Source organism: Urocampus carinirostris, chromosome 1 (assembly GCF_059441175.1).
Source record: "Urocampus carinirostris isolate Australia breed hairy pipefish chromosome 1, RoL_Ucar_1.0, whole genome shotgun sequence".
Lineage (NCBI taxonomy): Eukaryota > Metazoa > Chordata > Actinopteri > Syngnathiformes > Syngnathidae > Urocampus > Urocampus carinirostris.
Genome location: NC_142349.1, coordinates 68,964,222 through 69,108,400, shown reverse-complemented (window position 1 = coordinate 69,108,400; position 144,179 = coordinate 68,964,222). Strand labels below are relative to the sequence as shown.

Sequence of the window (144,179 nt, the reverse complement as noted above, 5' to 3'; positions counted from 1 at the left end):
CAGGACGGGAGAGCAGAAGTGGTCGAGATCAAAACAGGTCGTAATTCGGGACGAGAGAGCAGACGTGGTCGAGATCAAAACAGATCGTAGCGGGAGACAAACAGGAGCAAAAAACAGGAAGGGCGAAAAAGAGCTTGCCGTGTAAAAACAGAGATTCGCAGACGGACCGAAAAAAGGGGACTGACAGAACAGAGTTCAAATACTGACAGGGCGCCAATCTGTCAACAAGCTGCAGCTGGTGCCACACGGGCGGGGCCAATTAGGCGCCATGGCAACTGTGGCACACGGGCAGGGCCAATTGGGCAACCACGTCTACTCTCCTTTCCTGGCTTATTAATGACAATTCAATGTATTACTGGTTTAATACTCTTTATTATCTACATATTTATATTATGGTTTGTTTTTATCAAAATACGTATTTTCATATTTCTTTAGTATGTGGCAATTTTAAAAGAGTTATAGGGAGTCCGCTTATATACGATACAAGCATTTACAGACGCTCCCCTACTTACGCACATTTGAGCGATGTAAAACGTTTTTTTTTTTTCAGGATGACGAAAAATATTCGGACATTGCTGTAAGTTACTGTAGTGCTTCTTTCCGCCACTACCGGCATGTGGCGCTATGAGAGTTCACCCAGCATCCACCCCGAAGACGAAATCCGACTTCCTCTCCCTACTTTGTGTTTGGACATACTATGATGTATCTCCAGCGCGCTAAGAACTTTGACATTTTTATTGTTTAACGTCTCGTGCATCTTTTCGATATGGTTGGTGTCAAGTGTATAGAAGAGGGAGGCCGTTTTATTTGAAATGAAAGTGGAAATAAGAAAGCTTGATGCGGTTGAGAAAATATTTGGTTCGCTTTTTTTCGGACACTTTCTACCACGGAAGAGAAGGTTGCCTAACTTTTGAAGCTCATCTTCCAAAAGTAAGTTAAACTTAACTTTATTTATCTTTATAGGGCTTATTATTTTATATTTTTTTTTATTTTTTAGTACAAAACAATACAGGTTACTTCTACAAAGCTTAAACATACCTATATAAACCTTAAACATACAAACTATAGCACTGAAGCAATTTATGAACAAATTCAACTTACGTAGGATTGTCCGGATCACGTTCGCAGGGTTGGGTAGGGTTACTTTAACTGGATTATTTTCAATTACTTTTGGATGACTCCAATACCAAATATGCTAATAAAAGACAAAAGAAACGAAATATGAATAAAATGACAAAATTTTGTGCAGGCTTGGGGAGCTGTTTGGATTTATTTTCATTTTCTTTCTGTCACATTTTATGTTCGTTTTGCCGGAGATCAAAGAGATCAAAGCCAGGAGAGAAAGCTTACCACGTGTTGTGAGTCATAATTGTATTCATATTTAGTTTATTTTGTCTTTTATTAGCATATTTGGTATTGGAGTAATCCAAAAGTAATTGAAAGTAATCCAGTTAAAGTAACCCTACCCAACCCTGCACGTTCGTAAGCATCTTTATGCAAGTATACACTGTGTATCCGATTTCAATTACGAGCAGTTTGCCTGAGCCGATCTCTGTCATTAGTCAAATGTTGCTTGTAGTTCTTTTTTGGGCAAGTTGCATTTAAAGACCACCGAGAAAATATAACCTCTGAAATGCAGCTGTAAATTAATCTAAATATGAATACATACCACAGCCATATCCCCCTAGTGGGAGGTGGCTAGAGTCATTTCTCACTCTTTTTGGGAGATTGATTTAGAGGAGAGGATTCCCAGCCCCCTCGCTCAACCCAACTGAGGTGTTGGGAGTCATTAGGTGACCAAACCCCCCAATTCCAACCCCTAATGCTGAACGCCAAGCAGGAAGGCAACGGGTACCAATGTTTAAGTCTTAGGTATGACTCGGCCGAGGCTTGAACCACAACCTCCCAGTCTCGGGGCGGGCGCCACACACCCAAGGCCACAGAAGCATAACCCTTGGACAGAAATCAAAAGCTCTTTATGTGACCTGTAAGACCTCTAAATCTTTCCTATTTACCTGTTTGTGTTTTCTCATCATCAAAAAATACCCAATAAATGTGGACCTGACAGGAAAAGGTCAGCTTTGCATCTTTTAAGATGCTGCAGTACAATGACGTTGATTTAAGACTATGTGCTCCCACCCACGCAGCAGGTAGCTATTTTGGGGGAAGCTCCCAGCTTCGGAAGCTTTTACTCGGACAAAAAAATGTCGGGAGAGCTTTCAGTTTAGTGATGCAGAAATGCAGTTTGACTTAAAAGAAGGAGTTTGACCTTGAAGAATGACTGCAGTCCTCCGAGGCCTTTCTGGATTCCAGATGTGATGGCCCCACGTTCGGTGTATGTGTGTTCAGCATGCTGATGCACAAGATGTATTGGGTGTATTTATAAATATCTATATATAAGAGTATATAGGAGCGTGGAGTAAAGATAGTGCTCTTAATGCATAACCTTAATGCAATGCCTGGTGCATCATGCATGGTTACTAGCTGAGAAGATGTTTGGTCACATGGCTCACAAAAAGCTTTGTCACTGGATAATCCATCCATCCATCCATTATCTGCACCGCTTATCCTCAGTAGGGTCACGGGGGTGTTGGAGCCCATCCCAGGTGTCTTCGGGCAGTGGGCAGGGGACACCCTGAACTGGTTTCCAGTCAGTTGCTGGTCACTCAGGGACAGACAATTCAAACCGGCCAATGAACCTGACATGCATGTTTTTGGAATGTGGGAGGAAACCCATGCAAGCACGGGGAGAACATGCAAACTCCACGCAGGAGGTTCGATCTCATGACCTCAGAACTGTGATGCACACGCGCTAACCACTGCGCTAACCACTGCGCTAACCACTGCGCTAACCACTGCGCTAACCACTGCGCTAACCACTGCGCTAACCACTGCGCCACCGTGCTGCCCTACTGGATAATCTAGTACAATCAAAACAATTTAAACAAAACAATAAAATATTATGTAAGTTAGTTCTTCTTACTTCTGTTCATATTACACGCCTGCAAAGTTAAGGTAGAATTAGGCCTAAAAATCCAGCCCGACCCAGCCTAGGCCTGACGAATTAACTTGATTTGCATCACTGAGCCTGAAGAAATGTCACATTTTATCTGTGAGGACCCGGGAGGAGGAGTGGCGATTTATGATAACAAATTAAAGCCTTTCTATTGTAACAAAACCCGAGTTAAACAAGATAGTATAAAAATGCAGAGGTTCAGGGTTCAAGTCCAGCTACCGCAGCGTCCCCGTGTGGAGTTTGCATGTTCTCCCCGTGGGTTTCCTCCGGGCACTCCGGTTTCCTCCCACATTCCAAAATCATGCATGTCAAGTTAATTGGCCGGTTCTAATTGTGTGAATGAGCGAGTGAATGGTTGATTGTCTTTGTGTGGCCTGCCCATTGCCCGAAGATAGCAGGGATGGGCTCCAGCAGCCCCGCAACCCTACTGAGGATAAGCGGTGCAGATGACGGATGGCAAGATAGTTGTCGGGAAATTTTTACGGCAATTCTTCATTTGGGTTGAAAATTGGGCCATAAACCACAGCAGCGGTACGTCCTATTGTACTTTATGAGAGAGAGAGAGAGAGGCAGAGAGGCAAAGAAGAACAATAACGGGTTGATAAAAAATAAGTTCGTGATAGATAACCGCTGCTTGTAATGTAAAATATTTAAGACTCGTCCCGAGACAGAATTCGGGTCAAATTCGGACTTGGACTCAAATCTCAAGAGCTTCAATGGACATTGCACAGAATGCCTATTTTTTGTGTCATTTTCACTATTATACCTCACAATTGTGCGTTATTTAAACTATTTTGCACAGTTTGCATCATTGGCACTATTGGCCAACAATGTTGCTGTTTTTTGAATCCCACACCTTTTAGAGTGCATCTGTTTTTTTGTAACCTAGAAACTGACATAATAAAGCGGGGCTCAGTCGAGGACCTTCAGAACGGATTGGTATTCTCTTATCTTGAGTATTTTTTCCACAGTCCTCACTTGTTCTCCTTTCTAGTGAAACTTCATTGATTTATTTTCCTTATTTTTAGTGCTGGGAAGAGAAAACTGATGAAGTGGTCACGTGATTGAGTGGGCATGGCGTTCAAAATACGGTTGCATGGACAGGTGCTGGAAGAAGTTGAAAGCTTTATGTACTTGGGTTGTGATGTGGCTGCAGTTGGTGGAATGGACTGCGAGGTATTGCACGGAGTGAATCAAGGAAGCAAGTTTTTGGGTGCTCTGAGGAGAGTGATGAGTCAAGTCAAGTCAAGTCAAATGTATTTATATAACCCTTAATCACAAAAATGTCTCAAAGGACTGCAAAGGATTACAATGACACAATGACCTGATCTTAAACCAACATGCGGGCAAGGAACAACTCAAAACCTCAGCGTGAGGAAAAAGAGAAACCTTGAGAGGGGACCTCACAAATGGTAATCCCCTTTCAGGATGACAAGGGTGAATTACATTTAGCATTACAGTACACAAACATAGTAAACACTAGGTAACATGTTGAAAATTTGTCCGGAAAGTGCATGACAGCAGCGACGCCCCCAGTCTGTAAACTAGTCCAGAAAGTCTATGACGGCCACCACGCAGTTTCCCATCTCTGCCAGCTGGTCCATGCAGGCGTTCACATGCTTCAGGTCAAACGCTGGTCCGCTGACTCATCTCAAATCGACTTTCTCCTTCGTATCACCACCAGGCAGGCAGTCGGAAAAAGACAGGACAATACAGGATATGAGGTGGGCATGAGCAACAAAAGTATGAGTATGGATGTTAAGAGGGGACTGTATGAGAGTGTGATTGTGCCGACTGTGTTGTATGGTGCAGAGACTAGGAGCCTGAACGCAGATTTGAGAAGGAAATTAAATGTTTTTGAGATGAAGTGTTTGAGGAGTATGTTAGGAGGGACAAGATTGGATAGATTGAGAAATGAAATTGTGAGAGACAGAACTGGAGTAGTCGTGGAACTGAGCAAGTTTATGGATAAGAGAGTACTCGGTTGGTTTGGACTCATGGAGAGGATGGATGAGGAGCGAATGTTGAAGAGGATCTACACAGCAGAAGTCAATGGAAGGAGACCGCGATTGACGTGGATGGACGGTGTTATAAGTGCACTGCAGGAATGAGGTCTAAATCTAGTGGAAGCTAGAGCTTTTATTGGTGATAGGAATGAGTGGAGAGGTGTTGTAAAAGGATAGTGGGATGTTTAGACGTGTTCTAATTGATGGGCAGGGCACCTGTATGATGCGGCAGGGGTAAACCAGTGAAAGCTTTCGGGCCCTGCTGTTGAACAGAAGAGTGTGTTGTGTCACCCTGACCACTTTCTTGTGTCCCGTTTAATCTGGAGGGACGAAAGCATGACCAACTTGGATGTCGAGGTGCTTAACTTGTTTGTGGGTGTTTGGGCATTTGGGTTGGCCATGGTCCCAAAAAAAAATTGTGTGTGTTTTTTGCTACTTTATCTCTTTTTTTATTTTATTTGTTTTTGTATGTGTTGCTGTCGGTCACCCACTCAAGGGATATGACCAGGGTAGATAAATAGATAGATAGATAGATAGATAGATAGATAGATAGATAGATAGATAGATAGATAGATAGATAGATAGATAGATAGATAGATAGATAGATAGATAGATAGATTTTCAGTGCCTACTATCACTAATTAAAGCCTCATCATCAATCAATCATCCTAAACTTCATGTTTTGTGTAGCAATATGCTATCGAATGGTGTGTATCATCACTCAATGCCTGAGTAGCCCGATTGTCACTCTTATGTCCTTCACTGGCACATGCTAACGTGATGATCCTGAGACACGAGTGCCAAGAGCGAGTGTGGATGAAGTAGCCGCAGATGCTGTCATTCCCTTCTGGTGTAACCATGGCGATCGACCCTTCAGCGACATGTTTTGTCTTTATGCGTCATTGTCAAAGACGCAAATACTCGCATGCACCCTAACAGAAGGAGATGCTAAGTCACTGGTGCAGCAAGTGTTGGAAAAACTTTGACGTGCGAGAAGCAAGTGGCAGGTAAACATTAGGTTTGGATTGACAGGTAATGAGTCAGCGAGGAGAGTAAAAACTGTTTGAGGAGGACATCCACATGTCCCCTTTGGACTACCATAAAACTAAAAGATTGCATTCTGTCGCTCCTGATGATTTCCATTAAGATGAGGAAATAAAACAATACAGATTATTACCGTCAGGGTTGGGTAGGGTTTCTTTAACTTGATTACTTTCAATTACTTTTGGATTACTCCAATACCAAATATACTAATAAAAGACAAAAGAAACGAAATATGAATAAAATTAATACATTTTGTGCAGGCTTGGGGAGTAACGGAATACATGGAACGGCAAAAATGATGTTGGCAAGCTGTTTGGATTTATTTTCATTTTGTTTCTGTCGCATTTGATGTTCGTTTTGCCGGAGATCAAAGAGATCAAAGCCAGGAGAGAAAGCTTACCACGTGTTGTGAGTCATCATTTTATTCATATTTAGGGGTTTTTTTGTCTTTTGTTATTATATTTGGCATTGGAGTCATCCAAAAGTAATTGAAAGTAATCAAGTTAAAGCAACCCTACCCAACCCTGATTACCGTGATATAATTTTTGCTGCGATAAATAATAAAACGTTCAATAAATCGATAATTGAAACTGGAATGTCACCACCCGAAAACCAGAGAGCATGGGGGCGCTAATGTAATGAAAACTAAAGTTACGGACCAATATTCAGGAGATTAAGAAGGCGATTAGGAACAGCCAATCATTTCGCAGGAATGGTGGCTCACACAGTGAAAGCGGAAAGTACTACAACTTGGTCAAAATGAGAAAAGGATAACAGCCAGCATGCTGGTTGGTTGGTTAGATCCCTTAACTAATAAGGTTGTAGAGGCACCATTTCTTGTGGTGTGTCTTGGGCAAGTACAGCCCATCTTTCTACAGGTCAAAATATATACAGTCGCTGCCCTACTTACAAACGAGATCGTTTGTAAGTTGAATTTGTTCATAAATTGCTTCAGTGCTATATTTTCTATGTTTAAGGTTTATATAAGTGTGTTTAAGGCTTGTATAAGTAACCTGTATTGTTTTGTACTTAAGAATAAAAATTTCATGAAATATTATACTCTATATAAGTTTAACTTACTTTTGGAAGATGCGCTTCAAGAAATCCTCTTATGTGGTAGAGAGTGGATGAAAAAAAAGTGATCCAACCATTTTTTCATCCGCATCAAGCTTTCTTATTCCGCTTTTATTTCCTATGAAACGGCTCGCCTCTTCTTTACACTTTACACCAACCATATTGAATGGATGCAATGTAAAAGTTCTTGGCGTGCTGGAGATTCAGTACAATAGGTTTACACACAAACTAGGAATTAGTAGGATTTCTCCTTCGGGGTGGATGCTGGGTGAGATCTCACAGCTCCACCAAATGCCGGTAGCGGTGGAAAGAAGCACTACTGTACTGTCCTCCACTCTGTAATAGGTGCACAAGATTCAAAATCTAACTTACAGCAATGTCCGGATATTTGTCAACATCCCAAATTTTTTTTCCGTACATACCGCTTTTCGTCAGTCGAATGGTCATAAGTCAAAACATGCTGAAAGGTCTGAACAGGAGAGGCCCCCCCATCTTCACTTGCTTAGAGGTATTTTGGCTACTTCGAGTCTGATCAAAAACTGAGTGGTGACGTGCACTGCAAACTCTGCTGACCAAGACCAACACGAAAAACTTATCCCACCAGTTAAAAAAGCATCACCTGCTAGAATAAAGAAAAATAATTCATCCTCAAACTAGTGCTTGCAGACCCATGAAAAGAAATTTCCCTGAGTGAGCCAGCTATCTGTGTATTCATGCAACCAGCCCCCCTCTGAAAAGGTATACTCTTGATTAATGATCCTCATATTTGTGAAATATTGTGTGATAGTTTGTCACCAGGGCAGCACGGTGGGGCAGTGGTTAGCGCGTTTGCGGCACTGTTCTAAAGTCTCGGGAAGCTCCTGTGTGGGTTCAAATCCAGCTACCGGACTTCCTGTCCGGAGTTTGTATGTTCTCCCCGTGCTTGCGTGGGTTTCCTCCGGGTACTCCGGTTTCTTCCCACATTCCAGAGACATGCATTTCAGGTGGATTGGCCGGTCCCAATTGTCCCTAGGTGTGAATGAGCGAGCGAGTTGTCTGTCCTTGTGTGCCCTGCGATTGACTGGTTAGTTCAGGGCGTCCCCTGCCCACTGCCCGATGATTGCTGGGATGGGCTCCAGCACCCCCGCGACCCTAGAGGATAAGCGGTGCTGCTAATGAGATGAGATGAGATGAGTTTGTCCCCATTCGTCTTTGGTCTGACATAAAAGATTGGTTAAAGCGGAATCACATTCTGTCAATTTCCATTCAGAGGAGGTAATCAGACTTAAAATGTGAAAGGAAAAGAAAAAAAATTATGATAATTATCGCGATAATTACCGATATCGACCGATACGACTTTTTGGCATATCGTCCAGGTCTAGTTACCAAAATGGGTGATGATCATCGGATGCGAGTGAATCATCTGTATCACCTTTTGATGATATCAATGTTTTTTTTTGTTTGACAGGTCTAGGGATGACTTCCTCAATGACGTTACCAGGGGGACGGCAAGACCCACCTGGACAGCCGACATTTACTTCCGATTACTTGTCTGGTAAGAGTTTGTTGATAAGAAAAATGAAATAGAATTGTCTTCATTGGCAGTGATAACAAGAACCACAAAAGTTCAATCATAAAGAGTGCAATGACATTAGCAGCAACATAAACCCAAAGCAGAAGTAGATATGAATACTCTTACTTTTCTCTAAATATAGTAGGACCTACATTTTTTTCAGTCTTGTGTGCTTGTTTAAGGTGGTGATGGCCTGGAAAAGAAACTGTCTGAGAGCTTGTTAGTCTTTGTTTTAAAGGACCAGTAGTGTCTACCAGAGGGGAGTAGGTTAAAGAAGTAGTGGTCCAGGGAATAGGAGTACAGTGGAACCTCGGTTCTCGACCATAATCCGTTCCAGAACCCTTTTCGACAACCGATTTGTTCGATCACCAAAATCAATTTTCCCATTAAAAATAATGTAAATCGTTTTAATCCGTTCCAACACCCTGAATGTTTACCATGAATGTTTAATGTAAACATGAAGCTAACCCAGGCTAATTGTACGTTCGCATTATCGTAAGCTTCCGTACGAAAGATTGCGCTAACATGAACGTGTAAAAATTAAAAAATCAGGTCGTTTACAAGTCATTTAGCACCACAAGTGGCTAGCGCTTCATTGGAAAGGGGGCTCCCTTCCAACACCCTGAATTTTGGGCTCAGTTCCAACACCCTGAATGTTTCCCTCGAATCATAAAGCTAACCCAGGCTAATCCTACGTCCGTGTTATCGTAATCTTCTGTACGAAAGATTACGCTAACACGAACGTGTAAAAAAAAAAAATTATGAATAGGATTTCTTACCTTTGTGGTGGTCAGCAGAAGGCGCATGCTGTATTCCTTAGCAAGATCGGAAACTCGCACACCTCTTTCATATTTTATGTCCTTCTTAAAGGCAATAGTTGTACGAACAACTTTTCTTTTTTCACCTGTCCTGCTTGCACCGACCTTCTTCGGAGGCATAGTTAGGGGCTAAAACACTCCGTTCACCGATATTAAAAGCGAAAGCAAAAAGAGGCAAGTGCGCACGTGATAACAGTTGGTCACGAGGGGTGGGTGCGATCTACACGATCTACACCTGTACGGCGCTCAGCATCGCACTCTAGCGTTGACCGAACAGCGAAGCAAGAATTTCTCTAAATTTTTGGTCGAACTCCGATTTTTTTGAACTGAGAGGCGTTCGAAAACCGAGGTTCCACTGTACTTTATAACCTTTGTGGCTGGTCTGTGGTATCCCGAACCAGGGATATTATTTTTACGAATTTTTGCCCTGATTGAAATGTGTTGATTCACCCGCCATCGTTTTACTTCAAACTATGACATAACAGTTTCTGTTTTTTCAAATACATAGATTGGGTGAGTAAAGCTTGTGAAAACTGTACAGAATTTTAAAAATTACTCCTAATAATGCTATACGCATTATATTTCCTAAATGGTAAGTCAAGTCAAGTCAAGTCATGTTTATTTGTATAGCCCTTAATCACAGAGTCTCAAATGGCTGCACAGATCAAAGACTATTGCAAACTCCAGGCTATTATGACACCATCCCCAGATCTAAAACCTACATGAGGGCAAATAATACACAGATATTGTCAACATAAAATATAGGTTATTCATATGCTATAGAATAGAAGTGTGTCTTAAGCTTAGATTTAAACATTTCCACTGAGGTTGTAGATCGAATCTCTGGAGGAAGAGCATTCCACGGCACTGGGGCCCGAATGGAGAACGCTCTGGAACCTGTGGATCTCTTCTTGGCTCTTGGGATCACTAGTAGACCAGCAATTTCAGAGCGAAGGCTCCGGACCGGAACTTAGGGGGAAATTAAGTCTGAAAGATATGAGGGAGCAAGTCCTTGCATGCTTTTGTATACTACTAACAGACCCTTGAAATCACATCTTAAGCTAACAGGGAGCCAATGCAGGTTAGCTAAAATCGGGGTCATGTGATCAAACTGTATTATTAACTTTACCCGAAATAAACAAACAAATATTAGTTGTATCTGGGGACTTTCTAACAGCCCAAAGATGAAGCTCTTGATTTACCAGGTAATCTACATTCCTACCCTTGCTTATGGTCATGAGCTGTAGGTCATAACCAGAAGAACAAAATCCCTGATACAGGCATCAGAAATTAGTTTTCACTGCCAGGTATCCAGGCACCCTTTACAGTAAAGGTGAGACGCTTGGTCATCCGAGAGGGATTCAATGTTAAACCAGCTGACGTAGCTCAGGTACCCGGTTCGGATGCCTTTTGAGCAACTCCTTAAATAGTTGTTCTGGGTACGTCTCTCCAGCAGGAGCACCAAGGACAACCCTTGACACGCTGAAGCGATTTGTCTCTTGGATGGCCTGGTAGAGCTAGATGATTTGGATCAAGTGGCTGGGGATAGAGCCGCCTGGGTTTACCTGTTAATGCTGTTGCCACCACGAACTGCCCCCCAGGTAGGCAGAAGACAATGGAGAATGGAGGGATGGACTTTATACCAAATGACTAACCTTTAATAACACGGCTAACCAATTTGGCTGGCATACCCAGATCCAAAAGTAGTAATTAGAAAAGACATAACTGATGAAAATTATATCCATCCAACCATCCATTATTTTCCCCTTATCCGGGGTCGGGTCGCGGGGGCAGGAGCCTTAAAAGGGAAACCCAGACGTCCCTATCCCCAGCCACCTCCTCCAGCTCATCCGACGGGATCCCGAGGCGTTCCCAAGACAGCCGAGAGACATAATCTCACCAGTGTGTCCTGGGTCGCCTTTGGGGCCTCCTGACGGTGGGACATGCCCGGGACACCTCCCGAGGGAGGCGTCCAGGAGGCATCCTTATCAGATGCCGAGCCACCTCAACTGGCTCCTCTCAATGCGTAAGAGCAGTTGCTCTACACAGAGTCCCTCCCGACTGACTAAGCTTCTCACCTTATCTCTAAGGGAAAACCCAGACACCAAAATTACAGGTTCACATTGAAATTTTAGGAACATAAACTAATGATTATGAGCAAAACATTTTTGAAGTGGATTTCTGGATTCGTTCTTTTGATACACTATATGATTTTAAGTCAACTTTTCTGCATATGTACTAACCTCCTTTTTGCCTCCCAAGGTCCGATGATGGGAGGGATGCCTGGCCAATGGAACCAGAATAAGGCAAAGGACACCAGCATGCCTGACTCCTTTCTAGGTTCTATTTTGATCTTATATAATCACTTTATAGATTGTCATTTGTTTAAATGAGCAAATATTTGTTAACGTTGAATTGACAAACCAAGTGATTTTCAAACAATGGTTGTTACCAATTAGATACGTTTGGCAAGAACCAGACCTGGTATTTGTATAGATGTTGGTACAACAAAATTTAGAAAGATGGTATTCAAAAGAAGTAGTGTTTTCCACCATTTAGTTGAACTAAGGCTCAATTCCATAACCATCTCTTTCCCTTAATTGTATTCCTTCCTCTAGCAAAGGGTGTTCAAGCTGAGGGTAAGAATCGCCCATTCTTATCCGAAACGTAGAGTATGGTGGAGAAACACAAGCCCTGTTTCACAAACTCAGGTCAGGAGTCAAGTCAAGTCAAGTCATTTTTATTTGTGACGCCCTTAATCACAAAGAGACTCAAAAGGCTGCACAGATCACAGATTATTGCAAACCACAGACTATTATGACACCATCACCTGATCTAAAACTTACATGAGGGCAAGTAATACACCGATACACAGATATCGTCAACATAAGATATAGGTTATTCATATGCTATGGAATAGAAGTGTGTTTTAAGCTTAGATTTAAACATTTCAACAGAGGTTGCAGATCCAATCTCAGGGGGAAGAGCATTCCACAGCACCTGGGCCCGAATGGAGAACGCTCTCGAACCTGCGGATCTCTTCTTGGCTCTTGGGATCACTAGTAGACCAGCGTTTTCAGAGCGAAGGCTCCGGACCGGAACATAGGTGGAAATTAAATCTGAAAGATATGAGGGAGCAAGTCCATGCATGATTTTGTATACTACCAACAGAACCTTAAAATCACACCTTAAGCTAACAGGGAGCCAATGTGGGTTAGCTAAAATCGGGTGTGATCAAACTTTCTTCTCCGAGTTAAACCAGCTCAGTAGCCTAGATGGTAAGGCGCCCGCTTTGAGACTGGGAGGTCGCTGGTTCGCGCCTCGGCCGAGTCATACCTAAGACTTATAACATTGGTAAAATGGCGGCGCCCTCTGTTGGCTGCGGCTGCATCGGCTCGCTACAACGGGTCAGGTGTATCGACATTTCGTTCTGTGTACATTGTTACAAAGAATGACAATACAAAGGAAAGGAAAATAATTAAAAGCCTCACTGCAGCATTTTGTACTAGCTTAAGGCTCTTTGATTTTGGACTTCAGGAGACCGGAGAGTCGTGTATTACAGTAATCAAGACGGGAGGTAACAAATGCATGAATTATAATCTCCGCATCCGACTGAGACAGCAGAAGGCGAATGTTGCGAAGATGGAAAAAAGCAGGAGCATCCTATCGTCTCCTTAGTCACACCCCTTCAGCATTACCGACCAACTGGAAGCAATCGTAGGAGGGATTGAACCAATGCTATGTGTTTATGCTGTGTTAAGGAACATAAGTTTCAACAGATGGGGATGTAGGACAAGCAAAAGGGCCAAGGGGAGGTGGTTCTGGCAAAGACGAGGAAGAACAAACAAGAGTGAAGTGCAGTACTCGTCTGATGGCTTATTTACATGTTTTGGCGATTTCCATATTACTGTTTTGGAGTGGGGGAAATTAAAGGAGCAAAAAAGGAATGACCAACTGTTGCACATGTTTAGACACTAACAATGCAGCATGAAGTCTTGATTCGTGATATTGAACCTGTAGTGTTGGTGACTTGGAAAGCAGTAAGTATGTTCCAAATTATTTGAGTCATAATTCCTTTGCCAAATACAGCTACTAGGCTTCCTGTTTCCTCCCACATTCCAGAAACATGAATGTCAGGTTCATGAGCTGGGCAGTTGTCTGTCTCTCTGTGCTCTGTGACTTGCTGGAAACCAGTTCAGAGTGTCCCCTGCCCACTGCCCGAAGATAGCTGGGATGGGCTCCAGCATCCCCGCGACCCTACTGACGATAAGCGGTGCAGATAAAAGAATAGAATAGAATAGAATATACCTTTATTGTCATAGTTACAACATGGGATATATTGTGCCAACGAAATTGGACGTGGCACTCCAGTCCCACATTTTACAGTGAGGATATAAGGAAAACAAAGAGATAAAGGAACAAAGAAGATGTTTGTACTGTCCTTGTTGTATAGGCTTTGTTTTCCTCCGGAGGGGGGGTGTATGAGGGGGTGAGGGACAGACAGAGATGGGCAGATCCAACTAGATATTTGACCTTACTGTACACACGGTCCAGTGTTTTTTCCCTAATTGTTCAGTCCACGTATTAAATGGATTTGGGAAGTACAGTCCTTAAACATGCCCGATTAAAGTCGCCGGCGACGATAAAAGCTCGTTGGGGTGTGCAAGCTGCTGTTTATTGTTAGCAACGGGCAGGAGATTTAGCGCTATGCTAACGTTAGCATCCGGTGGAACGAAAACAGCAAGCACAATGACCACAGTTAGCTCTCTCGGTAGATAGAAGGGTCTACACGATACTGCTAGAAACTCTATATCGAGTGAGCAGTGTGTGTCAATGATTCGGCTGTTATTGTAGCGCATAGTCCCCCACCCCTGTTTTTACCGGAGTCTCCAGTAGAAGAAGCAGTGTTGGGGAAATTGCAGGTTCGATAATCGAGAGAAAAGTCTTCTCATGTGTGGATAAGGAAAATGGACAGGAGCCAGCTGCGTGGGAGGGAGATACAACTTTATTGATGCGTCAATGAAGTTTCTCAGAGAGCTGGGAACATGACAATGTTTTTAAAGCTGGTAGCGACGATTAAGCTTCGATTACACCCCAAAAGGCGGTCCTGTATCACGTATCAAGTTCAGAGCGTCCCGTCCCTTGCACGCTATCTTCAACGAAACTTAATCGTCTGCCAAGAGTATCTTCAAGCGATGTCAACCCGACCTTTTCCCACAACTGTAAGCAAGTCTTTCTAAATTTCTACATGTATGCAAATCTATTCTACAAATGCAAGTGTATTTACCACAACAGCAGAAGGGTAAATATAATCAAGACATAGTTGGTGGGCGAAAGAGCAAATAATGGGACTGAGCCTTAGTATAATATCAGGTTTTACAGGATATAACACTCAGGCCAAAGTAAAACAGGTGAATTTGAATGAGAAATTAAATTGGGCCTGTTAAACATCTCATCTTCCTGTCCTCCAGGATTCTCTCAAACTGGAATGAGTGGGAATATCGGTTCCAGCATGCCGCCATTCCAGACGAATGTCAATGCCCCTCTGGGTCAGATGGGGCCAGGAAAAGCGGCGGACACGCAGAGAAGCTCTGGCCTCTTTGCTATGGAGCCCCAAAACATCACTCCAGCCGGTGGCAACAATCCCTTCAAACAGAGTGATCCATTTTCATCTGGTGGTCCAGGCATGCATTCTTTGGACCGCAATCCAGGTAAAAGGAACTCTTTGTTTGCATGCTAAACCTGAAAAGGGTTAAATTTCGGGAGTTAAAACGCATGTTCTGGACATGCTTTTCGTCAATGTCCGTGGCCTGAAATTATGAAATCAAGTCGGAAAATATGATTGTCCCTAAAGTCCCCTTTCCGTGTTCGTAAACAAATGAGACTTAGCCAAGATGCGCTCGAATTGTTGAACTAGAATGGCGGAATTCATGTCAGTTTACAGCAGCCTATTGACAGAAAAATATTTTGGATCGAAGATAATAACATCTCAAATAAGCACAAAGTCCATGACTTGTTCTTGTTGTACACAACGCCGGTCTTTATCGGGTAAGTAATCAGTAAAATCCTTTTTATGCCAGTAAGTAAATGGATGAAAATAGTAGCCTAGATACCCAGTTCATTTAACAGCAGCGTAGTTTACACATAAGTTAAACTTTAGAAGGTATATCAAACATACGACACGTCATACATTTCTGAGTACCGGAAACAAAACTGGAAACCGAAATTAAACAGGACAAAATAAACGGGAACAATACCGGACAGGGAATACTAACAGGAACAGAACTGTGTCGAAACCCACGTCAGAAGTTCGTTGACGGACTGACAAACGAAGAGAGAGCGCACTGAGCTTAAAAAGACGGAAAGCCAATCTGTTAATGAGCCGCAGCTGGCACCACACGGGCGGGGCCAATTGGGCACCATGGCAACCGTGATAATGACAATAAATAATTATTATATTAACATTATTATAATAACAATATAATAATGTATGTTAAATGTATATAATAAAAACTGTACATTGAAAGGTGCCTGGTTCAAGCCTGGCCTGGAGAAGCATGGGTGCAACCAGGCTGTGCTTGTCCAAGACACCGGAAATGTTGCCCTTACAACCCTGGTGGTTAAGGGAACAATAGCTATACTGTTAAAAATATTATCTCATCTCATCTCATCTCATTAGCTGCACCGCTTATCCTCAGTAGGGTCACGGGGGTGCTGGAGCCCATCCCAGCAATCATCGGGCAGTGGGCAGGGGACACCCTGAACTGGTTGCCAGCCAATCGCAGGACACACAGGGACAGACAACTCGCTCGCCCATTCACACCTAGGGACAATTTGGACCGGCCAATAAAAATATTATAATTGTTATTATTTTTATTATCATTATTTTAAAAGGTCTTCTAGCTAGCAGTAAGTATTAAGCATTCAAGTAAATCTAAACCAGATAATAATGTCCTCAGTCCTCTCAGTTATTCAATGGACTGCTGCCGAAAGCTCTTACAGTGCTTTTGAAAAGGTCTATTTATTTTAAACCAAAAACTGTGTTCCTTGTCGTTACAATTCGTGCGACTCTAAAAACGCAACTCAACCAGCTTTTCCGCGCACAAGAAAATCAAGAAAATCTAGCCAGCTCACAAAAATCAGGGCGCAAAATTGCTAATTAAGAAGCAAATTAAGTCAAAGTCACAGTGCATGAAGGTAAAAATACACGGGTTCCCCTGATGCGGTGTTCGAAATGCGGTATTTTGAAGTCGAACGAAGTTGAGTAAAGTTAGTAGAGTTTTTCGAGAACCGGCTTCTTCGGCTCGGCTCACTAAATAGAACCGGCTCTTTCGGGTCCCAAACGGCTCTTCAGGTTGTTTTGGCTTCTTTAATCCCTAAACGACCCAATATTATGTAAAATTGTGCACGAAATGACTTAAAAGAAGGGGAATAGAACAAAAAAGAAAAAAATACCAAAATGAAAAAGGAGTGAAAAGCTGAGAAAAAAAGAAACAAAAGCAAGAGAAAAAAAGAAGGAAAAATTCTGAAAAAAAGGCCAGAAAAAATAATCCGTACAACCTTTGCAATAATACTTTAGTCAATTCATCCAAAAGTGAAATTTTATTTTGCATTGCCGGAAACTCAGCAAAATGTAACTTGATGTCAAATTTTGGACATGTTTTATTATTAATTATCTTGCCACACTTGGGATTACGGTTGCTCACTGTTGTTTCAAGCGTTGCTCACCGACTTTCTGTGAACGCTCAGACCCGTAATGAAAATTACAGGGAACATTGAACTCAACATATAAATCTTCTCTTCTCCATTCAACCTCACCCTCCTACTATTGCTGTTTTGATCCGGTGATGACGTAGGCAGGAAAAGGGTCAATAGATGCAGGAAAGCACTGCACCACAAAGGAAACTATTTGACCAGCAGGGGGCAGCCTTGCCGTGCAGCTGACGAGTTACAGTACTCTGCTGTGTCTGTTTTGTTTACATCCATCTTCCCTGCAGTATTTTCTCATCTATTGGAGCCACGCAGCAGTAGATTCTGGAGCATGAGGGAAATAAGAAGCCATTTCCAGTTGTTGTCATAGAAATTGAAAGGGAATTTGAAAACATTCATTAGTGGCCTACATGCTCAAATGATTATACTATTCTGAGGCGAGCGGGCCCGGAAGGATTATTCATTATTTCGATTGTGTGCCAGGATCGGTACATCCATTAAGTACTCCTCCTGTTGGAGCTTTTTATAGCAAGAAAATCTTACCGCAAATAGCAAGCAGTCAATAAGAAGGTAGATATAGGTGCCGACAGGGTTGGGTAGGGTTACTTTAACTGGATTACTTTCAATTATTTTTGGATTACTCCGATACCAAATATGCTAATACATGGAATACATGGAACGGCAAAAATGATGTTGGCAAGCTGTTTTCATTTTGTTACTGTCGCATTTTATGTTCGTTTTGCCGGAGATCAAAGAGATCAAAGCCAGGAGAGAAAGCTTAACACGTGTTGTGAGTCATAATTTTATTCATATTTAGTTTCTTTTGTCTTTTATTAGCATATTTGGTATTGGAGTCATCCAAAAGTCATTGAAAGTAATCAAGTTAAAGTACTTTCAACTACTTGTGGCTTACTCCGTTACCAAATATGCTAATAAAAGACAAAAGAAACGAAATATGAATAAAATGACTACATTTTGTGCAGGCTTGGGGAGTAACGGAATACATGGAACGGCAAAAATGATGTTGGCAAGCTGTTTGGATTTATTTTCATTTTGTTTTTGTCGCATTTTATGTTCGTTTTGCCGGAGATCAAAGAGATCAAAGCCAGGAGAGAAATCTTACCACGTGTTGTGAGTCATCATTTTATTCATATTTAGTTTCTTTTTTTTATTAGCATATTTGGAATTGGAGTAATCCAAAAGTAATTGAAAGTAATCAAGTTAAAGTACTTTCAACTACTTTTGGATTACTCCAATACCAAATATGCTAATAAAAGACAAAATAAACGAATTATGAATAAAATTAATAAATTTTGTGGAGGCTTGGAATACATGGAACGGCAAAAATGATGTCGGCAAGCTGTTTGGATTTATTTTCATTTTGTTTCCGTCGTATTTTATGATCGTTTTGCCGGACATCAAAGAGATCAAAGCCAGGAGAGAAAGCTTACCACGTGTTGTGAGTCATCATTTTATTCATATTTAGTTTCTTTTTTTTATTAGCATATTTGGAATTGGAGTAATCCAAAAGTAATTGAAAGTAATCAAGTTAAAGTACTTTCAACTACTTTTGGATTACTCCAATTCCAAATATGCTAATAAAAGACAAAAGAAACGAAATATGAATAAAATTAATAAATTTTGTGGAGGCTTGGAATACATGGAACGGCAAAAATGATGTTGGCAAGCTGTTTGGATTTATTTTCATTTTGTTTCTGTCGCATTTTATGTTCGTTTTGCCGGAGATCAAAGAGATCAAAGCCAGGAGAGAAAGCTTACCACGTGTTGTGAGTCATACTTTTATTCATATTTAGTTTATTTTGTCTTTTATTGGCATATTTGGTATTGGAGTCATCCAAAAGTAATTGAAAGTAATCCAGTTAAAGTAACCCTACCCAACCCTGGTCGCATTTGATGTTAGTTTTGCCGGAGATCAAAGAGATCAAAGCCAGGAGAGAAAGCTTACCACGTGTTGTGAGTCATCATTTTATTCATATTTAGTTTCTTTTGTCTTTTATTAGCATATTTGGTATTGGAGTCATCCAAAAGCAATTGAAAGTAATCAAGTTAAAGTACTTTCAACTACTTGTGGCTTACTCCAATACCAAATATGCTAATAAAAGACAAAAGAAACGAAATATGAATAAAATTACTAAATTTTGTGCAGGCTTAAGGAGTAACGGAACACATGGAACGGCAAAAATGATGTTGGCAAGCTGTTTGGATTTATTTTCATTTTCTTTCTGTGGCATTTTATGTTCGTTTTGCCGGAGATCAAAGAGATCAAAGCCAGGAGAGAGAGCTTACCACGTGTTGTGAGTCATCATTTTATTCACATTTAGTTTCTTTTGTCTTTTATTAGCATATTTGGTATTGGAGTCATCCAAAAGTCATTGAAAGTAATCAAGTTAAAGTACTTTCAACTACTTTTGGATGACTCCAATACCAAATATGCAAATAAAAGACAAAAGAAACAAAATCAAATATGCTAATAAAAGACAAAAGAAACTAAATATGAATACAATTACTAAATTTTGTGCAGGCTTGGGGAGTAACGGAACACATGGAATGGCAAAAATGATGTTGGCAAGCTGTTTGGATTTATTTTCATTTTGTTTCTGTCGCATTTGATGTTCGTTTTGCCGGAGATCAAAGAGATCAAAGCCAGGAGAGAAAGCTTACCACGTGTTGTGAGTCATCATTTTATTCATATTTAGTTTCTTTTTTTTATTTAGCATATTTGGTATCGGAGTCATCCAAAAGTAATTGAAAGTAATCCAGTTTAAGTAACCCTACCCAACCCTGGGTCCCGTGCAGCTTTTTCTTCGATTTTGAATTGTTTTATCCCGTCATGCAAAGCCGAATGTTGTGCTGTCGATAGTGGAAGCTGTGATATTTTAAAGGAAAGAGACAAAAATAAGCTGATTGAAAGGGTCCAGACGATCACTTTGTGTTTTAGCATTTTTCTATTTTCGGTTTCTCTGTGTTTTCTCTTTCTACCTCTCATTCAGTTCCAGTGAAGTAATAATGAGTCATATTTTAGTTACCATGAGTGCATATTTATTGTCATGACAAATAAAGGAAAAAAGTTACGATTTGATTGTTTCAAGCATGTTTAAATGAGAACAATGATTTGTTTATTTTTGGGCGAATTTGCATGCATTGCGAGAACTTCTCATCTTGTTCATGTATTCAAAAGAAGTGTGATTATTATTATTATTATTTTATTTCCAATGCATGTGTAGGTCTTGGTCTTATGTCATGCTCCAAGCATGTATGAGTTGGTTATGAATCATGCATGCAATACTGTACAATGTTTATTTTGGTTGATGCCTATTTTGCCATGTTGTCTGTATTGCTTTTTGTATCCCCTGCCAATGATGATGCCATTTCAATGTGAATTAAACTGATTGTGTACCTTAAAATATGGTATTATAGATGCATTAAACTGTAGAACTTTTCTGAAATTCAATCAATTGGAGTTTAGGCACCCAAAAAGTACAGTGGAACCTTGAAGATCTACCTCGATCCATTTAGTGATGTTTCCGCCAATTTGATTTGTTGTCCCATAGAAAAAAAACAAGTAGCGACTCCCAGAATGAATGTGTTAGTTCCCTGTAGAATTTAATTGTAAACAAATTTGGTAGAATTAAATAGAATAGAATAGAATATACCTTTATTGTCATTGTTACAAAATGGGTTAACATATTGTGACAACGAAATTGGGCATGACACTCCAGTTTCACACATTCACAGTGAGGTAAAGAAACCAAGAATAGAATAGAATAGAATAGATTAGAATAGAATATGCCTTTATTGTCATTGTTACAAAATGGGTTAACATATTGTGACAACGAAATTGGGCATGACACTCCAGTTCCACACATTCACAGTGAGGTGAAGAAACCAAGAATAGAATAGAATAGAATAGAATAGAATAGAATAGAATAGAATATGCCTTTATTGTCATTGTTACAAAATGGGTTAACATATATATGACAACGATATTGGGCATGACACTCCAGTTTCACACATTCACAGTGAGGTGAAGAAACCAAGAATAGAATAGAATAGAATAGAATAGAATAGAATAGAATATGCCTTTATTGTCATTGTTACAACATGGGATATGCTGTGAGAACGAAATTGGACGACTCCAGTTCCACATTTACAGTGAGGATAAGGAAACAAAGAGATAAAGGAACAAAGAACTAACTGTCTTTGTTGTAAGTAGGCTTTGTTTTCCTTCGGAGGGGGGTGAGGGACAAACAGAGTTGGTGGATACAACCGGAATGTTTGATGTTTGATCTTACATTACACATAGTCCAGTGTTTTTCCCGAATTGCTCAGTCCACATATTGAATGGATTTGGGAGTACAGTCCATAAACATGCCCGATTAAAGTCGCCGTCGACGATAAAGCTCCGTTGGGGTGTGCAAGCTGCTGTTTATTGATAGCAGCGGGCAGGAGATTTAGCGCTATGCTAACGTTAGCATCCGGTGAAATGGTTAGCGGTGGAAAGTAAACAACAAACACAAAGACCACAGTTAACTCTCCCGGTACATAGAAGGGTCTGCACGATACTGCTAGAAACTCCATATCGAGTGAGCAGTGTGTTTCAATGGTTCGGCTGTTATTGTAGCGCGTAGTCTCCGATCCCTGTTTTTACCGGAGTCTTCGTCTCGTTCGAGCCGGTGATGTAATGCGGTGTCGGGAAAGCCAAGACTCCGTGATGACAAAAATACTCCAAGATAAGGAACAGAGAAGATAGGGTTATAAAACAAGGAGGATAAGGTTATAGTTATAATTTACACAATATTTACACCAAGAAATGACGGCATGTAGGATGTTACATACAGTTGGTATCGTAAGGGTTTGTGCGATATGCATTTGGTGCAAAAATAGTCAACATGGTGCAAAAAAAATAGTCAACATTGTGCAAGGTGAGCAGTAAACATCGTGCAGTCAACATTGTGCAAGAAACATAGACATGAGTACCAATTTACGTTCGTATGAGGTAGTGTGTTTGCAAGAGTTTTCAGTTTTTGGTGCGGTGTGTGTATAGGGTGGTAATGGCTCTGGGGAAGAAACTTGTAAAAAATGTAAGCGCACTTTTATAATATCACTCAAACCATCCAAGTAAATCAAAGAGGAAGCACTTGTGGATTTAAGTATTCCTTTGCAAACTAAGTATTACCCATTTAGACAAATATTTTGGTAATAGGAAGTACACACCCCTGCTGTGTCAGAACAACAAATCTGAATATTGTCCATCGAAAGGACGTGCAAGATCCAAGCAGTTAAACCAAATGGAAAAAAATAAATTAGACATGAAAAAATATGTATACTTTGATAATACTTCATATGTATCAGTACTTTAGGCATAGTGTTAACCATTCACTCATAGTGTGTACTAAGGTATAGTAATTTAAATCCTCGTTTTTTTATCACTGCAAGTTCTGGGATACAGTACAACAATTGCAGTTTTGTATCGCCCACTTGTGTTTTTATAAGGCACACACAATCCTGAACTAACAAAAATAGAGAAAGGCATGGTGGGAGATAGTTCAGCCAATAGCATCTCAGTATCTTCAAGATGCCAGACCAGCATCTTTTATGACGTCAACCAATAGTAGACAGGAATCTTAGAGCCACATCAGGACACTCATTTACTGTAGAATGTCCTAACGCAGCAAAGTTTTAATTTAGTATTTTTTTCGGCACGCAAACAAATGTTTTTGGGTGTAGTATGTTGTGGAAAATGTCGTAATGATGGTCCGAAAAACATATTCCACACCGAAAGTAATAATATCGTAAGGTAGGGACGCTGTAACCCAGGGGTCTTCTGAACCGCTGTCAATTGGAACAAGACATATTTTTTAACAGTGTATTATAAATATTCAAATTCAATATTTATATATTATTTTCCAGTCACTATAACAAAAATGAGAGACCTTAAAATATAAGCACTAAGTGTTGAACACAATTATTTTATTTAATTTATGAATTCAATTTTAGATTTGCGTTGTTAGTGGAACCCAGGACTTTAAGCTTTATGTCTGTGCTATACTGTACTATACTATACCAGTGTTCTCGTTTGTCCTAGGCGCATCATTTTTGCTTGGGACGCATAGTGTTAAATCAACGTCCGTCCCCGGGACGCAACTTTTTTGACACAAAATTGTCATTATTACCCAATTACCGTAAATTCCGGACTATAGAGCGCACCTGATTATAAGCCGCACCCACCACATTTCGGGAGGAAAATCGATTTTGTACATACACAAGCCTCACCTGTACATTAGCCGCATGCGCCCACATTGAAAAAAACGCAATACAAACACGAAATTAACCCATACCCGAAAAGTCCAAAAAACACAGCCGGCAAAATGAACAGAAAATGATACCGGTACTTAACATTTCAGGCAGACCTGCAGAGTCCGGGTGCCCGTTGAAAGTAATCCAAGGAAAAAAGTGTATATTTCCAAAGGTAAGGGTGGGAAAAATATATATCCACTATTGTCGGCCGCGTCCACAAACACGTCTCACCTTTACTCCACTTCCCGTCAGCCCGCGTTTGCCCCGCCCCTTCTTTCTCATTTCCTCGTACAAAACATATCAGAATAAGTTTCTAAAATAAAAGGAGAATGTCTCCCGCGTTCACAAACACTCACCTTTACCCGTCCCCAGTTCCCATCAGCCCGCGTTTGCTCCGCCCCTTCTTTCTTATTCCCCCGTAAAAATCAGCATGTGTCTGAAATAAATACAAATAAATACATTACAAAAATACACAGTTGCAAATACATATTATACATGGTTACACATATTTACAAAGAAAGACGGTACACCGAGGGAGTTTTCAAAGCTTTAATAATGATATTATAACTTTCATCCCAAACGGTGCCTGTGAAGGGTAGCAAAACGCTATTAGAAACACGCTCGCAACACAGTAAACAGCGCTGATAAAAAAACATACCGTACTTGTAGTAAGCACGGTAAATCATCCCCATCTTCCTCCTTTTAACTGACGTCATCAAAGTCGTCTTCCCCAACATGGGAAAGAGACTTTGTCATATAGACGTCGTCCCACGCTCCCTCATTCAAAAACACGCTAGCAACACGCTTGCAAAGTGAAGTTTACGTGCGGTAGCTCTGTTTCCTTTTATGTCGGACTGTTCGATTGCGTCTTGCTTGAAAGTTGCGGCCATGTGCCTTTCTTTTTGCAATTTGCATGATGAGGATATGTCTACGCTAATTTAATTTATGCGCAAGCTAAGAAGTTGCAGTCTAAATCTTAACTTTTGTACTCGAGGGCCGCTGGCGGCCGTTAGAAAAATTACATAAATTGGCCGCATCACTGAATAAGCCGCAGGGTTAAAGTTTGGGGAAAAGGTAGCGGCTTATAGTCCAGAATTTACAGTACTTATTTTTTTAACAAAGATTTACCGCACTCCAAATTTTTCGTCAGGCAGAACCGCCATTGCTGTTTTGGTCTCGCGGTCCGAGTTTTCGCCGATCTCGGTACACGATATCTCGTTTCAAGATTACGTCATCGTTGTGATGCTTGTCGTCGACTTAAAGAGAAGTATGCCTCCGAAAAAAACAGTTAGTATTAGGCGCAAATCAACACAAAATTGGTAATTTCTTCAGTGTCAGTAATACGTCGAAACATATTGCAGAGAGTGATAACAACGGCATTAATTCCGGCACGAAAAAACGGCGGAGTAACTCTTCAGAAGATCGCGGAGGCAAGGAAAACACGTGTGTTGAAGCGAACGATTCGACGAAAAAAAATAAACAAAAGAAAACTCCTAGCAAAAAAAGGACTTTTCTGCCAAAATGGACTAAATTATATTCCTAGTTACGCTATAAGGAGGATGATAATGGATTGGACCTTGAGAAGGCATTACAACTGTGGCGGGACAGCAAACCAAACTGAAAAATCTGAAGTGATAACTCCTTTTGTATTACCAATTTACTGTAATGATTAAAACTGCATGAATATATAGATTACGTAATATAATTATTTCAGCAATATTATTTTGTATAATGTACAATATTGTTGTGAACTGAAAAATCTTGAAGTGATAACTGATTTGTATTACCAATAAACTGTGATGGGGACCCATATATCTCTGTTGGGACCCATAGATTTTTGAGCATGCGAGTCCCCGGGACCCGTCACTTTTCAGAGCTAAAATGAATGAATTATACTATACTATACTATACTATACTATACTATACTATACTATACTATACTATACTATACTATACTATACTATACTATACTATACTATACTATACTATACTATAGTATACTATACTATACTATACTATACTATACTATACTATACTATACTATACTATACTGTACTGTACTATACTATACTATACTATACCATGGACAAAAAGCTAAGGTCTATATAGACTTTAGGAAGAAAACCTACCACAAGGCCACTGGGCTGATATGTAAATGTAATTGTACTACGTGTGATTCTTAGTGTAGTAAGCGTTGGTATTAATTAGTTATACTTTATGAGTTTACTTTTTATTTAAAAGCCAAATACCGTAAATTCCGGACTATAGAGCGCACCTGATTATAAGCCGCACCCACCACATTTTAAGAGGATAACCGCTTTTGTACTTACACAAGGCGCATCTGTATATAAGCCGCATGCGCCTACACTAAAACATGTAACACAATCACAAATTTAACCCAAACCCGACTTTGAGTCCCGCGATTGTAACTGTATATAAAGTATACAGTCCAAAAACCACAGCCGGCAAAATGAACGGAAAATGATACCGGTACTTAAGGTTTGATGCAGACCTGCAGAGTCCGGGTCCTGTTGAAAATAATCCAAGGAAAAAAAATGTATATTTCCAAAGGTAAGGGTGGGAAAATTATATATCCACTATTTTCCGCTGCGTCCACAAACACGTCTCACCTTTACTCCACTTGCCGTCAGCCCCCGTTGTTTTGGCCCCTTCTTTTTGATTCGCCCGTGGAAAACATCAGAATAAGTCTCTAAAATAAATACGTTACAAAAATATACAGTTGCAAATACATATTATACATGGTTACACATATTTACAAAGAAAGACGGTACACCGAGAGAGTTTTCAAAGCTTTAAGAATAATATTATAACTTTCACCCAAAACCGTGCCTGTGACAGGTAGCAACACGCTCGCAACACAGGAAACGGCTGTTAAAAAAACATACCGTACTTGTAGTAATCACGGTAAACCGTCCTCATCTTCCTCCTTATAACTGACGTCATGAAAGTCGTCTTCCCCAGTATGGGAAAGAGACTATGTCATATAGACGTCGTCCCACGCTCACTTAATCCAAAACACGCTAGCAACACACTCGCAAAGTTTACGTGCAGTAGCTCTGTTTCCTTCTTTATCGGACTGCTCGATTGCATTTAGCTTGGAAGCTGCGTCATGTGCCTTTCTTTTTGCAATTTGCATGGTGAGGATATTTCTACGCTAATTTAATTCGTGCACAAGTTAAGAAGTTGCAGTCTTCCTCGGCACATATATTCCACCGGTCTAAATCTTACCTTTTGTACCCGAGCGCTGCTGGCGGCTGTTAGAAAAATTACATAAATTGGCCGCATCACTGAATAAGCCGCAGGGTTGAACGTTTGGGGAAAAAGTAGCGGCTTATAGTCCGGAATTTACGGTATATCTCACTATACATGTGTGAAGTTTATTGAAAGTAACTAGGTATATTTCTTCCAATCGAGTATGAAAAAAGTTATGAACTTGAATTAAGTACATCTTGCTAAGAGATTCTAAGGGTTAAAATCATTTAAAAAAGAAAGAAAACTCTAGAGCTCGATTTTGATATTTGACTTAGTGTGTGTGACTGGTTCCTGGTCTTATAAAACCTTCCCCCCTCGGCAGCTCCCACCCTTTCACCCAGCGGCTCAGTGGAAGACAGCAGCCCCACGTCGTCCACTTCCGAACCCCTCAGCCCCGAACGGTCGGGGGCTGAAGCCAGCAAGCAACAGCAGAGGAGGAAGAAGAAGAAGAGGAAGGGGCGAGACGAAGTGTACAGCTTCTTGGACAAGCAGGAGAATAACGGCCTCGGTCTTCCGGATAAGGGAGGACAGGAGATGGTGGACGAGGAGGACGAAGACAACTGGGAGTGGGATATCAGAGAAAGTGGGGCAGGGGGAAGGGTAAAAGGCAAGAAGATGAAAAGTCGAGCAAGACTCCCGGAAGAGTGGGGAGCCCCCCAGCAGCCGTCGTCTCCCACACCAGCTTCAGTTGCACCTACCTGGACTCCAGGTACTGACATTGACACTTTGGATTCTAAGGCTTTCAGATCAGACCCCATGCAGGGTTTTTCCACCTCGATTCAAACACCGACCAGTAGCCTTACCGCAGATTCATCTCCCAGTCACAATGAGCTCAAGAAAGTCGATGTACACCAGGGCAGCACAACCAACAAGAACGGGGCTGGTAGTGGAAATTTGGCATTGCTGATGGGGGACAACCTGAGCCCGGTTTCTCAGACGTTCTCTTTTCTCGATTCAGTCCTTCAAACACCGCCTGGTTCTACTCCCGACTCCCAAAGCACCACCCCTATCACCAACACACCCGTGCTTGCTTCAGCTGCCTTAGCCTCATCAGCGGATGTCGTTGTCCCACTTTCAAAAACCACTGGTTTTCAGCCAGCTAAGACAACTTCGGATGTCCCTTCCACCTTATTGTCAACGCATCCCTCCTCACCTGCCCCAGAAACCAATACTCCCAAAACTGCGCTTGAATCGGTCCTTAATGTTGATGCTAAGCCTTTCATCCCCTCAGCCACACGTACAACCCCAACAACAGCCACAAATAAGTCCACAGCTGTCGGTAATGCCCCTTTCTCTATCGGCGGAGTAGAGAAGCCAACATCACCAGATGTTTCCCAAAAAGCTGCAGAAAACCTCCCTCTGTTCACCACACCTGCAGCCTTTTCCACTTCCCTTACACACTCCAAGCACCAGGACCCCGCATCACTACTGCTTCCCTCACTGGAAGGTTGGTGAACTACAGGGAAGAGTATGACTAACAAGGGGCTACTAATTCCAAGGGCTTCATGCTTTTGTATAAGGAAGTTGCTAATACTTGTCTATGCATGCTTTGTTTGTATGTGGATGGAGTATTGAACCTGATTGGTACTCAATTCACATTTATAAGGGCCAATCTCAGACAAGAATTATGGATAAAACACTTAAATCTTTATGACTTGACTAGAAGACTGAATGGTGTAATTGTCCGTTTTGTTTTAATCAGACTTTTGATTTTGAAAGATTGATGGTTCCACTTTGCTATAACCTCATCCATAACCTTTTTATTACTTGATCTACTAAATCAGATAACCCAAAATGTTCTTCTGTCCTCTTTAAGGACAACTACTTTTTTAACATGCGCCGGTCTCCATTTGCAGCAGTGGTCGACCGGGGATAATGGATCGCGGCCTTTTTGGTGCTGTACATTCTAGGCAGAAAGAATAGGAAAATGTACTCTTTTGGCACCCGCTTTCAGCAATAGTCAACTGTGGACAACAGATCGTGGCCACAAAAAATGCATTTAATCTCAGAGAGCCAGGCCTCCTGACAAAATGCCTTCTGCCGGTCTCGCTCACAACAATAATGGATTGGGTATGATTGATTGCGGCTGACTGAATGCTGTTCATTTTACGCTGAATTAAAGGCAAAAAAAAAGCCGTCTGTCCCGGATAAAGTGCGCTCTATCGGTTCCGCTCACCGCAATATGCAACTTTGGGTAATGGATCGCGACCAGACAAGTGCAGTTCACATTTTGGTGGACAGAACAGCAAAAATAGCTGCCTCAACAATTAGCAACCAAGAAGGATGGCTTGTGGCTGTTGAGTGCAGTTCATTTTAGGTGGAAAGAACAGACAAAAAAAGCCGCCAGGCACGAAAAAGGTCCCCTCTGCCAGTCCCTGTTTGCCACAATATGCGATCTGGGTAATGGATCAAGGTTGCATTAGTGCAGATCACTTTTTGGTGAACAAAAAGCAGAATTAGGCGACCAGTGCAGTTCATTTTATGCAGAAAAGAACTGAAAAAAATAGAGCCGCCATGCCCGATACCAATTTTTTTGGACCTAGGTGGTGTTTTGTTTTGCAGAGAATTTCACCTGCTTTTGAAAAAAACTCACAAAGTACAGTGCAAAGACGTGTGATAATGATAAAATGTCCTAACAGTGTGAGGCAATATACTGTATGTATAGTCTAAATCTTACAGAAATATGCTAAAATATTATTTGGCGTTTTTTTTGTTAATCCAAAAAAGTAATCATATGAAGTAAAAGTGTAAATAATATTTTAAAATAATATGAGAAAAACAGGCAGTGAGCAACCAAGGTCACCAAAAATGCAAAGTCGATTATTTTTCTTGAAAAACACATTTTTAATTTCTTCCTCTATTCTATTATCTAATATTTCACTCCAAGTCACTAAAACCAATCAAACATTCATTCTCTGTTTAAGAGCGCCATCTTAGAGTAATACACATTTAAAACTCAAATAATACGTTAATAACTTCACATATAAGTCTCACCGGAGTATAAGTCGCACCCCTGGCCAGACTATGAACAATACTGCGACTCACAGTCCGGAAAATACTGTAAAGTGTATGTTTCAGTGTAGAACTCTTAGCCATTGGGCAAGTTGATTTTGTTCAATTTCTGAGATCAGCATCATCATCCAAGTGAAGCAGTAGTACCGTAAATTCCGGACTATAGAGCGCACCTGATTATAAGCCGCACCAACCACATTTTGAGAGGCAAACCCATTTTGTACTTACACAAGCCGCACTTGTATATAAGCCGCATGCGCCCACATTAAAAAATGCAGCACAAACATAAAATTAACCCAAACCTGACTTTGAGTCCCGCGATTGAAAATGAATGTCCTTAAGAACACAGTCCAAAATTCACAGCTGCCAAAATGAACGGAAAATGATACCTATACTTAAGGTTTGATGCGGACCTGCAGAGTCGGGGTCCCGTTGAAAGTAATCCAAGGAAAATAAGTGTATATTTCCAAAGGTAAGGGTGGGAAAAATATATATCCACTATTGTCCGCCGCGTCCACAAACTCGTCTCACTTTTACTCCACTTTCCGTCAGCCCCCGTTGTTTTCGCCCCTTCTTTTTGATTCACCCGTGCAAAACACATCAGAATAAGTCTCTAAAATAAATACGTTACAAAAATATACAGTTGCAAATACATATTATACATGGTTACACATATTTACAAAGAAAGACGGTACACCGAGAGAGTTTTCAAAGCTTCAATAATAATCCCAAACGGTGCCTGTGACAGGTAGCAACACGCTAGTAACACGCTCGCAACACAGTAAACGGGTCTGTTAAAAAAACATACCGTACTTGTAAAAATCACGGTAAACCGTCCTCATCTTCCTCCTTAGAACTGAAGCCATCAAAGTCGTCTTCCTCAGTGTCGGAAAGAAACTGTCATATCGACGTCCTCCTACGCTTCCCTCCACTCCTGATTCTGTGCCCTCCTCTCCGACCGACTTTTCGGAACCCCTTGGTGATGGTGGAATTTTTGATGCTGCCCCACGCTGTCAGGATCCCCTGGCAGACTTGCGAAAATGTTGCCTTTCGCATACGGCCAGTTTTAGAGAAAGATCTCTCGCCGCTAGTCAAGCCAAGAAATTGCAGTCTTCCTCGGCGCATATATTCCACCGGTCTAAATCTTACCTTTTGTACTCGAGCGCCGCTGGCGGCCGTTAGAAAAATGACATAAATTGGCCGCATCACCGAATAAGCCGCAGGGTTGAACGTTTGGGAAAAAAGTAGCGGCTTATAGTCCGGAATCTACTGTATACATTTTTTGTTGTATCCTGGGATGACTTCTATAATGTGTCCGACTTAGTGCTTGTTTTCTTTTGAATGAAGCCTTTTATGAAACATTGTGTTGTATTAATTTCCATTGCTTAACATGACCAGTAAGTGGCAGTGTGCTTCATCTCCATTTCGAGTTGAAAAATGACAAATCTTCTTAATTCCTTTATTGACATAATAGGTGTGATGACCAATGTTCCCTCTAAGCTGCGCGCGTGCGCAATCGCGCACTGCCCGCACATTCTCAGCGCACAAGAAAATCTATCCAGCGCAGTTTTTCGAGAACCGGCTTCTTCGGCTCGGCTCACTAAAAGGAACCGACTCTTTCGGGTCCTAAACGGCTCTTCAGGTTGTTTTTGCTTCTTTCATCCCTATATGACCAAATATTATGTAAAATTATGCACAAAATGACTTAAAGGGAGGGGGAATATAACAAAAAAGAAAAAAAATACCAAAATGAAAAAGGAGTGAAAAGCTGAGGAAAAAAAAAAAACAAAAGGAAGAGAAAAAAAGAAGGAAAAATTTAGAAAAAAAGCCGTAAAAAAAGAAAAGAAAGAAACAAAGGAAAAAAAAGTCAATAGAGAACAAAAAGAAAAAATAACAGCTAGGAAAAAATAAACACAATGAGATTTTTTTTAAGGAATTCAAAAAATTGAAAAAAAACAGGGAAAAAGAAGAAAAAGTTTGTGTTGCATTCAAATAATTTCCAATTATACCAACTCAGCAAAATGTAACTTGATGTCAAATTTTGGACATGTTTTATTATTAATTATCTTGCCACACTTGGGATTATGGTTGCTCACTGTTGTTTCAAGCGTTGCTCACCGACTTTGTGTGAACGCTCAGACCCGTAAGGAAAATTAGAGGGAACATTTGTGATGACATCCTAAAAATAAACATTTCGAGGGTAGTAATTGAAATGCAACTTCTTACTGGTCATGTTTTTGCACAATGGGTGTATTTTAAATGATGACCGTTTAATGGAAAGGTTAGTGGTAATAGCTGTCTTTTTTTAAGCATTTTTTTACGCTTAAAAGTTGTTTTTCTCTTTTTCTTCCTCTCTTATATGCAATCTCAAAACGATGCCAACAAAGTAGCACCAGGTAAGACATTTTTTAATTATAGTTCCTTTGGTGTTGGAACATCCACTCTTCCATTTTTTGTAATTTGATGACAAGATCAATTGCTCTCATTGAATTAATAGGGACTTATCCACATTCAGTATCGGGTTGTGTTTCAGAATCATTTTAAATACAATGATGGCAGATGGATTATTGTGATTGGGCCATCACCATCCTAAACAAGGGCACAGGACTGTGAAGCACATCGATGTATACATTTTGCACAATGGCAGTGTCTGAAATAACGTGCATCTTGTACGTCAGGCTGTTGATGTTTTTTTAAATCGAACGTTTGCTTCATTCGAAATCTTCGTCTGGTTTGGGAATATCGGAATTTCGGTTCGTTTGGCAATTTGCATACTGAGCCAATGAGAAGCCTGCATTGAATAACTTCGTGCTTCCGGACTTTCCCGAGCGTTATAAGGTCGTGCATTTGCATATCATTTTCCAAAGTAGACGCACAGAGAACACAAGAAAAATGGAAAAATGGTTAGGAATCAACCCAACACCTCAGCCCCAGCAGAAATGTTCAAAAGAAGCTGACAAAATTTATGACGCTACAAAACGTAAACGTACATTAAAAGCATCGTGGAAAGAGGAGTTCACGTGGCTTGTAGAAGACGACGCTTTGCAAACATAGCATGAATGAAGATGAGTAAAGGTTCATACTGATGGCAGATGGAAAACAGCGATGTCATGTACATGCAATGAATGTTATAAGTAGATTTATAATAAACTTGATTTTAAAGTGTTGTTCTGTTATATATTCTGATTATCAATCCTTGATACTTTGCAACAACTGTTTTTATTTTTGCGATGAGTCGTCGTATTGCGTTTCAAGTTGTGAAAAATGGGGCACTTTATGGCTGGGCAGGCAAATTCTCAGATTTGTCTGCCCTGGTGTCCAGTAACTTTTTGTCATGAGTTTCAGACACTGACAACGGTAATAATAATCATTACATACCTGCCAAGTACTACAGTTTCGCCGTAATGAGTACGGTTTTCTTTAACCCACTACGGTGATACGGTGCCATCACAGAAACTACGGTTTTCCCCTTAAAGAAACATTTTTAAAAAATGAAATTGTGAAAACATCCCACCGCAAGATGGAGACAAAGTACCATTTCAAACAACGACTGTATCAGCATTGCCAGTCGTCTGGCTGCATATCCGGGCAAGTCTATCGACCAAAGTGCTTGGCAGTCTGATGACTAGAAAAATGATGATGACATCATCTGGGTACAAGTGCCACAGTGTGACCCATTAGAAAGAACAGTTGAAAAATCAAAATCAGGGCCATCACCACCCTAAACAAGCACACATGACTATATCTGTGTATTGTTTGTTATTGCAACATCAATTGCAGCCTGGTCATCCTGGAAGGGGGATTACCTCATGTGCAATCCCTTCTCAAGGTTACTTCATTTTCCTCATGTTGAGGTTTTTGAGTTTTTCCTTGCCCTCATGTTGTTTTTAGATCAGGGGATGGTGTAATAATAGTATGTGGTTTGCAATAATCTGTGGTCTGTGCAGCCCTTTGAGACTCTTTGTGATTAAGGGCTGTCACAAATAAACATGACTTGACATGACTGAGCTTTTACTACTGATCGAAAATGATGAATTACAAAAATAACCTTTGCAAATAGTTGAAAAACAACAATGTTGTGCTACCTTAATTGGAAACCGTTTTTAACTTAGTCATTTTTTAGCTTCTCAATGTTTTTCTTCCTTTGGTGTGAACAAAAGTCCCCAAAAATGTCGACATTCTGCTCAATGGTAATTCCAATCTCACAAGTGACGGCCACTCACGGAAGCAAAAGCATCTATGATTGACAAATGGAGCTCTTTAAAAGTTGTTTCCAAAGATAATACCAGATGATTGAAATCTCAGCCTCCACTGTCTCTAATTGGTTGCGTTTCCTTCTGCATGACTTCATAACTTTCCTTACGAGGAGGCTCTGATAATATACGCGATTAGCTCACTGATTGCACTTCAGTCCCTATGTAGTGTTCAAAGTGACCTTGCTCATGTCTGCTTTTACTGTATGCTCTTGATCTTGAGGAACCTGTTCCTTCTGAAGACGTGCAGAAGGCTGAGCACTTCCAGACACACTGTATGAAAAATGGTCTGTTTTTATTGCATTGTCTGCTAATAATGTTGTGTGGCTCAGCCTTGGGTCATTTGTCTTCAATTAGAGCCGGTGTGTTATGAGAGCACTGCAGGAAAGAGGTCTAAATATAATGGTAGCTAGAGCTCTTGTTGGTGATAGGAATGAGTGGAGAGGTGTTGTGAAAGGATAGTGGGATGTGCGGGGCACCTGTATGATGCGGCAGGGGTAAACCAGTGAAATCTGTCGGGCCCTGCTGTTGAACAGAAGAGTGTGTTGTCACCCTGACGCTTTCTGGTGTCCCATTTCATCTGGAAGGACGAAAGCATGACCAACATAGGTGCCGAGGTGCCTAACTTGTTTGGGTGTTTGGGCATTTGGGTTGGCCATGGTTCATAAAATTTGGTGTGTGTTTTTTTGATATTTTTTTCCCTTTTATTGTCTTTGTTATTGTATGAGTTTGTCTTGCTGTCGGCCACCCCTCTTGAGGGATATGACCAAGGTAGATAGTGTATTAAGCATATTTTTCACAAGAGACAAACCCAGTTTAGCATTTGTTTACTATGTGGTTACTAGAAAAACGGCTTTGGGCTCTCAATATTTTTCCATACCTGTCGCGCTCTAAGGCTCCATGCCCTTACAAACTGTCGTATTTTCCCTTACAAAATACAAAATAATCTTACACCATTTTTTTTTCAAACGTGTTTATTGATGTAGTTTAACATGTTATATTGTACATGTGTTTCGTTATATCATCTCATCTCATTAGCTGCACCGCTTATCCTCAGTAGGGTGGCGGGGGTGCTGGAGCCCATCCCAGCAATCATCGGGCAGTGGGCAGGAGACACCCTGAACTGGTTGCCAGCCAATCACAGGGCACACAGGGACAGACAACTCCCTCGCTCATTCACACCTAGGGACAATTTGGACCGGCCAGTCCACCTGAAATGCATGTCTTTGGAATGTGGGAGGAAACCAGAGTGCCCGGAGGAAACCCACGCAAGCACGGGGAGAACATACAAACTCCGCACAGGAGCCGGCTCTCTTTAAGCAGTTGAGCTGAAAAAGCCGGTTCTCTAAAAAGAGACGGACTTCCTTTCACTACACAACTACCACATGAAATGAAATGATCTGCATTTCTATAGCGCTTTTCAAGTCAAGACTTCCCAAAGCGCTTTACAATGTGCTTCACATTTCCCAATAGCGGCCGTGCAGCCATGTAAGGCGCTAACCTGCTTATTGGGGGCATTAGGGGTTCAGTGTCTTACCCAAGAACACTTCGACATGTAACACGGAGGAGCCGGGATTCGAACTGCGATCTCTTGATCCCAAGACGAGCGCTCTACCTCCTGAGCCACTATCAACCCTGCCTGTTGTTTTCAGATCAGAATGACTTACGGGGTTTTAATTCAGGTTCGGCCATTGCGACTTGATGATTGTATCCAAAGAAAATTCAAAACTATGTTCTAATGTCGGCTTTGCTTTCGCTTTGTTCATGTGTGATCGGAATGATGCATGATGGGAAATCCCCAGGCGGCAGACGCATGCGCACAGTAGCATCAAACCGCTCGCTTCGTTTGCAACGAAAAAAACGATACCGAGATAGAGGTTACTGCGGCGAACTCGTTTGACTTGATTGATTTGCCGTTTGGTGATAGTCGGTGTATACCGGATGGTACCCATCATTGACAAAATTGCGTTTTTCCATACAGATTTTCTTGTACGTCGTACATATCTTAAAACAGTGGCTCTACGTATAATGACGATGATCAAAGGAGCCCCAACTTTTTTTTTTCTAGTTTTTCACACACTGTTTCTGGTATTTTGGCCCATTCCTCCATGCAGTGATGTTTTGGGGCTGTCGTTGGGCAACACAGACTTTCAATTCCCTCCATGGGTTTCGAGATTTGGAGTCTGGCTAGGCCACTATTTTAAAGTACTTTGTACGGCAAAACCGTTTTCAGTCAATGTTTCTCTCATGTAGGTCTGATAGAAAGGGATTTTGTAATTGTGGCCTGTGCAGACCTTCGAGACTCTCTACGATTAAGGGCTACACTAATTAATGTGACTTGATGTCAAAAATAGTCCAAGCTAAATCTAAGCAATCTTTCCAACTCACACCTGCTACATAGTAAAAGAATACCGTTGCCAACAGATCGGAACAAGAAAGCAAAGTGATGTAGAATCTATACTCTCATGTAGATTGAATCATGCTGAGAGCACCATGGCGACGAAACTAAAAATAAGCGGGTTTTAACAAAAGCTTGGCATGGTGGCAGTTAGCAAGAACGAACGATATAGTTTCTGGGAGAACAGAAAGAGAACTGGTCATCCTGGAAGGGCGACCTCCGGTGTTCCCTCTAAGCTGCGCGCGTGCGCAATTGGGCACTGCTCGCACATTCTCAGCGCACAAGAAAATCTAGCCAGCGCACAAAAATGAGGGCTCAAAATTACTAATTAAGAAGCGACTTAAGTCAAAGTTACAGTGCATGAAGGTCAAAATACACCGGTTCCCCTGAAGTTGTGTCCTAAATGAGGTATTTTGAAGTCGAGTCGAAGTAGAACGAAGTTGAGTAAAGTTAGTATAGTTTGTCGAGAACTGGCTTCTTAGGCTCGGCTCACTAAAAGGAACCGGCTCTTTCGGGTCCTAAACGGCTCTTCAGGTTGTTTTTGCTTCTTTAATCCCAACAAGACCAAATATTATGTAAAATTATGCACAAAATGACTTAAAAGAAGGGGGCAATAGAACAAAAAAGAAAAAAATACCAAAATGAAAAAGTAGTGAAAAGCTGAGACAAAAAGAAACAAAAGGAAGAGAACAAAAGAAGGAACATTTTTGAAAAAAGCCAGAAAAAAAGAAAAGAAAGAAATGTAGGAAAAAAGTAAGTAGAGAAAAAAAAGAAAAAAGTAACAGCTTGGAAAAAATAAACACAATGAGACTTTTTTTTTTAATGGAATTTAAAAAAAGTAGAAAAAAAACACGGAAAAAAGAAGAAAAAGTTTGTGTTGCATTCAAATGATTTCCAATGATATCAAGTGAATCTTGTTGCCAACATTGTACTTCCACTAAAAAATGTGATTAAGTACAATTCTGTATCTTACAACCGACTAAATAAGCCCCCAAAAATGTTAAAAGAAATGGAAATCTTTTGAAAGAATTTTTGTAAAAACAAATGACATTTGTAGGCCGTACAACCTTTGCAATAGTACATGAGTCAATTCATTCAAAAGAGAAAAATAATGTTGCATTGCCGGAAACTCAGCAAAATGTAAGTTGATGTCAAGTTTTGGACATGTTTAAAAAATGATTTAGTTGCCACACTTGGGATTGCCGTTGCTCACTGGTGTTTCAAGCGTTGCTCACCGACTTTGTGTGAACGCTCAGACCCGTAAGAAAAATTACAGGGAACATTGGCGACCTCTCAAGGGCGATTTTAGGTGTAGAGCTATAGGGTTGCTTTAAAAAAAAGAGTTTCACTTAAAGTGATTTAGGATCACGCAACAATGTTCAGGAACGTCGTTTTCCTATTTGTGAACACATTTTGTGGTTAGCAGGAACACTATTACGACGCCATGTCCAAGAAGGTACAGTGGACCATAATCGGTTCCAGAACCCTGTTCGAAAACCGATTTGGTCGATCACGGAAAATCGTTTTTCCCATTAAAAGTAATGTAAAATCGTTTTAATCCGTTCCAACACCCTGAATGTTTACCATGAATGTTTAATGAAGCTAACCCAGGCTAATCGTACGTTCGTGTTAGCGTAATCTTCCCTACGAAAGATTACGCTAACATGAACGTGTAAAAATTTTAAAAAAAGGATTATGAATAGGATTTCTTACCTTTGTGGTGGACGGTGGGGAGAGAAAAATCATCGAAAGTTTTTCAACCTCTTCCAAAACTGGAAGCGGCAGTTGCTTTCTTATAGCGCTAACTTGCTTAGCCGCATCACTCGATTTCACAGCCTCCTTATTCTATCGTACTGATAGTAGATTTAGCCATGCTGTATTCACTAGCAAGATCGGAAATTTGTACACCTCTTTCATATTTAGCTATTATGTCTTTCTTAAATGCAATAGTTGTACGCACTACTTTTCTTTTTTCACCTGTAGCAACTTTGCTGCTTGCACTGACTTTCTTCGGAGGCATAATTAGGGGCTAAAACACCCGTACGCCGCTCAGCATCGCATCCTAGCGTACCGGCGTTCGAACTCCGATTTTTTGACCGAACAGCGAAGCAAGAATTTTTCGAAATTTTTGGTCGAACACCGATTTGTCCGAACTGAGAGGCGTTCGAAAACCGAGGTTCCACTGTACAGTGCTCTAAAAAAGTATTTGCCCCCTTCCTTTTTAGTGACAGTGACAACTCAAGAAAATACAAAATGCAGTTTTAAAACCTTCATTCAATTTATTAAGGCACAAAGAAAATTAAAACCTATCTGGCCTTAAGTGAAAATTTAATTGCCCCCTGAACCCAATAGCGAGTTTTGAGAGACCTTTAGCAGCAATAACAGAAATCAAAGGTTTATGATAATTGGTAATGAATCTTTCACATTGCTGTGGAGGAATTTTAGCCCACTTTTCTTTACAAAACTGATTCAAATCTGCCATTGTAGGGATTTTTCTCGCTTTAATTTTGAAAATTGTGAGGATTGAAACGAATTTGCCTCTAGGTTTTGCTTGTGCTCCACCATAAATCTTTTTTTTCTCTGAAGGATGCTAGAATTTCCTACACTGATAAAAAAATAACTTATGTTATTACTTTGAGTTCTTTGAGTTCTGATATGAATTATTAATCCCAAGAAAATAGATTCAAAGAACCAGGCCGATTGAAAAAGGACACACAATTTACTAACACAGAAAATGAATGATAGGTGAAAAAAGGGAGGGAAAGGCGCCGGAGATTATGGGAGTTTTCGACCGCTGAAAGTCTGTAAGTTACTAGCACAAAAAGGAAATTTTCCAGCTATAATGCTAGTCGATTTGGGAAGATTCCCTTGTACAGAGAGAAAATGCTCATTCCCAAAAACCAGCAAACATGGTGTTAAATATGACACCATCCTACTTGTTATTTCGGAGAATTTGGTCGCAACGTATGGCCCACGTGCTAAACTCAAGGCTGCAGTGTAGGCCCGGATGGCCGCTCGGGCGCGGCCGTCGTGCGAGACAAACCAGCCAGGCAGAAGAAAAATGAACAAGCTATCGATCAGCTCCCCTTTTTATCCGAGCCGGTGACGCTTGACCAAATTATGCCTTTTTAGACGTGGTCTCAGATATCTGTACTGTTTACATACTCCCAAGAACTATTTTTTGAAATATTTTCATTGTAATCAACCTTAGGATATCGAAACTCAGATTTGTCGCAGAATATTTTTTACAGTTTTGTCTGTTGTTTAGGGTGGTGATGGCCCTGGTGAAGAAGCTGTCCCTGCGCCTGTTTGTCGTAGTTTTGAGGGACCTGTAGCGCCTACCACAGGTTGAAAAGCTGGTGGCCAGGGTGGGAATTGATTTCTATAATGTAAATGGCTATGCTACGGCATCGCAAGCCGGCAGTAAACTGGGCAGAGAGCAGCTGATGATCTTTTGGGCTGTGTTGATTACCCTCTGTATGTTTTTTCTCCCCGCTGCCTCGCTCCCAACATACCACACGGTGATGTCATATGCCAGAATTCTTTCCACTGTGGCTTTGTAGAAGGACACCAGCAATTTCTGACCAAACACGCATGACAATAAGGCCACATCTAATTTAGATCAAAAACAACCCCGCGCTCTATTCTTCCTCTCCCGACTGGCCTTTTTTTTTTTCACTTTGCCATTTCTCTCCTTTGTATCGTCAACTCACTTTGACATTTGTGTCCCTCCCTTATCGTTGTTTCCCGCTTTCTGCGGAATCTCACGAGTCTCCATCACAACGCAATAATCGTTGCATCTGCACTGCAGGGGCGGAGTGGGCAATTGAGGGTGTAGGTGGAGAAGGGGAAGGCGTTGTCGGGGAGATGTGGGAGGCGGTTGTCATAGCAACTAAGCCGCTCCGCAAGTGAGGGGTAGAGGAAGAGGGAAGGAGTGGACTGGGTGTGACAGTCAGTGAGGTTGAAGATTAAAAATAGAAACGCTGTGACAAGATCCCCAACCCTCTGTCCCTCCCACAGCCCCCTACCCCCTTCCTGTCTCTTTTCCCATTGCCGCCGGCAGGCAGCTGTACCCCAGCATCCTCTGTTTGGTTTTTGGTCCGTGTCTCCTGCTGCTCAGAAATATTTGACCTTCATTTGCAATGACCTTGGCGAGTCTCATTGTCTATAAACCATTTTAATTGGGATCATATCATCTGGATGAGTCTATTATGCGGTCCTATTGTTTGTCAATGAACTGCATTATCAATTCATTAATTTTCAGGAAGTGATTCCAGCATTGATTTTGGCGAGATTATTATGGATGGGGGTTCTAAAACTCGATTTTCATGTGGGCTGCCAATCCCTGGGTGTCGGTGAGGTTGGTCCACATCAGGATTTCCATGAGAAAAGCCCTCATTAAAAATATATGACTGTTTTTAAACATTTTTCAATACCAAATAGGTTAAAATAAATGAGATGGATAGATAGATAACCTCTCTCTCTCTCATATACTGTATATATATGTATATATTAGGGTGGTCCTTAATGGGGGTCGAAATTTTTTTTTTTGAAATATTGGGCTCTGACCCCCCGCATATGTTCCTATATCGATAAAAACACACTGTGTGCAATTTTGAACAATTTGGATAATATTTAGAGGTAGCTCAACGACTTTGAAATTTCCCAAAATGGTAAAATTTTGGCAATTTTCGAGAAAAAACGGAAATCTTAACCCTATGTGTACGGCGTTTTAGAACATCCAATTTCAGTCCATTGCTTATAATTGTAACACAAGAAAAGTTACAAGTAACTTTGTACACTAGGTCTGATATAATGTGCGAAAAATCCTTATTTTTCATACCAAAATTTCAGAGGCCTTGAGCGACCTCTAAATATCCTTTGATTTTGATGAAACTTTGCCCAATTTACGTTTTGTATATATTGGAACATATTCAAGGGGTCAGAGCATGAAATTTTAAAAGTCGAAAAATAAGGACCACCCTAGTATATATATATGTATATAATGTCATGAACAGGATCAGGACCCAAATGCGTTTAAGATTAAACTACAAAAAATATGAAATATACCAGATAGGATAAAAATATTTTTAGTTAAAAAAACAAATCAACTGGCAAATAATTTGTGCTCAATTTAAGTATTCTAATTGTAAATGTTATAGCAATACAAGACAAAATACAATAAAACTTGAAAACAGGTTTATATTATAGCAAAATCCAAACGTACTGAGAAATCATCAATCAAATCATATAACCTGTCAGGAACCAGAACAGGATCAGGACCCAAACGCGTGACGTTCTTTCACAAGCGTTTATTTTACTGGAAACGGGGAGTCGTGCACGTTAGGCAGCGGTCTGGCGTGGAAAGAAAGACAGGAAGCTAAGGGCCGACGAGATCGATACCAATTGCCCGAGTTGATATCGGACAAATGGGGTCGATACCGGACAGGACGGGACAGACAGATAATGAAACACGTTGTCGAAAATAAACAGGACAAACTAGACGGGAATGAAAACTGGAGAGAATAATAAACAGGACTAAAATAGACAGGAACGAAACTGGAAACTGTTATTAAACAGGACAAAATGAAGAGGAACAATACCGGACAGGAAATATCAACAGGCAACTGGGCCGAGTCACGACCCACGTCTTGCGGGGCAGAGGTTCGTTGACGGACTGACAAACGGAGAGGGAGAACACTGAATTTAAATAGAAGGAAAGCCAATCTGTCAACGAGCCGCAGCTGGCGCCACATAGGTGGGCCAATTGGGCGCCATGGCAACCGTGACAATATATATATATATATATATATATATATATATATATATATATATATATATATATATATATATATATATATATATATATATATATATATATACATATATATATTTTTATATATATATATATGTATATATATATATTGGGATGGGTTCCAGCACCCCCCGCGACCCTACTGAAGATAAGCGGTGCAGATAATGGATGGATTGATGGATATCTATACTGTTTATATACACACAATACATCGTGCCTTGCACTCATTACCAGGCACAGCTTTTATGGTGAATTTTTTTTGTTGAAAAGCCACTTCTCATAAATAATTTACAGTTTCCCTTGGTCCATGAGCCTATGGTAGTACACGCAAAGCTGAAACAAAATCTTTTTAGTTCAAACAAATCTAAATCTTATTAATGTGTTCACATTTTTGAGACTTTGGAAAATTGGATTCAAGACATTTAAATGCCAGTTAAGGCCTTATTGTTAGCAGAATGCATTCAATATCTTTCAAGACTTTTCAGGGATTCGCGGGAACTTTGTGTAATATATGGTCTGCAACAAGCAGTATGGCATAAAACAAGGTACAGTGGAACCTCGGTTCTCGACCATAATCCGTTCCAGAGCCCTGTTCGAAAACCGATTTGTTCGATCACCGAAATCATTTTTCCCATTAAAAATAATGTAAATCGTTTTAATCCGTTCCAACACCCTGAATGTTTACCCTGAATGTCTAACATAAACATAAAGCTAACCCAGGCTAATCGTACGTTCGCGTTATCGTAATCTTCCGTACGAAAGATTACGCTAACATGAATGTGTAAAAATAAAAAAAATCAGGTCGTTTACAAGTCATTTAGCACCCTGGTCTCCACAACAAGTTGTGAGCGGTTTGTTGGAAAGGGGGCTCCGTTCCAACACCCTCAATGTTGGGCTTCGTTCCAACACCCTGAATGTTTACCTGAATGTTCAACGTAAACATAATGCTAACCCAGGCTAACCGTACGTACGCGTTATTGTAATCTTCCGTACGAGAGTTTACACTAACATGAACGGGTAAAAAAAAAAAAAAAAGGATAAAGAAAAGAATTATGAATAGGATTTCTTACCTTTGTGGTGGTCAGCAGAAGGCGCAGGTGGACAGTGTGGTATTCCCCAGCAAGATCAGACACTCGCATTCATATTTTGCTATTATTTCTTTCTTAAATGCAATAGTTGTACGCACTACTTTTCTTTTTTCACCTGTAGCAACTTTGCCGCTTGCACTGACTTTCTTCGGAGGCATAATAAGGGGCTAAAACACCCGTACGCCGCTCAGCATCGCACCCTACCGTACGCACTCACGGATTACTGGCGTTCAAACTCCGATGTTTTGACCGAACAGCGAAGCAAGAATTTCTCGAAATTTTTGGTCGGACTCCGATTTGTTCGAACTGAGAGGCGTTCGAAAACCCAGGTTCCACTGTACCTGTAAAAGACACAGGTGGCAGAGTAACCTGAACGGGTGACATGAAACAAGTTGACAAGCATCGGTCGACACTGGACACGATGAAATTGGATGAGAAAGACACTGACGGCAGGAGACACAAAGAAAATAGGACAAGTCAAATCAACCGAATCACAAATGGCAACGAATGGTGTCTGTGTTCTTGTATTAGTGTTGTATGCTACAGGGATGGGTAGGGTTACTATAACTTGATTACTTTTCAATTACTTTTGGATGACTCCAATACCAAATATGCTAATAAAAGACAAAAGAAACTAAATAGGAATAAAATGATGACTCACAACACGTGGTAAGCTCTCTCCTGGCTTTGATCTCTTTGATCTCCGGCAAAACTAACACAAAATGCGACAGAAACAAAATGAAAATAAACCCAAACAGCTTGCCAACATCATTTTTGCCGTTCCATGGATTGCGTTACTCCCCAAGCCTGCACAAAATTTAGTGATTTTATTCATGTTTAGTTTCTTTTGTCTTTTATTAGCATATTTTGGTATTGGAGTAATCCAAAAGTAATTGAAAGTAATCCAGTTAAAGTAACCCTACCCAACCCTTTGTATGCATTAGGGTAGAGTCGGATGTGTGAGGGCAGACTTCGCATTGCTTTGTAGATTGCCTTTGTAGCGTTTTCATTGGATTTGCAGGGTGTCGTGATAAAACGTTGCTGAAGATCGCTGCTGGTTGAAACAGCTTCCAGTTGCTTCAGCTTTTCACAGAGTTTGTTTCCATTTAGTTTCTTGTCATCAGCATGCTCTTCTGTCAGCACCTTTTGATATATTTATTCTTTGAATATCCACTTGTTCTAGAAGATGTGTCCCTCACAGTCAACTTTCCTTTTTTTTATTTACAGTCGCCATATCGGAAATGGGGTTGGCTAAAATTCCTCCAAAAAACCAAGGGCAAGGTGGCCAAAGGGCTACTGCCATCATCTGGTGAAATGGCGGTTTTTTTTTTTTTCGTTTTTTTTTTTTAAATGTACAAATTTATTTAATAATGCATTTCATCATCAATCATTTAATTAATTTTGTTTGTTTCAGGGTATTAAGACACTAAAATGGGAAGATATAAATGTATAGACCTATGATTTCTTTTATAAAAACCTTGGTATGATAGTTCATGTATTTTGTATTGTTTTTTGTTTTTGTATTTTTACTGGATGAATTTTTTTGTACCTCTAGGAGAGACCAAATATTGCACACTGTCTCTTTAAAAATGGGGTACTTTTTTTGAGGTGTACATAAATATGTGGAAAGGTAAATATTTTCTCTATTATGTGTTGGCAATGCATAACTGAGTTGAAATGCATTATGCATTCCCCCCCTCACCTAGCTGTTTTTAATCTTACTTTTAGCAAAGCTGTTCGGGGCAGAAGACATTAGGTAGGAAGAATAGGTGGATGTTGACAGTGACAGTAGAAATTTCTCTCTAACTTTCATTGATTACGTGTTTTCAGATCACGTTACCATCAAAAATCAAAGCTGAGCACATATTTACTACTGAGTTTAAAAAATAAGAGAATGAGAACTGCCTCACACAGACATGTCTTTCTTTTTTGTCATTGGTGGTTTCTGTGGTAATAAACCAAATTGCAAATGCTTGTCATTGTTCCTCGTGGATTAAAGGAAACTCCTGACATTGACTCTGATGATACAGAGAGAGGAGTGTTTTGATAGATAATTTCCCCTGCCGTTCAATTCGGACTTGATTTGTGGGTGCAAAAGTTGGAATATTGTGAGTATGTTGTAAGTATTGAAAAGTTTATTGTCAGAACCAGATCAGATACAGGACCCAATCGCGTGACGTTCTCACACAAGCCTTTATTTTACGGGAAATGGGGAGTCATGCACGTTAGGTAGCCGGTCTGGCATGGAAAGACCGGAAGCCAGAGACCGACGAGACCGATTCCAATAGCCCGAGTCGATATCGGACAGATGGGGTCGATACCGGACAGGAGGTGACAGAGGGTATAGATATCGGATCAGGACATTAAAAATTAACAGGAGAAACTAGACGGGAACGAAAACTGGAGAAAATAATAAACAGGACAAAAACAGAAAATATACTGAAACAAGAAATTAAACAGGACAACAATAAACGGGAACAATACCAGACTGGAGATATTACAGGAAAACAGGACTGAGACAGAACCCATGTCTTGCTGGGCAGAAGTTCGTTTGACGGGCTGACAACAAAAACAAGAGAGCGCTGAGCTTTATACAAACAGAAAGTCAATCTCTCAACAAGCCGCAGCTGGCACCACACGGGCGGGGCTAATTGGGCACCATGGCAACCGTGAAATGCATAATGCCAAACGTAATATTTTGCTCCTGTTATACATTATATGAATAATGTTGGCAAAAACATGGACTTGTTTCGCTCGACGAAATGTTTTCAGATGTCACCCTTGGGTTTTGCATGCCTATTTGTATGCTTGCGGTTTGTTAAGTATCGATACATTAATATATTAGAGCAATGTTCCCTCTAAGCTGCGTGTGTGCGCAATTGCGCACTACCCAGAGCTTTTCTGCGCACGAGAAAATCTAGCCAGCTCACAAAAATCAGGGCTCGAAATTGCTAATTAAGAAGCGAATTAAGTCAAAGTTACAGTGCATGAAGGTAAAAATACAAGGGTTCCCCTGACGTTGTGTCCTGCGCCCGCTTTGAGACTGGGAGGTCGGTGGTTCGCGCCCCGGCCGAGTCATTCCTAAGTCTTAAAAAGTGGTCGGCGGCGCCCTCTGTTGGCTGCGGCTGCATCGGCTCGCTACAACGGGTCAGGTGCAATCGACATTTCGTTCTGTGTACATTGTTACACAGAATGACAATACAAGGAAATTATTATTATTATTATTATAAATGCGGTATTTTGAAGTCGAGTCGAAGGAGAACGAAGTTGAGTAAAGTTAGTAGAGTTTGTCGGGGAACCGGCTTCTTCGGCTCGGCTCACTAAAAGGAACCGGCTCTTTCGGGTCTTAAACGGCTCTTCAGGTTGTTTTTGCTTCTTTCATCCCAACATGACCAAATATTATGTAAAATTTTGCACAAAATAACTTAAAGGAAGGGGGAATAGAACAAAAAAGAAAAAAATACCAAAATGAAAAAGTAGTGAAAAGCTGAGAAAAAAAGGAACAAAAGGAAGAGAAAAAAGAAGGAAAAAATCTGAAAAAAAGCCAGAAAAAAAGAAAAGAAAGACACAAAGGAAAAAAAAAAGGAAATAGAAAACAAAAATAAAAAAAGTAACAGCTAGGAAAAAATAAACACAATGAGATTTTTTTTAAAGGAATTAAAAAAAAATAGAAAGAAAACGGAAAAAAAAGAAAAAGCTTGTGTTGCATTCAAATTATTTCCAATTATACTAAGTCAATCTTGTTGCCAACATTGTACTTCCACTAAAAAATGTGATTAAATACAGTTGTGTATCGTGCAACCGACTAAATAAACCCCCAAAAATGTTAGTATTATGCGACAAAAGATACCAGGAAAAAAAAAATGGAAATCTTGTGAAAGAATTGTTGTGAAAATAAATGACGTTTGTAGGCCGTACAACCTTTGCAATAGTATATTAGTCAATTCATTCAAAAGTGAAAAATGATTTTGCATTGCTGGAAACTTGATGTCAAGTTTTGGACATGTTTGATAACGACTTAATTGCCACACTTGGGATTGCCGTTGCTCACTGTTGTTTCAAGCGTTGCTCACCGACTTTGTGTGAACGCTCAGACCCGTAAGGAAAATTACAGGGAACATTGTATTAGAGTGAGGATTTTGTTTCCTGGTCCGCACCAGTTCTAAGCCAGCTACTAAGCGTCAGCTGAGGCGACCAACCGAGTACCCAGCAGGCACCGCAGCTAGGGAGATCCGCGGGAACACGCCCGAAGCCGCCGCTGATACTTTTGCGACCATCTTGCTAAAAAAAAGTAACAGTATTTTTAAAATGTTGAAAAAAAAGTAGTTGCTCGTAGTCTGGAATTTACGGTTGCATACCTGTCGCGCTCCAGGGCTCCATGCCCTTACAAACTGTCGTATTTTCCCTTTCAAAATACAAAATAATCTTACACCATTTTTTTTTTCAAACGTGTTTATTGATGTAGTTTAACGTGTTATATTGTACATGTGTTTCGTGATATCATATATATTGTTCATTAACATTTTGTTGTGAGATACTGAGTGGCTCGACATGAATGAGGTTTATTATTAAAAAAAGTTCAAAAATGAAGTCGCTCGACGTTCACTGTAGAAGGAAAAAATACATGCAAATAGAAGTAGAATAATACATTTTCTTATTCAAATTATGAATTCATTTTCTGCATTAAATTATAGTTGGTAATATACTGATTGAAGGGATAACCACAAACCTGTCTTTTTTCATTTTCTCCTTTTATACTTCCTTTTTATACATAATGATTCGTAATATAATGCATCAAAGCAAGTGAGCCGTTTGAGAGCCGGCTCTCTTTAATGAGTTAAGCCGAAAAAGCCGGTTCCTTAAAACTTCCTTTCACTACATCAAACCGCTCGCTTCGTTTGCAACGAAAAAACGTTACCGAGATAGAGGCTACCGCGGCAAACTGGTTCTTCTTGATTGATTTGCCATTTCGTGATAGTCGGCGTATACCGGATGGTACCCATCATTGACAAATTTGCGTTTTTCCGTACAGATTTTCTCGTACGTGGCACACGTCTTAAAATGCATAATAAACGTACGTTGTACGGCAAAACCATACAGGTTGACGGGTATGCATTTGTATGCTTTGACTGATTGTATTAATAAAATTACATAATGTAAAAACTTTAACACTGAATAAATATAACCATTTGATATATGTATGATTGGGCAGCACGGCGGCGCAGTGGTAAACGGGTGTGCGGCACAGTTCTGAGGTCATGAGATCGAACCTCCTGTGCGGAGTTTGCATGTTAGGTTAATTGCCCGGTCCAAATTGTCCCTAGGTGTGAATGAGTAAGTGAGTTTTCTGTCCCTGTGTGTCCTGCGACTGGCTGGAAACCAGTTCAGGGTGTCCCCTGCCCACTGCCCGAAGATAGCTGGGATGGGCTCCAGCACCCCTGCGACCCTACTAAAGATAAGCGGTGCAGATAATGGATGGATGGATGATTTTAGATTGACATGCCTCACCTGCAGCACAACGGCGCAGTGGTTAGCGCGTGTGCGGCAGAGTTCTAAGGTCTTGGGAACCTCCTGTGTGGGTTCAAATCCAGCTACCGGACTTCCTGTGCGGAGTTTGTATGTTCTCCCCGTGCTTGCATGGGTTTCCTCCGGGCACTCCGGTTTCCTCCCACATTCCAAAGACATGCATTTCAGGTGGATTGGCCAGTCCAAATTGTCCCTAGGTGTGAATGAGCGAGTGAGTTGTCTGTCCCTGTGTGTCCTGCGGCTGGTTGGCAACCAGTTCAGGGCGTCCCCTGCCCACTGCCCGAAGATAGCTGGGATGTGCTCCAGCACACCCGCGACCCTACTGAGGATTAGCGGTGCAGATAATGGATGGATGGATGATTTTAGATTGACATGCCTCAGGAACCTCCTGTGTGGGTTCAAATCCAGCCACCAGCCTACCTGTGCGGAGTTTGTATGTTCTCCCCATGCTTGCATGGGTTTCCTCCGGGCACTACGGTTTCCTCCCACATTCCAAAGACATGCATTTCAGGTGGATTGGCCGGTCCCAATTGTCCCTAGATGTGAATGAGCGAGTGAGTTGTCTGTCCCTGTGTGTCCTGCGGCTGGTTGGCAACCAGTTCAGGGCGTCCCCTGCCCACTGCCCGAAGATAGCTGGGATGTGCTCCAGCACACCCGCGACCCTACTGAGGATAAGCGGTGCAGATAATGGATGGATGGATGATTTTAGATTGACGTGCCTCACCCGACTACTGAATTTAGTGTCTCACGTCCCCCTGCTCATAGTCAGCTGGGAATAGCTCCCGCTTCCTATCAACCCTCATGAGGGAAAACAGTAAAACAACAAATGGATGAATATTTATTTTTTCATTTATTTATTTCAAATCTCAATGAACTGCTTCAACACACTCATGCAGGAACAGCCACTGATCCGTGTTTTAGCCTTTTTTGGGGAGCACGTGAGTGTGCGTAACTGTTGCGTCTCACGTATGCTGGGGCATGTTTGTCACTAGGGACCCGACGAAATTCAGCTCCAGCGAATGAGAGAATATTCCTGGTTGTCATGTGACGGCGTGATGTCAGGAAAGAGAGGGAGAAAAACCGAGAGAGGGAGCAAGGTGTAATTTATCCCCACAGCTGATCCGCGCAGTGCCGAGAGAGGAGGCAAGACAACCAGATGCGCATTCGCTCTTATCACTTGTGAAGACATGGACAGACACTTTCAATGCATGCTCTCCCGGCACTTCAGTACGCACAAAAAACACTTTTTGACACTTTAAATGGGATGCTTTTCTGCAAGATCTAATATTCAGAGCTTCTGACTGGACAAGAGTGTTATGACCCCGACTGGATCCTAAAGAGGAAAACAGAGAGGAAGAAGGACAGCAGAAAAGACGGATTCAAAGGGGTTGAGTAGCAAATCTCCACAAGCAAAGGACAGACACGGTTTCGGGAAAATGTCCTTTTTGTCGAGCTCACAGTTCCAGGAGCCTGGCGTGGTTGCTGGCAACAACGGGTGCAGACAACCTCCCGGCGGGCATCAGCAGCAGCAACCCAAAGCTTCTGTGTGCCTTACAGCTGCCAGCCTCCCTGCTGTTTTGGCCCCTGCTTCCTTGTTACCCTCTACCCATCCGAGTAGCTTGCACGACACAGTCCAGATGGCACCTGAAGGGAAAGTTTCTCCATTCCCAGTGGGAGAATTTAACCCGAGTTTAATTGAAGAAGAGTTGAGGTTTGGGTGTGGAAGGACAGCCTCTGGGATGACCCCAGGGACCTTGGGTCTAAAAATGCCCGTGCTGATGGTGGAGGAAAACAAACCAACAGGTGGGAGCCTGAAGGAGGAAAGACGTCAGGAGGTTGTATCACTAGGGAGCGCAGGACAAACTCCCAGTAGTCCTCTTTCTACGTATTCCTCCCCTTCCTCTTCGTTAACTTCTCCTCCAGTTTCACCAGGGAAATTATGCAACTCCGCTCTGGAACTTAAGCCTGGATCCAACGGAAACTTTGGACCGACCATTTTCCAGCAGAACTTTCACAATTCTCTCCCAAGCAGAGAAGTTTGCATACCCCAGTCCCAAAAACCTGCATCTGGGATGGCAGACAACCAAATCAAGAAACAAAATCCACATGAAGAACCTGCCAACCCAACAGGAAGTAACATGACATCGGCTAACCAGGCTAACATTTTGGAGGAAAGTGCAAAGACAGAAAGAGGAAACCAAGACCATACTGAGAGTGCTATGGGAACTGCACCAACTCACATGGTTGGACAACAAATGAAAGATCCTAAGTCGGACAAAGACTTTAAAGCGCCAACGGACTATAAAGTAAACAATGAAGCAAAACATACCCATGCCAACGAGCTGCCTCAGCGAAACGTCGTCAGACGAGCAATGTCCGACTGTTCTCATCTGTCCGTTCCCACTTTAAGCGCTGAAATGTTCCTCGAAGGTTCCCAACGCTCTCCCAACCTGAGTAACTTTGGCGTGATGGGAACACCGTGCCCGCTCAGGGTGCCGTACCCGCACATGGCGGTCCGGCGCTCACAGACAGTGACGGACGCCACAGAAGCTTCAGCTTCGATGGACTTGATGTTTTCAAGTCCGTTGATGTTGGCACCGGTTTTGCCATCATCTCCACCACCTAGGAGACATCATGAAAGCTCCGAGACCAATCTTTTAATTACCGTGCCAATGCCCTCAGGTATGTATTCACACTGACTTTCTATTACTAAACATCCATCCATCCATTATCTGCACCGCTTATCCTCAGTAGGGTCGCGGGGGTGCCGGAGCCCATCCCAGCTATCTTCAGGCAGTGGGCAGGGGACACCCTGAACTGGTTGCCAGCCAGTTGCAGGGCACACAGAAACAGACAAATCACTCGCTCATTCACAACCGGGGACAATTTGGACCAGCCAATTAACCTGACATGCATGTTTTGGGAATGTGGGAGGAAACCGGAGTGCCCAGAGGAAACCCACATAAGCACGGGGAGAACATCCAAACTCCACACAGGAGGTTCGATCTCATGACCTCAGAACTGTGCCGCACACCCGTTTACCACTGCGCCGCCGTGCTGCCCCTATTACTAAACATTAAAAATTAGACTTGTTGGAATTTAATATCAAAATGTACCGTTTACCAAATTGTTCAAATTAGTTATCTGACTCCATTAACCAAACACAACTTACATTCACCCAGCAATTCATGCACGCTCGTTTCTCGAGGGAAAAATGAACAGGAAAGCCGACATTTCACACGGGGCAGATTTATTAACTAAGTGTACTCCATCGAAAACAGCCGAATTAGTGACGTTGGAAGCCCTTTTCTGAAGTCCTTTAGCTTTTTCCTATTGCCCATCTCCTCCCCGCATAATTGTGTGCCGGCTCCTCCCATGGGCGTGCCAAGGAAGCCCAACGTGGGCTTCACAATCTCATAGACGAGCGTCTTGATGTCTGGAACATTCTGTGTCAGCACACTCACGCGTCCTGTTATCAACAGAACGAGACAAAAGAATCTGCATTTGGAACAGCCTGTATTTGAACTAAAGCCCAATCAGTGAAAATCTTCATAATAAGTCAATTGTATACATTTCTTTATAGTCAAATGTATAAAATATTTTATAGTCAAATGTATAAAATCCTTCTGACTGTACATTTCTGACTATTTTTGCACTATGATGACTTTGCACCAAATGCAATATTGCACAACCGTTACGATACCAACGTTATCACGACAACCCTGTATGTAACATCCCACATGCCGACATTTCTTGTGTAAATACCATGTAAATTATAACTATAGTCTTATCCCCCTTGTCTTATAACATTATCTTCTCTGTTCCTTTATCTTCTTGCTCATACCTCACTATGAATGTGTAAAACTGGAGTGTCATGCCCAATTTCGTTGTCACAATATGTTAGCCCATTTGTAGCAATGACAATAAAGGTATATTCTATTCTATTCTATTCTATTTAAATACAGTACAGTCTTTCACCTTTGCCACTGCACACTGTTTGAAAAACATTAGATTTGGAAACGTTATACAATTTGTACACAGAATACATAATCTGTGAACGACAATGCATACAAATTGTACCAGAACCTCTTGGAAGAACGGATTAGACTTTAGCCATGAATTAATAGGTTTGGCGACATCTCACCTCTTTCTAGACTTACTTCACGCTACAGAGATGAAGAACCTCTGGACTTTTGTCATTCTACGTGTAATGACGATGATCAAAGGACGGGTTTTTTTTGTAGCTTTTCACACACTCTTTCTGGTATTTTGGCCCATTCCTCCATGTACTGATGTTTTCAGGGTGTTGTCGGGCAACACAGACTTTCAATTCCCTCCAAAGGTTTTCCATGGGTTCGAGATCTGGAGACTGGCTATGCTGAGTGACCCAGCCACATCTAATCTTCAATGCCATTGCTGATGAAAGGCAATTTTTACTCAAAATCTCTCGATACATGGCCCGATTCATTCATTCCTTTACACCAGTGGTTCCCAAAGTGGGTGGTACTGCCCCCCTGGGGGCGGTGGAAAGATCTGGTGGGGCGGTGTGGAAGACAGGGGCGGAAGGGGGGGCGGCAGTCCGAAGTCAGATTTTTGAACGTTTGTTTGACGATTTGTACACGTTAGGGCTGCACAACTAAACGAAATTGAATCGACATCACGATCTGACGTTGTGCTTTTGTTATCAAGGTTTTGTCGTGAGTGATGGAGTATTTGCCGAACAATCAGAGGCCAGTTTTTATAATAGCACAAGCCCATAAACACGATTCAAAGTTTGAAGCACCTCACTATGCCACACCCACCGTGTGAGCTCATATAGTGTCATGGCGGACTCAGTAAACATAGTCCCAGAGTCAACAAACGAGAAGGAAACGGGGCTTGCACCTAAGAAGGGTGGCACATCACTTGTTTGAACCTATTTTGGTTTTGATGAAGCGGATGTGGAACAGAAGAAAACGCCTGTTGCAAAATTTACTTTCGCGTAGTCGCTAGGTCCAGAGGAAACACAAATCTTTTGTACGAGCACCTTAATAATGATCACATATTAAAATACACGGCTCGTCAAAATGGATTTCAAGTAAAGACGAAGAAGGTGCATCTACAATTGGACTGAGAGGTAAACAAACCTCCATCAAAGCGGCATTTGCGAACGTATGAAAAAAGGCACAAAGAAATAACCAATGCTGTGACTCTAGCTAAAAATGGTGGCCAACACCAACGCTGCATTATCAATTAGAGGTAACTCTAGGAATTCTCTGGGGAGCCAAAGAGTCGCAAGCCGGCAAAAACTTGGTAACCATTGCTTTACACAAATCAGTCGTCCAGGTCCTTTTGCAGAAAAAAGCCCCAAAGCACGATGTTCCCACCCTCATGATTCACAGTGGGCATGGTATTCATCAGATGCAGGTTATCCTCCATAAACGAGTACTTGTCGTTCTACCAAAAGTTCTATTTTTCTCCTCGTTAGACCTAGTTAGAAAAAGTCAGACCTCTTTGACAGCCAGAAATCGTGCTTGTTTGTAGGCGATCAAAGTATTTCCCACTCTTATTTAGAAATACCTTCTTTGAAAATCAGACAATGTGATTTTCGGATTATTTTTTTCACATTTTGTCTCATCGTTGAATTTTACCCATGTTGACACGCTTCTCTAATATTGTCAAGTAGAGAACTTTCCTAATTGTTGGTCGACTCAATACTTTTTTGCTCTGCTGTACTTTTGTAAAAAACAAGGGCCGATGACATGCCCGTTTTTTCACGTCCATGGCACTGAAAGAGTTAATCTCTGCATTGTTTTGTTTTAAGGGACTTGTAGTGTCCACCGGGGGGCAGCAGTTTAAACCACCCCCTCTTTGACTTGCCACCCTCTTTAAGGTAACAGCTCCTTTAAAACAAGGATTAAGAGGCTCAGAGACAGGTTTCTAACAAAGGCCAGCACCACCCTAAACAAGTGCATAAGACCGTGAAATTTATGTTCCTTGCCTAGGTATCAAAAAACGAGTATGCATATATTTTTTCATAACTCATTTTGGAATTATGTTGTTGCTAAATGGTATTGCACTATTGTTCTGATTCACTCAACTTAGGCCAGTCTCCGAACTTTAAATATTTTTGCCTATTTATCCTAACCTCCATGTTATCTTTTACCCTTTCTGAAGGTGGGGTGCGTAGTTTGTGGTGTCCTTAAAAAGTTAAAAATTTAATATTTTTTCTATAGAGAATGTGTTAACAATGCCCCAAGGAGTTCAAATAGCCTATATATATTTTTTTTTCACTGCGCCTATCTGCTTTTATCATCGATGTTCCCGCTGTTGTGGATTAACTGCAAGTCAGCTTGATGGAAAACATCTGGATGTTCTGAAACAATGTTGATATATACCAAGGTGTTGACTGAGCCAAGTCGGGGCGGGAAAAACCCTGTCGAGTTCGAGAAAAACATCACCTCATGTTTTTGAACACAGTATAAAAACACAGCGTCTGAGAGACGGACTTGGAGCGTGGCTCGTATTTTGATGACTGTGTTGAATAAATAATGTGCCCTTTTTGTCATATTTTGGCTCTGTTTATGTTTTGGGGCGACGCCCAACGTCGTCCTCTCCAAAATGCCACTGAGTGTATAAGGCTTGAGAGGAGTTGAGTCAATTCTTGCGTGTGCTCCAGGTTTTACTTGAACCGTATGATGAAAATGGCGAAAGTAAGATAAGGACAGTTTCAAATACATTACAAATGCAAACCAAACCCCACAAAAGATGAAGATAGGTAGAGTTGATTCGAGCGCGTATGTAAAGGCTGCAGTTACGATTTCAGGCAGAAGATGGCGTCAGCAAGTAGAATATTTTGACCTAACGGACCACACCGTTAAGTCTTCATTGCATGTTTTTCCTGGAGTGTTCGATTTAATCTTATTTTAACAAATATTCACTACGTTGTTATATATGACAATAAAGATAATTCTGTTTCAGATTTACCTTTTTCAAAATACGGGGTTAAAGATAAACCATTCTTGCCCGTTTTTTTCTTTCTCTAGAGCAGGGGTGTCCAAGTCATTTGAACTCGGGGGCCACACGATAGAACAAACATTCTGTCGGGGGCCGGACTGGTTGATTAAAGAGAAAGAAAAAGAGAGATAAAGAAATAAGAGAAAGAGGGGGGTAAAAACGAGAGGGCTGGACAAAGAAAGAAAAAGCGAGAGGGAGAGAGTGTGAGAAACAAGAGATAAAAAGTCGCGAGAGAAAGGGGGGAAAAGAAAGGGAGAGGAAGAAAGAAATCCAAAGAGGAATAGAAAGACAGGAGAGAAAAGAGTAGGAAGAGAGAAAGAGAAAAGAGGGAAAAGGAAAAAAAGAAGTTAGAACAAAAGAAGTTAAAAAGACAGAGAGAGAGAAAGACAAAGAGCAACAAAGGAAGAGAAAAAGAGAGACACAGAGAGTGAAAGAGACAGAGAGTGGGAGTAAAGGGTTGGAAAAGAGAGAGAGAGAGAGAAATAAATACAAGTACAGTGTCTTTGCTCGAGGAACCTGGCTTTGGCAACATCAAGTGGACATAGTTCAACCTGCAGCTTGTTTTTCTCTTGCACTTCTCTGAGTGTTGGGATTCAATCCCTTAGCGGGCCTGATCTGGCCCGTGGGCCGCCTGTTTGACACATGTGCTCTAGAGGCTAATTATTCTCAAATAGTATACAGCATTATCTAGCATCCACATCTGTTTAGGGACAACCGTTATCCGGAAAAAGCTAGGTCGTTGATTAGAGATTGACTGCACTCATTCAAATATAGAGCATCTATTTTAAGCAATGTCTGTGCCTGCACACACAAACACGTATTCGCACCTACAGTACGTGTGTCTTGATGCACTTTCTATTGACGTCAAGATTTTAAAGAAGTACTTGCACGGATAAAAAGAACTGTATCGCCGATAAAAATCAGCTTTAAGCATTTTGGAATCCTACTTTCTCACTTTTCTTTGCTTTAAACATGATTTTTATCCCGTAGTAGTAGTAAAGCGGTAGATGTCCATCCATTATCTGCACCGCTTATCCTCAGTAGGGTCGCGGGGGAGCTGGAGCCCATCCCAGCCATCTTCGGGCACTGGGCAGGGGAAACCCTGAATTGGTTGCCAGCCAATCGCAGGGCACACGGGGACAGACAACTCGCTCGCTCATTCACATCCAGGGACAATTTGGACCGGCCAATTCACCTTAAAACATGTTTTTGGAATGTGGTAGGAAAGAAACCCACGCAAGCACGGGGAGAACATACAAACTCCGCACAGGAAGTCCGGTAGCTAGATTTGAACCCATGACCTCAGAACTGTGCCGCACACGCGCTAACCACTGCGCCGCAGTGCTGCAGCAGTAGATGTGTACAAAACAATTTTATTTGATTTTTTCAGTCTCTAAATATTAAGCACAGCCTCATAAGGCTTTCTCAAAACAAGTATTTTCCTCCAAATGTCAAGACCAGTACGGAGACAGGACCCAATTGCGTTACGTTTCTCACAAGTTTTATTAAAGGAAAGAGGAAAGGGCTGCGGCCACGATCCGGTGTTCGCTAGGCGTGGGAAGCAAGTCGCTCTCGCACTCGGGTTGTGATCCGAACACGGAAGTGGATCTTCCGTAGCGAGGGATGGCGGTGTCAAGGACGCAAAAACAGGTCGATAGCCGGGACAGGAGAGCAAAAACGTGGTCGGAAGCGAATCATAAGCTGGGACGGGAGAGTATACGTGGTCAGGATCAAGGTCAGGTTTGACAAGCGCTATCTAAATGACTGAAACTCGACTGTTATTAAAACTAAAATGAGAAAATCTAACTTAATCAAAATAGTTCTCCAAAACACTCACAAGGTGGCAGTAACTTCCTACAATGGTATCTCACAGGCATCCACGTGTGGCAACGGACCAATCACAGGCAATCAATGACACAGAGGGGGCATTATAATGCATTTGGTAATGGATTTTTGTTATCTGTAACCAATTTAAAAATGAATGCTTTATACATTACTTTTGTTTTGATTGTCAAAGGGGCAATAAATTGGGGTACTGATGGGTCATGTATGATGTGGTTCTCCGTCTCCAGGAATTGCCTCATCATCCACCAAAACAGGCCTATAAAACCGCCTGGTCACGGTGAAAAATAGCGTACGATATATGGACAACCAAGAGAACAAGACCCAAAATCTTTTTTTATATATTTATAACGTTCATATTTACAGTTTATGTTGTCTTACAATGTGTTCATGTTCAGTTGCAGTGTCTACCTTTGTCATGATTTCTCATTACACTCACCTGTGCCCGCTCGTTTGGCGCCAGTTGCTGCTGGTTACCTGATTGGTTCCCCGTCCTACTTAAGCTCAGTCCTTTCGCCTGTTGTCAGTCCGTCAGCGAACCTCTGTTTTCACAAGGCAAGCATTTTTGCCTCTGACTCCCGTCGGTCCCGTTTTGTCATAACCTTTTCCCCTCGTCCGTTCCTGATTTCCCCGTTGGTCTCCTGCCACGACCCGTTTTTTGACCCCGACCACGTTTTGATCTCCCGTCCCATCCTCTTCCGCATTCAGAACACACTCCGATCCCGTGAGCAGCTTGCTTCCCGCGTCCAGCGAGCACCAGGGTCGCTGGTGCGGCCTTTCCTCTATATTTCACTAAACGTGTGAGGAACGTTACGCATCTGGGTTCTACTTCTGTTCTGGTCGTGACAACTTGATTATAATCCCCAAAAATCCATTTTTTTGTTAGTTTTTTCATTTTAAACTGTTATTACATTGTCTTTACACATCGTCATGGTAGATATCAGCAGATTTTGACATTTTTGGCCAAAATAAGAAAAAAATTCCACGCGGTGTGTATGATACTTAGTCAATAAAGGGTTAAATAGATAGCCTGGTGGCATCTGCTCCCAATAGGATACGTACTAAAAATGGAGGCCTGCTAACCGATTGCCGCTTGGGCACACATGTAACACTGGTCGATATTCATCAGCGAGTCCGTGTCTGGCTATTAAGCTCCAGGCTGACCTCATCGAAAGATTAAATTAAATAAAGTTCTTGATTTAGTTTGAAGGGATTAAGAGTTTTTGGAAGGCTTCAAGTGATTCTCTCATAATTTTAACATTATAGAAAATATAAATTGCAAAGTTTGTTTTTTTACACAGGAATATAGTATTATTTTATCATTAGCAATCGAATCCCTGCTGTTGTGCTTATGTCGAATAGAATAGAATATAATATGCCTTTATTGTCATTGCTACAACATGGGGTATATTATAACAACGAAATTGGACGACTCCAGTTCCACATTTTACAGTGAGGATGATGAAAGAAAGAGATAAAGGAACAAAGAACATGTTTTAACTGTCTTTGTTGTCTTTGTTGTAAATAGGCTCTGCTTCCTCCGGAGTGGGGTGATCAGGGGGGTGAGGGACAAACAGAAATGGTGGATCGAACAGGATGTTTGATCTTACAGTGCTTATGTAAGATGTCATCCAAGAGGCAAAAAAAGGAATAAGACTAATTATTGGTGTCACAGACCAGGAACGGAAACAGGACCCAATTGCGTTTGTTGACTCAGTTTTATTTAGAAGAGAAAAAAGGACTTGCATCCACGATCCGATGAATGTCGGTCGCGGGTAGCAGGAAGTGCCACTTCCGCGTCGAGCGAAGGTAGTCGTTGACAGCGAGAAAGAAACAGGTCGATGGCCGGGGCGGAGGAGCAAAACATAAACGGCAGTGTTCATTTTACCTGTAAAAAGTGACGGGTCCCAGGGACTCGCATGCTCAAAAATCTACGGGTCCCAACGTTGATCTATGGGTCCCCAAAATTTAGTGTTATCGCTGATGAAATTGTAAATCGGCGACAAATATATAATAAAAATCTATATATTCATTCAGTTTTAATCATCACAGTTTATTGGTAATACACTTATCACTTCAAGATTTTTCAGTTCACAACAATATTGTACATTATACAAAATATTATTGCTGAAATAATATGAATCTATATTTTTATTAAGTTTTAATCATCACAGTTAATTGGTAATACAAAGCAGTTATCACTTCAGATTTTTCAGTTCACAATATTGTAAATTATACAAAATAATATTGCTGAAATATTAGTCTATATATTCATGCAGTTTTAACCATCACAGTTAATTAGTATTACAAAGCGGTTATCACTTTTTTCAGTTCATATATTCTTCTTGGTTTGCCTTCTCAAGGTCCAATCCATTATCATCCTCCTCATAGCGTCACCAGGAATATAATTTAGTCACTTTTGGCAGAGAAGCCCTTTTATTGCTCGGAGTATTCTTTTTTTTTATTTTCTTTCGTCGAATCGTTGGCTTCAAAACACGTGTTTTCCTTGCCTTCGCGGTCTTCTGAAGAATTTCTCCGCTGTTTTTTCGTGCCAGAATTATTGCCGTTGTTACCACTTTCTGTGGTCTGGATCCGAAACGAGTCGAAAGCCAGGAGAGGAGATTAGACGTGGTCGAGATCAAAAACAGATCGTTTTTCCAGACGGGAGAACAGACGTGGTCGAGATCAAAACAGGTCGTAATTCGGGATGGGAGAGCAGACGTTGTCGAGATCAAGACAGATCGTGGCGGTAGACAAACAGGAGCACAAAAATGGGACAGATGAAAAAGGGCTTGCCGTGCAAAAACAGAGATTCGCAGACGGACTGACAAAAGGGGACTGAATTCAAATACTGACAGGGAGCCAATCTGTCAACAGGCTGCAGCTGGCGCCACATGGGCGGGGCCAATTGGGCGTCAGATAATGAATTTAATTTTGGTTGGTTGGTTGGTTGTTTGGTTGGTTGGATCCCTTAAACATATGGTTGGTTGGTTGGTTGGTTGATTGGTTGGTTGGTTGGTTGGTTGGTTGGTTGGTTGGTTGGATCCCTTAAACATATGGTTTGTTGGTTGTTTTTTTTTGGTTTGTTGGTTGGTTGGTTGGTTGGTTGGTTGGTTGGTTGGTTGGTTGGTTGGTTGGTTGGTTGGTTGGTTGGTTGGTTGGTTGGTTGGTTGGTTGGTTGGTTGGTTGGTTGGTTGGATCCCTTAAACATATGGTTTGTTGGTTGTTTTTTTTGGTTTGTTGGTTGGTTGGTTGGTTGGTTGGTTGGTTGGTTGGTTGGTTGGTTGGTTGGTTGGTTGGTTGGTTGGTTGGTTGGTTGGTTGGTTGGTTGGTTGGTTGGTTGGTTGGTTGGTTGGTTGGTTGGTTAGATCCCTTAAACACATGGTTGGTTGGTTGGTTGGTTGGATCCCTTAAACATATGGTTTGTTGGCTGTTTGGTTGTTTTTTTTGGTTGGTTGGTTGGTTGGTTGGTTGGATCCTTTAAAAACATTGGTAGTTGGTTGGTATGTTGGTTGGTTGGTTGGTTTTGTTGGTTAGATCCCTTAAACACATGGATTGTTGGGTGGCTGGTTGGTCGGTTGGTTGGTCGGTCGGTTGGTTGGTTGGTTGGATCCCTTAAACGCAAGGGTCGTAAGGGCACCGTTTCCTGTGGTGTGTTTTGAACAAGTACAGCCGTCTTCTGTTATTCCATTGTCTTATGGTAGATAACGCCATATTTGGAAATGTTTAAATATTTTGGAGAGGCGATTTGGTGAGGACGTCGTTGGGCGTCGCCCCAAAACATAAACAAATTGGCTAAAAGTAATCACTCATAACATCCCTCTCCAGGCCAACATGTGTATCCACCCGGTCTCAAACTAGGGACCTTTCACGTGTTAGGTGAATGTGCTAACCACTGTCCTGTAGGTATATTTTTAAAAATATGACTGTGCCTCCTCACCCAGGGTTGGGTAGGGTTACTTTAACTTGATTACTTTCAATTACTTTTGGATTACTCTAATACCAAATATGCTAATAAAAGACAAAATAAACCAAATATGGATACAATGATGACTCACAACACGTGGTAAGCTTTCTCTTCTGGCTTTGATCTCTTTGATCCCTGGCAAAACGAACATAAAATGCGAAAGTAACTGAATGAAAATAAATCCAAACAGCTTGCCAACATCATTTTTGCTGTTCCATGTGTTCTGTTACTCCCCAAGCATGCACAAAATTTAGTCATTTTATTCATATTTAGTTTATTTTGTCTTTTATTAGCATATATAGTATTGGAGTAATCCAAAAGTAATTGAAAGTAATCAAGTTAAAGTAACCCTACCCAACCCTGGCCTCACCAGACATGAACCTCACTCTCCGTCAGTGACTTTACCATAAAGTTTTCTCCCATAATTTCTGGATGAATTATTAGGATTGTCTTCATGTAATTAACCCATGTCTGGATTTGGTCCTCAAGAATTGAGAAAACAGTGCTGTCACTGAATGTATCCATCTTCACTTTCCCCAGTGAAAGTTGACAAGGACAAGCAGGAAAAGACGGACGTCCTCTCCAGCAAACCAGCAAAGACGGACCCCTTCGACAAGAAGGAGACGTCTGAGAAGCAGAACAAGGACATCTCTCCTGACAAGAACCTGAAGCCCGAGAAGATTCTCAAAGATGACGACAAGACGGACAAGATGAATGCTGAGAAAAACAACAAAGTCAACGAGAAGGCAGAGAAGATGGACAAGCCGGAGAAGACCAATAAAGAAGATAAGAAAGAAGAGGAAAAGAAGGTGACTGAGAAGAAGGAGGAAAAAGGAGGAAAAGGGACAGCAAAGTCTCCTATGGGAAACGGCACCAAGACGCTGCCAAGTCCTGATAGCAAAAGCAAGGTACAAATCACACATGCAGTATTTCCTCACACGCTCAAGGTGTCGGATCTAGGAATAGCAAAACACAAAAAACAGTCAGAAACGTACATAGAAGCTCAATGGACTACGTACCATAATTATTCGTGTAATTAATATCACTATAAAATTTTGTTTTACTTGGGTCAAACTTTGCAGATGGATGCAATGGGAATTGAACCCGGGTCACAGAGGTGAACGTGTCAAATCCTAACCACTGAATCACCAGTGTACATGATACATGAAAAGGCATTAAAATTGGGCTGCTTATAAGGATTATTTAAATTAGGCGTTTTAAAATAGGGTCCAGGTGAGATCGGGCCATCCTGTGAGATCGGGCCATCCTGCTATTCTTAAAGGGACAGTGTTTTTATATTTGTGATATATATTATATATATATATACAGTGGAACCTCGGTTCTCGACCATAATCCGTTCCAGAGCCCTGTTCGAAAACCGATTTGTTCGATCACCGAAATCATTTTTCCCATTAAAAATAATGTAAATCGTTTTAATCCGTTCCAACACCCTGAATGTTTACCTTGAATGTTTAACGTAAACTAAAAAAAAATGTACAAGTCATTTAGCACCCGGGTCTCCACAACAAGTGGTCAGCGGTTCATTGGAAAGGGGGCTCCGTTCCAACACCCTCAATGTTGGGCTCCGTTCCAACACCCTGAATGTTTACCTTGAATGTTTAACGTAAACTAAAGCTAACCCAGGCTAATCGTACGTTCGCGTTATCGTAATCTTCTGTACGAAAGATTACACTAACATGAATGTGTAGAAATAAAATAAAAAGGATAAAGAAAAAAAGTATGAATAGGATTTTTTACCTTTGTGGTGGTCAAGGTTTCCTGTGTGGGGTTTGCATGTACCCCCTGTGTTGTTTTTTATTTCGTCTTTCCCTAAATTAAAAAAAAAAAAAAAAAAACTCGCAATGTATAGCTATATAGGCTTTAGAGCTGCCAAACATTGAAAATCATATTTCAGAATGTATAAGGAGAACTTTCAGGTTTTGATTTATGTTTTTGTGGTATATGTTCTTGTACAAAAACCAACAGCAAACCCAACCTTCTGTTACAGCAAGTGTCCAGCAGATGGCTCTAATAGACAATAAACAACCAAGGAGCCATCAACATTGTTAACAAAAATCGGATTCACTTGTTTTTTTTCCCAGTTTTTCGTATTTTTTATATAAAATGTGAATTTTCTATAAACTTAGCATCTTAAACTACGGATAATTCATAGTATTTTGTAGCACGGAAGACTATAATTTGTTCTCACGCTGGAATAAGAATGCAAAAGCTTCTTAAATCAGGGGTGTTTCTGTCTAAACTGTATTCTACCAAGTACAGATATCCCTTGTTTTTCAAGAGGGCTAGGTTCCAAAATTAACCCTTGATAGGCGAAACCTATAAGGTAGAAATCTTTATTTTTGTTACCATTATTCTTCAAAAAAAATTCTTCAATGCATTTAAATCAAATAACAAAACATTTAAAGGCCCAAGCATTCGTTTAGAACAGGGTTGTCAAACTCATTGTATCTCGGGGGCCACACGATAGAACCAACATTCTGTCGGGGGCCGGACTAGTAGATTAAAGAGAAAGAAAAAGAGAGATAAGAAATAAGAGAAAGAGGGAGGGAAAAGGAGAGAGGGCGCGACAAAGAAAGAAAAGAGGGAGAGAGTGTGAGAAACAAAAGATAAAAAGTTGTGAGAGAGGGAGGGAAAGAAAGGGAGAGGAAGAAAGAAATCCAAAGAGAAATGGAAAGACAGAAGGAGAGAAAAGAGAAATGGAAGCGCAAAGGGTATGAAGAGAGAAAGAGAAGAGAGACAAAGAAAAGAGAAATGAAAGCGCAAAGGGTATGAAGAGAGAAAGAGAGGAGAGACAAAGAGCAACAAAGGAAGAGAAAAATAAAGAAAGAGAGGAGAGACAAAGAGCAACAAAGGAAGAGAAAAGGAGAGACACAGAGAGTGAAAGAGACAAAGAGGGGGGAAAGGGGTGGAAAAGAGAGACAGAGATAGAGAGAGAGAGAGAGAGAGAGAGAGAGAGAGAGAGAGAGAGAGAGAGAGAAAGAAATACAAGTACAGTGTCTTTGTTCGAGGCACCTGGCTTTGGCAACATCAGGTTGACATATTTCAACCTGCAGCTTGTTTTTCTCTTGCGCTTCTCTGAGTGTTGTCTCGCGGGCCGGATTCAATCCCTTAGCGGGCCTGATGTGGCCCGCGGGCTGCCTGTTTGACACCTGTGGTTTAGAAGATAAAAATACTGTATACTGCACATGTATTCATTTATGACCAAGAATTACAATCTTCTGGACTGTTTAGCCAATCAGAATGCAGAACACAATGCAAGATGCAAGTCTGTAAAAGTAGCAAAACTGTGAATAAACTTGATTACCGTATTTTCCGCGCTATAAGGCGGGTTATAGGGTGCACCCCCAAAAAAGTTTTTGGTCCTTTATTTTCCATACATAAGGCGCACCGGATTATAAGGCGCTACAATGGGAACATCGACAAAACAGTCGGATAGTTCAGTCCAACTTATTACCCCCTTAACATTCCCAAAGCTTGCAAAGAAGCAAATATGTGTCTCAGACATGTACGGAAACAGTGTCTGTACGATGTCACCAAACAAACATTTCTTAGTTTCCATTTTATTTTTTGCTGGCAACTGTGTGGACAGCAAAGTAAGAATTTTATTGCGGAGGGAAACGGGGTTCTTTACTGTGCATATGACAATAAAAATTGAATTTAGTTTAAAAATAGACTCATCACAAGATACCGGGAAAATATAAAGCCCCATAGCTCACCTAAGTTCTCTTGCAGCCATCACCTTCAATAATGATACGTAACCATGGTCTTCTTACAACCATGAGTGTCGTAAATCCAGGAGAGTAAAATATTTACTAATACAGAATAGTAAAAAATGTTTTCTCTATGCCTTAGTGCAACCCAACGTGTGATTCACATTCATCTTTTTCGGCCAATTGCAGGCTTCGTTTCGCCCCTTTAGCCTATGCGAGCCTGTAAATGATAAAAAGGATCCGCCCCCTTTACCTCCGAATAACTTTAGCCAATAGTGACTGATTCAAATGACGATTGACACATTGGTTAGGAAATGAAACGCCGGTACATAAATCCCAGCATACACCGCGGACGACTTCGCCTTCGGGAGAAAATCTAATCGGCGGCTGCTTGCTTTAGTTGCGAGACTTTGCGACTTAATATTGATCCATATATAAGGCGCGCTGTATTATAAGGCGCATGGTCAGCTTTTGAAAAAAATAACGGCTTTTAAGTGCGCCTTATAGTGCAGAAAATACGGTATATTTGAATATTTGAATCTTTAGATTTGAATAATTAATTGAAGAGTGTCTAAAACAGATTATTTAGAATGTATATGCGGGTATACACAATGGTCGGCAACGGTGCGAATGGCCTCAGACCATAGTTTGGAAACCCTTGGTTTATATAGTAAGCCTATGCCTCTCATGCTGTACTGCAACCTTAATGAGAGTTAGCAGGACAGAGAACATACAAACTAATGCTATTGTAAAATGCTAGCTTTGCTACAACATTGCTGACTCCGATTCTGCTTGTTCTTTCTGTTTCTCTCCTTGCTTTCTCCAATCTAAATATTTATTTCTCTCACTTTTATGTTTTTTTTTCCCTTTTTTATCACTTTTTGCGTTTTTTTGCATCATTTTATTTCACTTCAACCTCCAGGCTGAGGTGGTCCCGGCCAAAACAAACGCACCCAAATCTCGCCCATCCACACTGACTACCAATGGCGAGGCCACCTCAGCCAAACGCCCCTCCCCAACTTCCACTTCAGCTACCAAAAAAAGCCCACCGACCAAGGCGGCAACACCCACTGCTGCTAAGAAGCCTCCGATGGCCACGGGATCTGCAAAAGTAAGAAAGACATTGTTGTAAAATTGCCATTGTGCATCCAGAGAGGTTTTTTTTACATGTATTTCTATGGTTCAGTCCACATACAGTAGCTTTTAAACGAGGTGTATAGTAAATAGAAAAGAATAGAACAGAATACAGTAATCCCTCAGTTTCCGCGGTTAATGGGGACCAAGACCACCCGCGAAAACTGAAAATAGTAGCGGCACCCCTTCAAAAATGCTTAAAAAAAAACAGTGGAACCTCGGTTCTCGACCATAATCCGTTCCAGAACCCTGTTCGAGAACCGATTTGTTCAATCACCGAAATCATTTTTCCCATTAAAAATAATGTAAATCGTTTTAATCCGTTCCAACACCCTGAATGTTTACCATGAACGTAAACATGAAGCTAAGCCAGGCTAATCGTACGTTTGCGTTGTCGTAATCTTCCGTACGAAAGATTGCGCTAACATGAACGTGTAAAAATAAAAAAATCAGGTCGTTTACAAGTCATTTAGCACCAAAAGTGGGTAGCGCTTCATTGGAAAGGGGGCTCAGTTCCAACACCCTGAATGTTTACCTGAATGTTCAACGTAATCATAGAGCTAACCCAGGCTAATCGTACGTTCCCGTTATCGCTAACATGAATGTGTTAAAAAAAAAAAAAAAAGTTAAAGAAAATAATTATGAATAGGATTTCTTACCTTTGTGGTGGTCAGCAGAAGGCGCATGTTGTATTCCCTAGCAAGATCGGAAACTCGCACACCTCTTTCATATTTAGCTATTATGTCTTTCTTAAAGGCAATAGTTTTACAAACAACTTTTCTTTTTTCACCTGTCCTGCTTGCACCGACCTTCTTCAGAAGCATAGTTAGGGGCTAAAACACTCCGTTCACTGATATTAAAAGCGAAAGCAAAAAGGGGCAAGTCCGCACGTGATAACAGTTGGTCACGAGGGGTGGGGGCGATCTACACGATCTACACCCGTACTCTGCTCAGCATCGCACTCTAGCGTACGCACTCACGCATTACCGGCGTTCAAACTCAGAATTTTTGACCGAACAGAGAAGCAAAGAATTTCTCAATTTTTGGTCGAACACCGATTTGTTCGAACTGAGAGGCGTTCGAAAACCGAGGTTCCACTGTACAGGCATACAGTATACCCCCCTGTATTTAGTACACCATATAGAATACGGGTGGAGAGAGAGAGAGAGAGAGAGAGAGAGAGAGTGAAATTCATGTTAAAACAAAACAAAAAAAACTGTAAAATATGTTGATTGTCAAACATGTCCAAAACTTGACATTTTGCTGAGTTTTGGGCAATGCAAAATGATTTTTCTCTTTTGAATGAATTGACTCATGGTCTATTGCAAAGGTTGTACGGCCTACAAACGTCGTTTGTTCTTACAATTCTTTCACAAGATATCCATTTCTTTTTATTTCCTGGTATCTTTTGTCGCATAATATTAACATTTTTGGGGGCTTATTTAGTCGATTGTAAGATGCAGAACTGTACTTAATCACATTTTTAGTGGAAGTACAATGTTGGCAACAAGATTCACTTGATATCATTGGAAATTATCTAAATGCAAGACAAACTTTTTCTACTTTTTTTAAATTCCTTTGAAAAAAATCTAATTGTGTTTAATTTTTCCAAGCTGTTACTTTTTTCTTTTTGTTCTCTATTTACTTTTTTCCCTACATTTCTTTCTTTTCTTTTTTTTCTGGCTTTTTTCTAAAGGTTTCCTTCATTTTTTCTCTTCCTTTTGTTTCTTTTTTTCTCAGCTTTTCACTCTCTCTCTTTCTCTCTCTCTTTCTCTCTCTCTTTCTATCTCTCTTTCTCTCTTTCTTTGTCGCACCCTCTCTCTAGTTCTCTCCCTCTCTTTATCTTATTTTTTTCTCTCTAATCTACTAGTCCAGCCCCTGAGAGAATGTTTGTTCTAACGTGTGGCCCCTAAGTTAAAATGACTTTGACACCCTGTAATCTAGCCCCTTCATATAGGATGGAGATACATTATGGTATATTTTTTTTTCACACGTTTCGTGACACGCGATAACTCCGGAACAGGAATCGGTGGCGGCTCATTAAGCAGACTTTTTCATTTTAGTATTTTTTCTTTTTTGTTCTATTCCCCCCTTCCTTTAAGTCATTTTGTGCATAATTTTACATAATATTTGGTCATGTTGGGATTAAAGAAGCAAAAACAACCCGAAGAGCCGTGTAGGACCCGAAGGAGCCGGTTCCTTTTAGTGAGCCGAGCCGAAGAAGCCGATTCTCTACTAACTTCGTTCTACTTCGACTAGACTTCAAAATACCGCATTTAGGACACAACGTCAGGGGAACCCGTGTTTTTTCACCTTCATGCACTGTAACTTTGACTTAAGTCGCTTCATAATTAATAATTTTGAGCCCTGATTTTCGTGCGCTGGCTAGATTTTCTTTCTCGAGGGAACACTGGCTGAGTCCCCAAAAACTCCCCCCACTCCAAGCGCTGCTGACCTTTCAAAAAATGAAGTTTTACAGCTACTTCAATCATATATTTTTTTTTTTCACACTCACGCTCATTTCAAGTTAATGCAAACCTCTTTTGGTTTGATTCACAGACTCCAGAAAGTGGAACAGCTGAGAAACGTCCAGCTGTGCAAAAAGCAACACCGGCTTCCCGAAATGTGGCTCACCGGAACAATTCCTCTGCTTCTACTGGGAACAAAACTGCTGGTAAATGAAAGCACAAACACACCATGAGAAAATATAAAAAAAAATAAAAAAAATCATGGGTCCCAACGGAGATCTATGGGTCCCCAAAATTTAGTGTTATCCAGGTTGAAATTGTAAATCTGCGACAAATATATAATATAAATCTATATATTCATTCAGTTTTAATCATCACAGTTAATTGGTAATACAAAGCAGTTATCGCTTCAGATTTTTCAGTTCACAATATTGTAATTGACCGTAAATTCCGGACTATAGAGCGCACCTGATTATAAGCCGCACCCACCACATTTCGGTGGGAAAATCGATTTTGTACATACACAAGCCGCACCTGTATATTAGCCGCATGCGCCAAGAAGAAGGATGCCTCTCGTCTCAATAAACTGGCTAGGAAAGCGAGCTCTGTTGTGGGCAAAGAGCTGGACGGCCTAACAACAGTAGCCGAGAGACGAGCACTGAAAAAGCTGAGGTCAATCATGGACAATTCATCGCATCCACTACACAGCATTATCTCCAGACAGAAGAGCAGTTTCAGCGACAGACTGCTGTCACTGTCTTGTACTACGGACAGACTGAAGAGATCTTTTCTTCCTCGTGCCATGAGGCTCTTTAACTCCACCCGGCAGAGTAAAGGCCCGCATTAAACCACACCACCTACATTGGATATTACCGAATCTTACTGCAATATGTATTCTGTGTAGCACTATTTAGTTATTCTATATAACACGCTACAGTGGGCATTTGCACGTCACACTGGGTATTTGTATATTGTATTCTTTTGGCTTTATTATTGTACTGTTCTCAGCTCAGGGATGCTGCTGGAAATGTGAATTTCCCTTCGGGGATGAATAAAGTATCTATCTATCTATCTATCTATCTATCACATTGAAAAAACGCAATACAAACGCGAAATTAACCCATACCCGATACAGACCAAACACACAGCCGTCAAAATGAACGGAAAATGATACCGGTACTTAACATTTAATGCAGACCTGCGGAGTCCAGGTGCCCGTTGAAAGTAATCCAAGGAAAAAAAGTGTATATTTCCAAAGGTAAGGGTGGGAAAAATATATATCCACTATTGTCGGCCGCATCCAAAAACACGTCTCACCTTTACTCCACTTCCCGTCGGCCCGTGTTTGCTCCGCCCCTTCTTTCTCATTTGCTCGTACAAAACATATCAGAATAAGTTTCTAAAATAAATACATTACAAAAATATACAGTTGCAAATACATATTATGCATGGTTACACATATTTACAAAGAGAGACGGTACACCGAGAGAGTTTTCAAAGCTTTAATAATAATAATATATCATTCATCCGGGCAGTTAATGGTAGCAACACGCTCGCAACACAGTAAACGGGTCTGTTAAAAAAAACATACCGTACTTGTAAAAATCACGGTAAACCGTCCTCATCTTCCTCCTTAGAACTGAAGCCATCAAAATCGTCTTCCTCAGTGTCGGAAAGAAACTTTGTCATATAGACGTCGTCCCACGCTCCCGCAGCCTCACTCGCAGCAGACCGGCTTTTCGGAACCCGTTAGTAATGGTGGATTTTTTGATGCTATCAGGATCCACTGGCAGACTTAGGAAAAGTTGCCTTTCGCATGCGGCCAGTTTTAGTGAAGTTGCAGTCTTCCTCTGCGCATATATTCCACCGGTCTAAATCTTACCTTTTGTACTCGAGCGCCGCTGGCGGCCGTTAGAAAAATGACATAAATTGGCCGCATCACTGAATAAGCCGCAGGGTTGAACGTTTGGGAAAAAAGTAGCGGCTTATAGTCCGGAATTTACAGTAATGACAATTTGGTGTCGAAAAAGTTGCGTCCCAGGGACGCACGTTGATTTGAGACGATGCGTCCCCAGCAAAAAAAAAACGCGGGCAAACGAGAAGACTGCATTTATATTGGGCTGTGACAGTGGTTTGCTCTATCCTATTTCCAGCAAACAAGAATGAGAAGGCTGACAACAAGACAGGAGAAAGCAAGAAGACTAAACTGGCAGGTGAGGAACTTAAGTGCTTACTGACAAAAACAAAATCATAGATTGATATGCTCTCTCTCTCTCTCTTTTGCTCCCTCTCTCTTTTTCGCTCTCTGTCTTTTTCTGATTTTCTCTCTCTGTCTGTCATTTTCTCTATTTTTCTCTCTTTCTCCATATCTTTGTCGATCTTTCTTTTCATCTGTCTCTTTTCTCACTTTCTCTCTCTCTCTCTCTTTTGTGCTCTCTCTCTCTCTCTTTTGTGCTCTCTCTCTCTTGCTGTCTCTCTCTCTTTCCCACTGTCTCTCTGTAATTTTCTCTATTTCTCTCTCTCTTTCTCCATATCTCTGCCTCTCTATTTGTCTCTCTCTTCCTTTCTTTTAATTGCTCTCTTTCCTTCTCTTGCCCGCTCTCTTTCTCTTGCTCTCTCTTTCTCTCTTTTGCTCACTCTCTCTCTCTTTCACTCTCTCACTCTTCCACTCTCTCTCTCTTCCACACACTGTCTCTTCCACACACTCTCGCTCTCTCTTTGTCTCTCTCTCTTTTGCACCCTCTCCCTCCTGCTCTCTCTCTCTTTCTAACTGTCTCTCTTTCTGCATGTTGTCTCTATTTTTCTCTTTCTCTTTCTCCATATCTGTGACTCTCTATTTGTCTGTCTCTTTCTTTATTTTGTCCACTCTCTTTCTTTCTCTGGCTCTGCTCTCTTTCTCTCTTCCGCTCTCTCTTTTTCTCTTTCTCTCTCTTTCAGGCTCTCTCTCTCTCTCCTTTGCACTCTCTCTCTCTTTTTTGCTCTCTCTCTATCTTTTTTTGATTTTCTCTCTCTTTTTTGTCATTTCTCTATTTTTCCCTCTTTCTCCATATCTTTGTCGCTCTTTCTTTTCATCTGTCTCTTTTCTCACTTTCTCTCTCTCTCTCTCTCTTGTGCTCTCTCTCTCTTGTTCTCTCTCTCTCCTTTTCCTACTGTCTCTCTTTCTGTAATTTTCTCTATTTCTCTCTCTCTTTCTCCATATCTGTGCCTCTCTATTTGTCACTCTCTTCCTTTCTTTTACTTGCTCTCTTTCCTTCTCTTGGTCTTTCTCTTGCTCTTCCGCTCTCTCTTTCTCTTTTTTGCTCACTCTCTCTCTCTTTCACTCGCTCGCTCTTCCACTCCCTCTCTCTTTCTCTGTTTGTCTCTCTTTTGCACCCTCTCTCTCCTGCTCTCACTCTCTTTCTAACTGTCTCTCTTTACGCAAGTTTTCTCTATTTTTCTCTTTCTCTTTCTCCATATCTGTGTCCCTCTATTTGTCTGTCTTTTTCTTTATTTTGTTCACTCTTTCTTTCTTTCGCTCTGCTCTCTTTCTCTCTTCCGCTCTCTCTTTTGCTCTTTCTCTCTCTCTTTCAGTCTCTCTCTCTTTTACACTCTCTTTCTCTTCTGCTCTCTCTCTTTCTATCTCTGTCTTTCACTCCCTCTTTCACTCTCTCTCTCTGTTGCTCTCTCTCTTTCTTTTACTCTCTCGTTCTCTTTCGCTCACTCTCTTTTGCTCACTCTCTTTTGCTCGCACTCTTTTGCTTCTTCTCTCTCTCTTTTGTTCTTTCTCTATTTCGCCCTCGCTCTATTTCGGCCTCGCTCTATTTCACCCTCGCTCTATTTCCCTTTCACTCTATCACTCACTTACTCGCTTACACACACACACTGAAACACGTTAGGTCCGCTCTAATGAAGGCGAGCCCAAAAAATATAAACCTAACTCTATTTCTTCTCTTTCTGTCTCACTAAAATATTTAAGTAAGATTTAGCGGCTTTCGCTGGTTCATTTGGCCCTCACAAAATACTGAGGGATCTCTCAATCGTTATTGTACAGTAATAAATGTTTAATAACACATAAAAACATTCAGAGTGAAACAGTAAACCTAGCAAAGGCAGATATTAATATTTTTGAAGAAAGTAACTCACACAAAAGTATGCAATGAAGAACTAGCATTTTTAGGGAGTTATTTATCCACAAGAAACTGAAAGTTGAGGGTCTGAGACAAACCGGTGTCAGGACCAGAACAGGAAACAGGAAGCAGAACCCACTCGCGTAACGTTACTCACAGTTTATTGGGGAGAAGAGAAAGGAGCGCACACTCGATCCGGAGATCGTTGGTCGCGGGGAGTAGATTGCTCTGAACGCGGAAGTGGTCAAAATCAAACAGATCGTGACGAGAGCAAAACAGGAGAAAAAACACAGGAAAAAAAAACAGAGAGTTTAGCAGGAGTTTAGCAGACGCTCCGACCAAAGGCGACTCACAGGACAGCCTTTGAGTAGTCACAGGGAGCAATCCGTCAACAAGTTTCAGCCGGTGTCCATGGGCTTGGGCCAATTGGGCGCCCTGGCAACCGTGACAGAAGCTGGCGCCACACGGCGGGGTCCAATTGGGCGCCATGGCAACTGTGACAACTGGGCCACTCGAGTCACTAATTCCGCAACACTGAACACGTCAAAGCATAGAAATCTGGGAACTGCACAGTATTCAAATAGGTGACAATTGGATACATTTCATTTAAAATCATGAAAATTAAAAAAAAAATCATGATTAACAAGGATAACACAAGCAAGGGTGTTTCCCTCCCTGACCGGATTCTGACCAGGATTGGGTAGGGTTACTTTAACTGGATTACTTTCAATGACTTTCAGATGACTCCAATACCAAATATGCTAATAAAAGACAAAATAAACTAAATATGACTCACAACACGTGGTTAGCTTTCTCTCCTGGCTTTGATCTCTTTGATCTCTTTGATCTCCGGCAAAACGAACATAAAATGCGACAGAAACAAAATGAAAATAAATCCAAACAGCTTGCCAACATCATTTTTGCCGTTCCATGTATTCCGTTACTCCCCAAGCCTGCACAAAATGTAGTCATTTTATTCATATCATGTTTTCAGCCCGTCCACGGCCAACTTCCACCACCTCTCCAACCACTCCAGCCAATGGTGAAGCTGCTCCTACCCAACGTCGCCGGGTCATCACCAAACCTCCCGTCCCCAAACAAAGCGCCCTGGAAAAGAAGCCGGTGGTTCCCCGTGCTCCTCGAACCCTTCGGCCTATCAACGCCCCCACACCGGACCTGAAGAACGTCCGTTCAAAGATCGGGTCCACTGACAACATGAAGTACCAGCCTGGAGGAGGAAAGGTAGGAGAACCAAAGGAGTATTATAAACATGATGTTGCCACGTTTAAAATAAATTAGTTTGGAAACTCAATTTGAATTTTGGGAAAATGTTCATTAAAGTCCTAGAACAAACCCTACAACTGGGTAAAACAATAATTCTGATTCTCAGTTTATAAACAGGTATTGTGTACGGTAATCCCTTCTTTTCGTGGGGTTCCAAAAAAGTCCCACGATACATCCATCCATCCGTCCATTTTTTTGCTTATCCCTAGTGCGGTCACAAGGGGGCTTTTGCCCATCACAGCCATCTTTCGGGTACTGGGCTGGGGACACCCTAAACTGGTTTTCAACCTGTTGCAGGGCACACAGACACCTAGGATAGAATGGAATAGAATAGGCTGTTTTCTTTATTTAGTATAGAACGACCAAATTGCTTCCCACAATGCCCTTATTGTTCAGTTTAGAATCTCGTGCGCTTCCGAGTGACTTTGCGGCTCGGCTGTGCCACGGACCGGTTTAATGTCTGACAATATTCTCACAGCCGGCCGAATAATAACATCAACAAACTAGTACAGACTAAAAATAGTGTGATGATGAGATAAAACTCTCTTTTTGTGCGGCGTCTGTATCCCTATGGCTTTATAAATAATGAATAAACTGAATAAAGCTGAATAAAGTATCTATCTATCTATCTATCTATCTATCTATCTATCTATCTATCTATCTATCTATCTTATAGTATGTTCCTAGCCTTCAGTGTAATTTGAATTCCATGTGCCTTATAGTCTGAAGCGCCTCATATATTGAAAAAATCTTACAAAAGACTATTTTTGGGGGTCGTCTTATAATGTGGAAAATAGGGTATGTTGATTATGTCTGAATTTGAATCAAATCCTACAAAAAACAGCCTGTCCACTAATGTTCCCTGTAATTTTCCTTACGGGTCTGAGCATTCACACAAAGTCGGTGAGCAACGCTTGAAATGGCAGTGAGCAACCATAATCCCAAGTGTGGCAACTAAATCATTAGCAAACATGCCCAAAACTTGACATAGAGTTACATTTTGCGGAGTTTCCGGCAATGCAAAATGATTTTTCTCTTTTGAATGAATTGACTCATGTACGATTGCAAAGGTTGTGCAGCCTACAAACGTCGTTTGTTCTTACAATTCTTTCACAAGATATCCATTTCTTTTTATTTCCTGATATATTTTGTCGCATATTAACATTTTTGGGGGCTTATTTAGTCAGTTGTAAGATACAGAACTGTACTGGGGCGGCGGTGGCTCAGGAGGTAGAGCACTCGTCTTGGGATCAAGAGATCACAGTTCGAATCCTGGCTCCTCCGCGTTCATCTATTCTTTTATCTCAGTGTAACAATGGAAACTGATATTATACTTGCGAATAATATCACCTAATGAAAGCATGTCAATGCTGAAAAGATGGGGGCCTAGTACAGAACCGTGCGGAACACCACAGGTAACACTAAAGGGCTCAGATGTCCTTTCACCATATTTAACACAGCGCGCCCTACCTGAGAGGTAGGATCTGAACCATAAGAGGCCGGTTCCTGAGAGACCAATTCATTTTTCACTTTAAATGAACGCACACACAAAAAAAGAACTTTACAGGATACAGGATTTTTTATTTGATTTGTTTTTCCCTTTACTAGTTGCTGATGCTGGCAGTAAACAGCCACGAGCCGTCTCTAGTGGTAGTCTCTGGGACTGCCTGTGAATTCATTTTTTCTTCATTAAGCGAACAAGATTTTGGTTGCCCATTGAAATATAATACGTACCTAAATACTCATGTTTAGAGTTTCTCTTGTAAAGAGGTATCATTTTATCACTTCAGGGGTTTCAAATTTAGCAAGGTAGATTTGAAAGCACTATACTATTTTTATATTGGATACCAAAAGAAAAAGCCAGGTTACAATTACATCATGTGAATCTGGTTTGTTAAAAATGTATTTAAATTTTACTTTCGTCAATTCTACATTGAATATTATCACCAGTTTTTGTCTATCCCCCTGAATGTAAAAACTGAAGTACAGAAGTGGAATTCTGTCAGGACCAGAACAGGAAACAGGACCCACTCGCGTGATGTTGCTCTGTTTTATTGGGGAGAAGGGAAAGGAGCACACACACGATCCGGAGATGCGAGCTATTGCGGGGTCAGGAACAGAAAAAACGGGTCAGTAGCCGGGATAGAAGAGCAAAAACGTGGTCGATATCAGAAAATGGGTCGTTATCCGGGACGGGAGAACAGACGTTGTCGAGATCAAAACAGGTCGTAATTCGGGACGGGAGAGCAGACGTGGTCGAGATCAAACAGATCGTAGCGGGAGAAAAACACAGGACAGGCGAAAAAGGGCTTGCCGTGTACAAAAACCGACATTCGCAGACAGACCGACAAAAGGGGACTGACATGACAGACTTCAAATACTGACAGGGAGACAATCTGTCAACAACAGCTGGCACCCACGGGCGGGGCCGATTGGGCGCCATGGCAACCGTGACAGAATTCAGCACTCTTCCTCAATGTTGTTTTCTCTCCAGATCGGATAATGTCAGGTTTTTGGTTCCTGTTTTTGCTGCTAGGATTGATCGGTGGCATGTTTTTCTTAATGGAAGGTCATTGACCCGTTTGATGACAAATGTTTCACGGCCAATCACGGGCAATTATGTGTTATTGAGACAATCTTTGCGGGCCAGATGATAGGTCATTGTCAAAAGTGATTGCAGGCGATGTAAATAACCTCTCATTTCGCCTTCCCGGTTTGACACGATGAATGTAACCAAAATTATAAAGGCTTTCTTCAACCATTCCTCGGGGACACACCCACTAGACCACTAGTGTCAACACTCAGAGAAGCGCAGGAGAAAAACAAGCTGCAGGTTGAAATATGTCAACTTGATGTTGCCAAAGCCAGGTGCCTCGAACAAAGAAACTGTGCCTCTCTCTCTCTCTCCCTCTCCCCTTTTCTCCCACTCTGTCTCTTTCACTCTCTGTGCCTCTCTTTTTCTCTTCCTTTGTTGCTCTTTGTCTCTTTCTCTCTCTGTGTCTTTTTAACTTCTTTTGCTCTAACTTACTTTTTCCTTTTCTCTCTTTCTCTTTCTCTCTTCCTACCCTTCGCGCTTTCTTTTCTCCTTTCTCTCCTTCCGTCTTTCCATTTCTCTTTGGATTTCTTTCTTCCTCTCCCTTTCTTTTCCCAATCTCTCAGGACTTTTTATCTCTTGTTTCTCACGCGCTCTCCCTCTTTCCCTTTTGCTTTTTTTGTCCCGCCCTCTCTCCTTTTCCCTCCCTCCTTCTCTTATTTCTTTATCTCTCATTTTCTTTCTCTTTAATCTACTAGTCCGGCCCCCGACAGATTCGTCTTTAAGAACATATAAAACTCCGAGACGATTTTTGTCCTCAATTGACAGATTTATTGACCAACTGGTGGGTGTCTCCCCAGGTTTCTTCTACACAGAACAAGTCTACAGACCCAGCCAATCCATCCAAGGCCAGAGTGAGTTCCCACTATCCACATATCAATTTCTTCACACCAATTTGTATTGACTACATTTTGAATTCTGTTCTGTCCTTTTGTACCTTTCTGATATTTATATACCGTATTAATTCATATATATATGACGCACACCCCTAATTTTTGATAAAAAACAGATATCAAATTTGTTTTCAATTTTTCTCAGCTCAAACTTAACATTCTAAGTGACAAACGTTCTTGAATATGCAAGGCTATGAACAAAACACCAACATAACATTTACAATGTACCGTATTTTCTGCACTATAAAGCGCACCTAAAAGCCTTTATTTTTTTCAAAAGCTGACCGTGCGCCTTATAGTACAGTGCGCCTTATATATGGATCAATAGTAAGTCGCAAAGTCTTGCAACTAATGCAAGCAGCCGCCGATTAGATTTTCCCCCGAAGGCGAAGTCATTTGCTGTGTATGCTGGGATTTATATACCGGCGTTTCATTTCCTAACCAATGTGTCAATCATCATTTGAATCAGTCGCTATTGGCTAAAGTTATTCGGAGGTAAAGGGGGCGGATCCTTTTTATCATTTACAGGCTCGCATAGGCCAAAGGGGCGAAACAAAGCCTGCAATTGGCTGAAAAAGATGAATGAGAATCACACGTTGGGTTGCACTACGGCATAGAGAAAACATTTTGTACTATTCTGTATTTGTAAATATTTTACTCTCCTGGATTTACTACACCCACGGTTGTAAGAAGACCATGGTTACGTATCATTATTGAATGTGATGGCTGCAAGAGAACTTAGGTGAGCTATGCGGCTTTATATTTTATATTTTCCCGGTATCTGGTTTTAGAACGATCTTGATGTTTCTGTGATGAGTCTATTTTTAAACTAAATTCAATTCAAAGTGTTTATTGTCATATGCATAGTAAAGAACCCCGTTTCTCTGCACAATAAAATTCTTACTTTGCTGTCCACACAGTTGCCAGCAAAAAATAAAATGGAAACTAAGAAATGTTTGGCATTTCTTGAATCCCAAGACTTTAAGATTCCGAATGATATTTGGAACGATGCATTTGAGTGATTGGTGAAATCGTACAGACACTGTTTCTGTACATGTCTGAGACACGTATTTGCTTCTTTGCAAGTTTTGGGAATATTAAGGGGGTAATAAGTTGGACTGAACTATCTGACTGTTTTGTCGACGTTCCCATTGTAGCGCCTTATAACCCGGTGCGCCTTATGTATGGAAAATATAGGACCACAAACTATTTTTTGGGGGGTGCGCCCTATAACCCGGTGCGCCTTATAGTGCGGAAAATACGGTATTTATTTAATGTCCTTCAAAGTCCGATTCATCATCACATACCGTTGTCCCTTTTTATTTATAGCTTCCAGGACGCCTGTTTTCTCCATCCTCTTATATTTGTCTCTGGTTCCGTGACTAAGACTTGTGTGATGAGGAATTTAGATGGAATGGCTTTTCCTATGTCATCTATATCACTAGTGGTCTAACGGGTGGGATTCGGCACTCACCCTGGGTTCAATTCCCATTGCATCCGATGTTTTGCGATTGTGGTCAGCGATATTTATCGACCGATCAATCATTGCACAAGTATGGTAATATACTTCCTTAGAGCAAATAGAATAGAATAGAATAGAATAGAATAGAATAGAATAGAATAGAATAGAATAGAATAGAATAGAATATACCTTTATTGTCATTGTTACAAAATGGGTTACGATATTGTGACAATAAAATTGGGCATGACACTCCAGGTTCACACAATCACAGTGAGGTAAAAAAGCCAAGAAGATAAAGGAATAGAGAAGATAAGGTTATAAAACAAGGAGGATAAGGTTATAGTTATAATTTACACAATATTTACACCAGAAATGTCAGCATGTAGGATGTTACATACAGTTTGGTATCGTAATACAGTTTGGTATCGCAAGTGTTTGTGGAATTATGCATTTGGTGTGAAAATAGTCATCATAGTGCGAAAGAAATAGTCAAGATATGCATTTGGTGCAAAAAATAGTCATCATAATAAGCCCAGCACAAATATAACCTCGACCTATTTGTTTCGGGTGGCTCAGTTTGGAATGGATGGAAAGACGGTGTCCCCTTTGGGACGGTTCCCGAACGTACCAATTCACCATGCACCATAATGAAATCTGTAATATGAAGTTTTGAATGTAATTCAAACATCCAAGGTAACATTACAGAACGCAAATTTCTCACCTCTTTGGCTTTCTGACAAGTTTAGCAATTTCAAATACCGTCACCCGATACTGAGTGTATCGGCTATCTAAGGCCACGGCCATAGAGGCATGATCTGGTTGGTAATTGGTCCATATTATTACATTTGGTTGAGCAATAGCTGGACTCTTTTTCTCTCACCGGCCACATGGCGCGGCTGTGCGGGTCTGCAATGCGGCCTTGAGTTCAGCCATACATTGCGACCATCCGGAGCACGAAACCAAATCCCTTTGCAACAACAAGAGGACGGTTTCAGATTTTAATACCATTTTTGCTGGTTCTTGGAAATTAGCGTTTTTTTTCTGTACAAGGGAATCACCCCAAATCGATTAGCTTTATAGCAAGAAACTTTCCTTTTGTGCTAGTAACTTTCAGTGGTCGAAAACAACCATAATCTCTGGTGCCTTTCCCTTTTTTTCCTATCATTAATTCTCTGTTAATAAATTGTACAGACGCTCCCCTACTTACGAACAATTGCGTGTTAATAAATCGGCCTGGTTCATTGAATCAATTTTCTTGGGATTGGTAATTCATATCAGAACTCAAAGAACTCAAAGTAATAGCATCATTTTATTTTTATCAGTGTAGGAAATTCTAGCATTCTAGCAAAATGATTTACAGGGAGTGCAGAATTATTAGGCAAATGAGTATTTTGACCACATCATCCTCTTTATGCATGTTGTCTTACTCCAAGCTGTATAGGCTCGAAAGCCTACTACCAATTAAGCATATCAGGTGATGTGCATCTCTGTAATGAGAAGGGGTGTGGTCTAATGACATCAACACCCTATATCAGGTGTGCATAATTATTAGGCAACTTCCTTTCCTTTGGCAAAATGGGTCAGAAGAGGGACTTGACAGGCTCTGAAAAGTCAAAAATAGTGAGATATCTTGCAGAGGGATGCAGCACTCTTAAAATTGCCAAGCTTCTGAAGCGTGATCATCGAACAATCAAGCGTTACATTCAAAATAGTCAACAGGGTCGCAAGAGGCGTGTAGAAAAACCAAGGCGCAAAATAACTGCCCGTGAACTGAGAAAAGTCAAGCGTACTACTGCCAAGATGCCACTTGCCACCAGTTTTGCCATATTTCAGAGCTGCAACATCACTGGAGTGCCCAAAAGCACAAGGTGTGCAATACTCAGAGACATGGCCAAGGTAAGAAAGGCTGAAAAACGACCACCACTGAACAAGACACACAAGCTGAAACGTCAAGACTGGGCCAAGAAAAATCTCAAGACGGATTTTTCTAAGGTTTTATGGAGTGATGAAATGAGAGTGAGTCTTGATGGGCCAGATGGATGGGCCCGTGGCTGGATCGGTAAAGGGCAGAGAGCTCCAGTCCGCCTCAGACGCCAGCAAGGTGGAGGTGGGGTACTGGTATGGGCTGGTATCATCAAAGATGAGCTTGTGGGGCCTTTTCGGGTTGAGGATGGACTCAAGCTCAACTCCCAGTCCTACTGCCAGTTTCTGGAAGACACCTTCTTCAAGCAGTGGTACAGGAAGAAGTCCGCATCCTTCAAGAAAAACATGATTTTCATGCAGGACAACGCTCCATCACACGCATCCAAGTACTCCACAGCGTGGCTGGCAAGAAAGGGTCTAAAAGAAGAAAAACTAATGACATGGCCTCCTTGTTCACCTGATCTGAACCCCATAGAGAACCTGTGGTCCCTCATCAAATGTGAGATTTACAAGGAGGGAAAACAGTACACCTCTCTGAACAGTGTCTGGGAGGCTGTGGTTGCTGCTACACGCAATGTTGATCGTGAACAGATCAAAGCACTGACAGAATCCATGGATGGCAGGCTTTTGAGTGTCCTTGCAAAGAAAGGTGGCTATATTGGTCACTGATTTGTTTTTGGTTTTTTTTTGAATGTCAGAAATGTATATTTGTGAATGTTGAGCTGTTGTATTGGTTTCCCTGATGAAAATAAATAATTGAAATGGGTATACATTTGTTTTTTGTTAAGTTGCCTAATAATTATGCACAGTAATAGTCACCTGCACACACAGATATCCTCCTAAAATAGCTAAAACTAAAAAAGCCCCACTCCAACTTCCAAAATATTCAGCTTTGATATTAATGAGACTTTTGGGTTCATTAAGAACATGGTTGTTGTTCAATAATAAAATTAATCCTCAAAAATACAACTTGCCTAATAATTCTGCACTCCCTGTATGGTGGAGCACAAGCAACACCTATAGGCAAATTTGTTTACTGGTTGCAGTAAAGAATAATTTTCGAAATTTTCAAAATTAAAGCTAGAAAAATCCCTCCACTTCCAACATTGTGTATAACCCGCACCCAAACTTTGAGGTTTTTAGAGTAAGAAATAAAAGTGCGTTATACACAATTAAGTATGGTACGTGAAATAAATTATATGATAACTTTTACTGTAAAATTCCTAACTCTCTTGACACCCAGAAAACGACTTTAATTCCCTTTGGGGCACATTCCAACCACTTGCAATTTGCATATATATCAAGCTAAAAAATGTCTGAGAAAAGCTCCCTCTGGAATTAGCTCAAAGATCAGCTCCCCTGTGCGTATTTAACATAACAATTCATGGAATAATCCGTTTTTAAAATTCCACTCTCATTTCCATTTTTACTAAGGATTTCAGAAAGTCCATGCATACAAGTGCTCTATGTCCTAAAAACATCTTCATCATGTGATTTTAATCTGTAATTGTTTACTGTGGACCAATGGGTTCATTTGACAAAGGAAGCTTAGTGAGAATCCTGACTGTGTGTCAAATCTAAAATAAGGGAAATGCTGAGTTTTCCATTCCACGAGGTAACTTAAACCAGAGAAACATGACGTGACTATAAAAACTTCCCAAATACCGTAAATTCCGGACTATAGAGCGCACCTGATTATAAGCCGCACCCACCACATTTAAGGAGGAAAACCGATTTTGTACATACACAAGCCGCACCTGTATATAAGCCGCATGCGCCCACATTTAAACATGTAACACAAACACAAAATTAACCCAAACCCGACTTCAAGTTCCGCGATTGAAACTAAATGTCCTTCGTCAAAGTCCACAGTCCAAAAATCACACCCGGCAAAATGATTGGAAAACGATACCGGTACCTAAGGTTTGATGCAGACCTGCAGAGTCCGGGTGCCCGTTGAAAGTAATTCAAGGAAAAAAGTGTATATTTCCAAAGGTAAGGGTGGGAAAAATATATCAGATGAACACATTTACTCACGGCAACACGGCGGCGCAGTGGTTAGCGCATGTGCGGCACAGTTCATGTCTTGGGAACCTCCTGCGTGGGTTCAAATCCAGCTCCAGACTTCCTGTGCGGAGTTTGTATGTTCTCCCCGTGCTTGCGTGGGTTTCCTCCGGGCACTCCGGTTTCCTCCCACATTCCAAAAACATGCATTTCAGGTGAATTGGCTGGTCCAAATTGTCCCTAGGTGTGAATGAGCGAGTGAGTTGTCTGTCCCCGTGTGCCCTGCGATTGGCTGGCAACCAGTTCAGGGTGTCCCCTGCCCACTGCCCGATGATTGCTGGGATGGGCTTCAGCACCCCCGCGACCCTACTGAGGATAAGCGGTGTAGCTAATGAGATGAGACATTTACTCACGCCCTGCGATTGGCTGGCAACCAGTTAAGGGTGTCCCCTTCGACCTTCGTCAAAGTCCACAGTCCAAAAATCACAGCCGGCAAAATGATTGGAAAATGATACCGGAACTTAATATTTAATGCAGACTTGCAGAGTCCAGTTGCCCGTTGAAAGTAATCCAAGGAAAAAAAGTGTATATTTCCAAAGGTAAGGGTGGGAAAAATATATATCCACTATTGTCGGCCGCGTCCACAGACACGTCTCACCTTTACTCCACTTTCCATCAGCCTGCGTTTGCCCCGCCCCTTCTTTCTAATTTGCTCGTACAAAACATATCAGAATAAGTTTCTAAAATAAATACCTTACAAAAATATACAGTTGCAAATACATATTATACATGGTTACACATATTTACAAAGAAAGACGGTACACCGAGAGAGTTTTCAAAGCTTTAAAAATAATATTATGACTTTCATCCCAAACTGTGCCTGTGAAGGGTAGCAAAACGCTACTAGAAACACGCTCTCAACACAGTAAACAACTATGTTAAAAAAACATTCCGTACTTGTCTTAAGCATGGTAAACCGTCCTCATCTTCCTCCTTATATCTGACGTCATCAAAGTCATCTTCCTTCAGTATGAGAAAGTGACTTTGTCACATAGACGTCGTCCCACGCTCCCATATCTAAAAAACCGCTAGCATCACGCTCGCTAAGTAAAGTTTACGTGCGGTAGCTCTGTTTCCTTCTATATCGGACTGCTCGATTTTTTTATTGCAATTTGCATGATGAGGATATGTCTACGCTAATTTAATTTGTGCTCAAGCTAAGAAGTTGCAGTCTTCCTCAACGCATATAATCCACCGGTCTAAATCTTACCTTTTGTACTCGAGCGCCGCTGGCGGCCGTTAGAAAAATGACATAAATTGGCTGCGTCACTGAATAAGCCGCAGGGTTGAAAGTTTGGGAAAAAAGTAGCGTCTTATAGTCCGGAATTTACGGTAATTTGTCTTAATGTAGTGGGATTACCATTTCATTCAATATACAATGACTACAAAGGCATTATTATAGGTTTTTTCTTTTAAATTCAAATTGTTTGTGTTGGGTCATTATATTTCCAGCCGTAAATCTAAAAGCCAACCCTCGAAATATATTAGAAGCAGATGAAATGGACACGGCAGAATGTAGAGCTGGAATTTATGACGGTATAACTCAGTTCCATTACAGCGCTCTTAAATATCACTTAGGGATGTTGGGAGTTGCTGAGAAATATGTTCATTTAATTGACAACATTGAGCCAGCAGGGGAAGTAAATGCGCAGGCTGAGCTATCACACGCAACAGTATGGAGTTGGGTTAAGAGCGAACTGTAAACAACTCTCCATCCGTCCATTTTCTGCGCCACTTATCCCTACGAGGGGGTGCTGGAGCCCATCCCAGCCATCTTCAGGAAACACTAACTGGTTGCCAGCCATTCGCAGGGCACACAGAGACAGAAAACTCACTCAGTCACAGATAGATAGATAGATAGATAGATAGATAGATAGATAGATAGATAGATAGATAGATAGATAGATAGATAGATAGATAGATAGATAGATAGATAGATAGATAGATAGATAGATAGATAGATAGATAGATAGATAGATAGATAGATAGATAGATACCATAGATACCATAGATACCATTGATAGATACCATAGATACTATTGATAGATACCATAGATACCATAGATAGATACCATAGATAGATAGATAGATACCATAGATAGATAGATACCATAGATAGATAGATAGATAGATAGATAGATAGATAGATAGATAGATAGATAGATAGATAGATAGATAGATAGATAGATAGATAGATAAATAGATAGATAGATAGATAGATAGATAGATAGATAGATAGATAGATAGATAGATAGATAGATAGATAGATAGATAGATAGATAGATAGATAGATAGATACCATAGATAGATGGATACCATAGATAGATAGATAGATAGATAGATAGATAGATAGATAGATAGATAGATAGATAGATAGATAGATAGATAGATAGATAGATAGATAGATAGATAGATAGATAGATAGATAGATAGATAGATAGATAGATACCATAGATAGATAGATAGATACCATAGATGGATACCATAGATACCATAGATGGATACCATAGATACCATAGATAGATAGATAGATACCATAGATGGATACCATAGATACCATAGATAGATACCATAGATGGATACCATAGATACCATAGATAGATACCATAGATAGATAGATAGATACCATAGATAGATAGATAGATACCATAGATAGATAGATAGATACCACAGATAGATACCATAGATAGATAGATAGATACCACAGATAGATACCATAGATAGATAGATAGATAGATAGATAGATAGATAGATAGATAGATAGATAGATAGATAGATAGATAGATAGATAGATAGATAGATAGATAGATAGATAGATAGATACCATAGATAGATAGATAGATAGATACCATAGATAGATAGATAGATAGATACCATAGATAGATAGATAGATAGATACCATAGATGGATACCATAGATACCATAGATAGATACCATAGATGGATACCATAGATACCATAGATAGATACCATAGATAGATAGATAGATACCATAGATAGATAGATAGATACCATAGATAGATAGATAGATACCACAGATAGATACCATAGATAGATAGATAGATACCACAGATAGATACCATAGATAGATAGATAGATAGATAGATAGATAGATAGATAGATAGATAGATAGATAGATAGATAGATAGATAGATAGATAGATAGATAGATAGATAGATAGATACCACAGATAGATAGATAGATACCACAGATAGATACCATAGATAGATAGATAGATACCACAGATAGATACCATAGATAGATAGATAGATAGATAGATAGATAGATAGATAGATAGATAGATAGATAGATAGATAGATAGATAGATAGATAGATAGATAGATAGATAGATACAATAGATAGATACAATAGATAGATGCAATAGATAGATACAATAGATAGATGCAATAGATAGATAGATACCATAGATACCATTGATAGATACCATAGATAGATAGATAGATACAATAGATAGATACCATAGATAGACACCATAGATACCATAGATACCATAGATACCATAGATACCATAGATAGATAGATAGATAGATACCATAGATAGATACCACAGATAGATACCATAGATACCACAGATATATACCATAGATAGATAGATAGATAGATAGATAGATAGATAGATAGATAGATAGATAGATAGATAGATAGATAGATAGATAGATAGATACCATAGATACCATAGATACCATAGATAGATACCATAGATACCATAGATAGATACCATAGATAGATAGATAGATACCATAGATAGATAGATACCATAGATAGATAGATACCATAGATAGATGGATACCATAGATAGATAGATAGATAGATAGATAGATAGATAGATAGATAGATAGATAGATAGATAGATAGATAGATAGATAGATAGATAGATAGATAGATAGATAGATAGATAGATAGATAGATACCATAGATAGATAGATAGATACCATAGATGGATACCATAGATACCATAGATAGATACCATAGATGGATACCATAGATACCATAGATAGATACCATATATAGATAGATAGATACCATAGATAGATAGATAGATACCATAGATAGATAGATAGATACCACAGATAGATACCATAGATAGATAGATAGATACCACAGATAGATAGATAGATAGATAGATAGATAGATAGATAGATAGATAGATAGATAGATAGATAGATAGATAGATAGATAGATAGATAGATAGATAGATAGATAGATAGATAGATAGATAGATAGATAGATAGATAGATAGATAGATAGATAGATAGATAGATACAATAGATAGATACAATAGATAGATACAATAGATAGATGCAATAGATAGATAGATAGATGGATACCATAGATACCATAGATACCATAGATAGATAGATAGATACCATAGATAGATACCACAGATAGATACCATAGATAGATACCATAGATACCATAGATACCATAGATACCATAGATAGATACCACAGATAGATACCATAGATACCACAGATATATACCATAGATAGATAGATAGATAGATAGATAGATAGATAGATAGATAGATAGATAGATAGATAGATAGATAGATAGATAGATAGATAGATAGATAGATAGATAGATAGATAGATAGATAGATAGATAGATAGATAGATAGATACAATAGATAGATACAATAGATAGATACAATAGATAGATAGATAGATGGATACCATAGATACCATAGATACCATAGATACCATAGATACCATAGATAGATAGATAGATACCATAGATAGATACTACAGATAGATACCATAGATAGATACCATAGATACCATAGATACCATAGATACCATAGATAGATAGATAGATACCATAGATACCATAGATAGATAGATAGATACCATAGATAGATACCATAGATAGATACCACAGATAGATAGATAGATAGATAGATAGATAGATAGATAGATAGATAGATAGATAGATAGATAGATAGATAGATAGATAGATAGATAGATAGATAGATAGATAGATAGATAGATAGATAGATAGATAGATAGATAGATAGATAGATAGATGCTTTATTCACCCCCGTAGGGAAATTCACACTTCCAGCAGTATCCTTTCTTGACGTCACACGCTAGGCCAAAAGTTCCTCGTCCCTGCAGCAGATCTTCAAATCTTTGTGCCCAGGGTTACACCACCTCGTGTTCATGTAGATAGCGAGTCCATGTCCTCTCCGCGTCCCGCAGGCTTTTGTGTCTCTGTCCTAACAGCACTGAAGCCGGATATCTCCGGGTAGCTCCACATTAGTGTCCGGGATGCGAGACGTGAGCCACGTTTCCGTAAAACACAGCAAACTCGTCAGTTCGTCGGTCTAATTTGGTAGAGAGTTCACTATCACCATGATTACAGACGATACCGATGACTTATAACGCCACTAGCCGCTTAGCTAGCTCCGGCTCTGCATCCACGATAGGGCCCCCTCATCACGCCGGCACGGGAATTCTTCAGGGCAAGGAGTTGATTCCTCGAATAAACGCATTTTTGTAAGTTAAAACTCATAACGATAGGATAGAAAGTAATCCAAAAGGTAGTTATCAAACGGGACAAAAAACACCGAAGATAGAAGCAGACACTTAAAACAATAAATCACAAAAAGAGCGAAATAACACGGCACCTGTGATGTTGGGACAATTTGAACCAGCCAATTCACCTATTTTGGGAATTTTGTGAGGGAACCAGAGGTGGGGAGAACATGCAAACTCTGCACAGGGATGCTACAGTAGCTGCAATTGAACCCTGGACCTCCGTTCTTAGGGACTGCACGCTAACCACCCAGCAGCCATGCCACCCTGTAAACAACCCTAATAGCTGTTGATCTAGGTTTGCAGAAAGTGATATCATGTAAAGCACAGGTGTCAAACAGGCGGCCCGCGGGCCAGATCAGGCTCGCTGAGGGATTCTATCCGGCCCGCGAGACAACACACAGAGAAGCGCAAGAGAAAAACAAGCTGCAGGTTGAAATATGTCGACACTGTACTTGTATTTATTTCTCTCTCTCTCTCTCTCTCTCTCTCTCTCTCTCTCTCTCTCTCTCTCTTTCTCTCTCTCTCTCTCTCTCGCTCTCTCTATTTCTCTCTTTTCCACCCCTTTTCTCCCACTCTCTGTCTCTTTCACTCTCCGTGTCTCTCTTTTTCTCTTCCTTTTTCGCTCTTTGTCTCTTTCTCTCTCTGTGTCTTTTAACCTCTTTTGCTCTAACTTCCTTTTTTCCTTTTTCTCTCTTTTCTCTTTCTCTCTTCATATCCTTCGCGCTTTCTTTTCTCTTTTCTCTCCTTCTATTTTTCTATTTCTCATTGGATTTCTTTCTTCCTCTCCATTTCTTTTCCCCCTCTCTCACGACTTTTTATCTTTTGTTTCTCACGCTCTCTCCCTCTCTCTCTTTTTCTTTCTTTGTCCCGCCCTCTCTCCTTTTCCCTCTCTCTTTCTCTTATTTCTTTATCTCTCTTTTTCTTTCTCTTTAATCTACTAGTCCGGCCCCCGACAGAATGTTTGTTCTATCGTGTGGCCCTCGAGTTAAAATGAGTTTGACACCCCTGTTGTAAATCGAAGATGGCGGTTACTGATGGGTTTAATGGCAGTAGCAAGATGGAACTAAACTGCGATAATAAACATATTTTACAGAATTGTTCAGGAGGTGCGGAGGGGTGAGAGTGTGCGCACGTTTCTCAGTGAGTCATTCTTTGCTGTTGCCACGCCACTCGCGTCAGCATTCCATTTTCATCCTAGAGAAAGAAGAGAAGACATCAACACATTGCTGTTCTAACTACTGTTCTCTAGGGGTGGGCGGATTGATAGCAATATCGATATTATCGATACTAAGCGAGTACTTGGATTGGATTGTCCTAGGGTCGATACTTAGCTCCACCCCCAAATGTCTTTATAGATAACGTAGCCATTTTCTTCCTCACCCAGCACCCTCGGCCACTGTAGTTCTTTGCCTTTGAGTGTGTCATGATTACCGATTTGACTCACCTGTGCCCAGGTCTCTGATTGGCTCCCTGTCACTATTTAAACCCACTCCTTTTTGTCACCTGTTGTTAGTCCATCTGCTAACCTCTTTGTACTCTAGGCAAGCTTTTTCGACCCTGACTCCCTCCTGTTTTTGCTCCCGTCTGTTTCCCCGGCTTCGACCCGTTTCCGATCCCGACCGCGTTTTTTTGCTCTCCTGTCCCGGCTACTGTTTTTTCCTGTTCCCGATACCAGCATCGCACTTCCGCGTTCAGAGCGAACTGCTTCCTGCGCCCAGCGATCACCGAAGCGTGGGTGCAACCCTTTCCCTTTCTTCCAATAAAACTGAGAGAAACGTAACGCAAGTGGGTCCTGTCTCCGTTCTGGTCCTGACAGAGTGTGTGACTGACAGGCACCTTTTTAGCACGAAACACGAAACGTTTCACACTAAGATTTATTGAGGAAGCAGGGGAAGTCAAGTGCGGGGAAACAAACGCCATCCTGAAAAATTCTGTAAAGTATGTTCCAACATTATCGCAGTTTAGTTCCGTCTTGCTACTGCCATAAAACCGCCATCTTTGCTCGCTGCAAAGGAAAAGCAGGAAGCCTTCGAGATTGGAGCGTGGTCGGAGGACAGAAACAAGTCGGGAAGCCGGGACGGGAGATTGGAGCGTGGTTGGAGGACGGAAACAAGTCGAGCAGCCGGGACGGGAGACCAGAGCGTGGTCAGTGGGCAGAAACAAGTCGGGCAGCCAGGACGGGAGATCGGAGTGTGGTCCGTGGGAGGGATCAAGTCAGGCAGCCGGGACGGGGGATCGGAAAGTGGTCAGAGGACGGAAACAAGTCGGGCAGCCGAGACGGGGGATTGGAGTGTGGTCGGAGGACGGAAGGACGTCGGGCAGCCGGGACAGGAGATCTGAGCGTGGTCAGAGGACGGAAAGAAGTCGGGCAGCCGGGAAGGGATATCGGAGCGTGGTCAGAGGGGGGAAACAAGTCGGGCAGCCGGGACAAGAGATCAGAGCGTGGTCGGAGGGAGGGATCAAGTCAGGCAGCCGGGACGGGGGATTGGAGCGTGGTCAGAGGGCGGAAACAAGTCAGGCAGCCGAGACGGGAGATTGGAGTGTGGTCGGAGGACGGAAGGACGTCGGGCAGCCGGGACGGGAGATCGGAGCGTGGTTGCAGGACGGAAGCAGGTCGGGCAGCCGGTACGGGAGACTGGATCGTGGTCGGAGATCGGGACAAGTCAGGTAACCGGAGACGATCAGTAAGCCAGGGAGGGACGAGCTGGAAACATGACAGGACGGGACAGACGGGAGCCAGAGTCAAAAAGTGCTTGCCTTGCATGTGCGGAGGTTTGCTGACAAACTGACCAGGAGTGAATGAGAAAAAACGTGTTTAAATAGGAGGGGAACCAATCAGGAACTGAACATCAGCCTGAACTAAACGAGTGAGCGCAGGTGAGAGCAACAGGCAAGTCATGACACAGCATTAGTTTCTTGGATCTTGGTTGACTTTGAATGTGACAAATAGAGTAATGGACTGAGAGTCAGATGAGGTTAAAGACATTTTTTTATTCTAATTCATTGCCGGTCCTGTTAAAATGCATTTATAAACGTTAGAATGAGCTGCCACATTAAAGTAATAAAACATGCACTCTAATAACACTTTGAGGAGATAATTAATGATATTTTGTAGATGTACCCCCATTGACTATAAGTATAATTGTTTTTAGTTATGTGTGAAAAGATGAATGCTTAATTTAGTGTAGAACAGCATTCTAATGGCTCCTGCCAAATGAAGCAGTTCGCTACGCATTCTGGAATTGATCCATGTCTCAATTTTCAATGCACTCAACCTTAAGCTTGTTTTATCCGCCATTTTTATTCTCCAGTGCAAAAGATTTTTATCGATACACAGTCAGTTGTGCTTTTGATACTATGCAATTTGAAAAAACGAAATATTTTGTCTCTAAAATACAAGACATTAGCTTGATTTCCTACCTGGGTGGACATATAAACGACTTTCAATTTAAAAGTCGCATGGACAAAACAATATTTTGGATTATTGTTTGTTTATGGTGTAAGCTAGTTGAAAATTAGCCAATTTCATCCATGCCAGAAACTAGCATCAAGTTCTTGAACGTAATTTATTACTATGTTCAATGCCAAAAGTAGCCTCGTCTTTTTTCAGTAATATCCACATTACTTCAAGGTTAAGGTTAAATTCCAGCCCAACCCGACCCAGGCCCGCGGGTATTAAACCAAGACCTGGCCTGAGCCCGATCAATTATTTCAATTTGCAGGAAAGAGCTTGAGCAAACCCGAAAATTCACATTTTATATTTGAGGGCTCGGGAAAGAGAAATGATTTATGATAACAAATTACTGTCAGGGCCAGAACGGAGACAGGACACAATAGCGTTACGTTTCTCACAAGTTTTATTAGAGGAAAGGGAAAAGGCTGCGCCCACGATCAGGTGTTCGCTGGACGCAGTAAGCAGCAAGCATTGGCGGTGTCAGGGACGGAAAAAAACGGGCGGTAGGGAGAGCAAGACGTGGTCGAAGTCGGAAACGAGTCGTAAGCCAGAATAGGAGAGAAGGCGTAGTCGGTGGCAATAAGAGGTCGAAAGCCAGGACGGGAGAGCAGACGTGGTCAGGATCAAAACGGGTCGAAGCCGGGAACAGACGGGAGTAAAAATGGGTGGGAGTCGAAAAAATGCTTGCCTAGTGTTCACTGAGGTTTGCAGACTGACTGACAAAAGGACTGACCAATCAGAACCCGCGGCAGTTGGCGCCAAAGGAGCGAGTACAGCAGAGTCACATCAGTAATCATGACAATTAAAGCCTGTCTTTTGTAAGAAATTCTAGGTCAAACAAAACTGTATAAACATTTACATTATTTATATTTCTGTGTCTGCAGAGGTTAAATCAACCCAAAATTTTCCAACATTGAGGGATTTTTTTTAAAGAGTTCATGGGAAAATTTTAGGGTAGTTTCTGAGAAATCTATACAAGAGCAGCAGTACATCCTGAAGAATCTAGCATGGCACGTAAAGAGAGATAGAGGCAGAGCGATAAAGAAGAACAATGACAGGTGGATAACAGACAGAAATAGGATGGAGTTCTTTGAATTGACATTGCAAGAGTTTAGTATAGTACCTGTTGTGGTGAGGCGACATTTTTATTGTTATTATTATTATTTGTTTTCTAAAAGTCAGCAAAGAGAAGCCCAACCTGACCTGAACGTAATGATTGACAAAAATTAATATATATTCTAGTAAGACTTGTGTTTTTAACTATGCCTGTATCTCTGCCATTTTAGTGAGTATTTTGACGTTAACTTTAATTTCAACTGTGAAATCCGACTATCGTGGTATCTTTGGTCTTGTTCTTAAATCAAAAATTCCTTGTACAGACGCCCCCCTACTTACGAACGAGTTCCAGATGATTGTTTGTAAGTTGAATCTGTTGTAAGTTGCTACAGTGCAATATTTTGTATGTTTTAGGTTTATATAAGTATGTTTAATGTTTAAATATTTTTTATATATGTATGTATTTAGGCTTGCATAAGTAACCTGTATTGTTAAGTACTAAAAAAAATAAACATTTACTAAAATCATACTTTCTAACAAGATGAATTAAGTGAAGATTAACTTACTTCTGGAAGATGGGGCGGCATTAGCTCAGGAGGTAGAGCGCTCATCTTGGGATCAAGAGATCGCAGGTTCGATTCCCGGCTCCTCCGTGTTAGATGTCGAAGTGTCCTTGGACAATACACTGAATCTCTAATGCCCCCAATCAGCATGGCTGATTGGCCGCTATTGGTGTGTGAGTGTATGTGAATGGGTCTTCATTGACTTGAAAAGTGCTATATAAATGCAGACCATTTACAAGAGTTAGGCTACTTCCTCCTCCGTGGTAAAAAGTGTACCAAAAAAAGGCGATCCAAACATTTTCTCAACCGCATCAAGCTTTCTTATTCCACTTTCTTTTCAAAAGCAATGACTCGCATCTTCTTTACACTTTACACCAACCATATCGAATAGATGTTAAACAATAAAAACGTCAAAGTTCTCAGCGTGCTAGAGATACAGTGCAGTGTGTGTACACACAAACCAGGAAGTAGAAGCCATATTTCTTCTTCGAGGTGGATGCTGGGTGACCTCTCACAGCGCCAAGTGGCGAAAAGAAGCACTACAGTACTCTCCTCTACTCAGAAAAAAAGGTGCAGACAATACAAAATCTAACTTACAGAAATATCCGGATATTTCTCGACATCCAGAAAAAGAATGTTCGTATGTACCGTTTTTCGTAACTCGAATGTTCGTAAGTCGGGGAGCGTCTGTACTGCAATATGATAATATACTCAGCTGCACGTCAATGCTTCTAAATTAAAATCTATCTATTTCATGACAATTCTCCTACAGTATGTCTCCATGTTTTTTTATATTCATTTGCAACTATCCTTTGCGCAAGCTAGTCCCCCATTTTGACTAGCACACGAGCAAAAAAAAGAGTATTACAGTGGGACCAGTGGGACAATTTAGTTAAAAAATAATAATAAATAAAAAATATATATATATTTTTTGAAGGGGCGGCGCTACTTCGCAGACTTTCACATTTTGCGGGTGGTTTTGGTCCCCATTAACCAGGTCTAAAAATTAATAATTAAAAAAAATAAAAAATAAAATAATATGAATTTAATGTAACCTGAGCACCAAGACAGCAGTTGCAAAAATGTCCTCTTGTCAGGAGGACCAGAACAGAGCAGGAGACCCCAGAGCGTTCGTACAATTCTTTATTTGGGGAAGCGTAAAGGGTTAGCCGGAGACGCGATGACCGTCGGACGTTAGCAGCGAAGCCGTGAAGACTACTTCGGAACACGTAGCCAATCGTAGCGTGGGACGGAAGCAGGTCGAGTTTACCGGGACTGGAGAGAAGATCGTAGCGTGGGACGGAAGCAGGTCGGATCGGAGGCAGGCAGAATCATGTAACAGGTCAAGAAGGCACAGGTAATCAAGAGAGTCAAACGGGGTACAAAAGTAATCCTCAGACGAAGAGGTCTCGGCGTAGCGTGCTTAAAAAGGGAACATAAACCAATCAGGAAGCGCACTCAAGCGCGCCAGATGATTACCCCAGGTGGCTCCACTTAGGTAATCCTGACACCTCTTGGTTGTTACCTTAGGTGGGTTGGAACACGGCAAGTTTAAACCCCTTTTTCTCTGCGTGGTTTTCACGTTAGGGGGGGGGACGGGACGTGATGGCTCACTCGCCTGACTCGTAATTGACTCCTGGAAAATAGTGAAGGGGAATCTGAGAGAGATCCGATGGCTTTTTTTTTTTGAAGGGGTGTCGCAACTTTGCAGATTTTCACTTTTTGCGGGTGGTTTTGGTCCCCATTAACCGCGATAACCGAGGTCCCACTGTACCTTAATTTCAGGTTCCATCAGCCATAATAACTTTGACCCGTTAACCGTAGTGAAAATCAACATTCATTCGTGAGTCCGACCTTTTCTTAAACAAACAGGTCTGTAGTTTGTTTTTGTTTTACAGGTACTTTTGTCATTTAGATAAACATTTAATTGTACGGGTAGATCGGCATGCGATGCCAGACCTCGTCCTGAATGTGATGTGTAGTGTGTTGTAGTTTTGCATGTGCTCTGTCTCACCTGTCCTTTGCTAGCTCTGTCAAACACACTCAATGTCATGGAAGCACTTTGCTATTCAGTCAGCGTCCTCATCTTTATTCAACTTTCATCGTTGGATCTGGAATTTGTTTCTTCCGTTCGATTTAAAACTGACTATGGCATACCTGTCAACCTCTATGTTTTTGTCGTACATAGTACGTTTATTATGCATTTTAAGACGTGTACGACGTACGAGAAAATCTGTACGGAAAAACGTAAATTTGTCAATGATGGGTACCATTCGGTATACACCAACTATCACAAAATCAAATCCATCAAGTCAAACGAGTTAGCCGCGGTAGCCTCTATCTCTGCATTGTTTTTTTTCGTTGCAAACAAAACGAGCGGTTTGATGCTACTGTGCGCATGCGTCTGCCGCCTGGGGATTTCCCATCATGCATCATTCCGTGGTAGTTGTGTAGTGAAAGGAAGTCCGTCTCTTCTTAGAGAACCGGCTTTTTCGGCTCAACTCATAAAAGAGAGCCGGCTCTCAAACGGCTCACTTGCTTTGACGCATTATATTACGAGTTATGATGTTGTATAAAGAAGATAAGAAAAAAAGGAGAAAATGAAAAAAGACAGGTTTGTGGTTATCCCTTTAATCAGTATTATACCAATAATAATTTAATGCAGAAAATGAATTCATAATTTGAATAAAAACATTCTACTTAATTATATTTGCATGTGTAACCGCGGTGTACCGTCTCACCAAAGATCCACATTCACGCTGGACTGGATGATGAGGTTTTTATTACAGTTGCTGCAAATGAATGAGTCACACACAACACGTGGTTAGCTCCTCTGCTGGCTTTCAAGACGTTAGCAGCGCGCTGTAGACTGCCTCAAACAAAACAAATAGCTTTCTTTTCAGTTTACATAAAATACATTTTAGAATATCAACCATCAAAATACATTTTTACATCCATTTTAACAAGATACTTTTAGTATAGTGGTTTTTTAACGTTCACAATGAATTCAACATATTTTTCTTTGAACTGAATTTTAACCAACATCCTTTTTATATATATGAGAAAATAGAAATAATAACAACAACGAGTATAAAAACGGGTACAATGTACCTGCAAATGAATGAGTCACACACAATACGTGGTTAGCTCCTCTGCTGGCTTTCAACACTATAAGGGGAATTAGCATTTTAGCACAACATGCAACGTCCGGCAAAACTAACATAAATGGCGACAGAACAAAACGAAAATAAATATACAACTTGACAACATCAATCACATTACTGTGCATGTTGAAAGATTTGTCAGCCTTGGTTTTAATGTTTAACTTTTTGTGGAGCACCAAAATATCGCGCCTTACCGTTAGCAGCACGCTTTAGACTGCCAAGGGCATACGCCTTACGGTCACTAGATCAAAAGCCAAACCAAACCCTACCCCATACCAGCAGGTGGCACTGTTGGACTCATCATTGCAGGACACTTATACAGAAATTGTACAACATATTTCAGCAGGAATTTCAACAAAACAAAAGTTATTATTACACCCGTTACACATGTATTTTTTCCTTCCACATTGAATTGATAAACCTCATTCATGTCGAGCAACTCAGTATCTCACAACAAAATGTTAATGAACAATATATATGATATAACGAAACATATGTGCTCAGTAGCCTAGATGCTAAGGTGCCCGCTTTGAGACTGGGAGGTCGGTGGTTCGCGCGCCGGCCGAGTCACTCCTAAGACTTAAAAAGTGGTCGGCGGCGCCCTCTGTTGGCTGCGGCTGCATCGGCTCGCTACAACGGGTCAGGTGCAATCGACATTTCTTTCACCAGCTCAGTAGCCTAGATGGTAAGGCGCCCGCTTTGAGACTGGGAGGTCGGTGGTTCGCGCCCCGGCCGAGTCATTCCTAAGACTTAAAAAGTGGTCGGCGGCGCCCTCTGTTGGCTGCGGCTGCATCGGCTCGCTACAACGGGTCAGGTGCAATCGACATTTCGTTCTGTGTACATTGTTACACAGAATGACAATACAAGGAAATTATTATTATTAATTATTATATAACATGTTAAACTACATAAATGAACACGTTTGAAGAAAAAAATATGGTGTACGATTATTTTGTAAGGGAAAATATGACAGTTTGTAAGGGCATGGAGCTCTGGAGGTTGACAGGTATGCTATTTCTAAAAGTACAGTCCCGTGCATCAGCTCCATTTATCTGATTCCGCAACTCTGAGCTAATTGAAGAGGAAACTTCTGATCTGGATGACAAAAGTCACTTCCATAGCAAAGCAAGTTTTCCAGTGAACTTGATGCTACCAGCTGATCGGCTCTTTTCTGCCGCTTCCCTTCCTCTTTCGCTTTCTATTTCTGTCTTATCCTTCCTTTCCTAACACCGCTATCCTTCTCTTGCTTGCTTGTGTGTTTCCCCGACTGTCTTTAGGTTCAGATAGTGCACAAAAAGCTGGACTTCAGCCATGTCACGTCTCGCTGTGGCTCCAAGGACAATATCAAACATGTCCCTGGAGGCGGCAACGTAAGTAAATCTGCTGCTGCTGCTTTGAGAGTAGAAAGGTTTTGGCATGAGACTTTGATAGCGTTTTTGTAAGGCAAATTCCAAATTTAGAATGGATTAAAAAAAGCTATTTTTATCCTCTAACAGTCAGAAAAAACTGGATTGCTTTTTGGGGGTAGGGCCAGTGTTCCCTCTAAGCTCACATTCTCAGCGCACAAGAAAATCAAAATTACTAATTAAGAAGCGACTTAAGTCAAAGTTACAGTGCATGAAGGTAAAAATACACGGGTTCCCCTGACGTTGTGTCCTAAATGCGGCATTTTGAAGTCGAGTCGAAGTAGAACGAAGTTGAGTAAAGTTAGTAGAGTTTGTCGAGAACCGGCTTCTTCGGCTCGGCTCACTAAAAGGAACCGGCTCTTTCGGGTCCTAAACGGCTCTTTGGGTTGATTTTGCTTCCCAACGTGACCAAATATTATGTAAAATTATGCACAAAATGACTTAAAAGAATGGGGAATAGGACAAAAAAGAAAAATACCAAAATGAAAAAGTAGTGAAAAGCTGAGAAAAAAAGAAACAAAAGGAAGAGAGAAAAAAGAAGGAAAAATGTAGAAAAAAGCCAGAAAAAAAGAAAAGAAAGAAATGTAGGAAAAAAGTAAACAGAGAACAAAAAGAAAAAAGTAACAGCTCGGAAAAAATAAACACAATGAGATTTTTTTAAAGGAATTAAAAAAAAAGTAGAAAAAAAAAACGGAAGAAAAAGTTTGTGTTGCATTCAAATAATTTCCAATTATACCAAGTCAATCTTGTTGGCAAAATTGTACTTCCACTAAAAATGTGATTAAGTACAGTTCTTTATCTTACAACCGACTAAATAAGCCCCCAAAAATGTTAATATTATGCGACCAAATATATCAGGAAATAAAAAGAAATGGATATCTTGTAAAAGAATTGTAAGAACAAACGACGTTTGTAGGCCGTACAACCTTTGCAATAGTACATGAGTCAATTCATTCAAAAGAGAAAAATCATTTCGCATTGCCAGAAACTCAGCAAAATGTAACTTGATGTCAAGTTTTGGACATCTTTGATAATGAATCATCTTGCCACACTTGGGATTACGGTTGCTCATTGTTGTTTCAAGCGTTGCTCACCGACTTGTGGAAAGTTAGAGGGAACATTGGGTAGGCTATCAATTGGGTTATTATAAGCAGCATATTTTATCATGTTGACCTGACTGGGCTGTAAATAAGCTAACCGTACAGTGTCCACGTATAAGACCAATCTTCACACTTCACCATTCACAGGTATGTTTTATGTCGTTGCTTTACTGTGCCTGGCGATGAATGTGGACTTTTAGCATTCATCTTTAGAGTTAATACGCGCCTTAACTCTACTGCATGCATCCAAAAGCATGACTTGTGCCGTCACGACTTGGTTTTGTTGAGAAATGCATTTGGGATGAACTTGTCTAACAGAAATCCTAAAGGAAGAATCGTAAATCAATTGATGCATATGTGTATGGATACCAGAAAAAGACCAAAATTCATTATAGCTGTCAGAACCAGAACAGAAACAGGACCCAATCGCGTGACGTTCTAGTCACATTCAAGTCAAGTCACATTTATTTATATAACCCTTAATCAGGGTTGGGTAGGGTTACTTTAACTGGATTACTTTCAATTACTTTTGGACAAAAGAAACTAAATATGAATGAAATGATAACTCACAACACGTGGTAAGCTTTCTCTCCTGGCTTTGATCTCTTTGATCTCCGGCAAAACTAACATAAAATGCGACAGAAACAAACTGAAAATAAATCCAAACTGCTTGCCAACATCATTTTTGCCGTTCCATGTATTCCGTTACTCCCCAAGACTTTAGTAATTGTATTCATATTTAGTTTCTTTTGTCTTTTATTAGCATATTTGGTATTGGAGTAATCCAAAAGTAATTGAAAGTAATCCAGTTAAAGTAACCCTACCCAACCCTGTATATAAATAAACATGACTTGACTTGACTTAATGTAGCGGAGTAAGAGTACAGTTTCTTCTTCACAAGTCTACTCAAGTAAAACTAAAAAGTAAAGTGGTTTAAAAATACTCCTAGAAGTACAACATGTCCCAAAACGTACTCAAGAAAATGTAACTTGTTACTACCCACCTCTGGCTATTCGGGGATTTTAAATGCAATAGTTGTACGCACTACTTTTCTTTTTTCACCTGTAGCAACTTTGCTGCTTGCACTGACTTTCTTCGGAGGCATATTAAGGGGCTAAAACACCCGTACGCCGCTCAGCATCGCACCCTAGCATACGCACTCACGCATTACCGGCGTTCGAACTCCGATTTTTTTGACCGAACAGCGAAGTAAGAATTTCTCGAAATTTTTGGTCGAACTCCGACTTGTTCGAACTGAGAGGCGTTCGAAAACGGAGGTTCCACTGCATATATTTTTTTGTCAAACAAACCTCTTGCTCCCTATCCAAAGGAAAATCAAGTTCACGAGCAGTCCCAGTGGCTACCACCAGAGGCCACTCAATGTTCGTGACTGCTAACTGGCAGGATCAGCTCGTCCAGTTTGCGAAAAACAAACCACTAAAGGCAAAAAATAACAAAATTGCGCTGTTAACTTTTTTTGAGGGTACATTCATTTAAAGTTGCAGTAACTCAAAATTTTTAGTGTACATTAAGGGCTTACGTATTATCAACAGATAGTTGATCTCATACATTTTTAATGAATGCAAAATCTCCTTATTAAATGATAGAAACACAACGCAGCACCTACTCACTGCAATATAAGACTATGTTGTCACGAACCAGTACGGAAACAGGAATGAGAACCCAATCGCGTAACGTTACTCACAATTTATTGGGGAGAAGAGGAATGCGCGCACACTCGATCCGGGGATCGATGGTCGCGGAAGTAGATTGAAGTCAAACAGATCAGACCAAAAATAAAACAGGATCAAAACGCAAGCAAAAACGGATATTCACAGGACTAAACAGATCAGGCCAAAAATAAAACAGGATCAAAACACAGGCAAAACGGAGATTCACAGGACTTGGCATATCACACAGAGTCTAGCAGAGGACACCGTTTAAGTACTCCCAGGGAGCAATATGTCAACGCGTTTCAGCCAGTGTCCATGGGCGGGGCCAATTGGGCGCCATGGCAACCGTGACATATGTAGAATCCTGCGACAATTTTAAATAAAGATTTCCCGTATAAAAATTGTTATACGGCATACACGCTCCTACTAAACTCGCATTTTATTTCGTAAACGTTAGCTTATCTATGCTATTACTGTATGTTTATGTTTAATTCCAATTTAAATGTGTTTTAGTGATCCGAAAGATATTTTCAGTTACTTTTGGGAGGATGGGAGCGAACCAATGAGTTTTTTTAATTACTTTATAATAGAATAACTCTAGTTGTATGAGCAATTCGAGTTACAAACATGATTCTGGAACAAACTAAGCTTGTAAGGAGAGGTACCACTGTATTTGGTTTTATTGAAATCAGGAAAAGAGCCTAAGGAGTGATATATTCGCCACCCCTAAATCAACTGCCCTCTGGTGGCCAATTTGAGATCAGGAACAAAGAACTAGAGATTAGAAAAAAAGAATATTATGAATGTAGTTGAATTTTACGGACTAATATAACATTGTGATGATAAGGCGTATACTGTACTATCGTTTTTAGTATAAGGGGTGAATTTGATGTACTTGTGATACAGGTATTAGGTTTCAGTATCGAAGACTTTTTAGTATGAAGGTGTATCGAAAAAGGTACCAAGTAATCCTCAGCAGATTTGTCCAACAGCTTCTCGCTGATTTCATTCTCAGTTCTCATATGTTTGGTCGTTTTAGATACTAAGACGAAAGCGATAATAATTTCAAGAATTCAGGTTATTGATTATTAAACGCATTGAGTGTCGTTTCTGTGTGTGTTCCTTTTTATCTTCGACGCAACATCATGTATTAGATTGTGATCAGTAAAGAGTTCTCTTTTTCCTTTCTCCTTTGTGTTTTTAAATCTGTGCTCCTTTAGGTGCAGATCCTGAACAAGAAGGTGGATCTTAGCAAGGTCACATCTAAATGTGGCTCCAAGGACAACATTAAGCACAAGCCAGGTTGTGTTTAGTGCGCCAGTGTGTTCGTTTCATCACCAGACGTACCAAGCTTTTCTTTTCAGATGGTCTTATATTAACACATTTTTTTCAGGTGGTGGAGATGTGAAAATTGAGTCTCATAAGATGAACATCAAGGCGAAATCCAAGATTGGCTCGATGGACAACATAGGACAAACAAATGGACACAAGGTGAAATTTGAATGTCAGACTTTGGTCTCATCTCATCTCATCTCATTAGCTGCACCGCTTATCCTCAGTAGGGTCGCAGGGGTGCTGGAGCCCATCCCGGCAATCATCGGGCAGTGGGCAGGGGACACCCTGAACTGGTTGCCAGCCAATCGCAGGGCACACAGGGACAGACAACTCGCTCGCTCATTCACACCTAGGGACAATTTGGACCGGCCAATCCACCTGAAATGCATGTCTTTGGAATGCGAGAGGAAACCGGAGTGCCCGGAGGAAACCCATGCAAGCACGGGAGAACATACAAACTCCGCATAGGAGGTCCGGTAGCTGGATTTGAACCCACACAGGAGGTTCCCAAGACCTTAGAACTGTGCCTGCACACGCGCTAACCACTGCGCCGCCGTGCTGGACCTCTTTGGTCTCATTTCATTTTAAAAGCGCTCATGTGTGGAGTTTGACTCATGCACATGTTAAATAGAATTGATTACCATGTGTTTCCACTGATCATCACACTCAAAGTTATAATGCATTTTAAATCAACTGCTTTGATAAACAAGTGACAAAATGTCATGAACCGGAAAAGGATCAGGACCCAAATGGGTGACTTTTCTCACACAAGCGTTTTATTTTACGGGAAATTGGGAGTCCCGCATGTTAGGCAGCAGTCTGGCGTGGAATGATAGGAAGCCAGAGGCCGACGAGATGGATACCAATTGCCCGAGCAGATATCGGACGGATGGGGTCGATACCGGACAGGACAGGACAGACGGGATTGATATCAAAACAGGATATCGAGATTAAACAGGACAAACTAGACGGGAACGAAACTGGAAACTGATATTAAACAACTGGGCAGACAGGATTGATATCAAAACAGGATATCAAAATCAAACAGGACAAACTAAACAGGAACGAAAATGGGAACCGATATTAAGCAGGACAAACTAAACGAGACCCATACCGGACAGAAAATACCAACAGGAAACAGAATGAATAAAGTATCTATCTATCTATCTATCCATCTATCTATCTATCTATCTATCTATCTATCTATCTATCTATCTATCTATCTATCTATCTATCTATCTATCTATCTATCTATCTATCTATCTATCTATCTATCTATCTATCTATCTATCTATCTATCTATCTATCTATCTATCTATCTATCTATCTATCTATCTATCTATCTATCTATCTATCTATCAAAACAGGATATAGAAATTAAACAGGACAATTTAGACAGGAACGAAACTGGAAACCGATATTAAACAACAGAACAGACAGGATTGATATCAAAACAGGATATCGAAATTAAACAGGACAAACTAAACAGGAACGAAACTGGAAACCGATATTAAGCAGGACAAACTAAACGAGACCCATAGCGGACAGGAAATACCAACAGGAAACAGAACCAAGTCAAAACCCACGTCTTGCGGGGCAGAGGTTCGTTGACAGACCGACAAAGGAAGAGTGAGAGCACTGAGCTTAAATAGACGGAAAGCCAATCTGTCAACGAGACGCAGCTGGCGCCACACGAGTGGGGCCAATTGGACGCCATGGCAACCGTGACACAAAACAGAGGGGAAAAGGGCTTGTCAGGAAAAAGCTGGAACTGTTCTAGGTCCTGTCCCCTGAGGTCAAGTCATGTTTGTTTTTATCACCATCAATCACGAGTGTCAAAGGGCTACGCAAATTATTGCATACCACAGAGTATTATGACACCATCCCCTGATCTAAAAACTACATGAGGGCAAGGAAAAACTCAAAAACCTCAACATGAGAAAAAAGAAGAAACCTTGAGAAGGGACCGCACATGAGGTCATCCCCTTCCAGGATGAACAGGCCAAATTAGATGTTGTAATAACAAATAATACACAGATATTGTCAACAGGAAATATAGTTAATTCATAAACTATAGAATAGAAGTGTGTTTTAAGCCTAGATTTAAACAGTTCCACTGAGGTTGCAGATCAAATCTCAGGGCTAAGAGTATTCCACAGCACCGGGGCCCGAATGGAAAACAATCTCCAACTTGCGGATTTCTTCTTGGCTCTTGGGATCTCGAGTAGACCAGCATTTTCAGAGCGAAGGCTCCGGACTGGAACATAGGGGGAAATTAAATCTGAAAGATATGAGGGAGCAAGTCCATGCATGATTTTGTATAGTACCAAGAGAACCTTCAAATCATATCTTAAGCTAACAGGGAGCCAATGCAGGTTAGCTAAAATCGGGGTCATGTGACCAAACTTTCTCGTCTTAGTTAAAAGCCTCGCTGAAGCGTTTTGTACTAGCTGTAGGCTTTTTGATTTTGGACTTCGCGAGCTCTTTTTATAAGTACATACGGCTGGAGATAAAATAGACACAGTATTAATTACAGTTTAAAGTCAAGGTGTCCACCAACAGATCTGTTTTGGCTATAAATCCTTGAATATCCCTTTATATAGAATCTGATTAAACATTCTCTGTTCATTGTTGAGACACGTCATGATGAAAAGCCACATAACAAACTTTAAACACCCAGAAGCGCTAGCAAAGCACCTACAGAAATGTATTAGATGAGTGGTAGGAATGGGCGGAGCGGTACACGGGACAGGTGCACTCCTTCCCGCCCAGCGCCGTCTGCACTGAAGTTCAATATGTTGGTATCCTTGTTTTCAGTTTTTTGTGACATTTCTACAAAGGAACTTTGCTTGCACCTTGTTTTATTTTGGACAAAAATGAGCCTCAACACTCTTAAGTAACTGGGGGGAGACCAATTATAAGTGGTATGTTTATATTTATATGGGACACAGGCTCTGGCATCATTATTATTTTATAGATTTTTTCAAATCATCTAGCTCGGTGGCCTTGGGGGTAATGGGCCCGCCCCGAGACTGGGAGGTTGTGGTTCAAGCCTCGGCCGAGTCATACCCAAGACTTAAACATTGGTACCCGTTGCCTCCCTGCTTGGCGTTCAGCATTAGGGGTTGGAATTGGGGGGTTTGGTCACCTAATGACTCCCAACACCTCAGTTGGGTTGAGCGAGGGGGCTGGGAATCCCCTCCCTCTAAATCAATCTCCCAAAAAGAGTAAGAGAAGACTGTAACCACCTCCCACTAGGGGGGTATGGCTGTGGTAATATATAATATACATATATATATATATATATATATATATATATATATATATATATATATATATATATATATATATATATATATATATATATATATATATATATATATATATATATATATATATATATATATATATATTTTTTATATATATATAACTTCATACAATGAAATAAAATACGCTGAAGAATTTTGTCTTAAAATTAATCAAAATATTTTTGCTTTTATGGCTCTTTGGGTCAATAAGTTTTATGACCCCTGATGCAGATGGATGCATGATATATCTTTTCGTAAATAAGAAAAATGGCATAGTTCTCCGGGAACTTCCTTATCCAATGTGGCCCGCTACTCAAAAAAAGGTCCCCCCCACCCTGACCTACATATATGGCCTGATGGATTTGCTGCTTTTGCAAGTCATCACCACTAGATGGGAGTAGTGGAATGATTGCTGACAATTTGCATAATAATCTGTGTCCTTGTCTACTATACTACATACTTCTCTCTATTTGTGTAAACAGGAGGAGAGAGCAGAGGAAAAGACCCCCTCGCCCCTAAACGGCACACCATGCGCAGGACAGGCAGGTGTTGCCAAGGCAACAACATCACCAGGAGGTGCTGTGAAGGAAAATGGGGTGAAGGAGCCCACGCCTAATCCTTTCGGAGGAGACGGACTGAGGGATCACCTTGGTATTGATAAGCGCATTGCCGAGAAAAGTAGGTGCCAGCACAAAACGCTTAGATTGTTGTGAGATGAGCGAATTTTCCCCATATGAAATAATGAAAAACAAATTGATCCGTTCCCCGGCCTCCCAAAAGGATCCAAGTGAACCTTAAATAGTCAAGTCTTGTTTATTTGGGACGCCCTTAATAAAAAGGGCTGCACAGATTACAGAATATTATTACACTATCCCCTGATCCAAAACCTACATAAGGGCAAGGGAAAACTCAAAAACCCCAACATGAGGCAAATGAAGAAACCATGAGATTGGGCCACACCTGAGGTAATCCCCCTTACTAACAAAGGGAGTAGTGGTGGAGATTGCCAGTGTGTAATACTTGACCACTAGATGGCACTGCACTGTCTAATGAGAACGGAAACCAGTGCCAACCCCACAGCGTATTAGCAAGATGCCAGAAAAACATGGCGGCGACTTCTAGGTAGGGATTACATGATGTAAGAGAAGTACAAATGCCTCCACCATTGATTTTTATTTCTAAAATTAAACAGTGAGCAATTGGCTGAAGTTGAATAGGTGTGAGAAAGAGAGACTTTTGATGATACACTTGAAATTAAAGTTACTGTCACATTAAATGAATGTACATTAGATTTTGGTACAGACGCTGCTCCACTTGCATACGAGATTTTCGTATGTTGAATTTGTTCGTAAGTATCTTCAGTGCTATATTTTGTACGTTTAAGGTTTATATAAGTATATTTAAGGCTTGCATAAGTAACCTGTATAGTTTTGTACAAGAAAATAAACATTTCATGAAATAATATGCTCTCTAGAGATAAATAAAATTAAGTTTAACTTACTTTTGGAAGATGCGCTTCAAGAGATTCTCCTCCGTGTTAGAGAGTGGCCAAAAAAAAGCGATCCAACTCTTTTCTCAACCGCATCGAGCTTTCTTATTCCACTTTCATTTCAAAAGAAACGGCTCTCCTCTTTTTACACTTTACACCAACCATATTGAATGGATGCACGAGGTATTAAACAATAGAAATGTCGAAGTTCTTAGCGCACTGGAGATACAGTATGGAATGTTTACAAACAAACTAGGAAGAGGACGACTGATTTCTTCTTCGGGGTGGATGCTGGGTTAGCTCCCACAGCGCCACATGCCAGTAGCGGCGGAAAGAAGCACTGCAGTAATGTCCTCTACTTGGAAAAAGGTGCACACAATACAAAATCTAACTTATAGCACTGTCCAGATATTTTTCAACATCCCGGAAAAATGTTTATATCGACCGTTTTACGTAAGTCGAATGGTCGTAAGTAGGGGAGCGTCTGTCACTGGGATGTGGCTTCATCTAATCCTCAGAATTAACATGTTTTCGACTTCCTCTCTCTTCCAGATTAAATCTCAGCACGAGAGTTTTGTTGGGGTGCGTCAGTCCTCCGTTCGCTCGCCGGCTGACCAACCAACCTCCCATGGTCACTCCCGTCCTGCCCCCCATCCCGTCTCCTGCAGCACCAAACTCAACGTCCGCCTCTTCGTGTTTCTCCGGGCCTCACTGTCAGTACACCGACCCTGACCTACAATGCCAGTGGATCGCTCTTCAGCTCGCCCCACTGTAGAGAAGAGTACTTGATGTTTGTCCGTCTCATAGCTTCTCCTCTTGAACACCGAGACACAAACGGGAATTTCCCATCACTCCTACACACCAATATTCATCGAAACACGTTTTGTTTTTCCATCAATGAGCTCACCTGTTTTATTAAGAGACCTACCTTGCCACTTTCCCAACAATGAATAGCACTCTTCTTGTCTTTACTTACTTCAATAATCCAGCTAAACACCGTACTAACTAGCAGAAGTTCACTTAAAAATGAGCTGTATGGCAAATGGGCGCACCTACAGTCGTATGCAAAAGTTTGGGCACCCCTGATCGTGTTCTCACCATCCTTCGCCTCTGCTAAGCTGAGATTTTTCTTGGCCTGCCACTCCGGGCCTTAACTAGAACCGTGCCTGTGGCCTTCCATTTCCTCACCATCTTCCTCACTGTGGAAACAGACAGCTGAAATTTCTGAGCTAGCTTTTTGAACCTTCCCCTAAACCATGATGTTGAACAATCTTTGTTGTTCTGAGGCTTCCATGTTGCCACTCTTCAGAAGATGCAAAGAAGAGAACAACTTGCAAATGGCCCGCTTAAATACCCTTTCTCATGATGTGTATGTAGGTCAAGGCTCAATGAGCTTCCCAAACTAATTTTGTGTTCCAATAATTAGTGCTAAAGGTATTCAAATCAATAAAACAACAAGGGTGCCCAAATTTATGCACCTGCCTACTTTTGTTTAAGCAATTATTGCACGTCTTATTTACCGACTCGGTGGCCTGGGGGTATGGCGCCCGCCCCGAGACTGGGAGGTTGTCGTTCAAGCCTCAGCCGAGTCATACCTAAGACTCAAACATTGGTACCCGTTGCCTCCCTGCTTAGCGTTCAGCATTAGGGGTTGGAATTGGGGGGTTTGGTCACCTAATGACTCCCAACACCTCAGTTGGGTTGAGCGAGGGGGCTGGGAATCCCCTCCTCTGAATCAATCTCCCAAAAAGAGTCAGAAATGACTCCAACCACCTCCCACTAGGGGGATATGGCTGTGGTATATATAATATATATATAACCATAAGCTTAATTTCACTTCTCAGATATCACAGTTCTTGTCTGCTATAGGATATATTTAGCTGAAATTGCTGATCCGAACAACCAATGATTTATAAAAGAAAATCTTGAAAATGATCAGTGGTGCCCAAACTTTTACATACGACTGTATTCTTTAAGCCAACCAAGAATGATTTGTAAATTTATAATAACTACAGCGCTGCACTGTGTGTCATTGTAGATCATAAGAGCTTGCTTACCGGTGTCTACTAAATCCCATGAATATGTATCGGTATCAGGTAGTGACATACTAAGAGACATTGGATGGTGAGTGTGATGGGTGTAAATGAAATCTGTTAGAAGTCGGTAAGAAGGTAAAGGCTATCAAAGCAATATGTAAGTCATTATTCAAATTCCTCTGCTGACATGATGACCTAGTATATCAGACCAGGTTACTCGTACTTAAGGTTTAACCTCAGTTGTTCGTATTTATACTATCTCCCTGATTTACCTGCATTCCGTTTGTATTTAATCTGAGAGTTTAACCGCCTGCTACTACACTATTGCATCGGAATTGTGTCCTAAAAACGTGGATATATAATATTCGAGAACTGTCTATCGCTAGTCGAGACATACTATTTCTGTTTGGTGAATGTGTCAGCACTACTAAACTGTTGCATCTTCTACAGTAGAATCGTGCATTCTAGTGACAAAGGAGTCTGTAACGCAGGCTTTTTGACCACATGGTTGTAGCACAAGCTGTAATCTGTATGACATGGAATGTTTAGTTTAGTTCAGGTTCATACATTTCGGGGTGTAAGAAAACTAAATCCGGTGGATTAGGTAAAGGTATTAAGGGTAAAGCTGATTGTCACAGCTTAATTTTTTAGATCTGTATGAATTATGTATTTATTCTCAATCCTCTCACCCGCTGGAACGTAACCCGACTAAAGTGTTGGACACTTTTACTCGGCTCGGTAACCGCTTTTCCTGAATCGGCCATCCATCCGTTATTGTGGACACCAAGAAAGCATTGTTAGGCGTTGTTTATTTCACTCAAACATTCGATCGTGTTCCCCTCTCATTTCGACTCTCTCTGCTCTCTTGTGTATATGTTTTGGGGCTGGGCCGATATACGTCCTGCTCTGACACCATTAGCTTCCGCTTATCTGGGGTCTGATCACGGCGGCAGCAGCCTTAAGAAGGAAACCCAGACCTCCCTATCCCCAGCCAATTCTTTCAGCTCATCCGACAGGATCCCGAAGGCGTTCCCAGGCCAGCCTAGAGACATAGTCTCTCCGGCGTGACCTGGGTCGTCCCCGGGACCTCCTGCCGGTGGGAAATGCGTAACACAAGGGTTCACAGTCACTCAATTTATTGCCTGCATTCAATGAACAATACAAATAAGTCAGGGTATCTTTGCACGACTGCATACAACTTCAGCATGAGGTGATATAGCTGAAGGTACGGCAAGCGCAGAAGTCCATAAAGTGCCAAACGCTCATGGCTTAACAAATGAATGCGGTACCAGAGTTTTAACAGTAAAGCAACACAGATTTTGTGAGAATTCAAAAAAACTCAAACCAATCAAATTTCAACTCTGTTACACATGCCCAGAACATCTCTCAAGGGAGGCAACCAGGAGGCATCCTTATCAGATGCCAGAGCAACCTCAACTGGCTCCTCTCAATGCAGAGGAGCAGTGGCTCCCCCTCCCTGATGACTGAGCTTCTCACCTTAACTCTAAGGGAGAACCCAGACACCCTGTGGAGGAAACTCATTTCAGCCACTTGTCTGATCGGATCTAAAAACCGAAGTACCAACAAGACCAAAAAATGACGCCAATATAATCCAAACCTTGAAAATATTGTGCTTTGATATTAAACTAATCCTAACGTTATAAGTACCTTTGCTAAAAAAGCAAAGACTCTGTTCTTAGATTCACCGACACGGGCAGAAATCTCAAAATCAACATTTACCCTGACAATCACACCTTGGTTCTGTAGTTCAATTACAAATATATAAATCCTTAATTCTGTCGAACCATATAACCCCAATTCAGGGCCAGATGTTTTCCATCACATTCATAAACTTGCTGATCTTCGATTTCATCCATTCATTTTCGAGATTACCTTACCCAACCATCCATTTGTTGGAAGTATTTCCTATACCTGTCCTTCATCAGACATTAATGACAGCAATACGATTATTGTAACTGGTACCCTGATTAACCGTTTAAACAAGCAATTAAAGTACATTCACTTAAAGGGACATCAATTTTCACTTCAGTCTGGATTTGTGGTGTAAATAGGAGGAAGTTGGGAAGGGTTTTTGTAGATGCTTTTTTAAATGTTTTGGTCAGCTTGTTATACTTTGCATCTCCGATGTTTGTGGAACAATTTAAGACACCACAGTCATATATCATTGTATTTTCCCTGCTTAAGAAAAATGAATACAAATGATTTTACCATCAATACCATTAATGCAGCTGTTCCTTAACACTGATATTGAATATTAGACAATTGATTGAAGAATACTTTTAGAGAGAGAAGTTAAACCTGCCTCTGTTCTCAGTCATTGTTTTGGAGGAAAATAATTGACTTAAGTCAAATTAAGATGGAGCATTATTTTTGCTAAACTGAAGAGTTGGCTCCATTACCACGTTTGTAGCATTTTACACTGTGACGTAACGATTTCCAGACAGAGAGTCTTGTGTGAGATGGGTTCAGCCAAGCATGGACTTGCCTGGCTTTACACCTGAATTTCATGAATTTCCATCGGAGCAGCCTGTACATAAACAGTGACGGTCCGTGTCAGATGTGTGAAGTGTTGACGCCTCATCCATCTTGTCGAGCGCTGCTTAGCCTCTGGAACACTGATAGTCTGGCTATGAAACCTTAAAGGGGAAGTCAAACCAAATGTTTCCCAATAAGTAACTTGTTGGATGAGGTAAGAAGCAATGTTGGCTTCTTTTGAACCATCTATATGGGTGGCCATTTTGAGACTGGGGGTTATGGCGTCCATTTTGGCTGCAGCTAACGACTGTTTCAGTTGTCAACCAGTTGCAGACTATTGAAACGATTAGTCAAATGATCGCATATTTATTACATTTACCATAGATCAAGTAAACATTTGTTTTATCGCTGTCAACCAGGAACAGACTAATCACCAGCACTAGAACAGTAAATACAACAAATATTGTAAATGGTGTGTATCTTTTTAGCGCTTTTCAAGTCTCTGAAGACCTTTACAATGTGCTTCACATTTACCCATTCGCACACACACTCACACACTGATAGCGGTGTCAGACATGCAAGGCTGCTTATTTGGAACATTAGGGGTTCAGTGTCTTGATTTTGTGAAGTACATTGAGTGGTCAACTGCAAACAGAATGACTTCAAAGGTTTTAACAACTGAGTTTCTTGTTTTACATTCGAAAAACTTCTTAATTTCAAATACATTTGTCAGGGACAGTCTGGCATAACCCTCAAGCTCACTTTTGTAGTGGAAGATACGCGCATAAAATCTACAATGCATTTTACCAAAACCCCATTGGCTTGGAGGATACTTAAATCTTACCGAGGCGAGTCAGACTCTCTTTGATTCAACTGTCCGATATGCTCTTTAAATGTCTGCTTTGCATATTATGCACATAGTCTTTTTTTATTGGCAGTATCCATGCTAAAATACCCTCAAATTTTAGAAGTTTCGATACTAGTACTTGAGGTTGACACCGCCATTTCTGTATGTTTAATTACCGCTCCTCAGCAGGGATTATATTCATGTAAAGATGCCTCATTCTGTGTGAAATATTGACTTCTTTGTCGACTATTTCGATTATAGAATCTCGTCGGCATCGTCTGTGAATCGTTGCACCCCTAGTTGAAGAATAATGACTGTTTAATTATAGCGTCACCTCAGAAACCAGGTTAACCGTGATTGGTTGTTAGCTGAGCCCTGGGCGATTACCATGCCATCTTCCTGCAACACTCTCAAAAAGGCCTCCACCAAAAGATAACAATTTGCTTTAATACGATCAGGGTTGGGTAGGGTTACTTTAACTGGATTACTTTCAATTACTTTTGGATTACTCCAATACCAAATATGCTAATAAAAGACAAAAGAAACTAAATATGAATAAAATGATGACTCACAACACGTGGTAAGCTTTCTCTCCTGACTTTGATCTCTTTGATCTCCGGCAAAACGAACATAAAATGCGAAAGAAACAAAATGAAAATAAATCCAAACAGCTTCCCAACATCATTTTTTCCGTTCCATGTGTTCCGTTACTCCCCAAGCCTGCACAAAATGTAGTAATTGTATTCATATTTACCATAAATTCCAGACTATAGAGCGCACCTGATTATAAGCCGCACCCACCACATTTTAAGAGGAAAACTGATTTTGTACTTACACGAGCCGCACCTGTACATAAGCCGCAAGCGCCCACATTAAAACATGTAACACAATCATAAAATTAGCCCAAACCCGGCTTTGAATCCCGCGATTGTAACTGAAAACGAAGTACAATGTTTAAATACCACAGCCGGCAAAATAAACAGAAAATGATACTCGAGGTTTGATGCAGACCTGCAGAGTCCGGACTCTAATCCAAGGAAAAAAGTCTATATTTCCAAAGGTAAGGGTGGGAAAAATATATATCCACTATTGTCCGCCGCGACAACAGGTCTCACTCACCTTTACCCCACTTCCCGTCAGCCCGCGTTTGCTCCGCCCCTCTTTTTTAATTCGCAAAACATATCAGAATAAGTGTCTCAAATAAATACATTACAAAAATATACAGGAGCAAATACATATTATACATCGGTTACACATATTTACAAAGAAAGACGGTAAACCGAGAGAGTTTTCAAAGCTTTGATTATAATATTATAACTTTCATCCCAAACCGTGCCTGTGAAGGGTAGCAAAACGCTACCAGCAACACGCTCGCAACAAAATAAACGGGTCTGCTAAAAAAAAACACTTGTAGAAACCACGGTAGACCGTCCTCATCTTCCTCCTTATAACTGACGTCATCAAAGTCGTCTTCCCCAACATGGGAAAGAGACTTTGTCATATAGACATCGTCTTATGCACATTATTCAAAAACACGCTAGCAACACGCTTGCAAAGTGAAGTTTACGTGCAGTAGCTCTGTTTCCTTCTTTATCGGACTGCTCGTTTGCTTTTAGCTTGAAAGCTACGTCATGTGCCTTTCTTTTTGCAATTTGCATGATGAGGGTATGTCTACGCTAATTTAATTCGTGCACAAGCTAAGAAGTTGCAGTCTTCCTCGGCGCATATATTCCACCTGTCTAAATCTTACCTTTTGTACTCGTGCGCCGCTGGCGGCCGTTAGAAAAATGACATAAATTGGCCGCGTCACCGAATAAGCCGCAGGGTTGAAGGTTTGGGAAAAAAGTAGCGGCTTATAGTCCGGAATTTACGGTAGTTTCTTTTTGTCTTTCATTAGCATATTTGGTATTGGAGTAATCCAAAAGTAACTGAAAGTAATCCAGTTAAAGTAACCCTACCCAACCCTGAATACGATCTATATCAACATGTTTGCATGAGCGGTGATATTATCCAGAAACCCTTTGCTTTGATTTCCTTTTTAAGTATGTCTCTGAACACTGAGCGGTTTCTCATACTATTTGGATTTCTGTGTCTGGAAGAAATATGAATTTTTGTACAGCTCCCTTTGAAACCCCCAAAGTCTTGTGCACTTTGAACACAGCATTGTTCATTTCTTGAGGCTCTGAATGAGTAGGAACTGCTGTTCTTAGCTTTGCAGTGTACTGTACATCTGTGCTTCTTGGTAGTTACAATTATCAAAGTAATAAGTCTATGGTGAAAGCACCATATTTGATATTGTACCGTAACCACCGAATCATATTGTTGAGATTCTCGGAGTTAACATGCTGTGTGTGCAGGGTGGGGTAGGGTTACTTTAACTGGATTACTTTCAATGACTTTTGGATGACTCCAATATCAAATATGCTAATAAAAGGCAAAAGAAACTAAATATGAATAGAATTATGACTCACAACACGTGGTAAGCTTTCTCTCCTGGCTTTGATCTCCGGCAAAACGAACATAAAATGTGACAGAAACAAAATGAAAATAAATCCAAACAGCTTGCCAACATCATGTTTGCCGTTCCATGTATTCCGTTACTTCCCAAGCCTGCACAAAATTTCCAAAGTAAATCCAAAAGTAATTGAAAGTAATCAAGCTAAAGTAACCCTACCCAACCCTGAACACAACTGACACGACTGATCTTTTACTCAAACCAAAAACTAACGGTGTAGGAAGTAAAATAGTACACAAAATCGTATAAAAATTAACTGGAAACAAAAAGTGCCTCAAAATTTCAACTGAACCAGATTGACAAACTAATGTTGTGGTAAGAGCTAATCACTAGTCATTATATTCCTATTTAGTTTATTTTGTCTTTTATTAGCATATTTGGTATTGGAGTAATCCAAAAGTCATTGAAAGTAATCCAGTTAAAGTAACCCTACCCAACCCTGTGTGTGTGTGTGAAGCTTAATTGTGAGTTTCACCAACTGGGCAAAGGGATAAAGGCACTTTGATAGGATTAGTGAATTGTTGACAATATGAACTTGTAATACTTGTGTCTTGGATTTGAGTGTACTAAAACCATGGCTTTGAGTTTTCATTCTTGTGGTGGTGAGACATTGGACATTGTTATTGTGCTACTGACGGTAACAACTTTGAAAAAACTGTTCAAAAGTATGCCATTGAATATGCTCTAAAAATCCATCACTTTGGCATAACACATACTGAGTCATTCACATCTGATGACTATTCCCTGAGACCATCCGGGTTTCAAAATAATCCTTGGTGACATTCGTAATGGCCATCACCAATGTTCCCTCTAAGCTGCGTGTGTGGGCAATTGCGCACTACCCGGAGCTTTTCCGCGCACAAGAAAATCTAGCCAGCTCACAAAAATCAGGGCTCGAAATTGCTAATTAAGAAGTGAATTAAGTCAACAGTGCATGAAGGTAAAAATACACGGGTTCCAATGACGCTGTGTTCTAAATGCGGTATTTTGAAGTCAAGGTCGAAGTAGAACAAAGTCGGGTAAAGTCAGTAGTTTTTCGAGAACCGGCTTCTTCGGCTCGGCTCTCGAAAAGGAACCGGCTCTTTCGGGTCCTAAACGGCTCTTCGGGTTGTTTTTGCTTCTTTCATCCCTAGACGACCATATATTATGTAAAATTATGCACAAAATGACTTAAAAGAAGGGAGAATAGAACAAAAAAGAAAAAAAATACCGAAATAAGTATAAAGTAGTAAAAAGCTGAGAAGAAAAGGAAGAGAAAAAAGCCAGAAAAAAAGAAAAGAAGGAAACTAAGGAAACAAAGTAAATAGAGAACAAAAAGAAAAAAGTAATAGCTAGGAAAAAAGAAACACTATCAGATTGTTTTTAAAGGAATTTAAAAAAAATAGCAAAAAAAACAGAGAAAAAGAAAAAAAGGTTTGTGTTGCATTCAAATAATTTCCAATTATATCAAGTCAATTTCGGTGCCAACATTGTACTTCCACTAAAAAATGTGATTAAATACAGTTGTGTATCGTGCAACCGACTAAATAAGCCCCCAAAAATGTTAATATTATGCAACAAAAGATACAAGGAAAAAAAAGAAATGGAAATCTTGTGAAAAAAATTGTTGTAAAAACAAATGACAACCTTTGCAATAATACATTAGTCAATTCATTCAAAAGTGAAAAATCATTTTGCATTGCCGGAAACTCCGCAAAATGTAACTTGATGTCAAGTTTTGGACATGTTTGATAATGAATTATCTTGCCACGCTTGGGATTGTTGTTGCTCACTGTTGTTTCAAGCGTTGCTCACCGACTTTGTGTGAACGCTCAGACCCGTAAGGAAAATTACAGGGAACATTGGTCATCATAACATTCAGTGGTGAACTGGTCGTAGTGGTCATAGTTGTGGTAGCAGAAGTGGTCATGAGAACTTCTGATGTCCTGTCGATTCATGGCTACGGTAAACAGCTGTTGTTATGTAGTACATGCTATACACTAAGCCAGTAGGCACAGTTATGGCTACAAAATGAAGGAGCTATATTTAAATCGGGTTTTACGTTTGGAAAGCAATCAGCCGGTGAAGGATCTAGTTCCTGTTGCAACAGTAGGTAATAATATTGGATCATGTCCACACCTTATGTGTTTGTGTCTCATAATCAGGGTTGGGTAGGGTTACTTTAACTGGATTACTTTTGGATGACTTCAATACCAAATATGCTAATAAAAGACAAAAGAAAATACCGTAAATTCCAGACTATAGAGCGCACCGGTTGTGGTTCAAGCTTCGGCCGACTTAAACATTGGTACCCGTTGCCTCCCTGCTTGGCGTTCAGCATTAGGGGTTGGAATTGGGGGGGTTTGGTCACCTAATGACTCCCAACACCTCAGTTGGGTTGAGCGAGGGGGCTGGGAACCCCCTCCTCTAAATCAATCTCCCAAAAAGAGTCAGAAATGACTCTAGCCACCTCCCACTAGGGGGATATGGCTGTGGTATGTATATATTCATATTTAGTTTCTTTCGTCTTTTATTAGCATTTTTGGTATTGGAGTAATCCAAAAGTAATTGAAAGTAATCCAGTTAAAGTAATCCTACCCAACCCTGCTTCATAATATGACTGGAATTGTACCCCTTCACTCCAGGATTTCACTCTCCCATGTATATAGCTAGCACAACCTTTGTATCACTTATGAAACAGAAACAATATGTCGTACCTTTTCACCCGGAGTGTTGACAGATGAACGTTTATGGTCATGAACCTGTTACACACTAATTGTATTACTATTACTAAACTAACAGCTCAAGAAAGGAAAACATATTTTTGTTTTTGCAGAGTCCTGGACTTGGATATTTTAAGAATGTTTCAAAAATGTTTTGAATACCTACGCTTTAAAATTCATGTTTGAAGTCTGTTCTTGTAGGCCTAATACTTTGGAAGATGGATTAATTATTGCCAGGAAATAATTTGAACCAAAAGCTGTTTCCTAAATTTAATCTGAAATAAAATGTCTAGTTTTAGTCGTTTCTGGTAGAGGGGAACAGGGAACACACACTGGTCAGCCAATTCTTAAAGTAATGGTGTATTTGCGAAACCGTGTCAGATTTAAGCACGTTTATGTATATATTGAACTAATTTATATGAAAATTTCAAAGATAGGAAAAAAAATGGGGGGTATCATGAACCGGAACAGGATCAGGACCCAAATGCGTGACGTTTCTCACACAAGCCATTTATTTGACGGGAAACGGGGAGCCATGCACGTTAGGCAGCAGTCTGGCGTGGAATGACAGGAAGCCAGAGGTTGACGAGATCGATACCAATTGGCCGAGCAGATATCGGACAGATGATATCAAAACAGGATATCGAAATCAGACAGGACAAACTAGACGGGAAAGAAAACTGGAGATGATAATAAACAGGACAAAAACAGACAGGAACGATACCGGACAGGAAACACAGGCAAGAAACCGGACAGTCATAACCCACGTCTTGCGGGGCTGAGGTTCTTTGACGGACTGACAAAGTGTGAGTGAGAGCACTGAGCTTAAATAGAAGGAAAGCCAATCTGTCAACGGGCCGCAGTTGGCACCACACGGGCGGGGCCAATTGGGCGCCATGGCAACCGTGACCGGGGGCTTTTGATTTGGTGGAGTTTTGTGTTCAAATGAACTGTGCAATACAGCGTCTAAACTACAAATACGAGCAACCGCCTTATCGTGCTGTTGAATTGGCCGGCTTGTGTGTGCGTCGATTGGGGAAAACACAAAACCAGATTAAAAGCATGTAACTGCCTGTTGTTAAAGGCGTCCGTCTTTTTAGCTGAAGCTCATCTTCCTCTCCGATTCTGAATATTTGGTATGAAAGAAATGTTCTTTGTGATTGTCAACCAGTGGTGTTAATATTCTTCATGAAATAAAAAAAAAGAAAACATCGATACTGTTGTCATTTTTTTCTGGAAGTGATCTATGAAAATGATGCACAGGAACATTGTATGTTTGTAGGACCGCACTTGAAAAAATGTTCATTCCAAACAGGATTGGGAGGGTGACCTCTTGCAACAACGTCATCCCACGACCTTCACCAGATGCCTACATACTTATCATTAGTTATCATCCACATTCCACAACAATTTCTTTAAGTTCTTTGAGTTCTGACATGAATGACTAATCCCAAGAAAATTGATTCATTCATTGAGTTTTTTGAAAGTCTGATAGTTACTGGCACAAAAAGAAAGTTTCCCGCTATAATGCTAGCCGATTTCGGGGGAAAAAAGCGCTTATTCCCAAGAACCGAAGCATTCTGGATATGTGTCCTCCAACATTAGAGTTTGTGATACCTGGTTAAGATAATGTGTAAGTTTTCTTAACTCCATCACTTACCCTTAACCTATTTCAAGCATTAAAGATGAAGATGAACTATAAGCCTCTCATGAAATGTGCCATTCTAAGTTTGAAGCGTATCAGATGAAGCTGCTATTGTTAGAATGCTTATTCAAAGACCGTCACTTGAGGAGGTGCTGAGGATTGGACCTTTCCTCCCTGCGTCATTTTCCCGTCTTGTTTTTGATCCCAGAGTCCCTTCAGACAATGCATTAGGATCTCAGACAGTCAGATGAACTCTTCTATGGACTAAAAGTACTGCGAGCTCTGTGGAAAACAACGGATCCATGAAAAGGTAAGACACTTTGCACACTTACAATTTAGCATTTACCGTAAATTCCGGACTATAAGCCGCTACTTTTTTCCCAAACTTTCAACCCTGCGGCTTATTCAGTGATGTGGCCAATTTATGTTATTTTTCTAACAGCCGCCAGTGGCGCTCGAGTACACAACGTAAGATTTAGACCGGTGGAAGACTGCAACTTCTTGGCTTGTGCATAAATTAAATTAGCGTAAACATACCCTCATCATGCAAAATGCAAAAAGAAAGGCACATGAAGCAGCACATGACGAAGATGAGGACGGTTTACCGTGATTTTTACAAGCACGGTATGTTTTTTTAACAGACCCGTTTACTGTGTTGCGAGCGTGTTGCTAGCGTGTTGCTACCATTAACTGCCGTGTCACAGGCACCGTTTGGGATGAAAGTTATATTATTATTATTAAAGCTTTGAAAACTCTCTCAGTGTACTGTCTTTCTTTGTAAATATGTGTAACCATGTATAATATGTATTTGCAACTGTATATTTTTGTAATGTATTTATTTTAGACACTTATTCTGATATGTTTTGCACAAGCGAATGAAAAAGAAGGGGCGGAACAAACGCGGGGTGACGGGAAGTGGGGTAAAGGTGAGACCTGTTTGTGGACGCGGCGGACAATAGTGGATATATATTCTTCCCACCCTTACCTTTGGAAATATACACTTTTTTCCTTGGATTACTTTCAACGGGACCCGGACTCTGCATGTCTGCATCAAACCTTAAGTACCGGTATCATTTTCCGTTCATTTTGCTGGCTGTGATTTTTGGACTGTGTACTTTAATGAAGGACATTCAGTTTCAATCGCAGGATTTTAAGTCGGGTTTGGTTTAATTTTGTGTTTGTGTTACATTTTTTAATGTGGGCGCATGCGGCTTATATACAGTTGCGGCTTGTGTAAGTATAAAATTGTTTTTCCTCTTAAAATCTGGTGGGTGCGACTTATAATCAGGTGCGCTCTATAGTCCGGAATTTACAGTAGTTTCTAAAAACGATCCCAAATTGGTAAATGCACTGCAATTTGAATAGAGCTTTTCAAGGGCTTTACAATGTATTTCACACTTACCCAGGGGTGTCAAACAGACGGCCCGCAGGCCGGATCAACCCCGCTAAGGGGAGCTTCCAAAATTTAACATGAATATGACTAGAGCCCTTTCGACAACAGCTATAAATCGCATACAATTACCTAAGTACAAAAACTACAACAGGCCACTAAACTGAAGTGATGTGATGTACAATGCACCCAGAAGCTAACATTAGCAAACGTCAGCCTAGCATTAGGCGAGCCGATGTAGCCGCAGCCGAACAGATAAATAGAAAGATAGATAGATAGATAGAGAGAGAGAGAGAGAGAGAGAGGGGGGGGGGGGGATGGATAGATAGATAGATAGATAGATAGACAGACAGACAGACAGACGGACGGACGGACGGACGGACGGACGGACGGACGGACGGACGGACGGACGGACGGACGGACGGACGGACGGACGGACGGACAGACAGACAGACAGACAGACAGACAGACAGATAGATAGATAGATAGATAGATAGATAGATAGATAGATAGATAGATAGATAGATAGATAGATAGATAGATAGATAGATAGATAGATAGATAGATAGATAGCAGTGGATCAGGAGGTAGAGCGCTCGTCTTGGGATCAAGAGATCGCAGTTCGAATCCCGGCTCCTCCGTGTTAGATGTCGAAGTGTCCTTGGGTAAGACACTGAACCCCTAATACTTCCAATAAGCAGGTTAGCGCCTTACATGGCTGCACGGCCGCTATTGGGAAATGTGAAGCACACTGTAAAGCGCTTTGGGAAGTCCTGACTTGAAAAGCGCTATATAAATGCAAATCATTTCATTTCAGATCAGATTCAGATTCAGATCTACTTTATTGTCATTCGTGTACATGTGTATACAGAACGAAATGTCGATACATCTGACCCGCACAGTTTCCTTGAGCGTGAGCCGGGATAGATAAGTTTAACCATGTCTTCGTCAGAATTTTAGCGCAGCAGTTCGTCATCTCGCGGTTCGATGTTAGTACCAGTTGTAAATGGTCCAGTTTATTGTCCAGAGAGTGAACGTTGGAGACGAAAACGGATGGAAGAGGCGTTTTGAAGGGTTTAGCCTTTAGCCTAGCGGTTAGCCCGGCCCGACAACCTCGCTTCCTCCTCCGGTCACACCGCTCTCTTGCCACTCTGCTTCACTGCTTTGTAGGCCGCTGGGTCTTGTTGACGTAGCAGTCCGTGGCTAAATTAACACTCCCGAGTGGTCGCAGCACCGAGCGCTTGATTTCTGGATGATCGCATATCTAGCAAAAAAACTGCGATCGTATATTAATCTACAGTTTTGAGTTGACTTTGAGCGCCGTCAAAACTGAGTCAAAGACTGGGTTCTATGACCGAAGTGTAAAAAACTGTAGCGAGCCGATGTAGCCACAGCCGAACAGATAGATAGATAGATAGATAGATAGATAGATAGATAGATAGATAGATAGATAGATAGATAGATAGATAGATAGATAGATAGATAGATAGATAGATAGATAGATAATCACCAATAATCTTCACATAAAAATCATCGGAAATTGTCTCGTTGTCTCGGCTCAGTGAGAATTTTAAAATTTAACAACATTCAACATTCCGAATATAAAACGAAAAACAGAAGTTACAATTTACAATTATTAAAAAATTTCGGACAGCACTCGGGTAAAAACTGTCTGTAAACCTTTTAGTCACCTTGAATGACTTCAAGCGTCTACCGCTCCGTAACAGATGAAAATGATCATTACCAGGTCATCATTTTTCATTTCATCCTTAAGAATATTTGAGGTACGTTTCAAAACTCTATCATTGTATATAGATTCCAGGGATGGCAGACCGGTGCCCACAATCTTTTACGCAGTGCGGATTACAGATCTTTCTTTGTGATTCGACCAAACCAAACAATAATAGAATTTGCTAAAACACTTTCAATAATCGCACGATAAAAATTGACTAGGACTTCCTGATGAACATCAGTTCAACTTCCTTAGGGGCCGGTCACACAGCCGTTTGCGGCTGAATCATGGCTAAAATTTTGCGGGGTTTTTTTTGCCCGTGGTTGCCCGCGATGGAAAATGCGCAAAATTGGCCAACCCGCTGTTCATCGGTGGTATGCCCGCAAAACACGCCGGCGACTGTTCCGCTTCCTCATCGCGTCATTTCCGCGTCATTTTCTCGATTGGACCACGGGTATAAAAGCTCCCGAGCCGGTGTTGTGCCCAAATCCGACTCCTACGCAACACCGCCACCCCCCCACCCCCTCGCGTGACTTTTTCATCCGCGTTAACAAACGCATTTTGTAGAATACGATCGCACTTTATTGTTTAAATAAACGCGTTATATAGACTAGGATCTCCCAATTGTTATAATTAGCCCGCTTTATTGTTTTAATAAGCGTTTTATATAGAATACGATCGCTTTTGTTGGAAGCGCAGCAGAATGTGCGTTCACGCGAGGGGGGGAGGATTTTATATACGGTGCGCATTACCATTCGATTACGTTCACAACAAAAACAAAGACGGAATGGTTTAAGTTGTATTACATTCCCAACAAATGCAAGACGAAGTGGTTTTGGTTATATATTCGCCATTACATTCCCTAAAAGTGATATAAAAGTGAGATAAAACGAGGTAAAAGTGGTTGTAGTAGCGAGGGGATGCAAATCTCGGCAGGGATGTATTTCTCGGCATAACACCGGGCTGTAGAAATCATAACCGCTCAAGACACAGTCCCGTAAAGATCAAGATTTCAAGCTATGGCACCGAAGAAGCCAATATGTTATTATTGTAATAGTTTTTCATTTTGATTTTATTATCTTGTTATGAAATGAAAAGAAATGTCAAGAAATAAAAATGGATTAAGACGAGGTCACTACGGTGACGGGGATCCATGTCTACCCCTTGACGTCTCGAGCACAACTGACGTGTGCTCGGCAAATCGCGCTGTATATACACGGAGAAAGGCGTTTGACCGTCACACGCGTAACAGGCTAATTTCACGTAATAACACCGCGATACAGGCGCAGAACATGCTATTACCATGCTCCACCCACGATGACCCGCTGAAATTTCCCGTCCAACCCATGTGTAACCACGCCCTGGCCGCGGCCAGAGCACATCGTTCCGCGTCATTTCCGCGTCATTACCTCATGTGCCGCCCGCGGTTAACACGTGCTCAAAGTTTTGAGCAGCTCAAAACTTTTTCGCGCGGCCAAGAAAAAGTCTTTGTAGGAAGAAAGTTCTTTGGCGTGCCTTCTTTAGAATTTTCTCCGGGTTCAGTGCCCAGCTTAGATCCTCTGAAATAAAAGTCCCGAGAAGTTTGAAATGTTCCACCTGCTCGACTCTTTTGCCATTAAGTAAAAATTCCTTCTGGTTTTTGTTTTTCGTCCGAAAGTCAATAATAATTTCTTTGGTTTTGTCCAAATTCAATAACAAATCATTTCCATTGCACCATTACATGGACGTGGGTGCATTGGGTTGTCTACGCGCACTTTGATTGGCTCATCGCGTTTGAGGGCGGGGCTTAGCCATAGGTCAATTGAAGGATCGGATAAATGTACCGTATTTTCCGCACTATAAGGCGCACCTAAAAGTCTTAATTTTTTTCAAAAGCTGACCATGCGCCTTATAACACAGTGCGTCTTATATATGGCTCAATATTAAATTCGCAAGGTCTCGCAACTTACTCAACGGCCGCCGACTCGATTTTACCCCGAACGTGGATTAGTCCGCGGTGTATGCTGGGATTTATATACCGGCGTTTCATTGGCTAACCAATGTGTCAATCATCATTTGAATCGATCACTATTGGCTGAAGTTATTCGGAGCCTCGGATTGGCTAGATGCCCAAAACAAACCCTTCAATCGGCCGAGTTTAGCAATGGCGTAGCAAGTCCGCGGTGTATGCTGGGATTTATATACCGGCGTTTCATTGGCTAACCAATGTGTCAATCATCATTTGAATCGATCACTATTGGCTGAAGTTATTCGGAGCCTCGGATAGGCTAGATGCCCAAAACAAACCCTTCAATCGGCCGAGTTTAGCAATGGCGTAGCAAGCTTGCTACAGTACGCCATAAAGAAACATGTTTCATTAGTCTGTATTTGTAAATATTTTACTCTCCTGGATTTACTTCACTCACGGTTGTAAGAAGACCATGATTGCGTATCATTATTGAACGTGAGAACTTAGGTGAGTTATGCGGCTTTATATTTTCCCGGTATCTTGTTTTAGAACGATCTTGATGTTGCTGTGATGAGTTGAGTGAATTAAACTCAATTCCAAGTGTTTATTGTCATATGCGCAGTAAAGTTGTGAGCGAAAAAGAAAATGGAAACACAGAAATGTTTGGCATTTCTTGAATCCCAAGACTTTAACCTTCCGAATGATATTTGAAATGACGCATTTAAGTGACATCGTACGGACACCGCATCCGCACCTGTCTACGACACGTATTTGCTTCTTTGCAAGCTTTGGGAATGTTAAGGGGGTAATCAGTTGGACTGAATCATCTGACTGTTTTGTCGACGTTCCCGTTGTAGCGCCTTATAATCCGGTGCGCCTTATCTATGGAAGATATAGAACCAAAAACTATTTTTTGGGGGTGCGCCCTATAACCCGGTGCGCCCTATAGTGCGGAAAATACGGTACTCTGGTGTCAACGAGAGAATTTTGGCAGAGATGGATTTTTAAAAAGAGCCAAGACGAGTGTGGTATGCAGTTAACTTTAATCTACTCAGTAACACACTTAAGGAATCACCAACAGTCAGGTTGCAAGTGACTCAGAGGCAAGAAGATGATGCAGGAGCTTCATTCTTCATTCTGTCCCTTCTGCAAAAACAAAACAAAACATAGGAGTTAAACAATTTACCTATAATGGAAAAGTCTTTGTCTGGTTGACGTATATTATCTAGAGTCTGGGTGGGCAAACTACGGCCTGCCAGCCACATGAGGCCCGTCAGGCTTTTCCGCCCAGCCCGCCAAATGAAAATGGTCTAAATAAAAGTGAAAATATATGTTACAGTAAATGAAGTACTACCTACAAAAAATGGTGCCAACTTTGTCCTCATTGTCACTTTGTGTCTGTCTATCTATCTAGATAGCTGGGATGGGCTCCAGCACCACCGCGACCCTACTGAGGATAAGCGGTGCAGATAATGGATGGATGGATAGGAATACTCCGAAAATACTTAAATACTTTACTCAGGCAATACTACTGAAAATACTTCTATGGGAATACTCTGTGCCCTGTGACTGGCTGGCAACCAGTTCAGGGTGTCCCCTGCCCACTACCTGAAGACAGCTGGGATGGGCTCCAGCACCCCCGCGACCCTACTGAGGATAAGTGGTGCAGATAATGGATGGATGGATGGGAATACTCCGAAAATACTTAAATGCCTAAGAATTACTGCTAAAATATTAAAATATAAATATTTTAATAAAAATTCTAAAAACACTACAACATACCTTTACCCGCAATACTAAAAAAAACAAAAGAAAAAACCTACTACAGAAACATTACGAAAATACTACAAAAACACTAACTCCAGAGCGAAATAATACAAATATACATGTACAGTAATACTACACATATACTACAAATACTTTACTCAGGCACTACTACTAAAATACTACTATGGGAATACTCCGTGCCCTGTGACTGGCTGGCAACCAGTTCAGGGTGTCCCCTGCCCATTGCCTGAAGATAGCTGGGATGGGCTCCAGCACCCCCGTGACCCTACTGAGGATAAGTGGTGCAGATAAAGGATGGATGGATGGGAATACTCCGAAAATACTTAAATGCCTAAGAATTACTGCTAAAATATTAAAATATAAATATTTTAATAAAAATTCTAAAAACACTACAAAATACCCTTACCCGCAATACTAAAAAAAAAACTCTACTACAGAAACATTACGAAAATACTACAAAAACACTACTCCAGAGAGAAATAATACAAATATACATGTACAGTAATAATACAGATATACTACAAATACTTTACTCAGGCAATACTACTGAAAATACTTCTATGGGAATACTGTGTGCCCTGTGACTGGCAACCAGTTCAGGGTGTCCCCTGCCCACTGCCTGAAGACAGCTGGGATGGGCTCCAGCACCCCCGCGACCCTACTGAGGATAAGTGGTGCAGATAATGGATGGATGGATGGATGGATGGATGGGAATACTCAAAAATACTATTGCAGAAATACGACAAAAAATAATTATTGACATATTTATTGATAATGAAGTCAAAAAAGTTTCCTATGCTGGATCGAAACATCCCAAAACTGACCTTTGGACCCACATCCCGACTTTTGGCCCTCAACTTGTTGACTTGAGACTCGGCGATGTCAGCTCTCTCTTCGGCTTCATCAAGGTCATGTTGGATCTTCCGGAACTTGACAATGTGGCTGTTTGCTTGCTCCTCCTTGAAACCGATAAACTCATCATCATTACCGATTCACACGCGCTACAGTGAGGTTACGGGTCCTTACAGCTTCCTCGGTACTCCTCTTGTAGGATTTGACTTTTAACTGGAGCTTATCCACCAGGTCTTGCAAGCGGGCTAAATTCTTTCGATCTTCTTCTGTCTGTCATGAATATGAAATGAATAAAGTAAGAATAGGTTTTTACATCAGGTGTCATTGAGTCAATCTTACTTGATAGGTCAGCTCTTTGACGCGTCTCTCGTACTTGCGCACGCCCTTGATGGCGTCGCTTGACTTTCTTTGTTCAAGTTCAACTTCGCTCTCCAGTTCTTTGATCTGTTAAGAGGATAACATAAAGTTTTTTGTTTGTGTTTGGTTGTTGTTTGGTTGTTTGTTACATGGGATGTGAGAATATTCAAGTTGAATATAGATTTTGTCATGATCACCGATGGCAATCACCTGTGCCAACTGCCTCGGACTCCGATTGGCTCCCTATCCCTATTTAAACCCACTCCTATCTGTCCCCTTTTGGTCAGTCCGTCTGCGAACGTCAGTGTACAGTATACTAGGCAAGCCTTTTTTGGCCCTGACTCAACCTTTCCCGTTTTTTGCTCCCATCTGTCTCCGGTTCCGACCTGTTTCTGACTCCGACGCAGTTTTTGCTCACCTGTCCCGGCTATCGACCTGTTTTTTCATCCTTGACACTGCCATCGCTCGCTACGGAAGATCCACTTCCGTGTTCGGATCACAATCCGAGTACGAGAGCGACTTGCAGCCCTTCCTCTTTCCTTTAATAAAACTTGTGAGAAACGTAACGCAATTGGGTCCTGTTTCCGTTCTGGTCCTGACAGGGTTACCTAATTTTAGATACAATATTCCTGAGATAATGGAAATACCATTATATTTTTTTGACAGTAATACGACTCACTATAAAATTCATCAGTTTTGTTTTTTGTTAGAGAAACCCAAATAAGTTTTAAATTTTACAAAAATAATCAACGTATAAATGAACCAAAAAATACCCTAAAGACTGAAAATAATTTAATTTTATCATTGGCTGTTGAAAAAAGCTTTACGGTATATAAAAAGCATTTTTAGGAGAGCAAAAATAAATATAAGTCTCTGATACATTCTACAAAAATGGACAACGACATGCAATTGGACTCTGGCCCAAAGTCTGGACACTGCGATAGTGGACTAAAATGATAAACGTGTTTTTTGCAGTGAATTTAGTACAAATAATGGCTTCTAAAAAGAACTGCATTTTTTTCTAGTTTGAAGGGTTTTTTTGCCTTTTTTTCCTTGCAGAATAATAACATTAGAAATTAAACAAGGAAGTCACTCTATTGAGACAGGCATGATTAAGGTAACCAATTATCTTCTAATGGCATTGTACTCTGGCGCTTCGTCATTCTTGCTGTTGCTGGGCTTTAGTGCTGCCTTTGACACATAATATCTTACTAGACCAGTTGGAAAAATGGATTGGTCTCTCAGGAACCGTCGTCTTATGGTTCAGATCCTACCTCTCAGATAGGACGCACTGTGATAGACATGGTAAAATGACAACTGAGCCCTTAAGTGTTACCTGTGGTGTTCCGCAGGGTTCAGTACTTGGCCCCCTTCTTTTCAGCATTTGCATTCTTCCACTAGGTGATATTATTCTCAAGTATAATATCAGTTTCCATTGCTACGCAGATGACACTCAACTATATCTTCCGATGGAGGAATCTGCCACACTAAACTGTGGAAATGTGGAGGCCTGTCTCACTGAGGATGTTAATCAACTTCTTGCACCTTAACTCTGAAAAGACCGGAATGTTAGTTATCGGTCCATCTAAATGCCGTGACTTGTTCTCAAAAACTGCTCTGAATGTTGACAAATGTAATATCACCCAGAGTGACTCAGTCAAAAATGTAGGTGTCATATTTGACCCCGATCTGTCCTTTCAAACACACGTTGAGAATATTACTAGAAGCTTTTTTCCATGTTCGCAACATTGCTAAAATTCGTCCTATGCTGTCTCAGTCGTATGCGGGGATTATAATTCATGCGTTTCGCGATGACTGTAATGCCCTACTCTCCGGTCTCCTGAAGTCCAAAATCAAGAGCCTTCAGCTGGTACAAAATGCTGCAGCGATATTTTTAACTAAGACAAAAAAGTTTGATCACATGACCCCGATTTTAGCTAACCTGCATTGGCTCCCTGTTAGCTTAAGATGTGATTTGAAGGTTCTGTTGGTATTATACAAAATGATTTTATCCAGAACATGGTAGATTTTTTTTTGTGCTTGTTTTAAGAAATTTGTCGTGTCCAGCATGGTCGCTGTGGCAACCGGCTGGCCCCGCCCCCTGGGCAACAGCTGAAGCAGATCGCCTAATTTGCGCGTTTGCTTCTTAAGTGGGGTTTTGGGTTTTGCGGGTGGTGGCTCATTGCATTTTCTGTCTGCATTTTCCGTTCTGTTTTGCTCTGTCCTGTTTTGGTTGATTCGGAGGAAACCTGTGTTTTCACGTTTTGAGTAAAAGCCTGTTTTTGTTCTGTTTTGTCCCGGAGTTTTGGACGACTTTTATTTTGCTAAATAAAAGCTTTGGTCGTCAACGCACATGAGTTCTCCCTTCCTGCCTCCTGCCTCCGTTCTGGTCCGGTCCCGCGTGACAAAATTGTTTTCCTAACCGTGGTGGAAGTCCAAATTTTGCCTGTTTTGAGTATTTTGTTTTATTGTTTATTATTTTATATATTATTAATATATTTCTTTTTATCATTTATTTGGTTGTTTTCATTTATTTTTACTCTTTTTTCTGTACGGCTCTTTGAGATTTCTTGTGGTTAAGGGATATACAAATAAACATGACTTGACTATACACGCCCTTCTTTGGTGCTATAAAGCAAAGTGAAAAAGGGAAAAAAAACATATCAATTTTGAGAAAAGTGAAAAAAAAACCAGGATGTATTGATACTTACCCGGGTCTCAAGTTTCTGCATTTGTTTCTTCCCTCCCTTCATTGCAATTTGTTCAGCTTCGTCCAGGCGATGCTGCAGGTCTTTGATGGTTTGCTCCATGTTCTTCTTCATCCGCTCCAGGTGAGCACTGGTGTCCTGTTCCTTCTTCAGCTCTTCTGCCATCATGGCGGCATCCGTGATGGCCTTCTTGGCCTTCTCTTCAGCGTTCCTGCTCTCCTGAACTGCATCTTCAACTTCATTCTGAAGCTGAGTTGTGTCAGCTTCCAGTTTCTTTTTCTGGTTTAGCAGGCTGGTGTTCTGGAAAGGGGGGTTTATTTAACTCGGACAGTATCATTTGGGTTTAAAGTTTGAACCCTACCTGTGAATGCAGTAACTGAACCCTTTCGCTGACATCTAGCAACTCCTGCTCAGCAAGTTTGCGTCCTCTCTCAGTTTGCTCAAGAGCAGCTCGAAGTTCTTCCAGCTCGGCCTGAATGAGGTTGTTACGACGCTCCACAATGGCGATGTTCTCTTTGAGCTCGTCATTAGCACGGAGTGACTCATCAAGATGGAGTTGGGTGTCCTTTAAAAGTGATTATAAAATGTTAAACCCTGGTATCCTGGAGCAGGGGTCGGCAACCTGTGACACGTATGCCAGTAGTGGCACGCGAAGGGTTAACCAGTGGCACGCGAGCGCATGGCAAAATAATAATGAATATTTTTTTTTATGCCTTGTTGTTTAGAGGTTTTACGGTAGCGCCCCCTACTTTTGCTCCGTGGGCAAGTGTGTGTCTGCACGACGCCTCGCAGAGGGGGAGAAATCCGTGTTTTGACCCAGCTACAGAAACACCGGCGCGCGATAAATGAACGAATCATGACAGCTCCTGCAGTGAAAAAATCTCATTTTTTCCAGCCAGCGTGGACAGACAAATGAGGCTTTGTGCCATAAATGACCGTGCTGTTTTGTGCATTATACCTCCAGAGCGTTGTACCTCGCACAGCAAGTGTTAATCGTGACCATGATTTCAAGGATGAGTCCGACATGGCGGAGACATTAAAACGCGCTGTGTTCAGGTACGGCAAACAAACACAGACCCTGAAAACCTTTGTCACCGCTAAAAACACCACCACTGAAGCAAGATATCACATTGCTCTTTGCATATCAAAGCACAGAAAACCTTTACTGATGGCGAATATTTTAAGAAGCGTGTGTGTGCGTGTATGCGTCAGGGCGCGTGTCTTCTGCTTTGCTGCTGATATTTCAAGTTTTGACAAGATATCATTGATTTATGTTATGCTAGCTGTCCATAACACTCATTTTTGATTGTAGTTCACTGTTAATGAAGAATGGTTGATTCTTGTGGTCAAAAGTTGAATGCATGGATGTCTACAGGACTTTCCACATGTTGCTCACATTTATTTTTCAGTTTATTAATAAACAAGGATAGTGGAAGATAAATTGGTCAGTTATACCAGAGTTTTTCAACCAGTGTGCCGTGAGACCTCGTCCAGTGTGCCGCTGGAATTTGGAATTTTATCTTTCCAAAAAATCAGGCCATTATTCAATATTTTTGCAATCTTCAGACGAGGAACTGTAGTACTCACCTATATCAGTAGGTGGCAGTAGATTTACATGTACTTTTTATGTACTAATTATCTGCTCTTGAGGTAGCACAGTAAAAAATAAAAACATAAAGCACATCATTCTTCTTTTTTTGAAGTATTATTTTATTCTTTTTATATACTAATTACCTACTTATGAGGTAGTACAGTGAAATATTTGAAATAACTTCATTTTCGACGGCCGGTGTGCCTCAGAACTTTTTTATAAATACAAGTGTACCTTAGTTACAAAAGGTTGGGGTAGGGTTACTTTAACTTGATTACTTTCAATTACTTATGGATTACTCCAATACCAAATATGCTAATAAAAGACAAAAGAAACTAAATATGAATAAGATAAAAGGTTGCTGACCCCTGTCCTAGAGAGTTAGGTTCCTAGATCCGGCCGTACCTTCAGATGTGAATGGACCGATTTGAGCTGCTTCTGAGCTTCAGCTGCCTGCCTGTTGGCCTGACCTAGCTGAATCTCCATTTCGTTGAGGTCGCCCTCCATCTTCTTCTTCAAACGAAGAGCCTCATTTCTGCTTCGGGTCTCCGCCTCGAGGGAGCTCTGAAGGTTGTCCACGATCCTCTGTTGGTTTCTCTTTGCTTGTTCCAACTCTTCGTCTTTTTCAGCCAGCTTACGCTCAATTTCGGCCTTCACCTGACCAAATTCAAGCTGTGCTCTGAGGATCTTTCCTTCCTCGTGCTCTAAAGTGGCCTAAAAAGAAGGAATCAGTTGATATTGTTGAATGTATTGATCCATGTACAAATCAGAATGTTTTTTTCTGTCTTGGTTCACACAACCTCTGCTTCTTCCAAAGCAGTCTGGATGTCCGACTTCTCCTGCTCCAACTGCTTCCGTATTTTTTCAAGCTCGTGGATACTCTTTCCACCCTCGTTTATTTGTTCAGTGAGGTCAGATATTTCCTCTTTGAATTCAGGCAAACAAATAAAAAAACAGCAAGTATGTCAATGCAAATACTATGACATGGTTTATTATCTTTACATGAACTGACCTTGCAAATTCTTGTTTTCTCTCTTCATTGTCTCAAGGTGTTCCAGTGATTCTTCAAAGGAGTTTTTAAGTTTGAAAAGCTCTGTGCTTAATGTCCTCGCTTCCTTTTGAGTACTTTCCAATTCAGTTTGAGATTCCTCATATTTCTGCTTCCACTCTGCCAAGATCTGGAAGGCATTGCAAGGTTTGAGACATTTAGAGATTTGAGGGTACCCAACAAAATGGTTTCGACCTTGTCAAAGTTTCTTTGCTTCTTGTCCAGAGCAGCTGCAGCAGCATTAGACCTTTCCACATCCACCATAAGGTCTTCAATTTCATTTTGCAGCCTGTGTTTGGTTTTCTCCAAAGACGAACATTTCGCATTCACCGCTTCCACGGCCTCCTCAGCTTCCTGCAGACGCTGAGCAAGCTTCTTCCTGCATTGTGATGCACAAAGTTCCATTGTTCATTGTGACCCCTGAAGTTATATACTATTTTATACACTGTTTTATCATACGTAAAGTCAAATATACTTGTTCTAAAATCTGACTTCAGTGTTTGAGGCAAAACTCTGAGAGAAGGGTGTCGTAAACCGCGTTTTGCATTGGAATGTGCCTTCCCTTCCATTCTGTGCAGATAACAATGACTTATCACCTCGCCTGGGGGGTTGGATATGTGCCTGGCACCATCCTGTCTGTAGGGCGATGACCTATCACCCCTCTTCCCCTTCTTCAAGTCATGGTTGATAAATTTGCATGGACAACGGCGCGGACCAATCAGCCAGAGGCTTGGTCATGGGGCGTGAACATTTCATCGGCATGGGTCATAACATGGGACAATGCTGGAAGCCCCTTGTCTTCTTCTCCACACGATTGTAATTTGACATGGAAGAAAGATCCGATTTGTTCAACTCTTTGATTAGGCTAAATAAAGTGATATGTGGACTATACTCGTCGTTCGGCTGATTACATTTCTCCGACTTTTGAACTTGCTCCAATTGTAAGGGTTTAGACAAGACATGTGAAGTGTCTTGGGAGTCAGATTTCAGTATAATAAATGTTAAAACCTTACACCCCATGGGCAGTAATGTTCGAAAGGCAATTACAGAGATAACTCACTTAGCCTCTTCCAGTTCCTCAGTCCTTTGGATGGCATCAGTTTCATACTTGGTCCTCCACTGAGCCACCTCAGAATTAGCCTTGGACATGCCGCGTTGCAGTTCACCCTTGGCTTCTAGCTCTTCTTCGTACTGCTCTCGGAGCAGGTCACAATCATGACGAGAGGACTGCACAGCATGGGCTAAAGCATTCTTGGCCTAGAATTGGGAAGAAATACTTTTGCTCTGTACGGTAATATCAAGAGTAGAGTATTTTCATCAGAGGAACAGATCTACCTTGACTTCCTCCTCCAGTTGCCTCTTAAGGTCTTCAATTTGTTGAGTGTAGGAGTGTTTTCCTCTTGTGAGTTGTGACACCAGGGAATCCTTCTCCTCCAGTTGCCTGGCAAGTTCACCTTAATTTTTGCAGGGGGGATATTATGTATTTTGTCAGGAAATTTCAAATAATGTAAACTGAATCCAACATACCATTTTCAGTTTGAAGCTTGGCTTTGTGCATCGTGAAGTCGTTGATGGTACGTTGTCCCTCTTCTGCCTTAGTTTTATATTCGCTCACCTGGTCTTCCAGCGACCGACACAGCTTCTCCAAATTATTCTGAAGGCCAAAAAATATTCATTCGCAATAAATGAAACCGAATCCTGGTTTTGGTGTGAAATATCTCTCATTCACAACTTATGTATTTTACTTGAGATGTTTTTTGGGGAAAATACTTTTTTTTAAATTTACTTTTAATTTGAAAGCTTTAGGTACTTGGGTTGTGATGTGGCTGCAGTTGGTGGAATGGAGTGCGAGGTATTGCACAGAGTCAATCAAGGAGACAAGGTTTTGGGTGCTCTGAGGAGAGTATGAGTATGGATGTTACGAGGGGACTGTATGAGAGTGTGATTGTGCCGACTGTGTTGTATGGTGCAGAGACTTGGAGCCTGAACGCAGATTTAAGAAGGAAATTGAATGTTTTTGAGATGAAGTGTTTGAGGACTATGTTAGGAGTGACAAGATTGGATAGATTGAGAAATGAAATTGTGAAAGACAGAACTGGAGTAGTAGTGGAACTGAGCAAGCGTGTGGATAAAAGAGTACACGGTTGGTTTGGACACATGAAGAGGATGGGTGAGGAGTAAATGTTAAAGAGGATCTACAGAGCTGAAGTAAATGGAAGGAGACCAAGAGGAAGGCCGCGATTGACGTGGATGGATGGTGTTATGAGTGCACTGCAGGAAAGAGGTCTGAATATAATGGAAGCTAGAGCTCTTGTTGGTGATAGGAAGGAGTGGAGAGGTGTTGTAAAAGGATAGTGGGATGTTTAGACGTGTTCTAATTGATGGGCAGGGCACCCTTATGATGCGGCAGGGGTAAACCAGTGAAAGTTGTCGGGCCCTGCTGTTGAACAAAAGAGTGTGTTGTGTCACCCTGACTCGAGTGACACGGCCGCTATCTTGTGTCCCGTTTCATCTGGAGGGACGAAAACACGACCAACTCAGGTGCCCAGATGCCTAACTTGTTTGGGTCTTTGGGCATTTGGGTTGGCCATGGTCCAAAAATGTTTATGTGTGTTTTTTTGCTATTTTACCCTTTATTTTATTTGTTTTTATATGTTTGTCTTGCTGTCGGTCAACCCTCTTGAGGGATATGACCAAGGTAAAAAAACCTTTTAATTTATTGTGCCGTCGTGTCTGTATTTTTTATGAAAATGATCAGATCACCTTAGATTTCACAATATGTTCCATATTAGAGACGACATCGTCCAGTTCCAGCCTGAGTTCGCTCTTCTCCTTCTCCAACTTATGCGACCAAATATATCAGGAAATAAAAAGAAATGGATATCTTGTAAAAGAATTGTAAGAACAAACGACGTTTGTAGGCCGTACAACCTTTGCAATAGTACATGAGTCAATTCATTCAAAAGAGAAAAATCATTTCGCATTGCCAGAAACTCAGCAAAATGTAACTTGATGTCAAGTTTTGGACATGTTTGATAATGAATCATCTTGCCACACTTGGGATTATGGTTGCTCATTGTTGTTTCAAGCGTTGCTTACCGACTTTGTGTGAACGCTCCGACCCGTAAGGAAAGTTAGAGGGAACATTGGGTAGGCTATCAATTGGGTTATTATAAGCAGCATATTTTATCATGTTGACCTGACTGGGCTGTAAATAAGCTAACCGTACAGTGTCCACGTATAAGACCAATCTTCACACTTCACACTTCACAGGTATGTTTTATGTCGTTGCTTTATTGTGCCTGGCGATGAATGTGGACTTTTAGCATTCATCTTTAGAGTTAATACGCGCCTTAACTCTACTGCATGCATCCAAAAGCATGACTTGTGCCGTCACGACTTGGTTTTGTTGAGAAATGCATTTGGGATGAACTTGTCTAACAGAAATCCTAAAGGAAGAATCGTAAATCAATTGATGCATATGTGTATGGATACCAGAAAAAGACCAAAATTCATTATAGCTGTCAGAACCAGAACAGAAACAGGACCCAATCGCGTGACGTTTTAGTCACATTCAAGTCAAGTCACATTTACAGGGAGTGCAGAATTATTAGGCAAGTTGTATTTTTGAGGATTAATTTTATTATTGAACAACAACCATGTTCTTAATGAACCCAAAAGTCTCATTAATATCAAAGCTGAATATTTTGGAAGTTGGAGTGGGGCTTTTTTAGTTTTAGCTATTTTAGGAGGATATCTGTGTGTGCAGGTGACTATTACTGTGCATAATTATTAGGCAACTTAACAAAAAACAAATGTATACCCATTTCAATTATTTATTTTCATCAGGGAAACCAATATAACAGCTCAACATTCACAATTATACATTTCTGACATTCAAAAACAAAACAAAAACAAATCAGTGACCAATATAGCCACCTTTCTTTGCAAGGACACTCAAAAGCCTGCCATCCATGGATTCTGTCAGTGCTTTGATCTGTTCACGATCAACATTGCGTGCAGCAGCAACCACAGCCTCCCAGACACTGTTCAGAGAGGTGTACTGTTTTCCCTCCTTGTAAATCTCACATTTGATGAGGGACCACAAGTTCTCTATGGGGTTCAGATCAGGTGAACAAGGAGGCCATGTCATTAGTTTTTCTTCTTTTAGACCCTTTCTTGCCAGCCACGCTGTGGAGTACTTGGATGCGTGTGATGGAGCGTTGTCCTGCATGAAAATCATGTTTTTCTTGAAGGATGCGGACTTCTTCCTGTACCACTGCTTGAAGAAGGTGTCTTCCAGAAACTGGCAGTAGGACTGGGAGTTGAGCTTAAGTCCATCCTCAACCCGAAAAGGCCCCACAAGCTCATCTTTGATGATACCAGCCCATACCAGTACCCCACCTCCACCTTGCTGGCGTCTAAGGCGGACTGGAGCTCTCTGCCCTTTACCGATCCAGCCACGGGCCCATCCATCTGGCCCATCAAGACTCACTCTCATTTCATCAGTCCATAAAACCTTAGAAAAATCCATCTTGAGATTTTTCTTGGCCCAGTCTTGATGTTTCAGCTTGTGTGTCTTGTTCAGTGGTCGTTTTTCAGCCTTTCTTACCTTGGCCATGTCTCTGAGTATTGCACACCTTGTGCTTTTGGGCACTCCAGTGATGTTGCAGCTCTGAAATATGGCAAAACTGGTGGCAAGTGGCATCTTGGCAGCTGTACGCTTGACTTTTCTCAGTTCACGGGCAGTTATTTTGCGCCTTGGTTTTTCTACACGCTTCTTGCGACCCTGTTGACTATTTTGAATGTAACGCTTGATTGTTCGATGATCACGCTTCAGAAGCTTAGCAATTTTAAGAGTGCTGCATCCCTCTGCAAGATATCTCACTATTTTTGACTTTTCAGAGCCTGTCAAGTCCCTCTTCTGACCCATTTTGCCAAAGGAAAGGAAGTTGCCTAATAATTATGCACACCTGGTATAGGGTGTTGATGTCATTAGGCCACACCCCTTCTCATTACAGAGATGCACATCACCTGATATGCTTAATTGTTAGTAGGCTTTCGAGCCTATACAGCTTGGAGTAAGACAACATGCATAAAGAGGATGATGTGGTCAAAATACTCATTTGCCTAATAATTCTGCACTCCCTGTATTTATATAACCCTTAATCAGGGTTGGGTAGGGTTACTTTAACTGGATTACTTTCAATTACTTTTGGACAAAAGAAACTAAATATGAATAAAATGATGACTTACAACACGTGGTAAGCTTTCTCTCCTGGCTTTGATCTCTTTGATCTCCGGCAAAAATAACATAAAATGCGACAGAAACAAACTGAAAATAAATCCAAACTGCTTGCCAACATCATTTTTGCCGTTCCATGTATTCCGTTACTCCCCAAGCCTTTAGTAATTTTATTCATATTTAGTTTATTTTGTCTTTTATTACCATGTTTGGTATTGGAGTAATCCAAAAGTAATTGAAAGTAATCCAGTTAAAGTAACCCTACCCAATCCTGTATATAAATAAACATGACTTGACTTGACTTAATGTAGCGGAGTAAGAGTACAGTTTCTTCTTCACAAGTCTACTCAAGTAAAACTAAAAAGTAAAGTGGTTTGAAAATACTCCTAGAAGTACAAAATGTCCCAAAACGTACTCAAGTAAATGTAACTTGTTACTACCCACCTCTGGCTATTCAGGGTTGGGTAGGGTTACTTTAACTGGATTACTTTCAATTACTCTTGGATTACTCCAATACCAAATATGCTAATAAAAGACAAAAGAAACTAAATATGAATAAAATGATGACTCACAACACGTGGTAAGCTTTCTCTCCTGGCTTTGATCTCCGGCAAAACTAACATAAAATGCGACAGAAACAAAATGAAAAGAAATCCAAACAGCTTGCCAACATCATTTTTGCCGTTCCATGTATTCCGTTACTCCCTAAGTCTTTAGTAATTTTAGTCATATTTAGTTTATTTTGTCTTTTATTAGCATATTTGGTATTGGAGTCATCCAAAAGTAATTGAAAGTAATCCAGTTAAAGTAACCCTACCCAACCCTGCCCTTAATCACAAAAATGTCTCAAAGGACTGCACAGGAATTACAATTACACCATTACCTGATCTTAAACCAACATGCGGGCAAGGAAAAACTCAAACCTCAGCGTGAGGAAAAAAGAAACCTTGAAACCACACAAGCCTTTTATTTTACGGGAAATGGGGAGTCATGCACGTTAGGAAGCCGGTCTGGCCTGGAAGGACAGGAAGCCAGAGTCCGACGAGACCGATTCCAATTGCACGAGTTGATATCGGACGGATGGGGTCGACACTGGACAAGAAGGGACGGACAGGATTGACAACAAATCAGCATATCAGGAGAAACTAGACGGGAACGAAAACTGGAGAAAATAATAAACGGGACCAAAATAGACAGAAACCAAACTGGAACCCGAAATTAAACAGGACAAAAATAAACAGGAACAATACCGGACTGAAGACATCAACCGGAAAACAGGACAGAATCAGAACCCACGTCTTGTGTGGCAGAAGTTCGTTTGACAGGCTGACAAAAAAGCAAGAGAGCGCTGAGCTTAATATAGAAAGAAAGCCTATCTCTCTACGAGTTGCAGCTGGCACCACACGGGCGGGGCCAAATTGGCACCATGGCAACCGTGACACGCAGGGGCGTGGCCAATTGGGCGCCACGGCAACCATGACAATAGCAGCAATACATATAATTACCATTTAAGTTATCGAGCAGTTCTTATACCAAATAAACAATCTGACAATTCGACGTTGGCTCATTTTTGACTCACTCAGCTATGCAAATAAAATATTGACATATTGTACTTCAAGAACCAATAAAACTACAAACTGGGAGGAAATACTGCTTTTGAGTAGTATTCAGTACTATTTACCTTCAGCTTTGTTTTTAACCCTGGGAATCCAGAAGCTATCATTCATCTTCCATCCGATTTTCTAGAAGAGAATCTTTAAGATATATTTTATCTTCAAACGTTCGTCCCAAAATTTATAAGCGTGTTGTTTATCACTCGTCGTTTACTTATAACATTTGCAAATTTGTGTTACTAAACATTCGCAACAAAATACTTGAAATTCACTTGAATTCACATGTAAAAAACTCAAATGTGTTTAAAAGGCTAAGAGACGATGAAATAATTTGGGTTGGGGGCGGGGTACTGATAGCTTAAATGTAAAAAAAAACACTGCTGGTAGAAACGTGGTATTGCACCCTTGTCCTAAACAGATGAAGACACAAATGCAGTGGTACCTCTTTTTTGGAGCACGTCTAAACACGGTATATATATACTGTATATATACAGTGGAACCTCGGTTCTCGACCATAATCCATTCCAGAACCCTGTTCGAAAACCAATTTGTTCTATCACCGAAATCAATTTTCCCATTAAAAATAATGTAAATCGTTTTAATCCGTTCCAACACCCTGAATGTTTACCTCGAATGTTCAACGTAATCATAAAGCTAACCCGGGCTAATCGTACGTTCGCGTTATCGTAATCTTCCGTACGAAAGATTACGCTAACATGAACGTGTAAAAATTAAAAAAATCAGGTCGTTTACAAGTCATTTAGCACCGGGGTCTCTACAACAAGTGGCTAGCGCTTCATTGGAAAGGAGGCTCCGTTCCAACACCCTGAATTTTGGGCTCAGTTCTAACACCCTGAATGTTTACCTGAATGTTTAACGTAATCATAAAGCTAAGCCAGGCTAATTGTACGTTTGCGTTAGCGTCATCTTCCGTACGAAAGATGACGCTAACATGAACGTGTAAAAATAAAAAAAAAGGATAAAGAAAAGAATTATGAATAGGATTTCTTACCTTTGTGGTGGTCAGCAGAAGGCGCTCGCACACCTCCTTCATATTTTGCTTTTATTTATTTCTTAAATGTAATAGTTGTACGCACTACTTTTCTTTTTTCACCTGTAGCAACTTTGCTGCTTGCACTGACTTTCTTCGGAGGCATAATAAGGGGCTAAAACACCCGTACGCCGCTCAGCATCGCAACCTAGCGTACGCACTCACGCATTACCGGCGTTCGAACTCCGATTTTTTGACCGAAAAGCGAAGCAAGAATTTCTCGAAATTTTTGGTCGAACTCCGATTTGTTCGAACTGAGAGGAGTTCGAAAACGGAGGTTCCACTGTATATATTTTTTTGTCAAACAAACCTCTTGCTCCCTGTCCAAAGGAAAATCAAGTTCACGAGCAGTCCCAGTGGCTACCACCAGAGGCCACTCAATGTTCGTGACTGCTAACTGGCAGGATCAGCTCGTCCATTTTGCGAAAAACAAACCACTAAAGGCGAAAAATAACAAAATTGTGCTGTTAACTTTTTTTGAGGGTACATTCATTTAAAGTTGCAGTAACTCAAAATATTTAGTTTGCTCAGCTTTTTAATGAATGCAAAATCTCCTTATTAAATGATAGAAACACAACGCAGCACCTACTCACTGCAATATAAGACTATCTTGTCACGAACCAGGACGGAAACAGGAATGAGAACCCAATCGCGTAACGTTACTCACAATTTATTGGGGAGAAGAGGAATGCGCGCACACTCGATCCGGGGATCGATGGTCGCGGAAGTAGATTGAAATCAAACAGATCAGACCAAAAATAAAACAGGATCAAAACGCAAGCAAAAACGGATATTCACAGGACTAAACAGATCAGGCCAAAAATAAAACAGGATCAAAACACAGGCAAAACGGAGATTCACAGGACTTGGCATATCACACAGAGTCTAGCAGAACCCAACGGCTCAAAGGACACCGTTTAAGTACTCCCAGGGAGCAATATGTCAACGCGTTTCAGCCAGTGTCCATGGGCGGGGCCAAGTTGGCGCCATGGCAACCGTGACATATGTAGAATCCTGCGACAGATTTAAATAAAGATTTCCCGTATAAAAATTGTTGTACGGCATACACGCTTATAACAAACTCGCATTTTATTATTTTATATTTAAATGTTGGCTTATCTATGTTATTACTGTATGTTTATGTTTAATTCCAATTTGAATGTGTTTTTAGTGATCAGGAAGATATGTTCACGGTTACTTTTGGGAGGACGGGAGCGAACCGATGAGTTTTTAATTACTTTATAATAGAATAACTCTAGTTGTATGAGCAATTTGAGTTACAAACATGATTCTGGAACAAACTAAGCTTGTAAGGAGAGGTACCACTGTATTTGGTTTTATTGAAATCAGGAAAAGAGCCTAAGGAGTGATATATTCGCCACCCCTAAATCAACTGCCCTCTGGTGGCCAATTTGAGATCAGGAACAAAGAACTAGAGATTAGAAAAAAAGAATATTATGAATGTAGTTGAATTTTACGGACTAATATAACATTGTGATGATAAGGCGTATACTGTACTATCGTTTTTAGTATAAGGGGTGAATTTGATGTACTTGTGATACAGGTATTAGGTTTCAGTATCGAAGACTTTTTAGTATGAAGGTGTATCGAAAAAGGTACCAAGTAATCCTCAGCAGATTTGTCCAACAGCTTCTCGCTGATTTCATTCTCAGTTCTCATATGTTTGGTCGTTTTAGATACTAAGACGAAAGCGATAATAATTTCAAGAATTCAGGTTATTGATTATTAAACGCATTGAGTGTCGTTTCTGTGTGTGTTCCTTTTTATCTTCGACGCAACATCATGTATTAGATTGTGATCAGTAAAGAGTTCTCTTTTTCCTTTCTCCTTTGTGTTTTTAAATCTGTGCTCCTTTAGGTGCAGATCCTGAACAAGAAGGTGGATCTTAGCAAGGTCACATCTAAATGTGGCTCCAAGGACAACATTAAGCACAAGCCAGGTTGTGTTTAGTGCGCCAGTGTGTTTGTTTCATCACCAGACGTACCAAGCTTTTCTTTTCAGATGGTCTTATATTAACACATTTTTTTCAGGTGGTGGAGATGTGAAAATTGAGTCTCATAAGATGAACATCAAGGCGAAATCCAAGATTGGCTCGATGGACAACATAGGACAAACAAATGGACACAAGGTGAAATTTGAATGTCAGACTTTGGTCTCATCTCATCTCATCTCATTAGCTGCACCGCTTATCCTCAGTAGGGTCGCAGGGGTGCTGGAGCCCATCCCGGCAATCATCGGGCAGTGGGCAGGGGACACCCTGAACTGGTTGCCAGCCAATCGCAGGGCACACAGGGACAGACAACTCGCTCGCTCATTCACACCTAGGGACAATTTGGACCGGCCAATCCACCTGAAATGCATGTCTTTGGAACGCGGGAGGAAACCGGAGTGCCCGGAGGAAACCCACGCAAGCACGGGGAGAACATACAAACTCCGCATAGGAAGTCCGGTAGCTGGATTTGAACCCACGCAGGAGGTTCCCAAGACCTTAGAACTGTGCCGCACACGCGCTAACCACTGCGCCGCCGTGCTGGCCCTCTTTGGTCTCATTTCATTTTAAAAGCGCTCATGTGTGGAGTTTGACTCATGCACATGTTAAATAGAATTGATTACCATGTGTTTCCACTGATCATCACACTCAAAGTTGTAATGCATTTTAAATCAACAGCTTTGATAAACAAGTGACAAAATGTCATGAACCGGAAAAGAATCAGGACCCAAATGGGTGACTTTTCTCACACAAGCCTTTTATTTTACGGGAAATCGGGAGTCATGGATGTTAGGCAGCAGTCTGGCGTGGAATGATAGGAAGCCAGAGGCCGACGAGATGGATACCAATTGCCCGAGCAGATATCGGACAGATGGGGTCGATACCGGACAGGACAGACGGGATTGATATCAAAACAGGATATCGAAATTAAAGAGGACAAACTAAACAGGAATGAAAATGGGAACCGATATTAAGCAGGACAAACTAAACGAGACCCATACCGGACAGAAAATACCAACAGGAAACAGAATGAATAAAGTATCTATCTATCTATCTATCCATCTATCTATCTGTCTATCTATCTATCTATCTATCTATCTATCTATCTATCTATCTATCTATCTATCTATCTA

The 144,179-nt window shown here is 41.0% G+C and overlaps 3 protein-coding genes across 7 annotated transcripts in view; 2 read left to right on the top strand and 1 right to left on the bottom strand.

The window, feature by feature from the left end:
* Positions 1-28,318, top strand: part of LOC148376686 (uncharacterized) — a 61,180-nt gene extending 32,862 nt beyond the window's left edge. Inside the window, exons 3-6 of the mRNA XM_088349896.1 lie at positions 8,588-8,674; positions 11,773-11,850; positions 14,982-15,221; positions 27,134-28,318. Of these exons, the coding sequence (XP_088206022.1) occupies positions 8,588-8,674; positions 11,773-11,850; positions 14,982-15,221; positions 27,134-28,266 (1,538 nt within the window). The 3' untranslated portion in view covers positions 28,267-28,318. The remainder of the gene's footprint in view (positions 1-8,587; positions 8,675-11,772; positions 11,851-14,981; positions 15,222-27,133) is intronic.
* Positions 28,319-49,995: 21,677 nt separating this feature from the next.
* Positions 49,996-111,539, top strand: LOC148376685 (uncharacterized). Of its 5 annotated transcripts, XM_088349852.1 has the most exons (12): positions 49,996-51,585; positions 62,249-62,616; positions 66,362-66,550; positions 69,133-69,247; positions 71,195-71,254; positions 74,142-74,389; positions 77,825-77,878; positions 98,438-98,530; positions 102,560-102,641; positions 102,733-102,830; positions 106,465-106,660; positions 108,024-111,539. In XM_088349852.1, the coding sequence occupies exons 1-12, from the start codon at positions 50,340-50,342 to the stop codon at positions 108,026-108,028; spliced, it is 2,754 nt and encodes a 917-aa protein (XP_088205978.1). In that variant the 5' UTR covers positions 49,996-50,339; the 3' UTR covers positions 108,029-111,539. The 5 variants fall into 5 exon arrangements, with proteins under 5 accessions (XP_088205978.1, XP_088206010.1, XP_088205988.1 ...); XM_088349884.1 differs by lacking the exon at positions 66,362-66,550; XM_088349862.1 differs by lacking the exon at positions 77,825-77,878.
* A 14,270-nt stretch (positions 111,540-125,809) lies between these two features.
* LOC148376684 (myosin heavy chain, skeletal muscle-like) lies at positions 125,810-135,917 on the bottom strand. Its single transcript, XM_088349829.1, has 14 exons — positions 135,890-135,917; positions 134,654-134,780; positions 134,462-134,580; positions 134,187-134,383; positions 133,322-133,505; positions 133,091-133,256; positions 132,879-133,003; positions 132,484-132,792; positions 130,849-131,052; positions 130,491-130,787; positions 127,762-127,866; positions 127,597-127,692; positions 127,395-127,529; positions 125,810-125,928 (listed from the first exon to the last, which is right to left on the bottom strand). The coding sequence occupies exons 1-14, from the start codon at positions 135,911-135,913 to the stop codon at positions 125,908-125,910; spliced, it is 2,109 nt and encodes a 702-aa protein (XP_088205955.1). The 5' UTR covers positions 135,914-135,917; the 3' UTR covers positions 125,810-125,907.
* Positions 135,918-144,179: the final 8,262 nt, after the last annotated feature.

Bases quoted from the DNA above. Each gene is read 5' to 3' on its own strand.
- LOC148376685 (XM_088349852.1), top strand. From the start codon at position 50,340: ATGTCCTTTTTGTCGAGCTCACAGTTCCAGGAGCCTGGCGTGGTTGCT. The intron at 74,390-77,824 runs GTAGGAGAACCA...GTGTCTCCCCAG, and splicing joins ACCAGCCTGGAGGAGGAAAG to GTTTCTTCTACACAGAACAA. The intron at 102,831-106,464 runs GTGAAATTTGAA...TTGTGTAAACAG, and splicing joins GACAAACAAATGGACACAAG to GAGGAGAGAGCAGAGGAAAA.
- LOC148376684 (XM_088349829.1), bottom strand. From the start codon at position 135,913: ATGGAACATATTGTGAAATCTAAG. The intron at 131,053-132,483 runs GTACGGCCGGAT...TCACTTTTAAAG, and splicing joins CGGTCCATTCACATCTGAAG to GACACCCAACTCCATCTTGA. The intron at 125,929-127,394 runs GTCAGTTTTGGG...TTGTTTTTGCAG, and splicing joins GTCGGGATGTGGGTCCAAAG to AAGGGACAGAATGAAGAATG.